This window comes from Schistocerca gregaria, chromosome 8 (genome assembly GCF_023897955.1).
Source record: "Schistocerca gregaria isolate iqSchGreg1 chromosome 8, iqSchGreg1.2, whole genome shotgun sequence".
Taxonomy (NCBI): domain Eukaryota; kingdom Metazoa; phylum Arthropoda; class Insecta; order Orthoptera; family Acrididae; genus Schistocerca; species Schistocerca gregaria.
The window spans coordinates 292,027,824-292,172,002 of NC_064927.1; the positions used below are offsets into that span (position 1 = coordinate 292,027,824).

The following is a 144,179-nucleotide window of genomic DNA, read 5'->3' on the forward strand; positions in this document are numbered from 1 at the left end:
TGTTCCTTCTAATTTAAGTTGTTCGTAATTGTAATACCTAGGTATCTAGTTGAATTTACGGCTTTTAGATTAGACTGATTCATCGTGTGACCGAAGTTTACCAAGTTCCTTTTAGCACTCATGAGGATGACCTCACAATTTTCGTTATTTAGGGTCATCTGCCACTTTTCGTACCATTCAGTTATCTTTTCTATATCGTTTTGCAGTTTGTTTTGTTCTTCTAATGACTTTGTTAGTCGATAAACGACAGCGCAAACAACCTAAGACGGCCGCTCAAATTGTCCCCCAAATCGTTTATATAGATAAGGAACAGCAAAGGGCCTATAATACTACCTTGGGGAACGCAAGAAATCACTTCTGTTTTACTGTAAGACTTCCGTCAATTACTACGAACTGTGACCTCTCTGACAGGAAATCACAAATCCAATCACATAACTGAGACGATATTCCATAAGCACGCAATTTCACTACGAGCCGCTTGTGCGGTACAGTGTCAAAAGTCTTCCGTAAATCCATAAATACGGAATCGATTTGAAATCTCTTGTCAATAGCACTCAACACTTCATGTGAACAAAGAGCTAGTTTAGTTTCACAGGAACTATATTTTCTATGCCCATGTTGACTGTGTGTCAATAGACCGTTTTCTTTGAGGTTATTCATAATGTTCGAACGCAATATATGTTCCAAAATTCTGCTGCATATCGACGTTAACGATATACGACTGTTATTTAGTGAATTACTCCTACTACCTTTCTTGAATATTGGTGTGGCCTGTGCAACTTTCCAGTCTTTCGGCAGGGGTCTTTCGTCGAGCGAACGGTTGTATATGAATGTTAAGTATGGAGCTAATGCATCAGCATACTCCGAAAGGAGCCTAACTGGTATACGGTGTGGACCAGAAGACTTGCTTTTATTAAGTGATTTAAGTTGTTTCACTACTCCGAGGATGTTTATTTCTACGTTACTCATGTTGGCAGCTATTCGCGCTTCGAATTCTGGAATAAGTACTTCGTCATCTTTTGTGATGGCCTTTCGGAAGGCTGTGTTTAGTAACTCTGCTTTGGCAATACTGTCTTCGATAGTATCTCCATTGCTATCGCGCAGAGAAGGCATTGTTGTTTGATTGTTTCTTGCCGCTAACATACTTCACATACGACCAGAATCCCTTTGGATTTCATTTATAAATTAGACATTTTCCCAAGGATTTATTGTGATATTACCACATACACCTAGAAAAGCTATATGGTTTATGACTGAAAATAACACATCTGATTAGTGCCTTCGACATAGTCTGAACATCTGGTGTTCACCTCTCTAGCAATTCCATGAAACAATGGTGAATCTGGTTCACCATGGGTTGTTGATATCATCTTCTCTGTGTATCTGAGCAGAGGTACATTACATGAGGCAACGTGAGCTTCCAGGTTAAACGGCAGGTCGGTCTCACGAGAAAACTTTTGAAAACTAACAAAAGCTGTAGTTTCCACAGCTAAAAAAAATCATAATTTGTAGCACAAAGTAGTGTCATATATAATACACTGTCCAATCCCATTAAAGTGATTACTTGTCAAAAGCCTAAGTAATCACAATTTGCAGCGCGGACCGCAGCAAGACGTGCATGTAGAGAGTCAGTGAGGCTCTGGAAGGTACACATTGTGACGTGGAGCCATGCCTACAGCAGTCCCGTGGCCAACTGCGTTAGGTTTCTCGGATAAGAATCCATGGCGCGAACAGCCCCTTCAAAGTGATGCCACAGTGTCTCGATAGGGTTTTAATGGGAGGAGTGTAGTACATCCATCCAGGTGCTCTTCGAACCACGCACGTACACTGCAGGCTGTTTGACACGCATTATCTTGTTGGTAGACGCCATAGTGCCGAGGAAAAACATACTGCATCTAGGGCTGGAAATGGTCACCACGGACAAACGCATGCTCTTGTTGATCGAGAGTGCCTTCCAGTATGACGAGAACACCCAAGTAATGCCACGAAAACATTCCCTAGACCAAAAAGCTCCCTCCTCCGGCCTGGACTCTCTTATTTCAGGGGTTTCACACCGTACAAGCCAACTGCCATTTGGTCGTTCGAGCATAAAACATTATTCACCAGGGAAGGTCACCTGTCGCCACACAGTAGACGTCCAGTTGCAGTACTGGAATGCAAATTTCAGCATTCCTACCGATGAGCAGCAGTCGCCATAGAAGTGTGAATAACGCACCTGCTAGGAAGACCGTATGCAGCAACGTTCGCTGAACCGTCGTTGAGGAAAACTGTTGGTAACCGGTTGGTTCGTCTGAGAGGACAGTTGTGCAACAATTGCGCATCTATTAGCCTGTACACACCCACCGCACCCTCGCCCCCTCGCCCCCTCACGACAACGATTTACTTTATATACCCCCTACCGCTGGCGGTGCTTCTGTCGTCTGTGAGTCGTCATTTTTTTTATCGCAGCAGTCGTTTTCCACTGTCACCTACTAGCTGTGCTACACAACAGTTGCCTAGGTGCCAGTTTTGGATAACGCCATTTTGGCATGCACGGCACACTTTAACCACAGCGGCACGCAAACCGTTTACAGTCTTAGCCATTCCAGAAATGCTTCCTTCCTTGGTCTGAAAGCCAATGATCATGCCCTTTTGGATATCAGATGAATCGCTACATTACGGTAACTTCTGTACTTTTTTTCCGAGCCCCCCCCCCCCCCCCGCACCCTCGCCCCCTCACGACAACGATTTACTTTATATACCCCCTACCGCTGGTGCTGCTTCTGTTGTCTGTGAGTCGTCATTTTTTTTATCATTTTTTTACACGTTGACGTTGAACGTAAGCGTTCGTCACATCGTGTAGATTTTATGTAAAATTAAAGGAAGGGAGATTATTGTTTAACGTTCCATTGACATCTAGTTCTTATATACATCTTTCAAGATACTGTCCGTTCCAGTCAATTGTTCTTCCAAGTCCTTTGCTGTTTCTGACGCAATTACAATGTCATCAGCAAAACATGAAGGTTGTTAATTCTTCTCCTAATTCCTACTCCAAATGTTGTTTGATTCCTTTACTCCTTTCTCAGTTACAGATTAAATAACAGCCGGGATCGGTTACAATCCTGTCTCACTACCTTCGTAACGACTGCTTCCCGTAAGTACCCCTCGACACTTATAACGGCCATCTGGTTTCTTTGCAAGTTGAAAACAGCCTTTTGCTCCCTGTATTTTATCTGTACCACCTTTAGAATTTGAAATAGAGTGTACCAGTCAACAATGTCAAATGCTTTCTCTAGGTCTACAAACATAGGTTTGCCTTTCCTTAACCTATCTCCTATGAGAAGGCTCACCTGTTCCTACATTTCTGCGCAATCCAAACTGAAATTCCCTGAGGCCTGCTTCTACCAGTTTTTCCAATCGTCTGTAAAGAATTAGTGTTAGTTTTTTGCAGCCGTTACTTATTAAACTGATAATTCAGTAATTTGCACACCTCTCGGCACCTGCGTTCCATAGAATTGGAGTCACTATATTTTTCTTGAGGTCTGAGGGCATTTCATCTGTGTTATAGATCTTGCTCACCAAACGGAAGAGTTTTGTCATGGCTGGCTCTCTCAATGCTATCAGTAACTCTAACGGAGTGTTGTCTACTCCCAAGGCCTTGTTTTGGCTGAAGTTTCTCAGTACTTCGTCAAATTCTTCATGCTGTATCACATCTCCCTTCTTATCTTCCTGTACATCCTCTTTCGTTCCCATAATATTTCCCTCAAGTACATCTCATTTATATAGACCCTGTATATACTCCTTCCTACTTTCTACTTTCCCTTTTTCACTTAGGATTAGTTTTCCATCTGAGGTCTTGATATTCATACAGGTGGTTGTCTTTACTCTTATCTCATCATAAATTTCCTCAATCTCTTCCTCATCTGCGGAACTATTGGCATATTAAATTGTACTGTTGTGGTGGCTGTGGGCTTTCTGTATATGAGTTCACTATGCAGTTCATAGTAGCTTATGCTCATATTATTTTTTTACTCATTTTTAAAACTACTGCTTCATTAGCCCTATTTGGTTTTATATTTATAGCCCAGTTTTCATCTGACCAGAAGTCCTGTTCCTCCTGCCACCGAATTTAACTAATTTCCAGTATATCTAACTTCAACCTATCCATATCCCTTTTTAAATTTTCTAACGTACCTGCCCGATTAAGTAATCCGACACTTCACGTTCTGATCCGTAGAACGTCATTTTTCTTTCTCCTGATGACGACCTGCTCCTGAGCATTCCCTGCCTGGAGATCCGATTGGGTGACTATTTTACCTCTGGAATATTTTATTCAAGAAGACGCCATCATCATTAAATCATTCAGTATAGGTGCATGCCCTGTATAAAATTTACTGCTGTAGTTTCCCCTTGAATTCAGCCGTTCGCAGTGCCAGCGCAGCAAGGCCGTTTTGTGTGATGTCACAAGGCCAGATCAGTCAATCATAGAGTCCGTTGCCCCTGCAACAACTGAAAAGATTGCTGCCCCTCTTCAGGAACCACTCGTTTGCCTGGCCTCTCAACAGATACCGTTCCATTTTGGTTTCATCTACGCTACGGAAATCTGTATCGCTGAGGCACTCAAGCCTCCACCCAACGGGAAGATCCATGGCTCATGGGGCAAGGGGACATTCTTTATATCATAATTATATTCACTCTGACATTTGAAATTTGTTTTCACAGGACAGAGTGGATCAGGTTGTGGAAAGGGGCCAAGGTCAATTACTGTTAGTTATACAAGAACACATACAACTTTATTCCTTAAATCAATGCACAGTTTTCTCTTTAAAACAACAAAGATCATTTTACGACTGAGGGCCCAAGATACTTCTCCAGAATAAGTTTAAATGATTGCTTTTAAAACACCAGGATTTATGTTAACGGCTGAAGGCCTTACTTAAGTAAAATTACAATATCTTCTCAGCTAAAGGCTGAAATAATATTTAAGATAAGCCGAGGAAATTCTTTCAAGGCGAAGCGTTTACAAATTGTGGCTAAAGGTCATATCAAGGAAAATTCAAGTTAATTCATCGGCTGAAAGCCCAATTAAAAATTTTTTCTTTACATAATAGAAGAAAGATTTTAAAGATAAGCCTTTACACAGTACAACAGAAAAACATCTTAAGAAAACTTGAAGTATCTTGTCGGCTGAAGGCCCAAGCAATTACTCCAGAATAATTAAAGACAACCTTAAGATATACATCTGTGGAACACTGCTGAAGGCCGTTTCAAGGATTCACAGTAATTAAAGAAAAACTTTACAGACATGGATTTACATATTAAAGCCGCACATTCTGAAACAAGCAAGACCTACGGATGGCTGACGAACCAACTAACTGCCTAACCAATTCCCTTCGACCCAACCAACAGCTCGACAGTCAAGACGAGGATCGCAGCAGAATTATGCCTTAATAATTGGGGTATAAACACAGTCAAGGCAGAATAAATACTCAAAGAGAAAAAGAGAACAACACCAAGCTGTCGAACTACACATCATGCAGACAGCATCAACATGGCGAGGAAAACACACTGCCGCAAAGCCACGTTAACGGCCAGGGCAGGTAACCGGAACGTTAACTGCCGCAAGACAGAAGATACCGCTGGTGCACTTCACTAATAAATTATAATTATTTCAAAGGTTAAACACCATACAGGAAGATGGCTGCAAAATTTTACCGACTCAAACACACCATCACGTTGCTCCTTGCAGGGACAGCCCATTTTGCAACAACCAGCAATTAACGAAGAGATGTTACAACGGTTGAGCCTTCTTGATAGGTTCACTGATTACTCAATTCCAGTATTCAGGTGCGACGGGTGGCGAATTTAGCAGTTCTCGCAGCTAGTGGCACACAACTCCGGCCTCGTATACACGCCGCCAGCGGCCCCGGCCTGATCACAGATACTTCCTCGCTGCTCCGCCGCAACCGATCAACTGCCAGACACACCATGACACGGAAATATAATTGCCACACCAAAGAAGTTACAGCAGTAATAGTATCGATAAACGCTGACTGAGGCAAGTGAGCAACTCGTTCAGATAGTAACTGAGTGAGGAATAAGATGCCACTCGATGAAGACAAAATGCCCAAAAGGAAAAACGGCATTAACGCGAGTCGACCACGGGTCAACAACACTCTTGTCGGAATATTGTATGAAATCTGAAACTTCGAGGTAGTTACAATAGAAATAGTAAAACCAGTGGTAACTGTTTCAGAGAAGGACGAACAATTTCTATGTCTTTGTGAAGATAAATGGAGATAGTTTGCAGCTGCAGTAAGTTTATACAGGCTATGTACCTGGCAGAAAAGATGGCGGATGAGCAGGCTGGAATACAAGCAATGAAGAGAGGAGAAAAAATTAAGACGCTGAATGAAAAAGCAAAACAGAAATAGCGTAACCGAGAGAAGTAATGATAACTTGACTTCGTTGTTTGAAAGAGATATAGTGCCACACATTTTTGTTTCATAGAGATGACTAATGCGGATGACTAAAGGAAACAGTGGTGCTCAGAAGTGTTCCAAGGGTCGGCCTGGGGAGGAAACTCTAACCACTGTTTAGGTGAGAGAGACAGCCAAGCGTAACACTAAACAACTGGGTTGCAGCACGACCTAAGGACGGTTGACGAACCAGCCAACTACCACAGGTTGTCGACCTGTGCGTAGGGTATAGGGTTGTTTATTCAGAAGTGGTTAACAAAAGTGGACAAAAAGTTTGAGAATGGTTCTGCTTTATTGATGGGCACAGCTGGGATATGAGGTGTTGCGATTATGATGACATGTGACGTGAGAGTTTAATGTACTGTGGAGTGTGCATACTGAGGAGTCGATGAATCCGACATAGTGTAGGTATTAACGTACCTTGTCTTGAAGCAAACATCCTATTGAGTGTATGAGGTACTGACATGGTCAAACAGTTAGATGTTGTAGGCGTAACGCAAACGGGTCTCTATAATTACTTCAGTTAGCCTATAGCTTTCACGTCCTGTGCCGTGTGAGGTTACATGTCTGTTGTGAAGGTTCGCCACTAGTTTTCGTTCAGATCCTCAGTTCCGAAGGCTCTTGAGGTAAGCAAGCACAGCAATGAAATTTACAGCCATGAGACGGCGTGTGAAGGAGCATCAGTTACTCTAAGGAGTATTGTAAAGAATGAAAATCTATCGTCTGAGACAATTTGGTAGCACACCACTAATACCGTACTGGACATAAGTAAATGTATAAACTAAATGTTAAAGAAACAGGTGATAAACTATGTGATTTTTGATCTTACAAGGTCTTCCTCTCAAACAGGAGCCACTGTTCTGTATCTGATAACTTCATCGTCCATGGGTTTATAAAAACCTAATCTTCATTTTTGAAACCGTACAGCAGTTCAGAGGACGGAAATAACATAGTTAAGTATCAATTAGCTGGCTTTCAAGTGCAGTGGTACGTCATCGGAAATAGATGTGTCTATAAAGAACATAATGAAAAACAAGACGGCTTCGAGAATTATTAGTTATTTTTATTTATAATTTTTGTATCGTTGTTCAGTAGATCTGCTGACGTTCCTCATTACAGCAGCAGTTCCTCATTACAGAAAAAATAGCCTGATGTTTTAGCTTGAAAGTTCACGTAGAGTTCCGTACAGTATCGTCCGTCTCCGTTGCACGCTGGCAGCGTAGGGCGTGCCCGGGCTTCGAGCCAGAGCTTCCGGGTTCGCAGCCCGGCGCGCTTTGCACTCTCCCTTTCCTATAACCCCGCTTTCCCAGAGTCTCGTATTTTTTGTCTGTTAACAACTGTGTCATTTATAGCTCATCTTTCAAACACACCTAAGGTGGAAGAACTTTCTTCTGTCCAGTCGATCAATGCTGCCAAAGATAGACAAAGCATTTTAAGTATCAGCCAGGCATTTTAAAAGAAGTACTATGTTTAATGAAGACTAGTTCGATAATGTTTATACCATCTGAGGCCACAGCCGTTTTAAGATTTGATAACACAAACATTGATGATCGTGTGAGCTACGATTCATCTCACTTCACACTTGCATCACAGAAGAACGTTCAAATATCCATGATGGGAAATTTATATTCATAGTGGAAGGAGCCAGTAGGCTTATATTTGACGTGACAGTGACAAGCAATTTGTTAAGGTTCTTTTTGTATCGGTTACATGCGATAAGGGAGGGAAAATTTCAGAAGTGCTTGGTGTATCAACAACTGAGATGTATTTTGGATGATGTTAAACTGTGACAAGCTGCGGAGACTTGAATTCCCGTGCGTCCCTGTCCCGGTCTCGCTACAGCACGGCGCTCGGAGCAGCGCGTGTGGCCGCACCGCTCAGTTGCAGCTGCTTGTTACAGGGCGAATGGGGTGGAATGGTCTTCTGGATTCAGCCTTCGGCATGGAGGTGTCGACTGTTCGGCTCGGTCGACGCCGCAGGACGCCTCTCGTCGTACCCCTACAGAGTCGTCTACTTGGTCTGTATTAGTGACAGCGACGGTTACCATCTAACATTAGTGTTATTTATGTACTACACGTGTTTAAGAAAGCCTGTATGTTGTGGAAACTGGCCACATATTTGCCATCGTGGTACTCTGAAATGCTATGCAAGTTATGCGAGTTATGCAGATCACAGCCAAGTGGATTTGTATTGTATCTGCACAAGGTACACAACGCATTCTCATAATGGCCCTGATATAAATCCCACGTGGGCTGGCTAGCCACTCATGTAATTTGTTCACGGAATTAATTTGTCAAAGTTCCATCCGAAAATGGTGATAGGGTAGGATTCTGATCAGTGTGACTATTTGACAGATAAATACCACCCGAAAAATTTATAAATACATTTACTTTCTCGAAATGGAACACAAAATTGATCATGAATTTGTGCAAGGAACAGTCATGCATGTTACGGTAAACCAGCCTTGTAAATAGTCCTCATCTAATAGCGGTGTTGGCAAGAAACTGGTAGAAACACTCGTTCATGGAATCTAGCGTTCTTCTATACTACGAGAATGGGGATCTAAGAGATCTACGCAGTTCCACGATATCACCTTAGGAGGAAATGTGGTTCTAGGGATGCAACAGCTGAGGAACCTCAATTCAAATTCTGATAAATCAACCTGAGCTACGTATATTACCGACACTACGATGCAAGGTGGCGTGCTGATGACAGCTGCTACCTGTGGTCGCTACATAACGATGGGCTCCTCCTTGGGGACCGATAAAAACGTTAGCTCCAAAAAACTCTAGGTATTTGTTCGGGTGCCCGGATAATTGAAACTGCGAATGAAACCGCCCTGCAGCAAGGGCCGAAAAATACGCGACCGACTCCTGCGGTAGCCAGGAACCAACCACCTCAAATTCCCTTGCGCCCTGCACCCATAAAGCGACTGCTCCGCAGTGCCAGAACTCGGCCAATCGTCGCCGATAAACGAAGTTTTCGCCAATTGTGGCCTTACAGTAAATTGGTCTAGAGTCTCACTACCGTACTCTGTCAACCAAGGCGCCAATACTACTCCTTTCCACCAGTTATCGATGGTGACTACAAACACATGCTGACGTGATGGTCAAGCAGGCTGTCACATCCTCCTCCAGCATGTAACTTTCTAGCGACAGGCGCCAACGGAGTATGATAATTTGGGAGCTACGCATGGCGCCATTCTGTCAGCTGTGCTGTGTTCGGCCAAAACTTCTTCGAAACGTCCCAGACAGTAGGAGAACCATGAGATGGGCTGGCCCATTCCTGGCCCAATCATGATGCTTTCGAGAGAAAAGTTCCCCAGTCGCTGTAAAAGTAGCGTGCGTCCGTCGCTCTCGCCCCTGAGGCCCGTTATCAAAACAGAAAGCCCCCAGCGATGAGCCGGACAAGACTCCCTCCGTAATTTCACACGCTGCGACATCGTCGCGAAAAGACAGTGACCCTTACACGTAATAAGTTTCCTTTAACTTACGTCTATGGTCACAAGCTTTTTGTTAACAGATAGCCGGTTTCGGTCTTTAATGACCATCATCAGATCTGTTTCTTAAAAACAAAGTCCTAATGTACTGCAGCCATAGTGGCATCCTCAGATGTTAGATACGGATGGTGTTGATTCCGTATTTAACATTTGATGATGCCACTTTGGCTGCAGTACGTTAGGACTTTGTTTTTATCAAACAGATCTGATGATGGTCATTAAAGACCGAAACCGGTAATCTGTTAAGAAAAAGCTTGTGACCATAGACGTAAATTAACGGAAACTTATCTCTCCGTAATTTCCAGTGACTTACCGTTCACTGCCATTGTGAGCAATTAGCCTCCTCAGAGACCAAAGTGAGTGAACGGAATTGGATACGAAACTTCCTGGCACATTAAAATTGTGTGCCAGACCGAGACTCGAACTCGGGACCTTTGCCTTTCGCGGGCAAGTGGTCTACCATCTGAGCTACCCAAGCACGACTCACGCCCCGTCCTCACAGCTTCACTTCTGCCAGTAACTCGTCTCCTACCGCTACGGTCGCAGGTTCGAATCCTGCTTCGGGCATAGATGTGTGTGATGTCCTTAGATTAGTTAGGTTTAAGTAGTTCTAAGTTCTAGGGGACTGATGACCACAGATGTTAAGTCCCATAGTGCTCAGAGCCATTTGAACCATTTTTCGTCTCCTACCTTCCAAACTTTATTGAAGCTGTGAGGTCAGGGCGTGAGTGGTGCTTGGGTAACTCAGATGGTAGAGCACTTGCCCGCGAAAGGCAAAGGTCCAGAGGTCGAGTCTCGGTCTGGCACACAGTTTTAATCTTCCATGAAGTTTCATATCAGCGCACACTCCGCTGCAGAGTGGAATTGGATATGTACTCATCCTAATGCCGATAACGTATAAGCCACTACATGACATTCGATTATGCGTGACAGTGTGATATGGTAGCGAAATGACATTATTTTGCTTGTATGCAAACTCAGAGTTTAGAAATGCAAGATAGCCTGGTTTGATGCCCCTAATACGTAAGTGTATTATGGGAGAGATGAGTGAAGTCGGGATAGCTTTTTGGAAGCTGTGAAGTGTCAAAGACTGCAGTAAAACATTATTATGGTTAAGTTATCTATTCACAATGTTTACAAGCCGTCGTTCTGCAGCAGCCTCCGCTGTTGCTAATTCAGCTGCTAGTTGGATTCTAGCTGACGGTCACCGAGTCAACGCAGTGTTTGCGCCTCCCAGGAGGTTGTGTCAGCGACAAAGGCGGCACGGCGGCTGCCGCTGAGCGAGATGGGGGCTGCCCAGCGCGAAGTGCTGATTGTACTGGGACCCACAACGAACTCTATGATGACCCTTGATGATCCACAGGCGATATACCTGGTATGGGTAGTCATTTGGGGGGTTAATTTTCTCCCTACCCCTTGTCGGTTCCCGCACCCAAAGGCGCCTGAATGTATGACAGACCCTGCTCCTGGCTTCCATGTTGAAGTCTGGTATTGCCAGCACTCAGCGACGTGGTGTTGTCGGAAGACAGCCAGTTTCTCCATCAGTAGGCAGTAGACGGCGAGCAGCATGAATTTCAGCCGATGAAGGCCATCATCTTGAGTACAGTTTCGGCTAGTTCATAGTCTGTGCTGAAGCATATGGCACAAAGATTAGGTACAATATCGTAATTATGGAATCGAATGCTATTACTGCGAATGCAAAGTTCGGTTCGTAATGACCGAATGTGTCCTCCTTATTCTCTTATAATCATTTAATAGACTGTGTCGTTCCGTCGCTATGTACTCTTTTGAAATAGATGCCGTCTCTGGCAACATCCCTTAGAAGCTGACACATCTACTTGTCTCACTTCTTCTGATTTCCATCCTCTTTGCCGTTGAATGTTTATTTCTTACTCAGAAGAAGTGTCGCCGACCTGACTCCGTTGCCACATAATGGCTCGCCTCCAGCTTCCGCCTCTGTCTCTGGCGTGACTTGTCTATGCTTCAGGCTATGTGCGAGAGTTTTAATAAAATTTTGTCTAATTTCTCCTCCCTACTATTCGGTGCCATAACAGTACGAAGAGATCAGTGAGCCTGCCGCCTTGCATTAGGTGTCCGAATTTGTTGGGAGCCGCTGAATGGCTTGGCTGATGTTTCCGTTAGGCCTCTATGGCAGGTTAATGTAATTAAATAGAGGTCAGTGGAATCTTAGTGCAAGAAACGTTGACTGGGTTGTATCTGCCCGAAGTTTCTGGGGAGTAACCCATTTGAAAACTACAATGAAGGACCAAAGATGGTTCAAATGGCTCTGAGCACTATGGGACTCAACTGCTGTGGTCATTAGTCCCCTAGAACTTAGAACTACTTAAACCTAACTAACCTAAGGACATCACACACATCCATGACCGAGGCAGGATTCAAACCTGCGACCGTAGCAGTCGCACGGTTCCGGACTGCGCGCCTAGAACCGCGAGACCACCGCGGAAGGACCAAAGAAACTGGTATAGTCCTGCGTATTAAAATACAGAAATATGTAAACATGCTAGGTCGTACGGTGAATATCAAATTTCCGACATCGGTGCGGCCGGGAAGAGATCCTGAAAGAACGGGACCGACGACGACTGAAGATAATTGTTCAATGTGACAGAAATCCATCTCTTCTGACAGTTGCAGCAGATTTCAACGCTGGGCCATCAACAAGTGTCAGCGTGTGAACCATTCAAAGAAATATGGGCTTTCGGACCAGAAGGCCCTTTCATGTACCCTTGATGACTACACGACACAAAGCTTTACTCCTCGCCTGGACCAGTCAAGACCGACATTGGACTGTTGATAACTGGAAAAAGGTCGCCTGGTCGGACGGGTCACGTTTCAGATTGTATGGAGAGGATGGACTTGTACGGATATGGAGACAAACTCATGAATCCATGGACCCTACATGTCAGCAGGGGACTGTTCAAGCTGGTGGGGGCTGTATAATCGTGTGGGGCGTGTGCAGCTGGAGTGATATGGGATCCCTCGTATGAGGGACTCGATGCGGCTCGGACAGGTGACACGTACGTGAGCATCCTTTCTGATCACCAGCATCCATTCATGTCCATCGTGCATTCCGACTGACTTGAGCAATTCCAGAAGGGCAATGAGACACCCCACTCATGCAGAATTGCTACAACGTGGCTCCAGGAACTCTATTTGAGTTTAAACATTTCCGCTGGCCATCAAACTCCCAAGAGATGAACATTATTGAGCATATCTGGGACGCCTTGCAACGTGCTGTTCAGAAGAGATCTCCGGTCCCCTCTTACTCTGCAGGATTCCCTCCAGCACTACTTCAGACATTAGTCGAGTCCAAGCCACGTCGTGCTGCGGCACTTCTCCGTACTCGCGAGGCCCTGCACGATATGAGGCAGGTGTACGAGTTTCTTTGGCTCCTCAGTGTAGAACTGTGTCGAATGGTAATATTCACACAAGTAATGAAATCTGTGCTGCTGGCAGAACTCGTTATTCCAGACATAGATAATACTTCGTTAGTTGAATGTATTGCAATATGCTGAGCAGTTAAAATATTTCATAGTTAAAAATGTGCATCCTCTTAAATCATTGCTGTTGTGTTTCTATCTGGGTCACCAAGTCATAAGGTCTTACTAGAGCCATCAATTACAATTAAGTGTTTTAAATCTTGTTATAAGCGTGTGAGAAATCATTATAACCTACATTCACTGGGATTTCGGGACTTGAATCGGTAGTGGAGACTTTAAAATAAATTCAAAGAAATTTGTTTCCTAGATGTTCAAATATTAATAAAGTCAATGCGTTTTAAAGTAATATCTAACATTCACTTCAACCTAGCCCCTACATTCTCTAGGACTGATACGATATTCTCGAACCTTATGGACCATATAAGAAAAATATGTTTTTTTACAGCGAACCCCATTTGCTAAGATTACTAAGAAATCACTTCACTGACGATGGAATCATCTTAGCTGACGGTAAGAATGCCACGATCACGTGACAAGTTACTCATCTAACTTGGCTCGAATACGGATGTTGGATAGCTTCGTTTTCGTATATATTCGTATACAGAATGCTCGAACGTAACCAGTTCTCTTTTAAGATCACTACACTGCTTAAAAGTTTTCTGATTTCAATTAATTATAGTTTTAACTACAACAAACTGTTAGAGTTAGTGGTGACGAGCAGTTTTGTAACAGGACATCTTTCCCCATTGTAGCATGCCAAATCTTTGATATGTTGTTATGTCAGTCAAACGTATCGTTATTTACATTGTTGTGTTCATGTTGTTGTTGTTGTTGTTGTTGTTGTCTTTAGTCCTGAGACTGGTTTGATGCAGCTCTCCATGCTACTCTATCCTGTGCAAGCTACTTCATCTCCCAACACCTACTGCAACCTACATCCTTCTGAATCTGTTTAGTGTATTCATCTCTTGGTCTCCCTCTACGATTTTTACCCTCCGCCCTGCCCTCAAATATTAAATTGGTGATCCCTGGATGCCTCAGAACATGTCCTACCAACCGATCCCTTCTTTTAGTTAAGTTGTGCCACAAACTTCTCTTCTCCCCAATCCTATTCAATACCTTCTCATTAGTTACACGATCTACCCATCTAATCTTCAGCATTCTTCTGTAGCACCACATTTCGAAAGCTTCTATTCTCTTCTTGTCCAAACAAGTTATAGTCCATGTTTCACTTCCATACATGGCTACACTCCATACAAATACTTTCAGAAGCGACTTCCTGACACTTAAATCAATACTCGATGTTAACAAATTTCTCTTCTTCAGAAACGCTTTCCTTGCCATTTCCAGTCTACATTTGATATCCTCTCTACTTCGACCATCATCAGTTATTTTGCTCCTCAAATAGCAAAACTCTTTTATTACTTTAAGTGTCTCATTTCCTAATCTAATTCCTTCAGCATCACCCGACTTAATTCGACCACACTCCATTATCCTCGTCTTGCTTTTGTTAATGTTCATCTTATACCCTCCTTTCATGACACTGTCCATTCTGTTGAACTGCTCTTCCAAGACCTTTGCTGTCTCTGGCAGAATTACAATGTCATCGGCGAACCTCAAAGATTTCATTTCTTCTAAATGGATTTTAATACCTACTCCGAATTTTTCTTTTGTTTCCTTCACTTCTTGCTCAATATACAGATCGACAACCCTGTCTCACTCCCTACCCAACCACTGCTTCCCTTTCGTGCACCTCGACTCTTATAACTGCCATCTGGTTTCTGTACAAATTGTAAATAGCCTTTAGCTCCCTGTATTTTACCCCTGCCACCTTCAGTGTTCATAACCCTTTGTATTTTAGAGTTGTCGAGTGCAAACGAACTAGAACGTACTCGACCCTTCCGGAAGCGAGACCAGCTGAACAACTTCTGCCTGTTGATCCCACACCACGAAACAGACTGCATAGTGCACACGACAAAAGGAAATACAGGAGTTATGGGGATAGGGACTGAGGCAAACGGGGCTGAGTGAGTGGTGCACATTAGAGGGCCGGGTTGGGTTGAGGAGGAGGTTGTCTCTTAATCTACGGGCTGTGAGATTTCAATGAAGCTCGCAGCACACATTGTAGTTCCTAGTATGACCGTGGTTTTCACTTTTTTGAGCACTTATATAAGATCTCTTTGTAGTGGTTCTGGAATCACTTGATTTAGGCTTTCTACAAGTGCTTGAAGAAACCGAATCTTGCAAGATATACAGCCACGTATAGGAGCGGAGTTACACAGCGGCGAGCCGGCTGACTGCGAGTAATAAGGCATATTTAGGAGCGGAACTACACAGCGACAAGGCCGTGGCCTAATAATACTGTGATTTTTTATTCTGCAATATTGCTAACAGGAATAGTTGTGACCCTGTGACTGTCATGTGAATTTTGAATCAGTGTGCAGGTTGGGACAAATAAAACTGACCACGTAGAGTTCTAGGATACAAAGAAACACAGCAGAGGAAAGGAAATGTAGAACCAACCTGCCTATGGTAGATCTTGGACACTGGTCAGCATGTTACTAAAGGTGGATCGAAGCTGGACAGCTGGAATTTCTGCAGTCTCATCCGCAATGCTCTGCTGTAGTTCTTGAAGACTATGTTACGATACACCTTATACTTGAGGTATCCCCACTATACTCTGGACCGGTCTGGAGCACTGGCGGGCGAACACGTGGTGTAAGCGTCACTCGGTGTAAGCCAACATTCACATCCAATCGTATTCACTTTTATTTCTTCTACCCTATATTTGGGTCACAACATGAGGCAGCATCTGAGTGGCCATACACGGGAGGAGAGACGGGCTGCTCATTCGGGCCTGCAGTCTCGTGCTGAAACGTCTCGTACCTTGAGTAAGGAAACTGGCTTGTTTGCAGCAAAACGGATAGCCGGAGCACCAAGAATACCAGGACACCTACAACCTTTGTGTCTTTCCGTGCTGTTCAGGAGAGAGAGGTTCACCAACGGCGTTGAGCCCAGCCACGTCTTTAGACGAATCTTATATAAACTATTACGAAGGATGTATCCGTGTGTGTAGGCTCACAAGAACGAAAGTTGCCAGACTTTATTCATCATCGTCATACTGGTCCAGCAACTGGCGTGATGAAATGAGGTTCTGGGTACACGACACGATTACCTCTTGTTCGCGCAGCCGGTAACTCGGACAGCTGCCGTTACATTTCCAACGAATTGAGCCTGCATCTGCGTAGTCCTCCCGATGTTATCTTTTAACAAGAGAGGGCAAAACGGTATTTAGCCTTTGCTGTCGGGTCCTAGATTGATACAGACGGCGTTCGATTGCAGCGCTGTCAGCAACTTTTCCATGTACCTCAGCCACTGAAAACAACTGCTTACTCGGTGCCGACATTGGCATGTCCTCACTTGCCAGCCACTAAGACTGAAGAACTTGGGCACAGAGATGGAGAAAAATGAAATGTCATATCCAAGCATGGTTAGCTGCAGCTATGATGTGTACTAAATTTCACGATCTGCATATCCCCCACTTACTTAGAAACGTAGCGATGTATTGTTCCTAAAGAAAGACACATTCATAAGATTTGACGACACGGAAAAATTCCTAGACAATGTAATATGGTGCAAGATATTTGAAATTACGAAAAGAAAGAAGTGCGCTATAGTCGGGTGATACACATCATCCAAGAGGGCGAAGCAAGAGTCAAAGACCGTGAACCAAGTGCTCGTATTAAAAAGGGTGCAAGGCAGGAGTGTAATCTTTCGTTCCTACTGTTCAGAGATGGAAATAAAATAAAGGTTCAAGAGTGTGATTAAAATTTGGGGTGAAAGATTATCAATGATAACATTCGCTGATAACACTACTCCCCTCAGTGAAAGTAAAGAAGATTTACAGAACAAAATGGAATGAACAGTGTAATGAGTACAGAATGTGGATTGATAGTAAATCGAAGAAAGAAGAAGTAATGGGAAGTGCCAGAAATGAGAACAATGAGAAAGTTATCATCATAACTAGGGCTCACAAAAGAGACAAAGTTAAGGAATTCTGTTACCCAGACAGCGAAATATCCCAACCCGGACGGAGCAAGGAGGACATAACAAAGCAGAGTAGCACAGGCAGAAGAGGCACTCCTGGCGAAGAGAAGTCGACTAGAATCAAACATACTCCCTCATCTGAGGAAGAAATTTCTGAGAACTTACGCTTGGAGCACAGCGTTGTACGGCAGTGAGACTTGGACTGTGGGAAAGCGGAAGAAAAGACTCGAAGAATTTGAGATGTCGTGCTACAGAAGAATGTAGAAAATCAGGTGGAGTAATACGGTAAGGAACGAGCAGGTCCTCTGCAGAATCGGCGAAGAAAGTAACATATGGAAAACACTGACAATAAGAAGAGACAGGATAATAGGACATCTGTTCATACATGAGGGAGAAACGTCCATGGTACTAGAAGGAGCTGTAGAAGGTAAAAACTGTAGAAGAAGACAGAGATTGCCTAACATACCCAGTAAATAATTAATAACGTATGTTGGCAGTGCTACTCTGAGATTAGAGAGAGAGAGATCCGTGGCGGTGGCGGACCGCATCAAACCAGACAGAAGACTGAGGACTCAAAAAAGTTCCAGCTGCACACTACGCAATATTTATTTCGATTCTGAATGTTCCAAGATGTGTTTCATTTGACATGTAAGTGTAAACACTGGCAGAAATGCGCACCGTTACTAAATCTTGTAGATTTCAGCAACTGACAACCATCAAAGGAATGCTACATGTGAAGACATGCTGAATTCAACATCGTGCATTTTAGCTGCACACATTTTTACTTGTGACTAATCTGTTTGTAAATAGATTTTTAACAAACCTGTGTCGAATGTGCAATACACTCTCCAATTAAATGTTAAGGTTAAGATTAGGTATACTTACTGTGTACTCAACTAATGAAAGAAAAGATTGTAAGATTTTACCACTTAACTTTACTGATACTTACGCCCGGCAAGAGGGTGAATAGAGCACTTATTTGGCGGAGCGGACACAAGAAACAATCATGAAAATATGTGGGACGCGAACCTATACTGAACTCTGATTATTCAACAGCGCGCGACTCAAAGCCTTGTTAATATAGGATTGCACGAAGCGCTTTTAGAATTAGTTGAAACAGAGGTCTACGTGAAGCTTTCATACTGCCAAAAAACGTAAACCTAATCTCAGGGATTGTATTCCGTGTTATCACATTAAAATATTGCAAAAGGATATTTTTACTGTGGTGAAATTTAATTAAATGAACCTTGTACTGAAAGAAAGTATTTCCCTTTGCGTTAACGTAATACTCTTCGTCTTGCCGAGAAGCGGCCAATATGTGAACTTAAAGGAATGTTCATAGTTTTTATTGTCACACAACATAAAATAGTATATTCGCTTTCTTTTCCTTGATAATTATGGTGCAAGTCTTTTAAAATGTCCGTTGATGACGGAACGCAATGAAATTTATAATTCAATTTTTCCTACTCAAGGTGTCTGCCAAGAATGGTCGATTGTTACAAATAATATTTATTTCTTCAAGAAGGTCGCTCGGCATATGAATGAAAAAATACACAATCAGCATAAATTATCATACATAATTTAAAATTTAAAACTTACAATGCGTAATGGCCGCCATAAAGTGTGTTAACTTCGAGACCAGAACAAATAGTCAGTAATGACGCTGGCCTCTTTCGTCATCGAGTAAAAGAATAATTAGTACAGAGATCCTATACAGTTATCTTATAGGGTCTGTAAATTACCATTACGAGAGATAACAGACGCGCATTTGCAGCGATTTTTACTATTTTCATTTTACTTCGTTTTGTATCTGCTTTTCGGCGCAAGTTTTAATATTTTGTACAGTATATCGGTACATTGGCATGAGTAACGAACGCGTAATGGAACATGACGTCCAACCAAAACAGTTTTTGAAGAAATCAAGATGACAGACAGTCTTACCTGTGGAAACCGGCCAAGAAAAATAGCTTTGAACGCAATCTTGGACATAAAAAAGTCTCCTTATGAGAAATTGCAATCGAATTAAATAAACTGCTGCACCCTGAAAACTGCATTATGGAGTGCGATGGAGGGTGTGTACTATTGTCAGTTCCCTCCTTTCTTTTTACAGTCAGGCGGTCGCGAAAGCTCCGTGAGGAGAATGCTCGTCACCAAGCCTCCTTGAGAGCTCGAATCTCTCCAATTTTATCTTGATGGCCTTTCCGCAAGAGGAGCACACGTTCTCTTAGTTTTGATTGCAAGCACACTGTGATGCAGGACGCCTCTGTTGTATCATCTCCACTGTAGTTGTCTGATAACTTTCGTGACTTTCTCGAGCTTTTCGTTACACTTGTTTATGTTGATGTTCAACTGCCGATCACTGCAATGCGTTGATCCTTTGCGGGTCTTCCCCGCACCTAGCTTCAGTTTTCTAGTTTTGCAGCAGCTCTAGATACAGCTATCACTTTTGTGATTGTTGTCACGATTGCAACAGTTAAATGGACTTTGAGGATTTGCCTCACTGGAAATACCTGATATTCTTTCTGATGGAAGATCATGACAAAAACAAAGCGACAGCAGAGCTAATTGTGGCTCCAGAAACACAACAATGAAATTAGAGTATCGGGTGATAGAAGGCAGAAGGACAGGTTGCCTGGAGGGTAAGGGCCTATGCAGCCCTTTATGGGCAGAAGGTGAGTAGGCGAGCAGGGATTATGGCGAGCTATACATTTTCACAGCTCATTTTCAATAAAAGATTATTAAAGCAATTATGCTGGTCGGCTTTATTTTCTCCAAACTAAGAACGCAATATGTGAACAAACTATAATATGTAACACTGATGATGTCATAAACTTCATTTAATATTAATAAATTCTATGCTACTGAAACCATTCTGAGATTCAACATTAACTTTATAAGATTTAAAATAAAACATAAGGAGTACAATATTACATCACTGCCTTACAAAATGAGAATTAGTCTTCCATGATTGCAACATAACCTCATGCAGACGATTAGCTTCATTCCAGACGTTATAAAATACCACCCGACACTTGGAGATCTGCAGTATCGTATCAGCCTGTGCCCTCGATCACGCTGGCTTGCCGGTTTGCTGTCCAATAGAAATCGAGCGGTAGGCTTTCCACAGAAGCAGCGGTACTTCGGCCAAGGCGGCGATAACACACATCGCCCAGTTGCCTCCTTCCGCAGCGCCACCAGGAATTTCAAATTGAATCGTGACGCGCCCTTCAATGAAGAAATTAAATGGTTCCGTGACCATCAGGGCACAAAGACAAAAAATTTCGGTGAGGAAGGAGAAAGCTACGAAGCCAGCTCTGCAAATTTGTGTTTGCTTTTGCTTTCTGCCCTTGCCCCTTGATAGTCTTAATTATCTTGCTGGAATATTAGGCCCATTAATAGCTTGTGTCCTTGGACATTTTTTTACCGAACATTTGCAGTCCGTGTTTCAACTACGTAAATTTTATTTCCGATGTCAGCTCCACATCTTCTTTGCTAATCCAATATTTTTTTTCTTTTGCGTTGCATCTAATTTCTCATTTTCCTTGTTACTTTGTTCACATATTTTTCCTCTGTCATCACATATGTTGTTTGCAGAAACACTGAAAATACGTCAGATATGTTTTATGGGTACTAGCCTCCGTCGAAGGTATTATTGTACATATAAAATGATCAGAGGTTTAGTTTAAGTGTAAGTTTTGCTACACATGTCTGTAACAGAGAATCCAAGTGTTTTGCAGTCCAATAAGTTGGAGAGTCAGCAGTGCTAACAACAGATTTTAATGGAATATCAGGTTTTTCAATTTTTAGTAAGCCATACTATGTTGGTAACAAAGCTTTTTATTTGATGAGACACTTGTTGTTAATGGGAGAAGTTGAAAGAGGCTTTTATTACCTTGTCCGTCACCCTAATGACGTAATCCGTGGTCTCTTTCTTAACTTCTCTTTCTCTTCCTGCTTTTTACAGGTATCAAATTTTTCTGCTGTAGACTTCTTTCCTCACTACCACTCTATCATTGCCCTTTCCGGCTGGAAGAATTTAAGTTTATCAGAATTTAAATCTCGAAGACCTTTCATCTCACCATTCCTTAAGTTTCTTCTAGGTGATCTGCTTCTAAGCAGTATTCTGGCTGATTCCTTGCGTATTTGATCTGCAGCTGGTTTAGGCAAAGGGGGATTACACCTACGATACTAGCCGCAATGTCGTCTGTTGATATTCTAGAATGCGCAGTTGTAAGGTTTCTCCTATTGACACAGCACACCTATTTCATTCTTAGACTGAACTCACTTCTCGTATCTATTAATAACAATGTGACCCATATCTACAGCAAAGAAAAAAAATTTAAATGTGTGGATAGAAGTTTTGGACGGAAGTCCCCTTTCAGAGAGTTCTTCGTCCACTTGGTATCAGGTATTTGTATTTCACGCCACTTTGGCGACTCGTGAGTCGCTGATGACGAAATGATGATGAGGACAACAGACACACACACACACACACACACACACACACACACACACACACACACACACACACGAGTGGAGAAAATCCCTTACCCGGCTGGGAATCAAACTTGGACCCCGTGATCAAGTCAACAACGCTAACCACATAACAACGAGCTCCTGACGAAGCTAAGAAAGTGATTCTCTTCTTAGGTAAACTGTCGAATTTCTCCCTCTTTTACCAACTGATGCCGTAGAATCTACTTTCATGGTTTGGTACCATAAACAATCGATCTTTTCCCAAGTATCACAAACACATTGATGAGATAAATACCTCGGACTACGGCCTGATACAGTAGCCATAAAAAATTCACCACGGATGCAAATACCAGTCGTGAAAACCTGCATTGTATGATCTTAAACAGGGTTTTATAGTCGTGCAAGCGTATCTTTAAAAGTATATGTTTAGAATTCCATCATCTGTAGACTTTGATACTGTCTATGCTACCTCTACAGACCCTAAGTCCTCTTGTAACTGTGCCACAGAGCTTACAGAACATCTGTATTGAGACTGGTTAAAATATTGGGTTCCTTTCCGTAACGCGAGTTCAGTGTCATGAGGTTTCTTGGTTCAACCGTATCCAAATGAGCATCTATTACATCTCTAGTGACCTCTGTGTTAAAGAAAGGATAAACTTTAAATCACCGTACTTTTCTGGTGAAGCCATCAGTAAGACCTCCAGGCACAACTAAAAGGTATCTTGTCCATTTTTCTCTCTTTTTGCCAACTTGTAAATCTGTACGCTATGCGTGCAAAGATTCATGATGTGTTACCTCCTTGCTATGCTACTTGGCAAATATTTTGTTGGCGTTCGTGTGTACCGACTTCTTTGAAGTGTAAGTGGCACTAGTATTATTTCTGGTGGCACGTTTCCTGCTGCGACCGAATGATCAAGCTACGTGCTTTGCCATTCGTCTTCTGGGCCTGGTTGAATTCCCATTGCCCTACGAACAGAAGTACAAACTGTGAACGAATTTCAAGTATCGCGAACAAAGGTGATTTATTGTTAACAAAGAAAATAAATTTCCTAGATCAGTCTGCGTTAATTGGGCATATTTTGTGAATAATGCAGTCTGTATCTTTGATAGCCTGATTGTGTATAATAAACTCCCATTCTTATCCTTCTTTAGTCGCAACTACATGCGCTATGATGGCAGCAATCGAAACGACGTTATAAATTTAGAAACTGTTATCTGTCTTAGTGTAATTGTTTTCAATCGGTCAGACATACAATAATGTCTATTCACCCAGTTTTTCTGTTTTTTGTTTTTTTTGTTTTTTTAATTTGTTTTATCGAACGAGGAGACGCCACATGTATGATAACTTGAGAATGATCAGGTGCAAAATTATCAACTTGAGAACGATCAGGGGCACTCACAGCAAGAGAGGAAGAATTCCAGACCTCAAGGTCTCTTTTTACTGACGGTGTATGATGCACGACGGGGTTATACCGGCGCTTCACGTAAATTTGTTATTTTTTATTCTCCATGCTGGATTCTTTATGGGTTCTAATTTTAATTAGTATTGTGAAGCCAGGACAGCATTTTGAAAAGGAGAACAGTAATAGGGTTATAAATTTGAAGAAACGACTAGTAAATTGTTTTGTATGCAGTGTCCTTCTGTATGATGCGGAAAATTGAACAATAAAGAAAACTAAGACAAGGCTGGACGTGGCAGAGCACGGGAAAAAGTAAGTTAGATACACAGAATGGAAAATGAGGATGTACTGAGGTGAGTGGGAGAGCTAAGCAATTAGCTATGCAGTTACTGAAAATAAAAAGTGGGATAAGAAAATAGACAGGACATACATTAAGAGAGAAGGAGGAGCTTATAAAAACCATTTTAAAAGAGTGTAGAATAGGAGAGGCGAGGGAGGAAGAGAATACAGATCCTGGACAATGTTATGGAATGTAGGACATACTGCAGCACTGCTGCTTTAAGCAGGAAGCGATGAACTATCAGAAATGGAGACGCTAAAGGCCTTCTAACATAGGAGACAACTGAGGTGTGTATCTCCAATATTCTGTAGTAGATCTGTGCTACGTAACATAATTCAATCTTTTGTTCCGTTACTACCACACCGATCGCAGATTTGGTTTAGTGACAAAAAACGCACATAACGGAAATATGGTTCAGTCTTTAGCAATCACAAATTGAAAATCAGAACCCTGTTTCTATAATTATATATCTGAAAGTAAATATGTACAAAATTGAGCTTCATCCACAAGATAAATAGGGCAACAGTTGTTTTTTCTTGTGCACTGGGTAGTTTGGTTTTCTCTAACCTGATGCGCCTCACATAGTCTCCGACTACCTCCCCCCCCCCCCCCCCCCCCCTTATTTACTACTTATTCTCTCCACCATCTTCCCAGCTGTTCATGTGCTTCAGCTCATCCTCCTATCCTTGAGATGAGAAAAATATTGAGAAGTACACCGTATAAGGCAATATACTTCGCAAACCTGCAATAACTTTGCATGTAGAGTCTGTAGTACACCATCTCACAAAAAAAAGAAGAAGAAGAAGAAGTGGGGTACCCGGAAAAAGAGTCAGTGACAAACTGGATTTTTAGGAGGTGAAAGGGTGTGTGATGTTATTTCAGCAATTACATAATCGACTCAAATTTACAAAGAACTTGGCAGTGAGAGCCCGTTTATCAGGCCTGCAGCTGCTGTAATTGGTCCTCTTTATCCTGAATACTGCCAATGGGGCGGAGTTGACATCTGAGCAGACCCCACAAACACTCTACCGGAAACAGGCCTGGAGGTTTCGTTGGCCGCGGGAGTTCCTCAACGTGAAGCATACACTTCAGAGAGGCACATCCAATATATGAGCGAGTATTATTCTGTTGAAAAATTGCACCATGATACTGTTGCTTTACAGGTTGATGAAGCAGAATTTCCGTGACGTACCATTGTGCCGTCAGAGCTCCCTTGATCACAACCAGTTGTGACCTTAAGTCATAACCGATTCTTCCCCACAGCATTACGCCAGAAATAACACCACTGTGCCTTTGTGAAATGCTGGAAGAATAGGACTTCTGTCCAGGTCGCCTCCACATTCGCCGACGACTGTCATCTGGCGCTAAACCACGATTCGTCGCTGAACACAACGAGACACCATCCAACAGTAGGACATACTTCCCAGTCACTTGCTACTACTCCAAATGCAGATTTTTTTGTATTGGAATGTTAACTGCAACTTACACACGGGACGGAAGTCTGGCTACAGTTAGTCCCTAGTCTCCGAGAATTGCTGAGGGATGAAAATGAACGTTGTAAAGAATCCATTACATATTCTCGGATCGCAGCAGCAGTTGTGAAGGGGTTACGATGTAATTGATGTAGAATACGGTGCAGATGTGGCTGACCGAAACCTTAACCACGATGACGCCCGCAGTACAACATCCGAATGCTCCACAAATTTTGGTATTGCGGGATTCGACCAGCTAGGCAAATGGAGACCCACAATAAGGCTCCTTTCGGATTCCATCAGGTACTGACAACGTTGTCTCAGACTGATGCGCGGAATTTCCGTGTCGTACATAGTGTACTGAACATTTGACGTCGTTCATGCCCTTATATACTATACTAGGCGTCATAACAACACCAAACACGAACAACACTAGTGCATTTTGGTGACGGTTCTGTCTATCGCAGAGGATTGCAACTCAAATCATTTACAAGCCCGACGACTGCGTGTACGAGTACGAAGTTAAACTTACTTGCCACCATGTGATCCGGGAGCGTCACTTTTTTTTTCAGGCACGGTAACTGCAGAGTGAACCGCCAGTCTTACTTGCAAACCGTGGCGAGGGAAGTGTATACTCCAGAAACACCTGCATTCAGTCTAGGCGCGCTGTTACATAAGGGGACGTATCGGCTGGGAGGCAGAGCAGTCACCGGTCGTTAGCGAACATTACGCTGCACTTGCTGGCGGCTCTCCACATAACACCGCCTACAAGTAGGGGCGCAGGCATGCGACCGGCGAGAAAGCGTGGGTGTGGCGGGAGCCGAATGGACGGAGGCTGCGGCCGTTCCGTCTAAGAGACCGGTTGAACTGCGCCACTGGCCCGTGTTCCTGGTACCGTCCTCCATTAGGAGCAAGCCACCACAGTGTTCCCCACTATTCTCAATAATTTTACCTGTTGGGTATAACTTATCGTGGCATAGTTAGGACGTCGTCCTAGCTGGCAGCATTTCCGTTTATGTTTTTCCGAGCCTTGATGTTTTATCAGGTGTACTCTTGTTGTTCTTGTGGTCTTCAGTCCTGAGACTGGTTTGATGCGGCTCTCCATGCTACTCTATCCTGTGCAGGCTTCTTCATCTCCTACTGCAACCTACATTCTTCTCAATCTGTTTAGTGTATTCATCTCTTGGCCCCCCTCTACGATTTTTACCCTCCGCGCTGCCCTCCAATACTAAATTGGTGATCCCTTGATGCCTCAGAACATGTCCTACCAACCGATCCCTTCTTCTGGTCAAGTTGTGCCACAAACTTCTCTTCTCCCCAATCCTATTCAATACTTCCTCGTTAGTTATGTGATCTACCCATCTAATCTTCAGCATTCTTCTGTAGCACCACATATCGAAAGATTCTATTCTCTTCTTAACCAAACTGTTTATCATCCATGTTTCACTTCCATACATGGCTACACTCCATACAAATACTTTCAGAAACGGCTTCCTGACACTTAAATCTATACTTGATGTTAACAAATTTCTCTTCTTCAGAAACGCTTTCCTTGCCATTGCCAGTCTATATTTTATATGCTCTCTACTTTGACCATCATCCTGTTGTACTGCTAGCTGGCAGCATTTTTGTTTATGTTTTTCCGACTCCTGTGATTTATGAGTCCTGATGTTTTATCAGGTGTACTCTTGTTGTTGTTGTAGTCTTCAGTCCTGAGACTGGTTTGATGCGGCTCTCCATGCTACTCTATCCTGCGCAAGCTTCTTCATCTCCTAGTACCTACTGCAACCTACATCCTTTTGAATCTGCTTAGTGTGTTCATCTCTTGGTCTCCCTCTACGATTTTTACCCTCCACGCTGCCCTCCAGTACTAAATTGGTGATCTCTTGATGTCTCATAATATGTTCTACCAACCGATCCCTTCTTCTAGTCAAGTTGTGCCACAAACTTCTCTTCTCCCCAATTCTATTCAATACCTCCTCATTAGTTATGTGGTCTGCCCATCTAATCTTCAGGATCGTTCTGTAGCACCACATTTCGAAAGCTTCTATTCTCTTTTTGTCTAAACTATTTATCGCCCACGTTTCACTTCCATACATGGTGTACTCTTATTCAATAATATTTTAGCCATTTGACCCACTCATAAAATTGCAGAACTACACTACTGGCTGTTATAATTGAAATGCCAGGAAGGCCGCTGGCAGGACCCGTCAGATTGGTATGAAGTGTACTGCTCTCATATGCAAATGATTTGTACCTCAATGCAGCCCCTACAAAGTAGGTAGGAGCAATTCATCTACATTCTACACGTCCTCAAGAGTTCAGTGGCACCAGGTTGTAATATGTGTATACTGAGGTGTTGTCGTGTTAGTGATTCATTCGTGACGTTCTCGGCGGTCTGATGGCGCATCGGTGTCCTCTGTTTTGACTATGATGGTAGTAATTGTGATGAGTTCGTAGGTGAATAGTGTGTACAACCCTGCCCCACCGATGAGTACATACACCTCATGAACCATTTCAAAAAGGTCGCATTATAGGCTCTCGGGAACCCGGATGGTCGTTTCGACGGGTGGCTGCACATGTTGAGCACAACGTATCGGGTGATGTCTTGCTACTTTAAGCAGGGGCCCGTGGAACATTCTCACACCTGCAGACCTGGTTCTAGATGTCCACATAGTACAGACGTTCATCAAGATCGATGCACTGTGAGATCAGCAGTGACCGACCGAACATCATCCAGGGAAGAAATTTAGGCACATGATGCACCTGATGTTCACCAAGAACCATTAGAAACTGTCTGCTTACAGCAGGACAAAGATGACGCCTGCTTCTGTCCATGCTATCACTAGCATCACTTCTGTGATATCGTGGAGGGTGGAATGATAATGTTGTCTTCAATGATATGAGTCGGTTGTGCCTACAAGTGAGTGATGTATGTTCAAAGTGTACGCAGTAGACCTGGTGAGCGGCCATTCCAGAGCGTATTTGCCACACCGTATGAAGGCGCCACAGTGTGCCTCATGGTGCGTAGGCGTTCAGTTACAACATCTGGTGTTTCTACACTGTAAAGTAACCCGTGCCGCTACATTGCATAGAGCGTTAACCCCGTGCTACTGCCACTTCTTCGACAAGAAGCTGATGTGCTTTTTCAGCAGGACAGTGCCAAATGCAGCTGCTGCGACCCAGCGTGAAGATCAGCAGATAAAGACCAGCAGATCTCCCGTCAATCGAACACGTATGGGATATGGTCAAGTGGAACTTACTCATTCTCCAGTGCCTGCAAGAACGACTACCGAACAAAAGGTGCAAGGTGCCTGACCCATTTTATCGCAAGATGCCATTTGGCAGCTTTCATACTAGAATACAGGCCTGCGTTCTCACCAGCGTTGAATGTACTGTACACTGATGCGACTGTTCAGGTACTCCTTACTGTTGCATACGTTTTTCATTTGGTTTGCATCTGTTATTATATATGATGAACTGCATGCCTCAACACTTGTTAGTAAAATGGCCTTGCTCCTGAATGTGCTCCATTTTTTTCGGAATTGGATATATGTGGCTCAGGTTCTAGTGGAGGTCTGGTGCACCTGAGCGCCTAGGTGGCACCTAGATATGGTATCTCGTCAGTTAGCCTATCGTCTCAGTAAGTGACAGTTGAGTGCATGTACTGCAAGCAGAACTATGCTTGCTGTTGTGACTATGATCTGACCACGCATTTCGGAATTTGAGCTTGTCGCAGTCGCTACAACGGACAAATGTCAAGTTCTGTCACAAGTTAGGAAAAACCACCAACGAAACGTTTAAAATGATACAGAAAGTTTACGGTGACGACTCAACGACTCTCATCGTTGAGTTTAGGTGGCAGAGACGTATTTAGCAAGGGAGAGACAGTGTGGAGGGTTATGCGCATAGTGGTCGGCAACAAACGGTTGTAAGTGAACAAAAAAGTGAAGAGGTTGCAGTGTTGGAGCGTACCAGTCGCTACGAAACGGTAAATGATCTCACGGAAACCGCAGCGCTGAGGCAAGATACGTGCTACAAAATTCTGACTGCTGACTTGAACATGTCACCTGTTATCCAGGAAGCTGTGACATGCGTACTGACGTAAGATCAACGTGATGATCGCATGACAGTTTGTGGGGACCTGATCAGTAGTGTGGACGTTGATCCGTCATTTCTCAACCGGATCGTAACTGGAGACGGAACATGATGTTTCCTGTACTATCCGCAAATGAAGCGACAATTCGCCACGAGGAAAACGATAATATCGCCACCACAGGAAAAACGGCGGTAAGGCAGATAAAAGTTAGTGTTTCTTTTTATTCAACTGGTGTTGTTCACATGGAACTCATCCGAGATGTTGCAGCAGTAAACCACACCCGATAAAAGACATCCTTACCCCTTTGCGCATTTCAGTTCTTCGTAAACGTCCTCAGCTTTGGCAAGGGCGAACTTGGCTGCTGGTATCGACAACGCCCCAGAACTTCGCTCTCTCCTTGTCCAGGAGGAAGTTGCAAGGCAACAGGTCACCGTTTTGCCACACCCTCCGAGCTCACCTGCTCTCGCACCATGACATTTCTCTCTCTCTCTTTCCTTGTATGAAAGTACTACTGCTTAGCCGTACATTTTATTCGGCCTAAGAGGTCACGACTGGCGGAACGGAAGCCATACGAGACCTTCGTGCCAGTATCAGTGAAGCTTCTAGCAGCTATACGGATATTGTCAGACATACATAGAGGCCAATCTCGAACAATTTGAGAAGGAATATCGACCTGTTTAAGAGTACGCCGTTGCCTACAGACCAAAAGCCAATTATAAACTTGAAAAAAAAGCCGTATTACATAGCATCTTGTGAAACATTCAGCGTCCCTACTCTTCAGGCAAAACTTAATTACTGCAAACAGTATAAAGAAAGCTAAAGCACTGGGTTTCGCATTCATAAATAATATTTGAATGTTCGTTGCTTATGAGAAGATAGTGTAATATTTCATCTACCACCACGTATCGGAATTCGATAGCGTTAGTGTCGTAGACTATCGAAATTGCGGTTAATGGATCCGCGATATTGGTGCTCACATTGATTGTAGTCCCAAGCCATTCGAATATGGAACCGGTGCTTTCAGCAGAGAATTAGCCCCACGCAGCTACCGCACGATATAGACATATTGTCCGCCCGGCCGTTACATATCTATAATCATGAGATAGGCTAGCTTACACCAAGACAATATCCAAACTCATAGTGTGAATCCCCTGGAGACTACAGACCATCAGCAAAACGACTAAAACAGCGTACAGCATCACGATGGCTATAAACGTGTGTAGAGGCTTCGAGGAGAACGAACAATTCCAGACTACATTCCTCGTTAACTGTCCACAGCTCCTAATGTATTGGTATGGAGTACCGTTGGGTACAAAACGCGAAACAGTTCGCATAGGTGATAATTGTGACACCTTCTACTACATTTCTGTTATGTTAACGCCGGTGCCTGTGCCCTAAAGCCGAGATCACCGTGACATTATCTTCTAAGGACATAGTGTGAGGTAACGTAATGCCCGTGCTTTCCTGATCTATTTCAGTAGAGAGTGTTATAATTTTGCCGCTGCCAGCTAATTCTGCAGCTCTCTCCTACCAAAAACATGTGATCATGGGATGTCGCCACTACTCATCACCCATTACAACCAGCTCCGCTACAGAGTTGAAGCAGCATAAAATGACGTAGCTATAAATGTAATAAAAGGTAAGACGCGAGGACCAGCAGGTTTGCAGCCGATGTTTCTGCAGGAGGTGTCAGCTCTGTGAACTAAACCTCACTCCCTGCGTACGCTCAAATCGCCACTTTGATGAGAATCAGTGTAACATAGGCGGGGTCATTGTAAGAAGATATTTCTAAAAATATGATATCCTTACAGGGTTTGTGAGTGCATCCACGAATATGCTTAGCACCTCACGAAAGACTTCCACACATGAAATGGGACACTATCGAGCTTGGGCTTACATTTACCAGGCACTAACAAACTACGAACAGTGTTTCCTCCAGTGGATTAAAACTAAAAGTAATTTGTCCAAGATAGATTGTACCTCATAAATAATACATATTACACAAACAAGTTTTCTTAGAGAACACGAAGATAGCGCCAATGAAAAATAGCAACCAGAACACATCTTTAAAGTAATATTCTGAGAATGGAGCGTAATTTGCATGTAAATGGACTTGCTAGCTTGCAAGACAGGAAACTGAGCCAGACCAGGATGGAATATACACAACGAGCTAACGGCTGTGGCTGGTGCACTGACTGGATTGTGGTTCTTAGATGGTTACCCATGCCTGTTTATGCAAATACTGGACTGTTCCTCAATTTACGCCTCAGCGTATATGATACAAAAACAGTTAAAAGAAAAGTCTACGAAATATTTAGATTGTACTTTCCAATAGTCTTGATCACGATGAATTTCAAAACGATTCAAATGGCTCTGAGCACTATGGGACTTAACATCTGAGGTCATCACTCCCCTAGACTAAGGACTACTCTAACCTAACTAACCTAAAGACATCACACACATCCATGCCTGAGGCAAGATTCGTACCTGCGACCGTAGAAGCACCGCGGTTCCGGACTGAAGCGCCTAGAACCGCTCGGTCACAACGGCCGGCTCACGGTGAATTTAATCGCAACTTGGTGATGGTAGGTTTTAGTTTACTGGCAGTAGTCCTCATATTTTTAAAAATAAACAAAACATTCGCCTTTCAGTAATCTAACAACATTTTTAAAAAACGTACATTTCTATAAAGGTACAAACAAAAAATAGTAAAAACCTATCATGCGTATACCACAGTTGGTACCTAATTGTAGTGTTGACCACAACAACATTGTTACCTTATCAATGTCAAAAAGTTAGCCACAGAAACACAATGCATGACATCGGCAGCAGCCTAATGACCGGAAGCGCCTGGCTGCGTTCACCAGTTATAACTCACAGGTGGCACACAAGAACGCACAGTTACAGCATTGTAACTTTTAACAAATTAATGGTAATTCCAATGTAATTATGAAATTCACAAAAACTACATAAGAACAGAAATCAATAATCGGACGGTGGCTATTAAAAGTAAGAGTGAAACCAAGAAATATATAGATAAAACATTACATTTTCTGAATGACAACAACATCATCAAATCTACCAGTGATACAACAGCAAGATACCAGAAAAACATTCAACAAACACTGAAAACATCAAAAATACATTCTCAGAAGGTCAAATAAAAAGAATTACAGACGAATCCAAAGAGGCCCACTCTAATTTGCCTACCATTAGTGCACATATGAAATCTTTCACTTAGACCTGTCATTAACTAACTGCTTACACTACGCTTGTCATCCACATTCTAGAGTACTGATGTGCGGTGTGGGATCCGCATCAGGTGGGACTGACGGATGACATTGAAAAAGTACAAAGAAGGGCAACTCGTTTTTATTATCGCGAAATAGGAGAGATAGTGTCACAGACATGATACGTGGACTGGAGTGGCAATCATTAAAACAAAGGCGTTTTTCGTTGCGACGGGATCTTCTCATAAAATTTCAATCATCAGTTTTCTCCTTCGATTGCGAAAACATTCCGCTGGCAGCCACCTACATAGGGAGAAATGATCATCACGATAAAATAAGAGAAATCAGGGCTCGCAGGGAAAAATTTAAGTGCTCGTTTTTCCCGCGTGCCGTTCGAGAGTGGAACGGTAGAGAGACAGCATGTAGATGGTTCATTGAACCCTCTGCCAGGCACTTTATTGTGAATAGCAGAGTAATCACGTAGATGTAGATGTATATGTTGATGACCACATAATTATAAACAGAAGATAATTTACAAAGAGCAAGCCAAAACGCGATCTTTCACAACTTAACTACATCTGCAAAGAAGACAAAGGAAAGAATTCTTCAAAGGAAAGAATCCATTCAAACAGAAAATAATAAAAAAATGAGAGAACCTTAGAACAAGTATCCAACTTCAGTTATCCAGATGCGATATTAGTTTCAACTATGACAAGGACGTTGAGACGAACGTAAATATGTTTCAAGGCATTTGCCGAAGAATTGGAAGAACTTTGGGAATAAAAGCAAGTAAAGAAACAGAAAAGAAATTCTATAAAGTTATGGCTCTACCTACTCTTGTACTTGGTTCTGAATCATGGACAGTAACAAAAAAACCACGAATAGAAGTAACAGAGATGAAGTTCATGAGATGTGTAAGAGGATATTATAAAATGGACGAAATAAGAATGAAACAATAAGATAAGATTTACAAATCTTTTTAGTTAACGATAATATAGAAGAGAATACAATGAAATGGAAGTATCATGTTGATAGAATGATACTAAACAAACAGCCACAAAAGATAATGAATTATCTGCTGAGGGGAAAGAGAGAACTAGGCAGACCTGTAAGAGATGGAAATGGTTATAATGGCTCTGAGCACTATGGGACTTATATAGTCATCAATCCCCTAGAACTTATAACTACTTAAACCTAACTAACCTAAGGACATCACACAACATCCAGTCATCATGTAAGAGATGGACAGGTGGATGATGGAGATCGGTAAAGGCGACGATCAATGATGATCAATGCACAGTTGCATTCCGATAAATGAAACAATCAGCATCATCATACAAGGACTAAACCAACAAGGAAACATACGGGACACACTCATTGAGGAAATGGAAACAATACACATGGTCATAACAGCACAAAGTTACTTTATGTTCAACAAAGAAGTTTATTCCCAATATGTACAGGGTGTTTCAAAAATGACCGGTATATTTGAAACGGCAATACAAACTAAACAAGCAGCGATAGAAAAACACCGTTTGTTGCAATATGCTTGGGACAACAGTACATTTTCAGGCAGACAATCTTTCGAAATTACAGTAGTTACAATTGTCAACAACAGATGGAGCTGCGGTCTGGGAAACTCTATAGTACGATATTTTCCACATATCCAACATGCGTAGCAATAATATGGCTTAGTCTCTGAATGAAATTACCCGAAACCTTTGACAACGTGTCTGGCGGAATGGCTTCACATGCAGATGAGATGTACTGCTTCAGCTGTTCAATTGTTTGTGGATTCTGGCGGTACACCTGCTCTTTCAAGTGTCCCCACAGAAAAAAGTCACAGGGGTTCATGTCTGGCGAATAGGGAGGCCAATCCACGCCGCCTCCTGTATGTTTCGGATAGCCCAAATCAATTACACGATCATCGAAATATTCATTCAGGAAATTAAAGACGTCGGGCGTGCGATGTGGCCGGGCACCATCTTGCATAAACCACGAGGTGTTCGCAGTGTCGTCTAAGGCAGTTTGTACCACCACAAATTCACGAAGAATGTCCAGATAGCGTGATGCAGTAATCGTTTCGGATCTGAAAAATGGGCGAATGATTCCTTTGGAAGAAATGGCGGCCCAGACCAGTACTTTTTGAGGATGCAGGGACGATGGGACTGCAACATGGGGCTTTTCGGTTCCCCATATGGGCCAGTTCTGTTTATTGACGAAGCCGTCCAGGTAAAAATAAGCTTCGTCAGTAAACCAAATGCTGCCCACATACATATCGCCGTCATCAATCCTGTGCACTATATCGTTAGCGAATGTCTCTCGTGCAGCAATGGCAGCGGCGCTGAGGGGTTGCCGCGTTTGAATTTTGTATGAATAGAGATGTAAACTCTGGCGCATGAGACGATACGTGGACGTTGGCGTCATTTGGACCGCAGCTGCAACAAGGCGAACGGAAACCCGAGGCCGCTGTTGGATCACCTGCTACACTAACTGCGCATTGCCCTCTGTGGTTGCTGTACGCAGTCGCCCTACCTTTCCAGCACGTTCACCCGTCACGTTCCCAGTCCGTTGAAATTTTTCGAACAGATCCTTTATTGTATCGCTTTTCGGTCCTTTGGTTACATTAAACCTCCGTTGAAAACTTCGTCTTGTTGCAACAACACGGTGTTCTAGGCGGTGGAATTCCAACACCAGAAAACTCCTCTGTTCTAAGCAATAAACCATGTTGTCCACAGCACACTTGCACTTTGTGAACAGTACACGCTTACAGCAGAAAGACGACGTACAGAATGGCGCACCCACAGACTGCGTTGTCTTCTATATCTTTCACATCACTTGCAGCGCCATCTGTTGTTGAAAATTGTAACTACTGTAATTTCGAAAGTTTCTCCGCCTGAAAATGTACTGTTGTCCCAAGCATATTGCAACAAACGGTGTATTTCTATCGCTGCTCGTTTAGTTTTTATTGCCGTTTCAAATATACCGGTCATTTTTGAAACACCCTGTAGGACTGGCATTAGCATCATTGATTAGTGGCCTCCTAAATAACATATTCATGAACAAAGATAAAGAGACCTTCAGACACATAATAAAAACAAAAATATACAGCGTTGTATTCTAGTACTGCTATGTCGATGACATAAAATGTCAGATCGACGAAATGCATACACAAATAGAACAGCTAAATAGTAAAATAAATAGCTTAATCGCAAAGGTGCAGTTCACATTAAAAACAGAAACAAAAAGTACTCTACATTTTCTGTATCTCACCATAGAAAAAATAAAGAACAACCATGACTTCATAATATTCAGCAAACTGACTACCACCCGCTGGTACACAAGCAAGCAAGCTTCAGATTCATGCTCCACAGATTAAACAAAAAGCTAACAAGCAGAACTAGCGCAGGAGCTAAACACAATAAAACAAATAGCAGTCGAAAATGGTTAAGATAACCCTATGATAGATAAACTAAACTAAAAAAAATGTAAGTGGAGAAGGAACGAATAGGCCACATACACGTAACACTTAACAAAACAGAACACACAAATAATGACTACGTGCAAGGCTCAGCAGAGCAACAATACACACACAACTAAGTAGCATATACTCACTTATAACAACCAAATATTTCACAGATTAAGCAACATATTACATAAACAGGAATTTCGGATAGGATACTGGACAGACAACATAACATAGATAAAGCTCAGAACACAGGAAGTAGCCACAGATAAATTCAACAGATCAGGAATATATAAAATCACATGCAGCAATTGTCAGTCGGTCTGCATAGGAGAAACATGTAGGAACTTTAAAACAAGATATTCAGAACACTTCAGACTCTAAGAAGTAACTGCACCCACAACACATTTACTGACCACCTAATAGCCCACAACCACTACCCAACTATAAGGGTCAATCAAATGTACAAGAGACAGATGGAAACAAAGTAAGTAAACTGTTTACTGTTTCAAAAGCAATCATCGTAATTGTTTACACAGTTATATCACTGTAGTACAAGGTAGTCAATACTTTCATGGGAAAATGTTTGTGGATGTGAACGGACTCATGACTGTACCCAGGCGTACACCTCTTCACCCGAAGGAAATTGACGATCACTAATGTCTCTCTTTAGTACTCCAAAAATATGGAAATCGCACGGGGAAATACTTGGACTCTATGGAGGAAGTGTAAGGAAGGGCTTGCCAGGGAAACTACTGCAGCGTGGCCAAAACAAGAGTCACGCCTGTTCCTGGAATGTCATGATGAGGTTTTCCTTTCCTTGGAGCTGCCACTGACTTCATGGAACAGGGCGCTGCAATTAACGCGCGTCTCTACATGAACACTGTGCTAATATTTAAGTGCACCATCGAGTCCAAACGCACAGGAATGTTAACGGCCGCAGGATAACAACCGCCCACATGTTACCAATGCTGTTTCGACTACGGTGCAGCAGTTTTTCTGGGGAGAAGCCCTTACACATCCTCCATACAATCCCGATCTCTCCCTACGAAATTTCTATGCTGTTGGAGTCCTGAATTAAGATATTAGTGGCCGTCGACATGTTTCAGACGTAGAGGTACGTGCCTGGTATAATCGTGATTTCGGCCGGCCGTTGTGGCCGAGAGGTTCTAGGCGCTTGAGTCTGGAACCCCGCGACCGCTAGGGTCGCAGGTTCGGATCCTGCCTCGGGCAGGGATGTGAGTGATGTCCACAGATTAGTTAGGTTTAAGTAGTTCTAAGTTCAATGGGACTGATGACGTCAGATGTTAAGTCCCATAGTGCTCAGAGCCATATGAACCATTTTTTGAATTGTGATTTCGCAGGCAACCGCAAACATTTTTTTGTGAAGGCATTGACAGTCTTGTCTCACAGTGGGAAAAATGTATTAGCAGTTACGGCTATTAATTTTGAAACAAAAGACAATTTAGTTACTTTTTTCACCTGTCCCTTATACAACAGAAATGTGTTTCAAAATACTGAAATTCAAGCGACAACCTATATCGTAAACTAACAACAGAAGAATACTTTCACATACAGAAAACAATACCCACCTGAGAACAAGTGAACTCCGACTGGATTGGGGCACACAATACAACATTTACCCTTTATTTTGGTGAAGTGATAAACGTTCGTTGTTGTTGTTGTGGTCTTCAGTCCTGAGACTGGTTTGATGCAGCTCTCCATGCTACTCTATCTTGTGCAAGCTTCTTCATCTCCCAGTACTTACTGCAACCTACATCCTTCTGAATCTGCTTAGTGTAGTCATCTCTTGGTCTCCCTAAACATTCGTTACAACCAAAATTCTGCGAAACATGTGCGGTTAGTGTGTTGTTCTCAAAAACTAACTAGAACTCAAAAGAAAGAGAATGTATCACAGCAAAACGTAAGTAATAGCAAATACATATGTGAAATATCTTGACACAACAAAATATTGTTTAAACATAAAGTGATATCCTAACTAGCCAAAAAATTTCACATTCATGTCTTTGGTTGCAGATCACAAAGGGGTAATGCACAAATGGTCCAGAAGAAACGTGAAACGTTAAATTGAGGTGATAACAAAACGAACAAGAATTTTCCATAGGTCTAATTATCGTGGACTAGCTATCAATTAAAATATTTTCACATTACTCAGGTTTGAATAAAGAAAACCTACTGATGATGGCACAGAGGAGCTGGGACAGGATTGAGTGACATGAAGAAACAGTGTTTTACTTAACAGTCGGAACTTATATTCAATAATTTTTAACTGGAAACACGGTAAATACAAGACTGGCAACTCCAAATGATGAAGAGTAATTTCCATAGTTTGAATAAATATTATTGTTTTTATTCATCGCCGACATCTTCATCCGTGACTGAGGCGCCATCCTGTATGCGTGTTCAGCAGAGATGCTCTAGCGCGAACATAGTGAGCTGTGGGGAAGACTATGAGTCTATGTTGGCAGTTTTCCGTGTAGAAAACATAAAAGATTTGTCAATCAGAGTATCAGTTATATTAAAACACTAAATTTGCATTGTTTGAAATAGTTCTTCGAAAATATTAAAATAATATTTCTGACTGAACTCGTGTTGTTCATTGAGTGTTAGTTCCAGAGAATTTTTCTTTGTATTATAAATTTCTGTTTTTTTTTATTTTTTTTTCACTACATCGAACAATCTTCCATTGGGTGTGGTGTGTAACACTTCCACAATATGATTAATATCACTGTAGCTCACCGAAGACAGTCTTATTCTGGAAGTATGTGTGCTCCCTAGCACAGGTTTTAAACGAACGGTCTGTTTGGCCAATTTTGGTTCCAGTCATTACATTTAACTCTATAAACTTCTAAACCAATAAATTTGTTCCGTTTGGGACCAGTTTTATGACGAGGGCGTGATTTTAAACTATTTGTAGTTTCTAAGTCACGTAAATCATAAGGGCAACGAGAAGATTACAACGAATGTGGAAAGATCGAGTTACTACTGAATGTAAAACATTAACTCCAGTTGTTGACAGCAGTGAGACTGTGATGTAGCGTCTACGAAAGTCCTTTTCACCAAAATCATACTCTGTTGTAAGTGCACGACTGATTTTTGTTTTGACGAAACGAATATTCACCACAGCTGTTGAAAAATAGCTATGAACAAAACTGTTCTGATGTGTAACTCGTTTATAGACACGACAGGATGCCCACGCAGCCAAATAGAACTACAGATGGTTGACGGCAATCAAAACTAGCCATAGCGCAAAAATGTGCAACTGAGATGGAAAAATAAAAGACCTTTTTTGTCTTCAGTCTTCTGACTCGTATGATGCGGCCAGACACGGAATCCTCTCCTGTGCCAACCTCTCCATCTGATAGTAGCACTCGCAATCTACGTCCTCAAATATTTGCTGTATGTATTCTAATCTCTGTCTGCCTCTATCGTTCTTGTACTCTACAGCTCCCTCTAGTACCATGGAACTCATTTCCTGATGTCTTAAAAGACATATAAAAAATTTGAGTATCAGCATCGTTGCTGAATTCGCTTGCCCCGAATATTTCGTCTGTAGTAAAACTTTATGAATTGTGCATATACAGTTTAATAAGACGCGAGTCCAAGGGGGCGGGCGGGGGGACATCATGGTGGTTGTGCAGTCATGCCATCCGTATCCCATTCACAAAATAGAAACATATTTCAGTAAAAGCAATCATATTTTTACATAAATTAATTTCCAAATTTCGCAGCTCAATTTTGGAGAATAAATTAGCGTGAAAACTAAGTCCAAAATGACAACGAATTCTCTAAATTACATTTGACAGAGATTGCTTTTCAGTTGTTTGTGTTTGCGCTTTCTCACTTGGATGGTGTTACGACCTGATTGGTAGCATTTTAGCCAGGTAATGGCACACACTCTTAGGCTGATGTATAGTTACTGCACTGATACGACAGGTTGCTTATTACATAGCTCTGAAGACGATGGAATGTGATCTAAAGTGCTTTAATATACCTGCGCGGCTGAGAAGGCAAATAAAAAATTTATAAAAGAATTTATACGTAAAATTTCGTTACTTTCTATCGTTCATCGTGTTGGACTTTTAATGCTCCGCTACATCATTCACGAGCTGCCAAGAAAATTTAATACACGAGGAAGGTAGGGTTCATCGTACCCAATCACTCAATGGCTTTACGTACGTCTTTACATCGGTACCCAACCGCCGGAGGAGAGAGTTAATGACTTTCTGCGTGAACGGTACTCGCAGGCCACGATAGTACAGCACAACGGCCTATTAGCAGTGTTTCACCTCTGAAGACTTACAACATATGTAAAGTTTCAATAAATAGATAAAACTCCCTAGGAAGATGAATTATCTAACGAATTTTATTGACGTTTTGGCATGGATATCATTTATTTGCAATGACCCAAGGCAAAGGAATACATTGTCTAAAGATTGCACAGAAAGGAAACAAAAATTTAAAAAATATTTAGGATAATCCAACTTTATCGACCAGTCTTGTCGCCCTTCAACAGAGATTTTAAAGCGTGTCTCAGAGCCCAGAAATTTCACTTTGCATCTGTTCGTGTAATAGCAAGCAATTGCCACTCCGGGAGGGAACATGCACAACGTTTTAGCGGAATAGAGGGATGTCGTTACTATCTCTTGGCATTCCAGATCTTCTTCTCAATAGCCTGTTTACCATTGCGTTCGCACCTGATACGAGCTCATAGTCTGTAAACAAGGCCACGTTTGTAGTGAATCCAAAACAGTAGTAATGTAGATATCGATAACGAGAAAGTTGCTTAGCCTCTTGCTGTGAATGGCTGAGCCCACGTGACGCGCTTTCAGTGTGTGCGGTGCCGCGCTTCACACTTTAACTATAGCGCCTAAGCATTGGTATCGTCCCCTTGAAATAGCCCCAAAAGTTCCTTGGGGACGCTACGGTACCTTCGCCCACGGTTCTAGCAGCACCGGTTCGCGTCTGACTCGCCACGACGATCACGCCAGGACTGCAGGGATGGCAGAGCTGGCAGCACTCACGTAGCAGCAAACTGCTCCGGTGCCAATGAGGTATAGGAAGGATGGGGCGGACAGAGTGATAACATCTTGGTAGGTTCCCAAACTATGATTCCCTCACCCAACTGTCAGCAAGCGAAGGCGCAGGCTCAGAGGTCTTATCGATGTGCAGCTTTCCTTTTTTTTTTTTCATCAGTCTACTGACTGGTTTTATGCGGCCCGCCACGAATTCCTTTCCTGTGCTAACCTCTTCATCTCAGAATAGCACTTGCAACCTACGTCCTCAATTATTTGCTTAACGTATTCCAATCTCTGTCTTCCTCTACAGTTCTTGCCCTCTACGGCTCCCTCTAGTACCATGGAAGTCATTCCCTCATGTCTTAGCAGATGTCCTATCATCCTGTCCCTTCTCCTTATCAGTGTTTTCCACATATTCCTTTCCTCTCCGATTCTGCGTAGAACCTTATCATTCCTTACCTTATCAGTCCAACAAATTTTCAACATTCGCCTATAGCACCACATCTCAAATGCTTCGATTCTCTTCTGTTCCGGTTTTCCCACAGTCCATGTTTCACTACCATACAATGCTGTACTCCAGACGTACATCCTCAGAAACTTCTTCCTCAAATTAAGGCCGGTATTTGATATTAGTAGAGTTCTCTTGGCCATAAATGCCTTTTTTGCAATAGCGAGTCTACTTTTGATGTCCTCCTTGCTCCGTCCGTATTTGGTTATTTTACTGCCTAGGTAGCAGAATTCCTTAACTTCACTGACTTCGTGACCATCAATCCTGATGTTAAGTTTCTCGCTGTTCTCATTTCTACTACTTCTCATTACCTTCGTCTTTCTCCGATTTACTCTTAAACCATACTGTGTACTCATTAGACTGTTCATTCCGTTCAACAGATCATTTAATTCTTCTTCACTTTCACTCAGGATAGCAATGTCATTAGCGAATCGTATCATTGATATCCTTTCACCTTGTATTTTAATTCCACTCCTGAACCTTTCTTTTATTTCCATCATTGCTTCCTCGATGTACAGATTGCAGAGTAGGGGTGAAAGGCTACAGCCTAGTCTTACACCCTTCTTAATACGAGCACTTCGTTCTTGATCGTCCACTCTTATTATTCCCTGTTGGTTGTTGTACATATTGTATATGACCCGTCTCTCCCTATAGCTTACCCCACCTTTTTTCAGAATTTCGAACAGCTTGCACCATTTTATATTGTCGAACGCTTTTTCCAGGTAAACAAATCCTATGAACGTGTCTTGATTTTTCTTTAGCCTTGCTTCCATTATTAGCCGTAACGTCAGAATTGCCTCTCTCGTGCCTTTACTTTTCCTAAAGCCAAACTGATCGTCACCTAGCGCATTATCAATTTTCTTTTCCATTCTTCTGTATATTATTCTTGTAAGCAGCTGCGATGCATGAGCTGTCAAGCTGATTGTGCGATAATTCTCGCACTTGTCAGCTCTTGCCGTCTTCGGAATTGAGTGGATGATGCTTTTCCGAATGTCAGATGGTATGACGCCAGAATCATATATTCTACACACCAACGTGAATAGTCGTTTTGTTGCCACTTCCCCTAATGATTTTAGAAATTCTGATGGAATGTTATCTATCCCTCCTGCCTTATTTGACCGTAAGTCCTCCAAACCTCTTTTAAATTCCGATTCTAATACTGGATCGAATCCTGTTTCTTCTTCTATCACATAAGACAAATCTTCACCCTCATAGAGGCTTTCAATGTATTCTTTCCACCTATCTGCTCTCTCTTCTGCATTTAACAGTGGAATTCCCGTTGCACTCTTAATGTTACCACCGTTGCTTTTAATGTCACCAAAGGTTATTTTGACTTTCCTGTATGCTGAGTCTGTCCTTCCGACAATTATATCTTTTTCGATGTCTTCACATTTTTCCTGCAGCCATTTCGTCTTAGCTTCCCTGCACTTCCTATTTATTTCATTCCTCAGCGACTTGTATTTCTGTATTCCTGATTTTCCCGGAACATGTTTGTACTTCCTCCTTTCATCAATCAACTGAAGTATTTCTTCTGTTACCCATGGTTTCTTCACAGCTACCTTCTTTGTGCCTATGTTTTCCTTCCCAACTTCTGTGATGGCCCTTTTTCGAGACGTCCATTCCTCTTCAACTGTGTTGCCTTCTGCGCTATTCCTTATTGCTGTATCTATAGCGTTAGAGAACTTCAAACGTATCTCGTCATTCCTTAGAACTTCCGTATCCCACTTCTTAGCGTATTTATTCTTACTGACTAATGTCTTGAACTTCAGCCTACTCTTCATCACTACTAAATTGTGATCTGAGTCTATGTCTGCTCCTGGGTACGCCTTACAATCCAGTATCTGATTTCGGAATCTCTGTCTGACCATGATGTCATCTAATTGAAATATTCCCGTATCTCCCGGCCTTTTCCAAGTATACCTCCTCCTCTTGTGATTCTTGAACAGGGTATTCGCTGTTACTAGCTGAAACTTGTTACAGAACTCAATTAGTCTTTCTCCTCTGTCATTCCTCGTCCCAAGCCCATATTCTTCTGTAACCTTTTCTTCTACTCCTTCCCATACAACTGCATTCCAGTAGCCCATGACTATTAGATTTTCGTCCCCCTTTACATACTGCATTACCCTTTCAATATCCTCATACACTTTCTCTATCTGTTCATCTTCAGCTTGCGACGTCGGCATGTATACCTGAACTATCGTTGTCGGTGTTGGTCTGCTGTCGATTCTGATTAGAACAACCCGGTCACTGAACTGTTCACAGTAACATACCCCCTGCCCTACCTTCCTGTTCATAAAGAATCCTACACTTGTTATACCATTTTCTGCTGCTGTTGATATTACCCGATACTTATCTGACCAGAAATCCTTGTCTTCCTTCCACTTCACTTCACTGACCCCTACTATATCTAGATTGAGCCATTGCATTTCCCTTTTCAGATTTTCTAGTTTCCCTACCACGTTCAAGCTTCTGACATTCAACGCCCCGACTCGTAGAACGTTATCCTTTCGTTGATTATTCAATCTTTTTCTCATGGTAACCTCCCCCTTGGCAGTCCCCTCCCGGAGATCCGAAAGGGGGACTATTCCAGAATCTTTTGCCAATGGAGAGATCATCATGACACTTCTTCAACAACAGGCCACATGTCCTGTGGATACACGTTACGTGTCTTTAATGCAGTGGTTTCCATTGCCTTCTGCATCCTCATGTCGTTGATCATTGCTGATTCTTCCGCCTTTAGGACAAGAGAGTGCCCTGAACCTCTATCCGCTCCTCCGCCCTCTTTGACAAGGCCGTTGGCAGAATGAGGCTGACTTCTTATGCCGGAAGTCTTCGGCCACCAATGCTGATTATTTATCAAAATTTAGGCAGTGGCGGGGATCGAAACTGGGGCCGAAAACATTTTGATCATAAATCAAAGACGCTACCCCTAGACCACGCGTAGGTAGACCATGTGCAGCTAATACGGGAATAAGGAGGAACATAGCTGGTGGAGACCTTGGTGTCTGCTTCCGTATCAGAGGCAGGGAGACTAGGGAAGTGGCGCTGATTGCAGGCCGGAGCTGGTTAAGGAGGGTATGTCCCTCCATGACGTCAAACACCCATTGGCCTGGTGGCGTACGAGAACTCCTGAACAAGCGTGCTCAGACACAGGAGCCCCATACTCAAGTCAGTGTTTTATCAGCTGGTGCCTTCTTATTTAGGGACGAATACAGTAATTATGCGGTACTCCTGCCGATCACAACAGCAGTTTGGACGTACTGTGCCCTAATTTTTGGCCATTGCCCTGCAGTTTCGTCGTGTTGCTTCACGTATTTCGATGAGGTTGCTACATGCTCTTGGTTTAAGCCGCGCTTTCCGCATGCGGTTTATTTACATTTTTTGTAGGACATATTGTTTCTTTAGATATGTTCACGCAGATTAAACTCTCTCGCTCCATGTTTATTTAATTTTAATGGAACACTGCATTCCTTTGTGCTAGGTATGGAAAGAAATACCCACGTGGATAACTATATCAAAATGCGTTACACACACATTCGTGTGTCTTGGCGGCGTTCAAGCTGCTTTTCTCTCAACTATTAGAAATAAAATTGCTTTGGTTATGTCATTCCTTGCTTGTGTTGTAAAATTGGAGATTTTTTGGCTGTTACGCTGCCTGTCCTGTAATTAAAGTGCTTTAGTGTTGGATCAACTTTATAATAAAGTATCAGCATTTGTCTGTTGTGTATGATCATGTAGCCATATAGCGTCTCATTACCCGACCAGTACTGGGCTTGCCCTGTCGCTTGGTCTAAATTAACAGCTTTGATACAACAAGGAATGCAGTTGCTTTGTATCACCTCGCATTATTCTTCTGTCTTGCTTAATATTTTCAGCTACACTGAAAATTAGCTGTTGCTATTGATTGATGCACACAGTTCCAGTGGCAGCAAAACCATTAGATCAGTCTTTTACGTAGTTTCGTTGATAATCATCAGAGTTCTGAAGTACATTTTCTTAGATACTTAGCTTCAGGTATTACAGATGGCAAAGGCACTTGTGTGCAAAACTTAAGCCCGAAAGTGAATTTCGCATGTCACTGTCAAGTCGCATAGCTCGTTTAAATTTGGACCGTGCATAGAAAGAAAAGTTACAGTATAGTGCAGAAGGTAATCGGAAAAAAATACGAACAGAAAACAGGAATGACACTTTTATTCAAAGACATTAATTAAATCGCGATTTATGATTTGCCCAGAGCATTACAAAAGACTGGACATAATTGTTAATTGGCTGTGTGATCACCACTACCAACTCTGCATGCTCTCCAACGTGCTCTTTTTACAGAGCTGTTTCACAGAGGAAGGCCGCACTGCAGTTCCTTCTCTAAATCCTCGCACAAACGAAAAAATGGCTGACATCGAAATAAGTGTCCAAGGAATAGAAAAGCAACTGGAATCACTCAACAGAGGAAAGTCCACTAGACCTGACGGAATACCAATTCGATTCTACACAGAGTACGCGAAAGAACTTGCCCCCCTTCTAACAGCGGTGTACCGCAAGTCTCTAAAAGAACGGAAGGTTCCAAATGATTGGAAAAGAGCACAGATAGTCCCAGTCTTCAAGAAGGGTCGTCGAGCAGATGCGCAAAACTGTAGACCTATATCTCTGACGTCGGTCTGTTGCAGAATTTAAGAACATGTTTTTTGCTCGAGTATCATGTCGTTTTTTGGAACCCAGAATCTACTCTGTAGGAATCAACATGGATTCCGGAAACAGCGATCGTGTGACACCCAACTCGATTTATTAGTTCATGAGACCGAGAAAATATTAGATACAGGCTCCCAGGTAGATGCTATTTTCCTTGACTTCCGGAAGGCGTTCGATACAGTTCCGCACTGTCGCCTGATAAGCAAAGTAAGAGCCTACGGAATATCAGACCAGCTATGTGGCTGGATTGAAGAGTTTTTAGCAAACAGAACACAGCATGTTGTTATCAATGGAGAGACGTCTACAGACGTTAAAATAACCTCTGGCGTGCCACAGGGGAGTGTTATGGGACCAATGCTTTTCACGATATATATAAATGACCTAGTAGATAGTGTCGGAAGTTCCATGCGGCTTTTCGCAGATGATGCTGTAGTATACAGAGAAGTTGCAGCATTAGAAAATTGTAACGAAATGCGGAAGATCTGCAGCGGAAAGGGACTTGGTGCAGGGAGTGGCAACTGACCCTTAACATAGGCTAATGTAATGTATTGCGAATACATAGAAAGAAGGATCCTTTATTGTATGATTGTATGATAGCGGAACAAACACTGGAAGCAGTTACTTCTGTAAAGTATCTGGAAGTATGCGCGCGGAACGATTTGAATGATCATATAAAATTAATTGTTGGTAAGGCGGGTACCAGGTTGAGAATCATTGGGAGAGTCCTTAGAAAATGTAGTCCATCAACAAAGGAGGTGGCTTACAAAACATTCGTTCGGCCTATACTTGAGTATTGCTCACCAGTGTGGGATCCGTACCAGATCGGGTTGACGGAGGATATAGAGAAGATCCAAAGAAGAGCGGCGCGTTTCGTCACAGGGTTATTTGGTAACCGTGATAGCGTTACGGAGATGTTTAGCAAAATCAAGTGGCAGACTCTGCAAAAGAGGCGCTCTGCATCGCGGTGTAGCTTCCTCGCCAGGTTTCTAGAGGGTGCGTTTCTGGACGAGGTATCGAATATATTGCTTCTCCCTACTTATACCTCCCGAGAAGATCACGAATGTAAAATTAGAGAGATTCGAGCCCGCACGGAGGCTTTCAGACAGTCGTTCTTCCCGCGAACCATACGCGAATGGAACAGAAAAGGGAGGTAATAACAGTGGCACGTAAAGTGCCCTCCGCCACACACCGTTGGGTGCCTTGCGAAGTATAAATGTAAATGTAGATGCTCACCGAGCGAGGTGATGCAGTGGTTAGCATACTGGACTCTCATTCGAGAGGAGGAAGGATCAATCACGCGTCCGGCCATCCTGATTTATGGTTTCCGTGATTTCCCAAAATCGCTTCAGGCAAATGCCGGAATAGTTCCTTCGAAAGGGCACGGCCAACTTCCTTTCCGATCCTTCCGTAACCCGATGGGACCGAAGACTTCGCTGTTTGGTCCCCTCCAGCACATCAATTAACCAACCAACAACCCGCTCCCGTGCTGGCCACAAGGTTGGTAATGAGTTCTTATGATTGGGCTTTCCGCTACTGCATCAGCGCCGTAGATGACTGCTGGATGTCCCTTGTACATGTGGACGTGCTTCAGTACCTCTCCCAACACACCCCACAAGTGCTCGATGGGATTTTATCCGGGATAACGGGCAGGACAGTCCATTCGTCGAATTTCGTATCGTTGCAAGAGCTCTACCATCTACGCTGTTCGATGAGGTCGTTCACTGTCATCCATAACATTGAAGTCAGAGCAGAAATCACACCTGAAAAGACACATATGGGAAAGTGAGGAGTACACTGTCACAATACCATTGTGTGATGAGTATACCGTGTTCAAAAATTTGGAGGGCAGTAAACCCACGACATTATGTAATTATATAATTATATCCTCCCCCCCCCCCCCTCGCCATAGCACTTGGACCACCAAAACGATCATGTTTAGCAAGATTAATTAATAAACGATCACAATGTCCACAAAGTACTAGGGACAGAAAGTTGGTTGAAATCAGATGTAAACAGTAGTTAAATTCTAAACTCAGATTGGAACATATACCGCAGAGACAAGCTGGACAGTGAAGGAGGAGGTGTGTTCATAGCGATAAAAAGTGCATTAGTATCGAAGGAAATTGACGGAGATCCGAAATGTGAAATAAATTGGGTGAATATCGCGGTTAAAGTAGACTCAAACATGGTAACTGGATGTCTCTATAGGCCCCCTGGCTCAGCAGCTGTTCTGGCAGAGCACCTGAAGGATAATTTGGAAAATATTTCGATTAGATTTCCCCACCATGTTATAGTTCTGGGTGGAGATTTTAATTTAGCAGATATAGAATGGGTGACTCAAACGTTTATAACGGGTGGCAGGGACAAAGAATCCAGTGACATTTTTAAAGTGCATTATCTGAAAACTACCTATAAAGTTAAACTGAGAACCGACTCGTGGCGATAGCATATTAGACCTTCTGGTGACAAACAGACCTGAACTGTTTGAAATAGTTAACGCAGAACAGGGAATCGGCGATCATAACGCGGTTACTGCATCGATGATTTCAGCCGTAAATAGAAATATTAAAAAAAGTAGGAAGATTTTTCTGTCTAGCAAAAGTGGCAAAAAACAGATTTAAGAGTACTTGATGGCTCAACACAAAAGTTTTGTCTCAGGTACAGATAGTGTTGAGGATCAGTGGACCAAGTTCAAAACCACTGTACAATATGCATTAGATGAGTATGTGCCAAGCAAGTGCGTAAGAGATGGAAAAGAGCCACCGTGGTACAACAACCGAGTTGGAAAACTGCTGCGGAAGCAAAGGGAACTTCACATCAAACATAAACATAGACAAAGCCTTGCAGTCAAACAAAAATTACGCAAAGCGAAATGTAGTGTGAGGAGGGCTATGCGAGAGGCGTTCAATGAATTCGAAAGTGAAGTTCTGTGTACTGACTTGGCAGAAAATCCTAAGAAATTTTGGTCTTTTATCAAAGCGGTAGGTGAATTAAAACAAAATGTCCAGACACTCTGTGACCAAATTGGTACTGGAACACAGGATAACAGACTAAAGGCCGAAATACTAAATGCCTATTTCCAAAGCTGTTTCACAGAAGAAGACTGCACTGTAGTTCCTTCTCTAGATTGTCGCAAAGATGACAAAATGGTAGATATCGAAATAGACGGCAGAGGGATAGAGAAACAATTAAAATCGCTCAAAAGAGGAAAGGCCGCTTGACCTGATGAGATACCAGTTCTAATTTACACAGAGTACGCTAAGGAACTTGCCCCCCTTCTTGCAGCGGCGTACCGTAAGTCTCTAGAAGAGAGTAGCGTTCTAAAGGATTGGAAAAGGGCACAGGTGATCACCGTTTTCAAGGAGGGACGTCGAACAGATGTGCAGAACTATAGACCTATATCTCTAACGTCTATCAGTTGTAGAATTTTGGAACACGTATTATGTTCGAGTATAATGACTTTTCTGGAGACTAGAAATCTACTCTGTAGAAATCAGCATGGGTGAAACCCACCTCGCGCTATTCGTCCATGAGACTCAGAGGGCCATAGACATGGGTTCCCAGGTGTATGCCGTGTTTCTTGACTTCCGCAAGGCGTTCAATACGATTCCCCACAGTCGCTTAATGAACAAAGTAAGAGCATATGGAACATCAGACCAATTGTTTGATTGAGTTGAAGAGTTCCTAGATAACAGAACGCAGCAAGTCATTCTCAGTGGAGAGAAGGCTTCCGTAGTAAGAGTGATTTCAGGTGTGAGGCAGGGGAGTGTCGTAGGACCGTTGCTATTCACAATATACACAAATGACCTTGTGCATGACATCGGAAGTTCACTGAGGCTTTTAGTGGATGATGCTGTGGTATATCGAGAGGTTGTAACAATGCAAAATTGTACTGAAATGCAGGAGGATCTGCAGCGAATTGACACATGGTGCAGAGAATGGCAATTGAATCTCAATGTAGACAAGTGTAATGTGCTGCGAATACATAGAAAGTAAGATCCCTTATCATTTAGCTACAATATAGTAGGTCAGCAACTGGAAGCAGTTAAGTCCATAAATTATCTGGGAGTACGCATTGGGAATGATTTAAAATTGAATGATCATATAAAGCTAATCGTCGGTAATACAGATGCCAGATTGAGATTCATTGGAAGAATCCAAAGGAAATGCAATCCGAAAACAAAGGAAGTAGGTTACAGTACACTTGTTCGCCCACTGCTTGAATATTGCTCACCAATGTGGGACCCGTACCAGATAGGGTTTATAGAAACGATAAAGAAGTTCCAACGGAGAGCAGCTCGCTTCGTTACAGGATCATTTAGTAATCTCTAAAGCGTTACGGAGATGATAGATAAACTACAGTGGAAGACTCTGCAGGAGAGACGCTCAGTAGCTTGGTACGGGCTTTTGTTGCAGTTTCGAGAATATAACTTCACCGAGGACTCAAGCAGTATATTGCTCCCTCCTACGTATATCTCGCGAAGAGACCATGAGGATAAAATCAGAGAGATTAGAGCCCACACAGAGGCATACCGATAATCTTACTTTCCACAAACAATACGAGACTGGAATAGAAGGGAGAACCGATAGAGGTACTCAAAGTACCCTCCGCCACACACCGTCAGGTGTGGGATGGGTTTGTGTGTTGTTCTTAACATAAGTTAGTTTAAATTAGTTTAAGTAGTGTGTAAGACCAGGGGTGATGACCTCAGCAGTTTGGTCCTTTAGAAATTCACACACATTTGAATATTTGAACATTTTAGTGTATTAGCTTTTCTCAACTCGTACCACGTGAGGGCGTGAGAGTACGCCTAGGATCACTATTCAGACTAAATCTGCTTTCATTCGAGAAGAACACGCAACGCCACTCCTCGTTGCTCTAGTACTCTTGGCACCATCGAATATGGTGCCACAGATGATCACGTGTCAAAGGAACATAAAGTTCTGGTCGTCGGGCAAAGAGACAACCCGCAATTGCCGTAACATTGTAATCAGCGCGAGTGCCTGCCTTCCAGTTCTGTTAAATGTAATGATAATTGTAGCCGATTTTTGACGTTGTACCTTCCTTGCTTGCTGCACAATGTAGCGGTCGTCTGCTGCTTTAGTTGACTGTGGTCAACCACATCCTTTCCTTCGGGCAACAGTGACTGTGGTTCGAAACGCTCGCTGTGCAACAATGCTGGGCTATATTCGTCACATTTCGTCCTTCTTCCAGTTTCGCGATGCTTCTTCCTTCTGTGAAGTCATACAAATGTGGCCTCCGAAGCGAATTGTAATGAAGAGATTCAGCATAGTTCACCGTACTTGCTCGCTGTCTTCTTCCCTCGCTTCAACACCACTGCGTTGCGAAGCCAGCCGTATTTATCGCTGTAGTTACGCTCATCTGACGCCCATCTAACCGAGCACGACTGGGAGATGTCTAGCAACATGATCCCACAGTTTCATTCGTTTTCCCCGACTGGTTACTGTGCTACGATACTTTGCCTAGCGCGTCCCTGAAGTTTCGCAGAGCAGTGCAGATTTACATTACAAGAGTCGTAGTCTATCACAGGGAGTCATTAGACAAAGGTCTCATTAGCTTTTTAGAATTCCTTGCTATTATTAACTAACGAGTTTCCTACAGGGACACGTAGTCGAAATTTACATTGCGTTTAGATAAGTTTAACTATTGTCACTGAATATTTCTAATCATATAGCGATATCATAGAATCTCGGCTGGAAACAAGCGAATCAGTTCAAAAGACGAGTCGTTTTCAAAATTTTAGTTAAATATTCAAGTAAGATTAAGAGACACGGTTAGGTTTCAACTTCTTCTTTTCTTCTTTAATTGTAGAAAGGCTTACGTGAACTACCTACAATGTCTGGCGCTCTGGAAAGTATAGGGTATGCCCAAATTGAACGGACAGAGTTCGAAGGGGTGTAGAGAGTGTCTTGAGGAATAAATTGACGATAGGAATACATGTCCTGGAACGATATGAACGACGCTACAGAGCGTCAAAGATACGGAAGAGAACGCCTACTGCTAGGCCACCCTTTTTTGTAGAAAACGCAACCTGTAACTCAGGCTGGTTACAGAGAACTCCTTGGTACAGGACTGACAGTATTCAAAACGTCAGACAACGTGTATGGCGTCCATGCATGCCTCAACACTATAGGGACACTAAACGCAATTATGGCAGAGGCGTCAGCGTCGTGTTTACTGACATAACAGTGGTCAAGAGACAAGAATTTGCCCCATCAGTTGAACGCACTGTAACTTCATTGGATAACCTTTCGAAACATAAATTTGGATCCTCAACTTATTACCCAGAACACCCTCCAAAACACATCGAAATTGGTCTTTCGTTATACCAGGTATGAACTGAAGTTGGCAAATGATGTCTCTTCCAATGGACGGCCTTTTTCAATGACACTGATCAGCCATAACATTATGACAAACTACTTAATAGCCGATATATGCATATTGGACACAACTAGCAGAGGCGACGCATCGTGGCATGGAAACAATGAGACCTTGGTAGGCCGCTGAAGGGAGGTGCATCACATCCACACACACAAAATATAACATTATTTGTTTAAGATTCATTAAAATTTTTGTGTTCTTTTAATTTAAAATTTTCACATATTGGTGCTGCATTTCCTGTACATGTAAAGCAAAGTGTACCATACCGGAGGTTGAAAAAATGGTTCAAAAGGCTCTGAGCACTATGAGACTTAAAATTTGAAGTCATCAGTCCCCTAGAACTTAGAACTACTTAAACCTAACTAACCTAAGGACATCACATACATCCATGCCGGAGACAGGATTCGAACCTGCGACAGTAGCAGTCGCGCGGTGCCGGACTGAAGTGCCTAGAACCGCTCGGCCACCGTGGCCGTCCTGGAGGTTGAAGTTTTTTCAGTTATGTATGTAAAATACTATGTAAATTGTTTATTACGTTAAATAATTTTCTGATGACATTTTGTATTTAAAAATATTTGTGTGTATAAATTGTTCATGTAGATAAAAATCTGAAAATTTAAGAAATGTTCACGCTTAGGAACACTCTAAGAAATGTGTGTTACGAAAAAGTCAGTGTGCTTTTATTTGAAACGGAAATGGCTATGGAGAGTGGAAAAGGTGGCAAGGACGAACTGGCGCGCTACCTAGAGCAAGCGTCGCAAGTAAGCCACATAGTTTGTAGGCGGCAGTGATTGAGGCAACACCTTTGTGGAGCAGGAGAAAATTTGCCTGCAAATTTGCACAAAATTGCCTCGTATGAAGACTTCAAACGGCATACGGCATTACCTGTGAGTTGTTGGGCTACTGTATGTAAAACTGAACGACGCCTAGAAGAGAAATTGAGCCATACAGCAGGATACTTGCAGGCCGTACTGTGGGAAGTGCAGCCGCTACAACAGTTTGCCACACCCAAGCATACAGCCACCAGATAAGATTTATTGTTGCATTTTTAGTACTGTACAGCTGAAACCATTAAATTGAACTGTGTTTTAATAATCGTTCTTCAACTTTAAAGAAACTGGTTCAACCTGTTATTTCAAACTAATCATACATCTATACAGGGTTCCTTCTTGATATTTGATTAATCCGAGTATTCTATTTTACACCAATATGAAGTGCCAAGTTAATATATAGATACACCATTTAAATTGTTTTTATGTTTTATTAACTATTGCAAAGTTTTAGAGTAAAATTCAATTGTAGTGTAGCCAAGTTACTGGAATCTGTTAAATGACCATATAGAGTCAGTTCAAAGAATAACATCTTCTTAAAGTATATTCCAGTAAAATAGAGGTTTCTTGAAGTGAAATATTCAGTAGAAAAAGTGTGTGGTTTATTATCTAACTATTTTAGTATTTAAGTTTGTTGATTATGGAAAGTGCTTTTCTAAAGCATCCCCCCCCCCCCAGCCAAATTTTTTAGCTTCCTTGAAGTTATCTACTGGTCTTTTTCTGTTATAAAAACGTAATGTATAAGGTTGTAGTCCAACATTGTTTAAGTTCAAAAATGGTTCAAATGGCTCTGAGGACTATGGGACTTAACTTCTGAGGTCATCAGTCCCATAGAACTTAGAACTACTTAAACCTAACTAACCTAAGGACATCACACACATCCATGCCCGAGGGAGGATTCCAACCTGCGACCGTAGCAGTCGCGCTGTTCCAGATTCCAGACTGTAGCGCCTCGAACCGCTCGGCCATCCGGGCCGGCGTTCTTTAAGTGGAGTAATATTAATTTGAAGAACCAAATTAAATAGTAGCAAGAAAGTTGGTAAAATTCATAATTCTGCTTTTCAAATACGTCACTGTTTCATTGCCTGGGTAGGCTGGCGACCATTAGTAGATATTTTAGTGCTTTAAATGAAGTTGGAACTGAGTTGTCCTAGCTTCAATATATTATTATTTGTACTGCGTTTCTATGTAACTGCTGTGTAAGATCTTAGGAAAAGAAGTGAATAGTATGATTTACTTATCAATTAGACACAACACACGGTCAAATCCTGTAAAAGGAGTAACTTTACTGAATTGCTTTCCCTATAAATAGGACTATCCTCCAATGGTGCACTTTATTTGGAAACAAAACTAAATTTTAGTAAGAGCAACATAGATACTGGATTTCTGTTATGTAGGTAACAGCATACTACATTACAAAAGTAGTGGCAGGGTTAAAATTGTAAATTCGGAGGACAGGGGGATAAACCATGACGCCACGTTCAATCACATCCCAGATGTGTTCGATCGGGTTGAGATCTGGCAAGTTAGGAGGCCAGCGTGTCAATCGGATGTCACCACTCTGTTCCTCGCTCGAGCCATTCCATCACATTCCTGACCTTATGACACGGCGCGTTAGATGATCGTCACGAAGGTGTGTACGTGGCCTACAAACAGTGTACGATACACCTTGGCCGTCATGGTGCCTTTCACGAACTCCACTGGATCCGTGGATGCCTGTGTGAATGTTCCACGGAGCATTATGCAGCTGTCCGCAGTTTGTCTCCGTCCCGAAGTACATTTCTGAAAGAGCTATTCTCCTGGAGGACGACGGTTTCGCGCCCTCCCGTTAGCATGATGAAGAAAGTATGGGGGTTCATCGGACCATAAGTCGCTCTGCCACTGCACCGACGTCCACTGCCGGTGCTCCAGTGCCCGTTTCAGTCATAGTCGCCGCTGTCGTGGTGTTAATATTGGCACTTGTAAGGGCCGTCGGCGGCGGAACTCCATCACTAGGAGTCTTCGATGCACTGTGTGTTCAGACACACTTGCAGTCTGCCCAGCAGTGAAGTCTGATGTTATTTCCGTCATAGTACGCCACCTGTCGTATTATACCAGTCTGGCTAGCCTATAACGTCCAAAGTCTGTAATGAGAGGTGGCCGGCCAACCCGACGACGTCTGGTCTCGCCACTTGTTGAGGACGCTCATCGTGGCTATCCTCAAACACCCAACACGTCTTGCACGTTCCGAAATGCTCGTGCCGAGCTTCCGGGTCATAGGTCAAACTCAGGTATATCGCTCAACCTCCCAATTCTTCACACGGACACCACACTCTCTGATAGTGCATGCACGGTGCGTATGTCTGACTAGCAGTCATCCCTCGCCAGGTGACGCTACTAAATCCTGCACGTGTTTGTATCGATAGTTGGTCGGTGGTCATAACGCTCTGGCTGATCAGTGAACGTTACACTGTCGCTTGTAGGTGCTGTGACTGACTTCAAGAAACTTTGAAATAACAATTATGATTTACATTCAAATTTATACAGTTCTATTGATTAAGGTTTCTTTGAAATGATAATTAAATCAATACCCTAAGCTGTCGACATAAGTTGATATACATGAATGGGGACAGTTGTGTGCCTCGACCAGAACTCGAACCTGGGATCTCGTGCTTACATGGCAGGCGCTCTATCCATCTGAGCCACCGAGGACACAGAGGATAGTGCGACTGAAGGAATTTATCCCTTTCACGCTCCCCGTGAGACCCACATTCCTAACTTAAACTCTGCACACTACATTCGTTGTGCCTCTGTCCATTACACTCATTACTCGCCGCAGACAATCTTACCGAGCCCCGTAAGAGATCGGGCAATGCATGTGCATCCGCTCGTAAGAAGAAGGTCAGTGGCCGGTTAGCCTTAACTATATGAAGATGGTATTTGTTCTTTCGGACATGTATGAAAGAACAGATACCATCGGTGACCATGCAGCTCTTTAGAATGAAAATCAATACCCTAAGCTGACGACAGGCGTTGATATACATCAACGGGGACAGTTGAAAATGTGTGCCTCAACTGGGTTTGGAACCCGGGATTAAGTTGGGAATGTGGCTCTCACGGGGAGCGTGCAAGGGATAAATCCCTGCAGTCGCACTATTGTCTATGCCTTCCGTGCCTCAGATGGATAGAGCGTCTGCCATGTAAGCAGAAGGTCCCGGGTTCAAGTCCCGCTCGAGGCACAAACTTTCAGAACAGATACCATCTTCATAAAGCTTTCTCGGTTGTACGGCTACTGTAATTAAATTCGGAAGAAATGATTGAAACATTTTTACGGATTTACTAAAATTAGTACATGTCAGAATAAATATTAAATAGTTAATGGGTTGACTATCCAGCTTGACTATCTAGCTTGTCCCCACATTTTGTGGCGTACGAAAATTTTTAATCCCTACGTTGTATGCAGTGCACTCGACTTCTAGAAGTGATCGTCTATCTTAATCTTTTCTATATTTGTGAACCAGTGTCCAGTATTTTTATGTGTGTTTCGGTGGCTGATTTTGTGAACTGATTGTGTATGGAACAGTTTATGTGTTCTGTGCACGTTCTGTGAAAATTTCTGCTTGTCCAAATAAGTGCTATTGTGCCGTGTATATCACGCAGTGTAGAAATCTATATTGTATGTACAAGTGGTTAACCGTTACACAGATATCTTTTCTAAAAGCATGTTATTTCAACACCATGTATGTATAACTAACTGTAGTTGCCTCAGACCTGTTGGAGCAGTTCAGATGTCAGAAATACTTATAGAGAATGAAAATAAAATAATAAATTAATCATTTGATAATAACTTTATTTTACATTTGAAAAATAGACGTATAAAAATGAATAGCCATGCTGTTTATGAAAACATGAATTATAATTAACACCTCCACATGAATATGTCGCCTATGAGCGAAAGCTAATGTACAAACAACACCAACATGCATGCAGTATGAGTGGATGGGGCGAGCGACTGTTGGAGTAGGTAGGGCTGGCGGCGCCGTAGGAGGGCTGATAGGGAATGGTTGAGGAAACGGAGGGCGCAGACTCCAAGCGGACACGGCGGCTCAGACACCTTCGACAGTACTTGTCAGCCGGTTACAACACTGTGTACCGTTTTAAGTTATATCGGCGATTAGATTGCGTTCGTTGCCCAGTATGAGACTAGAAGGTGTTACTGTGCGTATTACGTAATTGAGATTAAAATACAAGAGGAAATCAGATAGTCTTAAGGATTGGCGGAGTGTTAATTGATATGGAAATAGCAGAATGGACTTCACTCCAGAAGTAGAGATGAAAGCAATGCAGAGTGTCTCAGAAACTGTTACGCTTTGATTCAGAGTGTCATCATATAAAAGTACCATGATTCTGTTGGAAACTAAATCTACAGCAAGTAGTATTGCAAGAATACTACTGTCTGAAACGAGCCAAGATTTAGCTATAAGGTAGTAGCGACCGTTACAGTGGCTGTCGGTAATTACTACTATTCGTTTGCCTATCAAACACTGGTTATGGTTATTTCTGCAACAAATCACCTCTTGGTCGACTTCCATCTTTAATTAGAGTACGCTCAGCTACAGGCATCGTATGTGAACGAATAGGGACGCAAAGAGAAGAAAGAAGTAAAATTAAGAGAAAGGTAAAGGCAGTAAAATAAAAGTTGGTCGAACTTGCTGTAGAGACTAATGACAGTGTGAAAGCGGAAACTATCATGGGTCTGCGTGAAGTTCAACTGGCGTCTATGACTAGAACACACGTAGTGTAGCCGATGTGTTCCTCCAAGCGACTCATGTCTCAGTGTATCTTATAGGTATCATAAGAATCGGAGGACTGAACACATCTGTTCCAGGAAAATTAAGAGAACTGAAGTGTTTGAAAATCGTCATTCAAGTAGTTGTTCCCTAGAGGTTGAAGAAAATGTGACAGCAGATTCTTGATTTTCTCACGACAGTCACGACGGTTGAGTTTACTTTCTGTTATGCACCTTGCATATACATGAGTTCTAACTTTTGTTCGCCCTCGGATGCGAGTAGTAGGACTCAGAATACTTAGGGGTGGAAAGATAGAGGTTAGATAAGGATCATCCAGCGATTGGATTATTGTCAACATACTGCAGAAAATGGAGGTCCCGGTTGGTTAGGGAGAGGCCGTGTGACTGCGGAGCCTGCGCACTCCGACTTAAAGTGAGCGACTAGGCAGAGGCGGCGCCGCCTGGCGGACGTGGCTTAATGGTAGGCGATGGGCGCGTGCGCCACGGCGACCGGCGCATGCGCAACGGCGACGGCGGGCGCCACGGCCACGGGGTGCGCGCCGGGCGTGCGGTGCACGACCGCGTTGAAGCCGTTGTGGTCGTCCGCCTGGTACTCGACCGTGCGGGTGGAGCCGTCGGGCTCGACCAGCGAGTAGCTGCCCTTCACCACGTCGCCGTCTCGCGCCTCAGACTGCTGCTTGATGTCGCCGGTGTGGGCGTCGTGCACGCCGTAGTTGAACTCGTACTTCGGGTACGCCTGAAAGCAGAGGAAACCAGGGATGTAGACACGATGGAAAGATTATTCAGCAAGCTCCTGTCTAACATAAAACAAGAAATTTGAATGCCTACTAGTTCGAACGAAAGTTAAAATAAACCTTATTAGCCACTCTGCAAATTACGAGGGCCGGCCGCAGTGGTCTCGTGGTTCTAGGCGCGCAGTTCGGAACCGTGCGACTGCTACGGTCGCAGGTTCGAATCCTGCCTCGGGCATGGATGTGTGTGATGTCCTTAGGTTAGTTAGGTTTAAGTAGTTCTAAGTTCTAGGGGACTAATGACCACAGCAGTTGAGTCCCATAGTGCTCAGAGCCATTTGAACCATTTTTGAAATTACGAGGGCTACTCGGTAAGTGAGGAACGATCGGTCGCGAATTGGAAACTGCTGGGAAAATCCGAAGAGGCTTTTCACAGGCAGTGTCTCTAGCATGCCTGTCGATTGCATCAAGACGATCTTTTCAGTTGTGAGCGCACTGTCAGCGAGTAAAGGTGTCTACAAACAACAATGTCTCCCGCCAAGTAGGAGGGCCCGCTGAGAGGCTTCGCCTTAATGAATGCAACCCACCTAACACAACTGCTAAGCACTTCCTTCTTCATGGCAATTCTCAGAAGCACTTTGCAGGGGCAGTGAAGACGCTTCTGCAACTTTTTCCATGGGAAATGTTAGATCACCCACAACCTCTGGCGTGCCACAGGGGAGTGTTGTGGGACGATTGCTTGTCACAATATATATAAATGACCTAGTAGATAGTGTCGGAAGTTCCATGCGGCTTTTCGCGGATGATGCTGTAGTATACAGAGGAGTTGCAGCATTAAAAAATTGCAGCGAAATGCAGGAATATCTGCAGTGGATAGGCACTTGGTGCAAGGAGTGGCAACTGACCCTTAACACAGGCAAATGTAATGTATTGGGAATACATACAAAAAAGGATCCTTTACTGTGTGATTATGTGATAGCGGAACTGGTAGCAGTTACTTCTGTAAAATATCTGGGAGTGCGCGTACGGAACTATTTGAAGTCGAATGATCATATAAAATTAGTTGTTGGTAAGGCGGGTGCCAGGTTGAGATTCAGTGGCAGAGTCCTTCGAAAATGTAGTCCATCAACAAAGGAGTTGGCTTACAAAACACTCGTTCGACCTATCCTTCAATATTTCTCATCAGTGTGGGATCCGTATCAGGTAGGGTTGACAGAGGAGATAGAGAAGATCCAACGAAGAGCGGACCGTTTCGTCACAGAGATCGTCTACAAAGATGTTTAGCAAACTCAAGTGGCAGACTCTGCAAGAGAGGCGCTCTGCATCGCGGTGTAGCTTGCTGTCCAGGTTTCGAGAGGGTGCGTTTCTGGATGAGGTATCGAATATATTGCTTCCCCCTACTTATACCTCCCGAGGAGATCACGAATGTAAAATAAGAGAGAATCGAGCGCGCACGGAGGCTTTCCGGCAGTTGTTCTTCCCGTGAACCATACGCGACTGGGACAGGAAAGGTAGGTAATGACCGTGGCACGTAAACTGCCCTCCGCCACACACCGTTGGGTGGCTTGCGGAGTATAAATGTAAATGAAAATGTAAACACAGCAATGATTGGCTCGTCGTGAGTATCATCTCTGTTCACATGAAGCACTGGCTAAGAAGACAACACTTGGACACAGGCTATGCTCTATAGACCAGCGCAGAGAATTATCGGAAAGCACGGATTGCTGCCTTCTCTGACGACGGTGTTGGAAATTTGCAATAACAATCTGGCAAATGTCTAAGACGGCACGGCGGCTATGTAGAAAAGTACCTGGAAGGTGTAGCTAAATGTGCAAAGAAAACAGTTTTGATTTACACTGGGGTTTCCATTTCGCGACCGATCGTTCCTTACTTTCTGCACAACCCTCGTATATAAATATCTGTTAGGGTGATGCATAAGTATTAGCGTTTTTGTTTTGCATTTTGGTATTTCAGTTCCTGTGGCTTTATGTTTGAGTGTAATATTGTCATCTTCTCATTTCTAGATAGTGAGTGGAGCTTGGCCGGTAGAAAATTGAGTGCCATATGAAGAAATCGTAACATTTCCGACATACTCTTTTGTTTGAGCTCAGAGGAGGGGTGACAGCGGCAGACGCAACCAGAAACATTTGTACCGTGTGTGGGGATAATGCCACTTGACAGAGCACGAAATTAAAGCGGTTTTCTCGTTTTAAGGATGATCGATTAAACGCATTAACCCACAAATGATTCACGTTAGTGTGCTCGAGCAACCGCAGACGTGATGCACTGTGATCATTCTGCCGCGCGATTCATAAGGTCGCAGGCTCGAATCCTGCCTCGGACATGGTCGTGTGTGATGTCCTTAGGTTAGTTAGGTTTACGTAGTTCTAAGTCTAGGGGACTGATGACCTCAGATGTTAAGTCCCATAGTGCCCAAAGCCAAATGAACCATTTTTTGATCATTCTACCATCATGCGGCATTTGCGTACAATGGAGAAGTTTCAAAGATATTGCTCTGAGTCAAAATGATAAAAGTCAGCAGGTGACCGTCCGTGCATCTCTGCTTCACTCTTAAATAGCTCTGAATAATCCTGTCCTGTATTCTTACTGGTGACGAGAAATTGTCTCTTCATGCTAATGTAAAGGGAAGGAAGGAATGAGTGAGCTCATATAGGGCAGGAACTCTCCATACAAAGGCCTACGCTCATCCACGAAAGATATTGTTATGCATCTGGTGTAACAGCGACGGTGTGGTGTGCTACGAATTGCTTTCCTGAACTGTAACCCAAGAACAACGACCAGGAAAACTGCGTGAAACGATGCTACTCCACGATTAACGCCAGCCTGCATTCTGATAGACTGACCAAGAGCACTATGGAACATCCTTCAAGGAACTTCCTTTCCGAATGAAAATGATCTCCGAACAAAGTTCGACGAGTTCTTCACTTCAAAATAACTTGAGTTCTTCAGTCACGGATTCCAAAATCCCAGCGTTGACAGACTGTTGTAATTAGTGAAGGAGAATATGTTATCAATGACTAAAGCCTCTGTTGTGTGTATCTGTTGTGTTTTTTAAATTTATGGGAAAACGCTACGAACTATGCTCCAACCCAATAGATTCAGGGGCTGAAAAGTTCTCATCACATGACAAATAGTAATGTTTGTTTTAAGACTATGTTGTTGTTGTTGTTGTTGTGATCTTCAGTCCGAAGCTTGGTTTGGCACTACTATACTACTCAATTCTATGAAAGCCTCTTCATCTCCGAATAACTGCTACATCCTTCCGAATTCGCTTACTGTATTCATTTCTTGGCTCCTTCTATGAATTGAAACCCCCACACTTGCCCCTAATATTCAGTTTGTGATCCCTTCATGTCTCAGAATGTGTCCTATCGACTGAACCCTTCTTTTACTCGAGTTGTGCCACGAATTTCTTTTCTCCCTAATTCTCTTCACTATTTCCTCATTAGTTACGCCATCTACCCATGAAACCTTCAACATTCTTCTGTAGCACCGCATTTCAAAATCCTTTTTCTCTTCATGCCTAAACTGTCCATGTTCATGTTTCACTTCCATACATAGCAACAATGAGGACAAATACCGATGGGGAAGATTTCCTAACACATCTGTATCAAATTTCTTCAGAAACGCTTTTCTTGCAAATACCAGTCTACGTTTTATGTTTTCTCCATCATCATTTATTTTGCTACCGAAAAAGCGAAAGTCCTTTACTTGCAGCTTCTCGTTCCTAATATCATTCCCTAAGCATTATCTAATTTAATTCGACTACATCCCATTCTTCCTGTTTTGCTTTTGTTAATGTTCGTCTTATATACTCCTTTCAAGACGCTGTCCATTCCATTCTATTGCTCTTCCAAGTCATTTGCTATTTCTGGCACAATTACAATGTCATCTGTAAACCTCAAAATTTTGTATTGTTTCTCACTGAACTTTAGCTCCAACTCTAAATTTTCCCTTGATTTCCATTACTGCTTGCTTAATGTACAAAATGAATAACATGATAGACCCGGTCTCACTCTCTTCCAAGTGTATGAGATACAGTAATGTACTAGAAATGAGACTAAGTATGTCAAAATATAAATATTTTCTTTGAAAAAATATGTTTGTAATGAAGTAAATATTAAGCAAGTATTAATTGAAACGCAGCAGAGAAAACTGAGGAGGCAGCAGTTTTCATTTTTTAAGTACAGGTTACTTATTAATTTAGTTTATTAACATTATATGGCATAAATGTGAGTAGCACCAAGCAGTATTGGTGGAGACATCAACACACAATCTTTTGTTTGCGATTTTCGTGTAGAAGAATTTATAGATACAGGAATTCTATTATAAACAGCATATAGTTCTGTGGAGATGAATCAAAATATTTGTATCTCTGAAAACTGAGAGAGCTACAAGTTTACAGATTAAAATACCCTTTCGGTTGAATGAAAGGAACAGCTGGAAGAATTCCTAAAGATGTGTAACATGGAATCAATCTAAAATGTAAAAGAAATTATTATTTCAAAACCGCGAAGATCTGTTGATACAAGAATTCTCTATCCATTATAGTTCTGACCACGCCCACACATATATAGATGGAACCTAATTGACATTATGCGAATATTAATTATTTTTGTTAGCAGATTTTTCTGTTGAGTGTTAATGAACTTTCCTGTCGACGACAGTGGCGCAGGGTGGCTTGTATTTTATTGATATGACAGTAAGAAAGTTGTGTTGTTGGCTGTTGTAAATAACTGTATAACTCCTTAAGATAGCAACCTAGAAACTCTTATTACATGGATAAATATTATATCAACAGCTCTTGGTCTTTTAGAAGTACCACTTTTTTCGCATACTTGCTGGCTCTGGGGCACCACTTGCATCTAGACTAGGGGCGTCTCATCAACACCCGACAGTCTTGGCCTTGCCATAAGCAACTTGTTTGCAGTAGGTTACGTTGATTCCCAGTGCAACCTTGTGGGACCCTGCGCTCAGATCGGCTGAAACTTCATTGGCTAGAATTTAATCCCTTGTCGACATGAGGGTCGTCAGAAAGTATAGAGTCCAAATGATTTAAGGAAACAAATACATCCTAAATCTGGATCTTTGGACTTGTCTACTCAGTCTACCCCTCGTAACTACGACGACATTCGCTTAAATAAAAACGTCTGAGCAAACTACGGACACAAAGTTTGCGGAATAATGGGAGAAACACCAGAGCTGAACAGGAAAACAAGGTATTCGACAGAACACAAAAGTCGCGAATTATTATTCACTTGCTTTTTTTCTCTCTGTCTCTTTGTGTGTTTTACACTCCACCAATCGGCATAATTACTAATGTAGAACTGACTATTTACAACTTACATTATTGTTAGTGTGCAACTTTAAACAGACTCAAAATTCTTTAATAATCGGGGCGAGGAGAGCTACACTGTCCGGGGGATTGCAACATCAAGCTCATTTGCCCCTTCATGCCAAGCGGACAGAGTAAACTATATGTAGGAACCATACTTCATTTTCTCCCTTTCATTTCCATGTCTGATGTTAATATAGCACAGGCACTATCCTGCATAAGATACCACTCTTATAGAGACTCACGGAGGAAAGAAAAAGTACCTGGTTCTCATTCAAATTAAACTATATGATACTAGAGACCTTTTTAAATCTCAAACATGATGTATTTATACCAGGTCAGACGTCAAATGACATCAGCCAATTCAACGTAACCATCTCTCACCATTATTAATATGTACCATACCTATCGATCAAATATATTTTAAATATGCTGTAGCATCGTTTCCGGACAGGACTTCCAATTCAAAATATTGTCTACTCACTCCTATGTACAAGTCCTAGAATTTTGTAACGGGAATTTCCAAACATCCTCATTATGCTAACTGAAGCGACGAATGAAAAAGTGTACCAAGGCTAGGATTCGAATCTGGGTCTCCTGCTCATTGGGCAGATGCGCTTCAAGTTTAGGGGGAGTATCAAGTGGGCTGATACGTGAACGGGAATTTGGATTATGGAGGGAGGGAGTCGTGTTGCACTAATCCGTCCAGATGTGCAAAGCCGATGTGGGTTAGTGGTTAGCGCATGTACCTCGTGAACAGGAGACCGTCGTTCGAATACCGGCCATGATACAAGTTTCCATTCTTCGCTTCATTCTGCATACATACGCCCAGTCTCATTATCTCACTGTGTCCATTGGAGAGAATTCTGAGTGAGTGGTCAGCCGTAACAGTGTGCACGGAATAGCCCTGCGTTGTGTAATACTCTTCCTAGTTCTAGCAACCGGTTGTAAGCTTAAAGTGCCACGTGTTCAGCTCGAGCTGTTCAGAGAAGCGAATAGCGTGACACGTGGCTCTTAGCGGCTGCACGGACTGTGTCGTAGCACAGATGTCTCGGGAAGGAGCGGCGGCGCGGCATGCAGCAGACGCTCGTGCGTGCCTCAGCCCGCGGCGACGACTCGGTCGCGGAGTACTTTCACAGCCGTGGATGGCTGGACGTCTCGGCAAATATGGAGGAGGACGGGACGCACGGCAGGCAACCTGCTGCTACACGCGGCTCGGGAGGCGCTCCTGTTGCAGCCAGCACACTTCGCATGAGCCGGCCGCAATGGGGAGGGGACCATTCTCTGTCTCTCTGTCTCTCTCACTCTCTCTCTCTTTCTTCATTTTGTTCCTCCTGCAGCGACATAAACATCTTTAGTTGCATGAATTTCCGCGTCACCACAATTCTAACGGCTAGTTTACACAACGACTTAAGTTGCGAAACTTATTTCGTGAAACCAGTTTAATGAAACTGATTTCGTGTACAACAGTAGACACAGCGACACCAGCATTTCGTCGCCTTGTGAACGCCGAAGTTGTCTTTCGAATAAAGTTTTGCCAGTTGCACGAGTAGTGGCGGAGTTTTGATACTTGTCTGCGTGAATGTGTACGTAAGAAAAGAAATAAGATACCGGAGAAAACTATATCGGTTTTCCAGCCACATCAATTGGTTTAAAATCCACATTTTGTATTGTAAACAACGTGTCACGGCTGGAAGCCCGAAAGATTTTTATCAGTAACTATCGTGGTTTCAGATAAGTTATTTATTTGGATTCATGACAGGATAAAAAATATGTCAGCTCGATTGTCCAAAGACACTGCTGCAAGAAATTATTGTAAATGGTCAAATGAATTATGTCAACCATCTGACAATGACACCACAACAGTTCACGTGTCTTATTTATTGAGTTATTGATGTGACAAGGAAGAAAGATACTATAATGTGGAAGCATTATTGCCAGAGTTGAAACTACACATCACGGTGCGTTTTTTGTCAAGTGGGGATTCATATCCAACTCTACAATAGATGTTGTCAGTTTCACATATAGATATTTCAGTTGTTTCTATTTCTCGTAATTTATTTCAGTATGTGCTTCTAAGGGAATGAATCTTACTCTTCAAGTTACTTATCGGCAGATCGTCCATGTTCAAGTTGAGTAGGGTGGCCTCAAGTGCAGCTAAATGTCGTTGGTTGTTTCTGTAGCCAGCACCGTTGGAATCCAACAAACACCTATGTACAGAATAGATACCCAAGAAACGAACACTACTGCATTCCTCCCTTCGTAGTTACTCTTAACTTTGGTGAATGTTACGGACGCAATACCTAACCTCAAACCACGTGCAGCTACTAGTTTCGTGTCGCCAAAGCTGGAACACCTCGATACTGTGTAGTTTCGTCAGCGATTTACGCAGCCGCTTAATGCACAGTAGTGCAGTTTCGATACTTGGCTTCGCAACCTTTAAATCATTGAACCCACTCTCTATCCGTCCACTCTTGCACACTCTAATCCTTTATCATTAATCTCTACTGATTTCTCCTCTCTCCTCCCTTACTCTGAACACCCACATCAGGCGAACGTGTATGAGACAATGGTTCCTGCAACTGACAGTATACGTAATATCTCTGAACATATAGAGTGATTTCTTTCAGATGACGCGTCCTAACTTCATGTTGTTGTTGTTGTCTTCAGTCCTGAGACTGGTTTGATGCAGCTCTCCATGCTACTCTATCCTGTGCAAGCTGCTTCATCTCCCAGTACCTACTGCAACCTACATCCTTCTGAATCTGCTTAGTGTACTCATCTCTTGGTCTCCCTCTACGATTTTTACCCTCCACGCTGCCCTCCAATGCTAAATTTGTGATCCCTTGATGCCTCAAAACATGTCCTACCAACCGATCCCTTCTTCTAGTCAAGTTGTGCCACAAACTTCTCTTCTCCCCAATCCTATTCAATACCTCCTCATTAGTTACGTGATCTATCCACCTTATCTTCAGTATTCTTCTGTAGCACCACATTTCGAAAGCTTCTATTCTCTTCTTGTCCAAACTAGTTATCGTCCATGTTTCACTTCCATACATGGCTACACTCCAAACAAATACTTTCAGAAACGACTTCCTGATACATAAATCTATATTCGATGTTAACAAATTTCTCTTCTTCAGAAACGCTTTCCTTCCCATTGCCAGTCTACATTTTATATCCTCTCTACTTCGACCATCATCAGTTATTTTACTTCCTAAATAGCAAAACTCCTTTACTACTTCAAGTGTCTCATTTCCTAATCTAATTCCCTCAGCATCCCCCGATTTAATTTGACTACATTCCATTATCCTCGTTTTGCTTTTGTTAATGTTCATCTTATATCCTCCTTTCAAGACACTGTCCATTCCGTTCAACTGCTCTTCCAAGTCCTTTGCCGTCTCTGACAGAATTACAATGTCATCGGCGAACCTCAAAGTTTTTACTTCGTCTCCATGAATTTTAATACCTACTCCAAATTTTTCTTTTGTTTCCTTTACTGCTTGCTCAATATACAGATTGAATAACATCGGGGAGAGGCTACAACCCTGTCTCACTCCTTTCCCAACCACTGCTTCCCTTTCATGCCCCTCGACTCTTATTACTGCCATCTGGTTTCTGTACAAATTATAAATAGCCTTTCGCTCCCTGTATTTTACCCCTGCCACCTTTAGAATTTGAAAAAGAGTATTCCAGTCAACATTGTCAAAAGCTTTCTCTAAGTCTACAAATGCTAGAAACGTAGGTTTGCCTTTTCTTAATCTTTCTTCTAAGATAAGTCGTAAGGTCAGTATTGCCTCACGTGTTCCAACATTTCGACGGAATCCAAACTGATCCTCCCCGAGGTCTGCATCTACCAGTTTTTCCATTCGTCTGTAAAGAATTCGCGTTAGTATTTTGCAGCCGTGGCTTATTAAACTGATAGTTCGGTAATTTTCACATCTGTCAGCACCTGCTTTCTTTGGGATTGGAATTATTATATTCTTCTTGAAGTCTGAGGGTATTTCGCCTGTCTCATACATCTTGCTCACCAGCTGGTAGAGTTTTGTCATGACTGGCTCTCCCAAGGCCGTCAGTAGTTCTAATGGAATGTTGTCTACTCCGGGGGCCTTGTTTCGACTCAGGTCTTTCAGTGCTCTGTCAAACTCTTCACGCAGTATCGTATCTCCCATTTCGTCTTCATCTACATCCTCTTCTATTTCCATAATATTGTCCTCAAGTACATCGCCCTTGTATAAGCCTTCTATATACTCCTTCCACCTTTCTGCCTTCCCTTCTTTGCTTAGAACTGGGCTGCCATCTGAGCTCTTGATATTCATACACGTGGTTCTCTTCTCTCCAAAGGTCTCTTTAATTTTCCTGTAGGCAGTATCTATCTTACCCCTAGTGAGATAAGCTTCTACATCCTTACATTTGTCCTCTAGCCATCCCTGTTTAGCCATTTTGCACTTCCTGTCGATCTCATTTTTGAGACGTTTGTATTCCTTTTTGCCTGCTTCATTTAATGCATTTTTGTATTTTCTCCTTTCATCAATTAAATTCAATATTTCTTCTGTTACCCAAGGATTTCTAGCAGCCCTCGTCTTTGTACCTACTTTATCCTCTGCTGCCTTCACTACTACATCCCTCAGAGCTACCCATTCTTCTTCTACTGTATTTCTTTCCCCTATTCCTGTCAATTGTTCCCTTATGCTCTCTCTGAAACTCTGTACAACCTCTGGTTCTTTCAGTTTATCCAGGTCCCATCTCCTTAATTTAGCACATTTTTGCAGTTTCCTAACTTCATAAAAGATGTAAAAATTTCAGAATTTACTTCAGGTTGAATCGTGATAGATGAACTGTATTTAGGTACCCGAACGAAACAGTGAGGAAGATGTAATATTTCAAATGAACATTCTTTCATGTTTACTTGGAAACATGATGATGATTCACATTTCACCTAACTTAATAACCTCTCATAGCACAACATTCGTTTCCAGTTACGTTGCTTCTTACCGCTTCTTTGCGTCAGCATATAGAAGATATTGTGAATCACTTAATACTCATGTACATACAATTAAGGTGAAAATGACAACTGGTGGATAACTGTGTTGGTGTCATCGAAAGTCAAATTTAAATCACAAGGGAATATCTGGTCTGTATCAGTACTCCACCATGGACCTGACGGTACCAAATGATTTACCCCCTTTCCTATTCCAGTCGCGAATGGCTCGCAGAAGAATCATTGTCAGCAAAACTCCGTATCGGCTCCCTAAGTCGTCAGATTTTCACTTTGTCGTCTTTTCGCGAGAAGTATGTAGGACGCAATTATATGTTTCCACACACTTTTTGGAAAGTATTCTCTCGCAACTTCAACAGAAAACATCGTCGTGGTGCACAACGCCTCTCTTGTGGCATCCGGCGCTGGAGATTGTTGAGAATCTCCATAACGCTCCAGCGTCGGGAAAACGATGCCGTAACGAAACGTGCAGCTTTTCGTTGGATCTTTCCTATCTCGGGTATCAGTCCTATCTGGTAAAGATTCCAGAATGATGAACAACGCTTGCGAATCGCTCAGATGGTTTTTTTGTAAGCCATTTGTTTAGCGGATGAATGATGTTTCCTGAATATTTTTTCAGTAAGAGATTATTTGTTTTATGTAGTCATTCCACCTTAGGTCGCTCCACGTGGTTACTCTAGGGAGGTCAACATTGGGTCATGGCTTTAAGGGAGATGACCACAAACTGACCACGACTGAAGGGAGTTTCCAGGGAGGTCTGTTCGCAATAAATTTCAACTGCACAACCATGTCGCATTATATTAAACAGGCTGACAACAGAGATGTAAATACTCTCCTGGAAATGGAAAAAAAGAACACATTGACAACGGTGTGTCAGACCCACCATACTTGCTCCGGACACTGCGAGAGGGCTGTACAAGCAATGATCACACGCACGGCACAGCGGACACACCAGGAACCGCGGTGTTGGCCGTCGAATGGCGCTAGCTGCGCAGCATTTGTGCACCGCCGCCGTCAGTGTCAGCCAGTTTGCCGTGGCATACGGAGCTCCATCGCAGTCTTTAACACTGGTAGCATGCCGCGACAGCGTGGTCGTGAACCGTATGTGCAGTTGACGGACTTTGAGCGAGGGTGTATAGTGGGCATGCGGGAGGCCGGGTGGACGTACCGCCGAATTGCTCAACACGTGGGGCGTGAGGTCTCCACAGTACATCGATGTTGTCGCCAGTGGTCGGCGGAAGGTGCACGTGCCCGTCGACCTGGGACCGGACCGCAGCGACGCACGGATGCACGCCAAGACCGTAGGATCCTACGCAGTGCCGTAAGGGACCGCACCGCCACTTCCCAGCAAATTATGGACACTGTTGCTCCTGGGGTATCGGCGAGGACCATTCGCAACCGTCTCCATGAAGCTGGGATACGGTCCCGCACACCTTTAGGCCGTCTTCCGCTCACGCCACAATATCGTGCAGCCCGCCTCCAGTGGTGTCGCGACAGGCGTGAATGGAGGGACGAATGGAGACGTGTCGTCTTCAGCGATGAGAGTCGCTTCTGCCTTGGTGCCAATGATGGTCGTATGCGTGTTTGGCGCCGTGCAGGTGAGCGCCACAATCAGGACTGCATACGACTGACGCACACAGGGCCAACACCCGGCATCATGGTGTGGGGAGCGATCTCCTACACTGGCCGTACACCTCTGGTGATCGTCGAGGGGACACTGAATAGTGCACGGTACATCCAAACCGTCATCGAACCCATCGTTCTACCATTCCTAGACCGGCAAGGGACAATGCACGTCCGCATGTATCCTGTGCCACCAAACGTGCTCTAGAAGGTGTAAGTCAACTACCCTGGCCAGCAAGATCTCCGGATCTGTCCCCCATTGAGCATGTTTGGGACTGGATGAAGCGTTGTCTCACGCGGTCTGCACGTCCAGCACGAACGCTGGTCCAACTGAGGCGCCAGGTGGAAATGGCATGGCAAGCCGTTCCACAGGATTACATCCAGCATCTCTACGATCGTCTCCATGGGAGAATAGAAGCCTGCATTGCTGCGAAAGGTGGATATACACTGTACTAGTGCCGACATTGTGCATGCTCTGTTGCCTGTGTCTATCTGCCTGTGGTTCTGTCAGTGTGATCATGTGATGTATCTGACCCCAGGAATGTGTCAATAAAGTTTCCCCTTCCTGGGAAAATGAATTCACGGTGTTCTTATTTCAATTTCCAGGAGTGTATAAACCTATGGCATATACTGCTCTGATTTGCTCTAGTATGTCGTACGATATAATATTTTGGGGCAACTGTGCAAACAGAGTACAAAAGCATGTAATGTGACTAATTTGCGGTGTAAATCCAAAAATGAACATTACGCTATTACGCTCAAGCGTTTTAAACGTGTTTGTTGTATTAAGTTTTTTGTCATTTTCCACAAGTAGAAGAATCCTCTCACTATTGGGTCTATGGAATGAAAAGTAAATATAATGTAATCTAAACAAAACTGATCTGTTCGTCGCATATAATATGCATATGTAATCATAATATATATCATGTATACTCTACAAGAATTCAATTTTTTGTCTTCGTGTACAATTGTTTTAATTCTTCTTGATTATAATAAAAATTGATTTCAGTCATCATCTCTGACCTAAACAATTCTAAGCTGCTGATGTTTCTATGATCAGTCCACTTATTGTTCGTAAGACACAAAAATCTTTCGAAGTGTTGTGGAATGTTACTGTGACATGTGAGTCAGTCGAGAATAACGAAACGAATGTGTTTGAACACGAACATCTCTGATCGAATTTATCGAGTCCTTGTTACGTCCATGTGTCATTTGTACCACAGTAGCTGACTAGTGTGAGGCGAGAGCAGTCGTGGACTGCCACTGCTGACCGAGAAACAGCTGAATATCCTCCTCTCACGACCTCTCTAGACACGTTTTGACTACGTCATTCTTTCCGCGCTCCTCGCATTTCCTTGAACCAAACTGTCTCCTTTCCACAGAAGCACGAACACAAAACAGAGATCTGTCGGTCATGAAATTTGAACTATAGAGAGTACTCCGTGGGATTACTGTTTGCGAAAGAGATCACTGACGGAGTATTCGGTAGAAATAGGCGGTCAATAATGTAACCGGGAGAATTATAGAAATATTGCTGTAAAATGCGATATCCCGGGAAAAACGGGAGAGTTGTCCGCTCTAGGCTAGTCCTACATATTTTCCTGTACCGTAGTAGTTGTCACCAGTAATTTGTCGCCTATGGTGTAATCTAACCAACAGTGGAACTCTTCGTTTAGTAATCCGCAGTACGTTACATTTATATATGTCCTGGTAAAAACCGCAGGTCATTCCCGCAGGGCCATAAGACAGATCCTCAAAATTATAGACCTATATGGTTGACGTCAATCTGTTGTAGAATTACGGAACATGTTTTACGCTCAAGAATTATGACGTTTTTGGAAAATGAGCTGCTCCTCTATAAATATCAACATGGATTCCGCAAACAGAGATCCTGCGAAACTCAGCTGGCTCTGTTCCTCCATGAGATCCACAGCGCACTGGACAACGGTGCTCAGGTTGATGACACGTTCCTTGATTTCAGTAAGGCATTTGACACCGTCTCGCATTCCCGTTTCATGAAAAAAATACGAGTTTACGGGGTGTCGGAACAGACCTGCGATTGGATTCAAGTCTTTCTTGCAGATAGAACTCCACACATCGCTCGTAACAGAACAAAATCGACAGATGTTAATATTCGGGGTACCATAGGGAAGTGTGATAGGACCCCCGCTGTTTACAATGTATATGAATGATCTAGTAGAAAGCGTCGAATGCACTCCAAGGTTATTCGCAGATGAAGCAGTTATATATACCGAAGTAGCAACGCCAGAAGATTGTATGAATTTGCAGAACGACCTTCAGGGAATTGATGAATGGTTGCAGACTCTGGCAGATGACCCTGAACGTAAATAAGTGTAACATATTGCGCAAACATAAGAAAAGAAATCCACTACTGTACAGCTACACGACTGATGACAAACAGCTGGAGACCTTGTCTGCCGAAAAATATCTAGGTGTAATTATCCAGAGCGACCTTAAGTAAGCGTAACTATCCAGAGCGACCTTAAGTAGAATGGCCACATAAAACAGATAGTGGGAAAAGTAGACACCAGACTCGGATTCATCGAAAGAATCTTAAGGAAATGTGACTCATCCACGAAAGAAGTGGCTTATAAGGCGCTTGTTTGCCTGATTCTTGAGTATTGTTCATTTATCTGGGATCCGTGTCTGGTAGGATTGATAGAGGAGATAGAGAAGATCCGACGAAGAGTGACAAGTTTTGTCACTGGGTTGTTTAGCTAGCGTCAGAGCGTTACGGAGATGTTAACTATACTGGCAGCCGTTACAAGAGAGGCATTGTGAATCACGGAGAGATTTGCTATTGAAATCTCGGGACAGCACTTTTCGGGAGGAGTCGGACCACATATTACTTCCCCCCACATACATCTCTCGTATTGACCACGAGGAGAAAATTCGAGAAATTAGAACCAATACAGAGGCTTACCGAAAGTCATTCTGGCCACGCACTATTCGCGAATGGTTCAAATGGCTCTGAGCAATATGGGACTTAACAATTGAGGTCGTCAGTCCCCTAGAACTTAGAACTACTTAAACCTAACCAATCTAAGGACATCACACACATCCATGCCCGAGGCAGGATTCGAACTTGCGGCCGTAGCGGCCGCACAGTTCCAGACTCAAGTGCCTAGAAACGCTCGACCACACTGGCCGGCTATTCGCAAATGGAGTATGGTTGGAGGGATCAGAAAGTGATACCGAAAGTAACCTCCGCCACACACCATTAGGGTGACTTGCGGAGTATGATGTAGACGTAGATGTAGATCAAACGCCAGTCCCTGCACCAGGCGCCGATCTTCTGCAGCTCTTACTGCGCTTAGTGCTATTCTCTCGACGTTGCAACCTCCCTACAGACGACAGCAGCATTTGCGAATGGATTCGTGGAGCCTCTCACCTAATTCACTAGCTAGATCTTTAGCATAAGTTATAAAAGCCTACTTCGTCTGAAAAGAATGAAATTTATCACCTAGGGCTAACGTTTCTGAATGAAGTGACAGAGTTGTAGGTACGTGAGGAGTTCAGTGTGGATGCCGGGAGAGATTCTTGTTGGTTAGCGAGTGCGGGCAAAACACTGTATGTGTGTATGAATCAGTGGCGAGCACCGCGACAGGTCCGGGAAGCGCCCTCGCCCGTCCTGGCGAAAGTGACGGCCGCGCAGCAGCGGCTGCCACTGAGCTACAAACCTTGAGCCGCTGCTCGACTTTCTCACCGCTATCGAGCGCCGACCGTTCGCCTCACTTTAATTACGCCCTGACCGGCGTACAATCGCTTGCAAATCCCAACTGGAGCACAGCTCTTCCCGCTCTGAAGATCAGCATCTAAAGGGAGCCATCTCGGGCAGTACTGATATTCTTTATTTTGGATCCGCTTTATAGAAAACACGGTTCTGTTCCAAGTTCACCTGAACACATTTCGCCACGACTCTGGAATCTTATGTAGGTGGTTTCTGTTTGTCCTACTACATCGCTGTACGAACATATTTCACATTTGTAGTGCAACTCGATCTGCTGACGAAAATTTAATGCACCAATGATCTGACTCGAAAAGTAACGTGCTGCCACACTAGATAACGATCCACGATTATGGAACAATGTATTTTGTGGGTCTACAGCATGTCAATGGCCACCACATGTGCCTTATTATGAAGCCCCGAGCGCTTGCAAATCTTTAGCTATTAATAAGCAACATTAAATACAGCTGCGTGAAGTCGATGTCCTAAGAGAATATCATAATAACGAGCACGGCAGTTCACTATTCTCCGCAACAAGCTAAAATTTCAAATATTTCTATAATTCGTGGAATAATCTACGTTTTCTGGCAATCACAGGACCATGAGTGAATAAATAAAAAATATAAGTGCCACGTGTCGCGGCACTTATGTGATTTCATTGAATCAAAATATTTTCACTGTCGCTCATGGATGGACTTGCAAGTATCTTTGATCCTTATCAATAATTTAGCCATAATACGTCATGTCGTGATAAATGATATACTAGAAATTCGCAGTCGGTGACATGACAGACGAATAAGTGACCAAAGGGAATGTCATCAGTCATGCGGAGCAAAAACTCGAAAGTCTTTATAAGATGTATTGTTCTATTTCGAAAAACTATTTGGCCATTGTAATAACACTCACTGTTGGGTGGATGAGGTGGTCGTCACCGAAACCTCAGGCGACATTTCACGGTTCGCAGCTGGAATTACGGCTGAAAACTGTGTCTACGAGTCACGCATCCCTGTAGTACCACTGCGACATTTATAGCCTTAACTACATGAAGTGATCTAACACGTTCATTACACAGTCGTTGGGTGCCCTCTGGCCTCTAGCAGCTTAACTGATCTCTCTTATAACGCTTTCTGCTGTCAATCACCGACAGAGTTCCATAATAGTAATGGACGTACATCTAACGCAGCTTTTCTGTGAGAGCAGCCCAGCACACATGCCTGTTATTGCTCTGCAGCTTTAATCATTTACACTTCACATCCACTTACCTACTCCCCATTATTTTCGTAATACATGCATTCTTCCTTCAAGGCCTTGCGGTTTAAACAATTCTTTGCAATTGGAGACATTCGTAAATCGCAAACAAAAACTTTTTTCTGACGTGTAGCTGGAATCGTCAATGATACAGAATTCAGAAGTCCTCCAGTATGTGAGCAGACACTGTGAGAATTTTTCAGTGCCAAAAAGTGTGAACTAAATCTGGCAAAAAACAGCGTTTTGCTATCTGTAACTGACTTAGGAATTCTGTGAATCAATCTGGTTATCGCCATTTACAGTTCTAGCCCCTGCGGCCAGTAACTAGCGTAAAATTCAATATCAGTAAAATTTGGTTGTATTTATTTAAAAAAAATGTTAATATGAATTTTAATTCAAATTTTCTTACTTCTTTAACAGTAATCACAGTTAGCATGTGTCAACAGGAAAGATGGAATGAACAAAAGCGTTCAACGACAGATGGAGCGCATGCTCGCAGTGGAGCAAGGATGTCGAGGGAAGTCGGCTGCGTCCTTTGGCAGGAACCATCCCGGCGATTGCCTTAAACTATTTGGGAAATCATGGATAACACCTTCCCAAACTACTTCGCCGCCTCTCTGCGTCTGCCAGCACAACAACCAAACGAGGGAGTATTTTGCCTACTGGGGGCCCGATTTCGACAAGAGCAGGTCTTAAGTTCCTGTCGACCTCATTTATTTTCGTTTTGCGTGACTTTCGTTGATGTCAATCCTGTGGTGGTTCCTATAAAAGAACGCCACCGAGTTCGTTCCCACATGTTCCTTCATCAGAGCTTGTGTCCTGTCATTAACTACTACTTTGTCAAGGGGTGATTAAACGCTAATCATCTTGCCGTCACTCAAAGCTATTCTTTTCCTTGTTAATTAGTCTCATCACAGAAAAAAGTCTAGACTAGCTCTGAGACGCTGTCACTTTTCCACCAGTATCGATTTACAGTGACCTGAGATGACCGCTTTCTCCGCATATTCACTTCTGAGACAGGTATTTCTCCCCCCAACATATTTGAACAGCACTATTGTGCTCTTAACAACTCATTTGTTGAATTACAATAGTTAACACGCTGGAAGTCTATTTGTATCATTTAGAAAAGTCTGCACAAATCTCGAAACAGATTCACTTTGGCAACTGATCCGTTGTTTGCAAGCACAGACTGTACCGGAGACACTTGTGCAGAGGTTGGGACGGCGGTTCGCACCTCTCCGCTGCTCTGCGCACCTCTCACCGTGCCTCAGGGTGAATGTGGGCCGGCGCCGCGCTGAAAGACCAGTTGTACACTTCTTGTCCGCCAACCACACCCGTAGGATCCTTTGAACTCCCGATGCCCGCACGTGGGACGACGAGAATTTCTTCTAATCTAAGCGAGGCTTTCCCCAACACTTGCACACCAACAGACATGTAGCAACAACATCTATCACGTCCATTCTGCAGTGATTTCTTTGTAAAATATTCAACACATTAGATAAAAGGTTCCTCTTCGTCTAACTGATTTGCGAGATGATACTCACAAAAATTACACATACGTCTCCCAGGGCTTCGTAGAGTTTCGTATGTGTATTTCACAGAGTTCATATTCTTTATCATGTTCCTATATTCGTTCATAGACAGGAGTTTATACATCCTCCAACTGCTCTCCATCACAATGAAATTAACATAACGAGCTCAGTTTAAAGGTCGAAGCAGAGTATCCCTGCTGAACCTGATCCCAGGGGAGAAGTCTAAGCGTGGGCTAGAAGAAAAAGAAGACAAAAAACGGCGTGATCTAATCGCCCAGAACATTTTACTTTCGTTAGCTCAAAGTGAAACTGTGGCAACAAGTATGAAGATGCGCAATATAGGTGACCGTGAACTACGCATCATGGTCTCAGTCTTCAAACGCCAAACAGCAAAACACTTTATTCTGCAGAAAATGGTATAAATCTGAAGATAAGACCGGCAGCATCTGGACGTATCGTTGTTGACGGTTAATTTGTGTAGTCCAGTTGTGATCCTACGCGCTTGCTCTTGGGTTCCCGCAAGGCCGCGTTCGCAACAGTTCTTGCATCCTCAGGTTTACTCTGGCACTAACTGGAGCCTCCAGAGGCCTCACGTTGGAGTCAGTGGCCGGCAGGGTTTCACTGGCGGCGTGTTCCGGGCGCGTGTCCAGCTCGCTCGGGCTGGAACACTTTTGCCGCGCAGCGGAGAAACCTGTCCTTGTGCCGGCGCTTCCTCCGCCAAGAAAGCGATCGCCTCGCGTCCTTCCTCTGCCGCTGGCCACGTTCTCGCTTTCCTCGGTCCTACTCCTGCCCGCTACTCTTCCAGGAAAGCGGCTGCTGGTCAGAAGTATCCTTAGGTTCACCTCTGGAGCATCCAACAGGCGATACGCAGTCATATTTATATCTGGGTATACATGATAAGTAGACAGGATCTAAACGAATGAGGAGCTGGACTTAATGTCTAGCAACGATGAGATCGTGACAGCCAATGCACAACCTCAAATAGGAGAACGATTGAGATGGAAACTAGCCGCGGTATTTTCAGTACCACCCTCCTGGAATTCACCTCAGATCATGAGAGGAATTTAGAGAAAATTTACACGTAGATGTCTTCATAAATGGGAGTATAGTCACTGAACGATTGAACCGCCACATGTGATCAAACATGATGCGGCGATAAAAGACGACTGAAGGAACAGACAATTAGGCAACTGGTACTTCGAATGCATAATAACTAACGTTTTAGAGTTCGCGGGCAACGGCCTTGCCGCAGTGGATACACCGGTTCCCGTGAGCTCACCAAAGTTAACCGCTGTCGGGCGTGGTCGGCACTTGGATGGGTGACCATACAGGCCGCCATGCACTGTCAACATTTTTCGGGGTGCACTCAGTCTCGTGATGCCAATTGAGGAGCTACTCGACCGAATAGTAGCGGCTTCGGTTAAGAATACCATCATAACGACCGGGAGAGCAGTGTGCTGACCCCAAGCCTCTGCCCCTCACATCCGCATCCTCCACTCAGGATGACACGGCGGTCAGATGGTCCCGGTAGGCCATTCGTGGCCTGAAGACGGAGTGGTTTTAGAGTTCGCAGTACGTCGCCAGTGCATAGTAATCAAATATGGCACAGTCTGAAATTCGTATAGTCTACGCATCCCTGGTTGTTTCTGTATGCACCATGCACTTCAGTACTTTAGTCTACCATCTCATGACCGAAGAAATTTGTCCTTACAGGAGCTAGAAATTATGTTAGAGTGTCTGAAATAGAAATCAGGACGTTGCGAGATATTTCGAGTACCTTCTGTAGTTGACAGAACAGCCTTTATTTCAAAATTACTCTAACGTTTGAGTTTTCTTTATGAACCTCTTTGTTATCTGAAATGGTACAGCAAGAAAATGGTTGAAATGGCTCTGAGCACTATTGGACTCAACTGCTGTGGTCATTAGTCCCCTAGAACTTAGAACTACTTAAACCTAACCAACCTAAGAACATCACACACATCCGTGCCCGATGCAGGATTCGAACCTGCGACCGTAGCAGTCGCACGGCTCCGGACTGCGCGCCTAGAACCGCGAGACCACCGCGGCCGGCAGGGTACAGCAAGAGTAGACTACTCTAACCACTAGGATGAGGAACTATATGTCGTATGCTGCATATAGATAAGACTAACTATATAGTTGTCAGACTTAACAAGTCTCTAAACTAACATCGGAAAAACAACACAGTATCGAAATGTGTTCAATGCTCGAACACAAGACCTCAACGCTTGATGTATTCAAATGGCCTCCACAGGATTTGCCGCAAGTCACTATAAGCACGGGGTAGTGGTGACTGTTCCTGTTGCCCACTTTTCTGCGTTTTATTAGTTCCCTGCAGCCTCCGCTCAATGTGAGTCAAGGGCGCTGCTCTAATAAATAGGCAGCTAAATAGGCGACAAATTCAAAGTCTTGCACCACCCTATTAACAATATTATATTCTGAGTCATCGTACCGGTTAAATAACTTCTACATTTGATGGCTGGTAGGGGTGGGGGAGGGCGTTAATGTAGTTGAGGGTAGCTTGTTGGTTTTCAGATATCTCTACGAATTTGGCACGCGTTGCGGCGTCCCTGACTCAGTAAAACAGCTGACACAAGATGCGTTCTGCGGGCATTGTACTGGTGTTTTCTAATTACCGCCGAAAGGCTGACAACGCTGCTGCTGGAGGGAGGAGAAAAACATGGCTGTGAAGTTGTTTTCTAGCCGAAGTGTAGCTAAATTACATGGAGATCATATATACAAAGGCAAACTAACGAAAGATGTCGTTTACCAGAAGGAAATAAGTGGGGAAAGAAATAGAGGAAACAGCTGGAGAAATATATACTCACCAAAGCATATCGATCTGACAACAAATGTGTAATGGGCTATAAAAGCCAGAAACTTCATGAACATCATATTGACCCCTGTCTGTACATAGTAAAGTAATAAAACCGTAGATATATATGATACTTACGTTTCGTTTCGAAACGACAAACGAAATACAGAAGTTCTTACGATATGAGTAATGGAACGAGCCTCTAAGGTCAGTTTCTTGGGAGACCTCTAGAAAAGCGTATAAAAGAGACGGCGCACAAGACTCAGTCTTGAGTACTGTTCGAGTGCTTAGAATCCGCATCAGTAAGACGTCGAAGCAATTCTGGGACGGGCTGCTGTATTTGTTACCGATAGGTTCGATTACTACGCGAGTGTTGAAGAAATGTCACATGAACTCGAATTTGTATCTTTAGAAGGAAGTCGAAAACACTATTTTTCACATCACTGTATTTGTGAGTGGAACAGGTAGAGATATGACTAGCAGTGGCACAAAGTTCCCTTCGCCATGCACCCTGTGGTGGATCGAGAAATACGTATGTTGATAAACTGGGTCATCAGTGTAGTAGTGACAGACACACCACTGCCCTCTGGCTTTCATTTTAGAGCGTGAGAAGATATCAAGAGAGCCTGGAGATAAGCGTAAGAGAAACACGTTAGAGTTTTGTGATGTTCAATATTTATGTTGACCAGCGGCAAGGGAATTTCACATCACCTGTACGGCAGCTTCGTAAACAGATAATGAAGGCACTTCGAGTTCACGGACGTCGACGTATAGCTATCTTGAAAATTACCGGTATGCTTTGGTCAAACCTGGCGGCAACGACCGACCGTCGCGATTAGGAAGGTGTGCAGTAACTGTGACCTCTGCTGGTAGAGCGAATGTTACAGTACCGTTTGCGTCGAGTATGTCAGTAACTGATAAATACGGATTGGTAATCGAAAGTAATGCGGATGTACATTATTTATAAAGTTCGGCTGGTCCCGGCGGAGGTTCGAGTCCTCCCTCGGGCATGGGTGTGTGTGTTTGTCCTTAGGATAATTTAGGTAGTGTGTAAGCTTAGGGACTGATGACCTTAGCAGTTAACTCACACAAATTTGAACATTTTTTATAAAGTTCCTTCTCTTTTCATTCTTAGTCATATTACGCTGCAACAAATAGAACAGTGGCGAGCTTGGACAGTTCTGTTGTAGCCACCGCCGCAGACACATCAGACGTGCAGCGGGACTGTTGCCGAGGCAGTTATGAGTCAGTTATCGACCGTACAGCGCGCCAGCACAAACGACTTGGCTGTTACGGAGCTCCGCCGCGAGCAGTAAAGACGCTGAATGGTCGTCCCGCTGCCACACGCTAATACCCCACCGTGCAATCTCCTATCACCATTCCTCTGCTTCTCTCTTTGTGTCTTCATTCCAGTGGTGCCCCGTCAATCACTCTCTCTCCGTCACTCGCACACCTACCTCACTTTCGAACGTTTACAGCAGCCATAACGCTTCAGTCGGTGGCCGAACGAGACGGTGCGATGGCAACACAATCAACACGCTTTCAGCAGGACGGCGTTTCAAACTCCCGGCCGCTCATCCCGATGAAGGTTTCCCGTGATTTCCAGAAATCGCTTCGGCAAATAGTGATGTGATTTAAAAAGAACAAGGCCGATTACTGTCAATATCAATGAAATTCACCAACAGTCGTGTAATTAAGATGTTATTTTATTTTATTTTGAAGACTACGGGGTGCAGATTGTCTAATCATTAGAAAATAGGTGCAGAAGTGAACAGAGGTAACACCTGGAGAAATGTGTACCCATCAAAGCGTATTGATCTGGCAAAGAATAAGCAATGGGGGATAAAAGCGTGAAAACTCGAGTACCTAGTGCTAAGCATGTCTGTGAACATTAAAGTAATAAAATAACATACATATGTAATACTTGTGTTTCTTTTCAAAATGAAAAATGAAATATAAATACAACTGAAATATTGCACATTATTAGGTACGAAAATGAATAAATATCTAGAAGCAAAAGAGCTTAATATGAGCTAGCAAGGATGAAATGCAACAATATAGATGTGAATGGGAAAATCATTTGGAGACAATGGACAATTACTGATGAAATAAAAATGCGATGTAGTACGAAATAAAGCACCATTAAGTAGGTAAGGGGGATGGCGCGGGATCACGATGGCGTTGTATCCGAGTGAGCAGCAGAAACAGTCATCTGGCTGGTTTCCGACGTGTAGAAAGAAGAGGAGGAAAAGAAGACAAATTATGATGACTCTGCTGGTAGAAGCCTTGCTTTTCAGAGTATCATGGCAATAATATGACGCATGAAGAGACCAAGACCCATCGGATCGTAACTAATATAGCCACAAAATTATTCTATAAATTTTCAAGTGGAATTCTAGCTACTCGAGCTATAGGTAGCTCCCGCAATCACTGCGAATTGTGCTTCACTGTGAACGATACTCTACTTAAGTATCACGGAAAGTAACAATGACGTGCTTCATTGCTTCATTCCCTAGAAATGAAGAAATGAAACAGTGCGGACACAGATGTTGAGAAGAGCCTTATGACCTACGAATACTTAGACAAGATAAGCACGACAGTCTTAGGAGACACCGCCTGCACTTTTGATAACGGCTTCATTTCTACAGAGAAGAGCACCCACAAGTTTCTACAGGCATGCTGAATCCGTGTCAGTTCACTCACTGACGATTCTGCGGAGCTTCCCAAAGGCGAAGATGCTGACTGCACCCGATCTTCCAAATACTCCGGAACATCTTCTTTCGCATAAAGATCGGATGACTCAGCAGCCCAGCTGAGGGCGGATGGCGCGCCTGAGTGTTCGTCATACCGGGGACGTACACATGCAGCTCTATAAACACAACCGTTCTCATCTTGCAACACTGAAGCATCCGGATAATCGTCAGGAAGTTATAGAAAAAAAAGACAACAGCAGGTCACTGCGATTGTTGAAACATACAACCTAATACATGTTCACGTTAGCCTAAATGACTAAACCCACATCTCTGCAAGACAGGAACACCAGAAACATCACAGAATCACCTCTGACATCAACTTCATCCTCCACACACTGGGCCACTGATGCTTCCGTCCATTGCATCATTTGAAAAGCGGCGAAGTCACGACTCGCCAGGCCAGACCACACGCTTCCAGCCAGATACTGTCCAGTTTCCGTGTTTTGGCATAATGAAGACGTTCAACTTAATCTGCTACTGAGAGCAGCTGCATTTTGCAGAATACCCGTCTGTAAACGTACACCGCATGCAGTCCCCTTAGCAATGTTAGCTGGGAAGCTAATTGGAATGGATCTGCATTAGCTGACAGCTATTGGCAACACGCGACGCCTTCTGTCACTCTCGGTTACGAACATTTTATGACTACGAGTGGATCACCATTTCTTTGTAACGATCGAATCATAATGGATTGCCAAAAAAAATGTAGCTAATTATGAATATTAGTTGTAAGCCTTGTAACTTAGGCAGAGGTACACGTACAGTACAAACCTCTTTCGTCAGTCCGTCCCATCTGTAAGCAATCAGCCCTCAAACACCAAACATGGCTGAGTTCAAAAGTCCAGTGATCAGAACACTTCCAGCCTTGGATGGTCGACAATCTACAGCAGATCCCTTGTGAATGAGCATTATCTTTAGGTAGGCTTTTACACAGACGGTTATCTGTCTCTACCGTACATTTTCATGCATGCACCTGCATCTGCATGTCACTCTCACTGTGACAAGTACTTGAACTTAAGGGTTCGATTAGAGCAACAGAATCTGCCGCTTTCACGGTTCGTAGTATGTATTACCATACGTTACTGTGTATACCCGAATATTAAAAAAGTTATAGGCTGGAATGGTCTTCTTTTCTGGTTCAAAAATGGTTCAAATGTCTGACAGCACTATGGGACGTAACATATGAGGTCATCAGTCCCCTAGAACTTAGGACTACTTAAACCTAACTAACCTAAGGACATCACACACACACCCATGCCTGAGGCAGGATTCGAAACTGCGACCGTAGAGGTCGCGCGCTACCTCACTGAAGCGCCTAGAACCACTCGGCCAAAACTGCCGGCTCTTTTCTGGTAATTTATTGAAAATCTAGTAGGTTTCATTTATGTTTTACACTTACTGCAATTATGTGCTCTTCTGTATATTCATTGCAAACACTTGAAGAAGCAATAAAAAGCAGACTAAGCCAATCCAGAGTCTCATTTCCTTATCATCCCAATATTTTCATCGGTAGCTTAACATCCAAGGCTTTCTGTATTGTCTCCACCCACAGTCACCAAAAAAATCTCAGCTTGACCCCATCGATGTTTCACTCCTGTAGGGACCGGCCATCCTGATTTAGGTTTTCCGTGATTTCCCTAAATCACTCCAGGCAAATGCCGGGATGGTTCCTCTGAAAGGGCACGGCCGACTTCCTTCCCCATCCTTTCCTAATCCGATGAGACCGATGACCACGCAGTCTGGTATCCTTCCCCAAACAACCAACCAACTCCTGTAGGGAGCCGAAAAATCTGAATATGATGCCATTGCTGTGTCGCTCCCGTGTGCAGCCATTCGTGTGCGAAAAACGGATGATCTTGAATACCGCATGATCTGTGATCTGAGGATAAGTTTCTAAATAAGTAGGTCCCGACCCTCGCCGGTTTACGACACCTGGTAGAGTCGTATGCATTCAATTTTGATACTCCAAGAAATCGAGCAACACCATTCACCACGTGATCACAGGCACATCGAGTTACGAAGTCCCTAAGTACTCCACTGTCTCGTCTCCACTTCGACCAATCTTGCTGCCCTGATTCCATAAAACTGACTGGCAGCTACATACCCTCACCGTAATGAGTCAAATGAGAGGTGGAGGTCACGTGATCGTTTGACACTTGTCCTGTGCCACCTAAAGCGCTCGAAAGGGACAGTGTGCTCTTTTAAGGTGGTGACTTATTTCTTCCTGTGAGTTGTATTCGGGAAGCCCTCAACTACATCACAGATGATGCATCGGATATGAATGATGTGACTGGCTCGGTGTCTTACCACAGGCTCCGCCACGACTGCCTTAGCGACGGGGGCGGCGTAGGCGACTGCGGGGGCGGCGACTACGGCCTTGGCGACGGGTGCCGCGTACGCGATGGCGGGGGCGGCGTAGGCAGCGGGGGCGGCGTAGCCACCGGGCGCGTGCAGCACGTTGCCGTACTCGTCCTCCAGCGGCAGCGCCCCGGCCAGCATCGCCGTCGCCAAGAGCACCACAACCTGCCACACGAAGCACCGCATCACGTCGTACTCGCCTCCGAAAGGCAAAGCTGGTAAAAGGTCTCGAAATAAAGAGGAAATTTTGCACAGTGGCCTGGCTGCAGGTAAGGGTTTTCTCATTTCAGTGGAACAGTACTCATATCATGCATGAACAAAATATTTTACCCGAGGTGCGATGTGCGGTCAACATACGAAGTTGAAGGAAGTTCGTGGGGATCTTCCACTACTTCTGAAGAGAGTCTGTTACTTAAGTAATGAGATTAAATGTGCCTTTTCGGACTTTCGTTGGCTTGTTCTGGCTGGCCTATTAAGAGATTTGCTATAGGAAGGTTCTGGAATTTTGTTTTTGTGTACGAAAACTTGCTACATTAGACGGGGTTGCATACAATTAAACTCACAAAGAAACTAACCAGACATTTACAGTACGACAAAAAATTTGACATCTGTCTAACCAAAAAATGCGCAAAAACAGCACAAACTCCACAATCCTCTTTGAAATCAATTTAGTTCCAGATAGAAAAAGAGAGCCACTGAATACGACACACGTCTGTGTTTGGCAGAAGGAAGAGTCTTAAAAAGCAACATTTCCTTCAGAAGAAGTGATAAATGCTATCGTGTGTAAATCATATTGGCACTAAGATGTGTGTGACCAATGAAATGGTAGGCATCTCGGGAGTAAATAATATTTAAATTCATGAATGTGAAACACTTCTATGCGTGATGGGTTCTTCTTTTATTAATTCCAAAACCTCCTGTGGTCTGATGTTTCAAAAAAGATTTTTCAATCGTTGAAACATAAATTATAGGACTTGCCGTACTGTTATCCCACCTTAAACGTTAGGTGAATCCTCGTCTACAGTCCATAAAAACACTTCCCTGGAAACATTGGGTGATGTAAGTGAAAGAGAGAGAGCGAGAGAAAGAGAGAATGAGAGTGTCTGAGAAAGAGAGAGAGAGAGCTACAGTTAAACAGTTTCTTGAAGACAGAATGCTAAAAAATCCACATCATTACAAGTGCATCGCATTACCTATTACAACTTGCGGTAAATGACTGTGGCATTTACAATAAAGAATGTAGTATGCAAAGAACGTCAACAGCTATATCATAAGAAAATACAAATTACAGCTTCAGGTAGGGTTGTAATTTCTTTCTAGTGTACCACGCAATGACAAAATAATAATGCAAAATCTAGGATATAATAATTTCTTATAAAATGCGATTTGTTTAATTCTATTTCTCGTGAGCATATAAAACTTTAAGGCCCTCATTTTTCTTTTCGTAAGTTTTTATTTTATGTAATAGAAATTTTATTCAGTAGCTTAAGTGTAAAGGACTTTTACATAATCGACACGAAAATTTCACAAACAATGAAAACGTTAAATGCAGGTTAGCTACTGATTTCATTTAGGAGAATAATTAATACCAAAGCCAACTTTTAATGTCTTTGAGTAATACCCATAACCGCAACAACGTAAGTACGCAACATCTAATATGTGTAAAATGTTTCGACAGATAGCACTCCACTGAACGATAATTCCATTCTATCGCTGACGCCTTTGTCCCGCAATTTACGCAGGGTCGGCGTGGTTGCAATCGGATTTGGCAATGTTAGTTTGAAGGAGCGGCCGGATCTCCTAGGACGTTATAAGTGTACCCCAGGTGTCTGCGTCTAGTGTAGATCATGAAATAGTGCGACCGGGTTTCAAATGTCTGCGAATCGTGTGTCTGATGCGGAACCTGGGGACCAGCCTGGTATTCAACTAACGGTATGTGGAAAACTGCCTAGAAACCAAATCCAGGCTGACCAGCACACCGGCCCTCGTCGGTAAACCGCCGGGAGGATTCGATCCGGGCCAGCGCGCCTATCCGAGTCCAGGAAACAGCGCATTAGTGCGCTCGCTAACCTGGCGGGTCTCCACTGAACGATAATATGGAAACCTTTTAATGTGCCACGTCTGCGAACTATATGTCACAAATATATTCTTTAGTGAAAGAAAAATAAAGCTTACAATAATCAAAATATCGCATTTCTCACTATCATTCTGTACTGTATATAGGTTGCAGAGACTTTCCTAATTTAAATAAATTCTTTGTTGTATTTTCTAGTCGTTCTTTGACGATGCTACTAACATTGAACAGGTTTGTCTCAGACATTGTGGAATATTGGAGATCTGGATCAACCTGGAAGCGTACACGTATAGCCCGATGGTTAAGGCGACCGCTCAACAAAAGCGGGAAATCCGGGTTCGAGTCCCACTCCGGCAGAAATTTCCATTTGTGTAAGGTTACATATATAGTCACTTCTTGAGTATCGATATCTGTACACGTAGTGCGCTAGCGCAGCAGAACTGTCGCCAAAAGAATCCCCAGTGATCGAATAGCTCGGTTTGGCGCCAATCGCTACGGGTGGGTCGGAAGGCATGTGGTAGTGGGGAGTCGTGGCTGGATGTTGTACATGCCTGGACGATACATGGACGATACGTGGTCGCGTAGTGTGAGAAATGGACGGGGTAGAGAATTCATCAATATTATAAGCGAGTCGTTATCAAAGACCGGTAGAAGTAATGGTTGCCTCAGGAAAGTAATAACAAGCCGAAATACGAGCGAACGTCAGTACGTGTGCGCAGAAACTTTAGGAACTTGTTCTCTGCCTTGTGCTAGAGACAATAAATCTTCCAGTTTGATGAAACCAGTGTCTCCTTTCGAATCCTTTTCATGCGTATTAGATTGAGTGTGAAGATTTTTATGGCAAGTGTGGTGACTTTGATGGTGTATGTACCGGCAGACCCACTATTCCATTCTTAGTCTTCAGGTGTATGTTCCTCTCGAGTAAAAGGAGATTATAGTTTAACGTCCCGTCGACAACAAGTTCATTTGAGACGGAGCATAAGCTCGAACTAAGGGAATGTGGAGAAGGAAATCGGCCGTGCTCTTTCAAAGGAACCACCCCGGAATTTGCCTGAAGCGATTTAGGGAAATCACGAAAACCTAAATCAGGATGGCCAGACACGGGTTTGAACGGTCATCCTCCAGAATGCGAGTCCAGTGTGCTAAGCACTGCGCAACCTCGCTCAGTGGGCAGTTAGACGCCCACTCTAAGCTGTGCATCATAAGCATTGACCCGATTGCCTTGATCATATCAACGTAGTTGGATTTAGAGGGAAACATTGCCGTGATTTATATGAATAAAAAAGGAGACATCTTACACGTGTCACCAACAGGTATTCCTTCAATACCTAATGCAGCTGGTGTCAAAATTATTCGCAATTGCGACTAATATTTGGGAATGTATTCTGTGTTCCCAGCATATGTCCGCGCACAGGTTTCGGCGTTGACACAGAAAGCTGAGCGCGCACCTGTCAGTTGGCCCGTCATGTCACCGAGGCACGTCCCGGTGGCCGCAGAAGCGTGCACTGAATGCGTCAAGCGAGCACGCTACCCGAAACGCTAGCAGCTCTCTAGTCACGTGCCGCTGCACCTGCGTGCGCCGAAACTTTCACAGTTATTTAGAAAATTAACTCTCCGTCGCAATCCGTGCACGCGTTTCCTTTCGAGTTCCCACGTGTAATTGTGCACGGAATGAAACCCGTTTCTCCTTCCAGTTTACCAATTTTTCTCGTGTTCGAATGTTGTCTAACTTGGTAGACTTCTCATCTGCTGCCATTTATTGTCTGAAAAATGATAACAGCGAGGAACAAATGAAATTTAGCAGCACATCGACATCATTACCATTTGAGAATTTGGTATGAGCTTTTATCGGGAAGCAGTTCGCCAGTGCGATTGTTAACGAACAGTTCCTATATTCTCAAGCACATTTGCAAGATCATAGATCATGTAAATCATAGATAACCTCAACCTGGGTGGAGATTTGAACCTTGGTTCTCCCAGTTTGTTAGCCATTGTGACCCCTCTGAGGCTGCCCCATCGGACAAGGGTTTAGCGCACCTGCACGACCAAATTTTCGACGACTCTTCAGTTACTCTTTCCTGAGTGACTTTAATTTTACGCTACTAACAACTGTGACACATTTTGTGTCCGCTCTCTTCCTCCCACGTCCGTTCTCTTCAACTAGTCACTGCCGCACATTGCTCTGAGTCATTAAGCTCTTGTCTTTAGTAGCACCACGAATTGCTCTGATATTCTTGCTTGTTGAACTCTTGAAGGTAGCAATGTTCTTTCAATGAAGACATGTCATTTTTTTCAGTGCATGCATTTTTCTTTGTTCACTTTTTAATGACTTCGTTCATATGTATTCGTTCACAACCACATATATATCTTTTACTGTTCACTGTATAAATTGTTTGTCAAAGACAATTTATTTAAATTTTTTATTGATTAATTCTCATGCAGATTTATGCCCCACAAATTCCTGTGTCCCATCCATTATATTCTCAGTACATTTGTCACTTTCCCGGTTGCTGCAGCACCCACCACTAATCAAATGATATTGAAAAATGTATTCTGTATTTCCATGTTTATTGAAATCTGTAATTCTGCATAAAATGTAATATTATTAAGAAATTATGTTGAGGCCAGTTGTTTAATTCCAGAGCAGAGCGTCGTGAATTCTCCGCGGATAACTTCATTTGCCTTTCAAATCCATCGGCGCTGATGGTAATGACTCATCTGTTAGTTAGCCTGCAACATATTGACGGCACGCGTAATCATCGTGCTTTTATGGCTCGGCTATTTTCTAATTAGCCCTCGCTCTGACGCCGTAAAGAAAAGATAAGAGACTCTATAGTGGAAGGCTGCATCGGAGGAAACCAACCGGGAACTATCGCCACACTCGTCCCAGTTAATAATTATTTTCTCTACGTAACTGTTCAGAAAAATGGTGAAGCGCATGTGTCAGAACGAAGTTTAATTCAAATCGAAGCCTTTATCGGCCCAGTTTTAAACATTTTGTTGACTCTCCCTTGCCGTTGGGTCTGTCTGAGAAATCTTAACTGGTATCGCAATTAGAAATTTTCCTCAGATGTTTTCCTCTTTCATCGTTTTCGCCTTACGTTTTCACCCCAAGTATACTTAAAAAATGATCTTGATCATTTAACGAACAAGTCCTACACACCACTGTTGATAGCTCTGAATCTCCAAATAACGTCATATTCCCAGTTGGTATATTTTCCTCTATCTGCAGAGTAGCTGAATCTGTCGTCAAGATGTCGCTTTCAGTACAGTATCAAATGCCGCTGAACATGAAAAGGATGTATCTCACTTCGTATCACGTCTCTGCTGAAAGTTTACAACTATCTTGTTCCGGACTGTCGATCTCAGAATCTCCCGTTCGTAAAACGATGAAAGCAGCCAATTTTGGGCTACTGAAGATCGCTCAGACGTATATATCCTAAATTATTGACTTTCGTAACTGGTTCATATTACCTGCTGAAATGCAAGAACCGTAACAAAGACGAAGCCGTCGAGTGAGGTAGCGGATTCGCATTCAAGAGAAGGGCGTTTCGACTCCCAGTCCAGCCATCAAGACGCACGTTTTCCATTCTTCCCCCAAATCGCTTTAGGTACATGGCAGAATGGTTCCTTTGAAACGGCCACGGCCGGTATTCTATTCCTATCGGAATTTTCACTCCATCTCTACTGACCCGAAACGTTAGACGTCATTATTCGGCTAACTTTTAGCGGGTTTATCAGTACGGAGCAAAGCCCCTTTCCAATGGACCAGTTCTGATTTCACCCGAGGTAACCCGATCTTATGCTCCATCTAAAATGACCGCACTTTCGACTGGACGTTAAACTCTAGTCTCCCTTCCTACATTTTCGATTCACAGAAGTTACTGAATTTTTAGTTCCGTACGTTTTATAATTTTCCGTGACTCCTTGTCAGTTGCGAATATCAGCTGTGCATCTAAGAGGTAATAGTATGTACCAGTGGATGTGATCTGAACAGTCTCCACGCCACTTCAGTCAAAGTCTTTGTGACTTCTGTCCTTTACGTACCAGACGCCCGGAGGATATTTCCGCCGGACGGACTGCTGTAAGCTTGTGATACTGTCGTATTACTGCACAGCACTACCATCATCTCCTCAGTACCAACTTAACGGGCGCAGGACAGCTGTGATGGCTCACGAGCAAGTACGCTATACAAACTCAATTGCTGCCGTCTAGTGTGAGACGTAAGCTCTCGCTGATGCGTTACACAGAACGTAAACGTTCTCGTAGTTTAGAAATGAAGAGTTCACGTGTTTCCTGTCAGTATTGTTACTATTTCAGTATTTTCCTGTACCTTACTCGCTTATTCCGTAATTAATGGCTTTAAAAAAATACTTTTTCGCATTTGTACCTAATAAGATCGACTATGAAACAAACTCGGATAAATAAGATGCTCAGGAGATCAGCAAAAGAGGCCAACGTTTAGGCAGAATCCCAGATCTCGTATTTCTTTCCGGAGCCTCACATATTTTAAAAATCATCATGCTACAAGCGGGGCATCGCCAAGGTTAATGTTCGTTTGAAGATGCGTACTCCTCCGTAACCGAAGACGTAACTGTCATTCTTAAATGGATGTAGGGTGTAATCAGTGGACAAAGTTTACTTTTTAAGCTACTGCATTAGTAACGTTAGTGGCTTGTTTTTATGCCAGATCGTCCGACGCCGGGCGACTCATTTTCTTAAGCGGAGGTTCGTGCCCGGACAAGATGCACTTCTGCAGCTTTCCCAACAATTATGTTGATGCAGGCGATAGTGCAGCCAACAAGCGCAGATTATCCCGCAGGTATGGCCTGGGGAGAAAGCAAACCGCCATTTGCATTAACACCTGCTCCAACCAGGAAGTAGAGATTCATCGCGATCCGTTGGAAATCCGAATGTTCTTTCGTTCTGCACTTAGATTTCTCTATAAACAGCAGTTCCCAAGAGACTTTGGAAGGAAAAATGTCTCTAAAAGTTTTCTTCGTGTACTCGTACTAGAGATTGCATTTTTGCACATTTCAACGTGAGCTGATTCATTTCTTGTACAGTGTACAGTCTTTCGTCATTCACGTCGGTGCTCCATTCTTGTAGCAATGAGATTATGACTCACAGCACTCAAGGAGTTGTCTACAACAGACCTCGAGATGTGTGAAAGACTCAATAGACAGAAATTCTTATCATTACATCAGGATACTAATGACATTACAGTGCCATTGACATTGGCATTCGAAAATTCCATTTTTTTCCCCTTTCTTCTTCAAGTATTTGGTATGTTGTACCGAGGGAAAAGCACTGACTACACAGCAGGAAATATATAACTATGGCAGTCTTTGCTATGATTTGATAAGTACAGGACCCGTTTCGTTCTTGTAGTACCATTAATGCACGTAAGATGATTGCAAGAATGGCTACTGTCGATTGCTCTCCAACCTTCCTTCCCCAATAGCTCGCCCTACTTCTCAGGAGTCCGGGTACAAAAGTTGGCATTTGACAGCTGGGGAGCGATACCACTCCCTCCTGCGGTACACTAATGAAGAATCTAGAACTATCAGCTACAACTGTTGTTGTCACTTCAGCTGCGCAAAGCATCGCACGTGCCAGTTCCTAGTAAATAATTTTTTCTGGGTGCAAAAATTTTAAGGATTTCAAGAAAAAAACTTAACAATAACACTAATTACAACTAAGAACAGACTTTTACATGCTTAGAGACGCTTTACAGTTCTACGTAATATGTGAGTTTCAGAATTTTTGCGTATCTTTGCTGTAGGAGTGGCTTTAAAGCGATATATTATCGCGACTTATAGCGGAAGTAGGAGCGTAGTGGTGGGTATTTGCTGACAGTACTTGCTGCTATAACGTCCCATCTCTGAACTTCAAACGTACGATGCTGATGTAAATTAAATCAGACTGTAATGGTCTCTACACCGACAACAACACACTAACCTCCCTTACAGCTTATAGCTGTTTTCACACATTTGGAAAAAAAAAGGGTGGAATTACGAAATATTTGACTCAAAAAAGTGAAACAATTTGGCGAAAGTAGAACTGAGAGACCAGATTTTCATCTGTTTCAAAGGTCTAGTGTGCTTAATTGTTTTACGGCAGTGTAGTGGGCAGAGAGAAAGAAAAGTCTGAAGGCGGTCCTCAACCGATAGAGAAACATCGCGAAGCGGTGTGCTAGAGTGGTGGGAAACTAGATCAAAGGTGGAGAGGCGAAGGCAGAGAGCGAGTTACTGACCTGCGCGTTGAGAGCCATGTCGCTTCTTGGAGGCTGTCGAGGAGAGCGGTGCCTGGATGAGGCGGCCGGCGTCTTTTATAGGCGGAGGGGCGGCGGCGGCCCCGGGGGTGGGGGTGGGGAGGGGGCGGCGCCGGACACTTTTACCGGCCCCACCCTTCACCAACCACCGGGCAGCGCCGGGCCGCGCCGCGTCGCGCCACACGCGTCTTTACGTAACTTCCGACGGCCGTCGCAGTTTGGCCGTTTGGGCCTAACTGCATATCGAACACACTCTTCTAGCCTTATCTCTAATTTCTACACATATTCTGCACCCGGTAATCGTAGGAATTGGTCCCAGAATGGCTATTGTAGCTAGGATCGTACACAAAATGTGACAGAAATGTACATTATGTATTGCGGAATCAGTTGACCACCGTTTCGATTGGGGGAGCCAGCAGTTTAATAGGGAGCGAAGAGTGTTCTCCCCAAAGATGCAGGCACGTAACAATGGCTTGGTCAGGACAGTTCAGTGACTTCTAACTTGGATTAGTCTCTAAATTTAATAAACGAAGACCAGGAAGACCTCATGTATGGACGGGCAGCGACTGTCGAGCATTGCGGAGGATGGTAGGAAAAAATCGTGTCGAATCATTGATAAGAATTGCGAATTCTAAGAAACTACCAGTACTCCAACTACACTACTGGCCATTAAAATTGCTACACCAAGAAGAAATGTAGATGATAAACGGGTATTCAATGGACAAATGTAATATACTAGAACTGACATGTGATTACATTTACACGCAATTCGGGTGTATAAATTCTGAGAAATCAGTACCCAGAACAACCACCTCTGGCAGTAGTAACGGCCTTGATACGCCTGAGCATTGAGTCAAACAGAGCTTGGATGGCGTGTAGAGGTACAGCTGCCCATGCAGCTTCAACACGATACCACAGTTCATTAAGAGTAATGACTGGCGTATTGTGACGAGCCAATTGCTCGGCCACCATTGACCAGACGTTTTCAATTGGTGAGAGATCTGGAGAATCTGCTGGCCAGGGCAGCAGTCGAACATTTCCTGTATCCAGAAAGGCCCGTACAGGAACTGCAATATGCGGTCCTGCATTGTCCTGCTGAAATGTAGGGTTTCGCAGGGATCGAATGACGGGTAGAGCCACGGGTCGTAACACATCTGATATGTAACGTACACTGTTCAAAGTGCCGTCAATGCGAACAAGAGGTGACCGAGGCGTGTTATCCGTGGCACCCCATACCATCACGCCGGGTGATACGCCAGTATGACGACGACGAATACGCGCTTCCAATGTGCGTTCACCGCGATATCGCCAAACACGGATGAGACCATCATGATGCTGTAAACAGAACCTGGATTCATATGAAAAAATGACGTTTTGCCATTCGTGCACCCAGCTTCATCGTTGAGTACACCATACTAGGTGCTACTGTCTGTCACGCAGCGTCAAGGGTAACCGCAGCCATGGTCTCCGAGCTGATAGTCCATGCTGCTGCAAACGTCGTTCGAACTGTTCGTGCAGATGGTTGTTGTCTTGCAAACGTCCCCATCTGTTGACTCAGGGATCGAGACGTGGCTGCACTATCCGGTACAACCATGCGTATAAGATGCCTGTCATCTCGACTGCTAGTGATACGAGGCCGTTGGGATCCAGCACGGCGTTCCGCATTACCCTCCTGAATCTACCGATTCCATATTGTGCTAATAGTCATTAGGTCTCGACCAACGCGAGCAGCAATGTTGCGATACCATAAACCGCAATCGTGATAGGCGATAATCCGAGCTTTATCAAAGTCGGAAACGTGATAGTACGCAGTTCTCCTCCTTACACAAGGCATCACAACAACGTTTCACCAGGCAACGCCGGTCAACTGCTGTTTGTGTATGAGTAATCGGTTGGAAACTTTCCTCATCTCAGCACGTTGTAGGTGTCGCCACCGGTGCCAACCTCGTGTGAATGCTCTGAAAAGCTAATCATTTGTATATCACAGCAACTTGTTCCTGTCGGTTAAATTTCGCGTCTGTAGCAAGTCATCATCGTGGTGTGTTAGGTTTTGGCGAATGGCGGGGGAATGTTACCTGCCCGTCATAGTAGTGCCAACAGTCAAGTACAGAGGAGGTGGTGTCACCGTATCTCGGTGTGTTACGTGGTTAGGCTGTGGTCCCCATTAATTGCGCTTAATAAAATGCTAAATTCTGAAGGATATGTTTACACAGTTGTGTACAGAGTACAGTAGAGAGGAACAGTGCTCAGACGATGATTATTTCAGCATGATAATGCAAGTTCTTATAAACCAACATCTGTGGTGCAGTGGTTTGTGGTCAATAACTTTCCTGGAATCGACTAGCCTTCCCAGTGTCCCGATTTGAAGGTAATGGAACTTCTTTGGGGCGAGTTAGAGAGTCAATTTCTTCCAATATCATTATTTTTTGTGGTTTAGGCTGTTGAGGATGAATGGGCTGCTGTTTCTCCGCGGACTTTCAATCAACTTATTGGAAGTGTCCACTACTGAGTTCAGCCCGTCATAAACGCGAAGACAGACACATCTTGTTTATGTACACTAACAGGTGTACGGATACTTTTGATCAGATGATGTATTACATTATTGCCTGCAAGATGTCGATAGGTGACTGACTAGGGCAGCATACACCCAAAGAGTCACGGATTTTGCACTTCTTTGATGTGGTTGCAATACATACTATAATGTAGCTAATGCTGTAGTAGATGAGTTTTGCTGTCTGACAAGCAAAATAACTAATGATTATAGAATTAGAGTGGTAATTTAAAGGCAAACTGGTAACAGCAATATAAGAATTTCTGAAAAAGATAAATTATTTAACATAGACTATAAATCTACGAATCAGGAGGTCTTTTTTAAGGTGGTTTTCTGGAGTGTAGGACTGAACGAAAGTGAAAAATGAACGAAAGTGACACATAGACGATAAACCAGTGAAGAATGTTCAAATGTGTGTGAATTCCTTAGAGACCAATCTGCTTAGGTAATCGGTCCCTAGACTTAAACTAACTTATGCTAAGAACAACACACACACACACACACACACACACACACACACACACACACACATATGCCCGAGGGAGCACTCGAACCTCCGATGGGAGGGGCCGCCCAGTCAGTGACACGTTTCAAACCGCGCTGCCACTCCGCGCGACATGCTCCGCCGTCTGTCACAGCCGCGAAGCTGCTGTTCAGTGGCTGCTGCTCTCAAATGGCGATCAAGAGACCCAGGCCCTTTCAAAATCGATTTTCAGAAAAATTTTGACAAGCACCAAGTAACAAAAAAAAAAACATTTGGCACAGTTAAGTAAGTACTACAGTCGTGTGATGACGACCAAAGTTCTTGAGCCGATGGGCGTATCATTCCTTGTTTGGTTCGAATAACGCTAATGAATTTCTCCCATCACTCACACTATCACCTTTCCTTTTCGTCCTATGAAAATGACAACTGATCTATTATGGTTCACCGACGCCACTGTGCAAGGTGTGCCATTGGAAGAAGTTAATATCCAGTCCAGACGTCACTTCAAAGTTGTTAATTGCAGATGAGAGACGAGACTGGTGGAAAGACTACACTGAGAAGAGGAACTGTCTGATGAGAAATGAGGGTCGATATGGGAAACATAAGGGAACCAATATTAGAGTCATAATTTAACAGAGCTTTAGAACACTTACGATTAAGTAAGGCGAAGGAAATATATAACATTCCCTCGGAGTTTCTAAAATCGTAGGAGAAAGTGATACATACATAACTATGCACGTTGGTTAGCAGAATTATGAATAAGAAGGATCATCATAAGACTTTCGGAAAAATATCATCCACACGATTCCAAAAATAGCAAGGGCAGATAAATCCGGACCTATCGTACAATCCCCGTAGGTGTTAGCTTCAGGGAAACACGCATAATGTACAAATGTACAAGAATCAAGAGGGTAAAATGAGGAGGAATACCACGAAGATAGTACTCGGATTAAAAATTGAATGAGACAGGAATGCGATCTTTCTCCCCTAGTGTTCAGTCTATATATGCGAGAAGCATTGACGAAATAGAGGGTATGGTTAGGATTGGAATTAAAATTCCTTGCGAAAGGATGTCAATGATACGCTGGTGACATTACTATCCTCAGTGAATGTCAGGAAGAACTGCAGAAAGTGACGAATGGAATCAACAGTCTAAAGCGTACAGAATATGGACCGAAGATAGGCGAAATTAGTGAGGAGTAGCAGGAATGTGAATCAAACACAAAGGAACTTACGACTTCAGCTGCCAGTCGGCATCGATTTAAGTCAACGGCGAACAATGAACATTTGCTTGGGATCGGTATTCTAACCCGGATCTCTGCATACTACGCTGAAGCGCTGCCCACTACCCACCCGGGCACTGTGGTTATCGCAACTGCACAAACGACGCCAATAGACCGCCCATCAGAGCCAAACTCTCAACTTACCCACACACAAATGACGTAGTGCCACTTGCACATTATCAACATTACACGTGGCATTTCGCCGATCCCCTTAAGAGTCTGAGCGTGGTGTGCAAAAGCACTGAAGTGATCAATTGGCCGTCTTCACCTTAATTAGTCCGCAGCTCGTGGTCGTGGGGTAGCGTTCTCGCTTCCCACGCCCGGGTTCCCGGGTTCGATTCCCGGCTGGGTCAGGGATTTTCTCTGCCTCGTGATGACTGGATGTTGTGTGATGTCCTTAGGTTAGTTAGGTTTAAGTAGTTCTAAGTTCTAGGGGACTGATGACCATAGATGTTAAGTCCCATAGAGCTCAGAGCCATTTGAACCACCTTAATTATATGGGCATTACATCAGTAGTATGTGGATAAGTTGTGAATCTGCGTGTAACGTGATTTGCTAGGATAGTCCGTGTAGTCGGCTCAGTAGCGATGGGGACTGTGTCTGGATGACACATTGGTCAGCACATCTGACCCAGTCCAGCACAAATGTTCAACATTCCATATAGATTTAAATCAATGGCCGCTGACAGCTAATGTCGTTAATTCGTAGTGACTGTGGCACCAAAATTGTGTTCTTTCAGACATATCCGAAAGAAGATAATTCACATGTACACACATCAAAAAAAGATTTGCATCACCCCGGTTACCAGAACTCCTGAAGGTAGACGATGAGTGTGGATGTTCTGTCACAGACACAGTCCCTTTGACTGTTCAGAGATGTCACTAATCCCGCCCAAAAATGTAAACAACATAAATGTAAACAATACAGTGGTTCGATCGCGTCCGCATTGTTACTTTGTGCCAGGAAGGACTCTCAGTAGGAGAAGTGTTCAGGTGTCTCGGAGTGAACCAAAGTAATGTTGTTCGGACATGGAGGAGATACAGAGAGACAGGAACTGTCGACGACTTGCTTCGCTCAGGCCGTCCAAGGGCTACTACTCCAATGGAAGACCGTTACCTACGAATTGTGGTTCAAATGGTTCAAATGGCACTGAGCACTAAGGGACTTAACATCTATGGTCATCAGTCCCCTAGAACTTAGAACTACTTAAAACTAACTAACCTAAGGACATCACACATCACCCAGTTATCACGTACGAATTATGGCTCGGAGGAAACCTTACAGCAACGCCACCTTGTGAATAATGCTTTTCGTGCAGCCACAGGACACAAATTGTGCGCAATAGGCTGCATGATGCGCAACTTCATTCTCGACGTCCATGACGAAGTCCATCTTTGCAACCAAGACACCATGCTGAGCGGTACAGGTGGACCCAACAACATGCCGAGTGGATCGCTCAGTACTGGAATCGCTTTCTCTTCACCGATGAGTGTCGCATATGCCTTCAACCAGACAGTCGTGTTTGGAGGTAACCCGCTCAGGCTGAATGCCTTAGACACACTGTCCAGCTAGTGCAGCAAGGTGGAGGTTCCCTGCTGGTTTGGGGTGGCCTTATGGGGAGCCGACATGTGCCCCTAGTGGTCATGGAAGGCGCCATAGCTGCTGTACGGTACGTGAATGCCTTCCTTCAGCCGATAGTGCAACCATATCGACTATATCGGCAACATATTGGCGAGGCATTCGTCTTCATGAACGACAATTCGCGCCCCTATCGTGCACACTTTTCGAATGACTTCCTTCAGGATAACCACAGCGCTCGACTACAGTAGCCAGCACGTTCTCCAGACATGAACTCTGTGGAATATGTCTGGGATAGGTTGTAAAGGGCTTTTTATGGACGCTGTGGCCCACCAACCATTCTGAGGGCTCTACGCCGAGGAGTGGGACAATCTGGGCCAACAGTGCCTTGATGAACTTGTGGATAGAATGCCACGACGAATACAGGCATGTATCAACGCAAAAGGACGTGCTCTTGCTTATTACAGGTACCAGTGTGTGCAGCAATCTGGGTCACCATCTATGAAGGTCTCGCTGTATGGTGGTACAACATGCAATGTGTGATTTTCATGAGAAATTAAAAGGGCGGAAATATTGTTTACGTTGATCTCTATTCCAATTTTCTGTACAGGTTCCTGAACTCTTGGAACCTGAGGTGATGAAAAACTTTTTTTTTATGTGTATATAATTTAGGTGAGCCCGACCAAATGATCACTTCAGTGCAGAAACACGCAATCGGCGAATTGCCGCAAGTAATGAGCTTAATGGACAACGGACACTACCTCTGTAGGGTGTGTATAAGTTGAGAATTTAGGTCTGGCGGGACGCGTGAGAGGGCAGTATCGTCATTTTGACGATAGATCGTAACAATGTGGAAGGAGACATTTTACACTCACATCGGAAATTAATTTGTACACTTGGTTACATTCTCAACATTTCGAAGTGCTTCTTTTTCAAGAAGAAAAACAGTATACAGTGCCTAACAATTTTAATTGTATCTTACAGCACTGAGGATGGTCACTAAGTGACCGAAAATCGATTTTGCGGATAATACAACAAAAAAATACGACCAAGGCTGTTTCTCATTTCAGTTATATCCATTATCTGGTCGTGGTGCACAGAACACTCCATGGAGTCGCCAATCAATCAACGACATCGCTGTCGACGATGCATTAAATACTACCCTTTCTTACCGTACGCTGCTGACAAGAGCGACATGAATGCGGCAGCCGGTAAAGTCCTTATTTTAATGGCGTCTAGAGCACATAGCATGTGCTGTTCTGAAAATATTTTCATGGCTGCAGTTACGCTGATATTATTAGTACACGGCCTAAAAAAACAGTGAAGGGTCCAGGAAGGGAAGAGGAAATGAAACTTGACAGGTTGAAAGGTATGTTATGTCATTTCAGTTGTTGAAGGATCGAGTCAAATTTATAAACAAATTGGCAGTATGAGCCCAGCTACGCAAGCACGCGTTCATTTGGGAATGATGTCATACAGCTGTTGTATCCTCGCCGGAGTCATGTTGGCGTTGAACTGTGGTCGTTGTTGCCCTGAATACTGACATTAATACGGAGTTGACGACCAATAGATACCACAATTGTTGTATCGGGGCAGATCTGAGGAGCTTGCGGATCTTGCCAGCTACAGGAGCACATGGTACTGGCGGAAGTAAAGCTGCGAGGACAGGCGTAAGTCGTGCTTGGGTAGCTCAGGCGGTAGAGCACTTGCCCGCGAAAGGCAAAGGTCGCGAGTTCGAACCTCGGTCTGGCACATAGTTTTAATCTGCCAGGAAGTTTCATATCAGCGCACACACCGCTGCACAGTGAAAATTTCATTCTGGATACAGGAGCACATCATGTACAGAGTTCAGAGACACATGCCATGTGTATATGAGTATGGCCGTGCTGAAATATGGTAACATGTTACTGCCGCTTGAGTAGTGACACGTGAGGACTCAGATGTCTGTGACTTACCGCTGTGCCGTCATATTTCCCCCAATTACTACCAGTTGTGGCCTCAGATCATACCCGATGGTTCCCCACACCATGACACCATGAGTAACCCCCTTTGCATCTCCAAAACACTGGAAGAAGAGGACCTCTCCCCTGGTCGCGCTATACTTACCGACGACAGTCATCCTGGGTAGTCCAGAACTGCGATTCATCTGTGAACACCGTGCCTCACGATTCATCAGCAGTGCCTACTCCCTGGTCACACCTCCACTCCACTCAGGTGTTTGTGATGTGGTGTTATCTGCATACTACGCGACGGATAGTAATTACCTAGTCTGCCTGCTGCTAGTCCGCTGGTGTGCGATGACACAGAAATGGTTCAAATGGCTCTGAGCACTATGGGACTCAACTGCTGTGGTTATCAGTCCCCTAGAACTTAGAACTACTTAAACCTAACTAACCTAAGGACATCACACACATCCATGCCCGAGGCAGGATTCGAACCTGCGACCGCAGCAGTCGCACGGTCCCGGACTGCGCGCCTAGAACCGCGAGACCACCGCGGCCGGCGATGACACAGAATGTTCTAAGGAGACCATTGCTCATTTTTAGATGACAGGCGCAAATAGAAAGGGGTTACCAAGTGTTTGATGCACAAGACGGCGAACGTCACGGCTGTCAGCTCTGGTCTGAAGGAACCTTGACGACGAGCCTGCTTGCCGTCACGTTCACACCAGGCCACTGTCACATCTGAGTGCCCCATAAATCTGGACACTGCACGACTCGACCAGCTGGGCAAATGAAGACCCTCAACGAGGCTACTTTCAAACTCCGTGAGGCTGTGATAACGCTTCATGAGGGTATTTTTGATCCGTCGTAGCAATTACAAAAATGCGTGATTTTTTCACCAGACTCGTTTCGCTTTATTGAGGTAAAGCATCATCAGTGATCTGTAATTAAGTTTATTTACATTTTGATTTGCTTTTTAGATCGAAAAACAGTTCGTTAAAAATAGGTTGGTTTGTACTTACGGTGATTTTTCGGCTGCTTTCTCATTTACATCGGGAAATGTCGTCTGCTAGCAATCATTGTTTTTCTGTGTTACACACTGATAATTTTCGTCTACTTTCTAGATGTTCTGCAGCGCTATGCATTTCTCACATCACACTTTTATGCACACAACTGTATTCTGTTTGTTTTCGTACTTCAGGTATGTGTTGATGTTTTTGCGTTTTGTAGTGTTGCCAACATAACCTTCCCTCTACTTTGTCTTTGACCTACAATTATTCTTTTTTAAATTAGATTATTGTATGGGTGTAATTGTATTTAAGTATGTTTCTGTGTATTTATACGCTGTGTAAGAGTAGAGAAGGGCTCCGTCGCAACACGAGGTGCTTGCAGGGACTACTGAGTACGGAGAAGTGACGTTGATGGAGGAGGTAGAGCGACGAAGGTCACAGCCAGCCGATGCTGTGTTCCGTCAGTAATCCCGGGTGTAAACAGTGCCCGAGGCAGCAAAATCAGTTGGACAAGTTGCTACCATTCTGGGCTGCAGAAAGATGAAGTAGTCTAACAAAGAGCACTTGAGTTTTGCAGACTATTTCCCAGGCGACATAGGGCGGCCATCTAACCACATCCAACAACACAGAGTGACGTCCAAAGAGTATATGAACATCATAGCCTAGTAATTAAGCAAATTAATCGATTAGGACACTGTCCTTATTTACACCACGTTCCGCAGCAGGAACATGTGAATGTCCAGTGCATAGTCCACGTCGTATTACGGCTTGCTTTCATCGATAGTTTCCACGTTGTTGGATTGCGCGAAGGGGAATTGTATCTTTGATAGCCCATTCAACAGACTCGAATTCCTTACAATTTTTGTCTCTGGGCAAATCTAACAGGCACTAGTGTCTTAGTTTTAGTTTACATCTCCATCTTCAGCAGCAGCAATTGTATATCAATTGTAACGTATTTTTTCCAGATGAAGCTAACTGCACGAAATTAATCGATAAATTCAGTTAGCATAAATCGGAAAATATGAGAATAACTGCACTAAACGACACAGTTTGAACGGAGATAGCAGCGTCACCAGATGATATGCAACGATTTGTTATTACTGCATGCGTTGAATAATATTACTACGCCATAGAAAATCTAACAACTAGAATTGTTTATAATCTATATGCACATTGCCCAAGAATGTAAACTAAATAGTAAAAATATGTACATATTCCAGGCGACTGAAGATACCCTGTAGAGAATAAAGGCGAAAAGCTTATAGCACGAAAATTGTTGTAATTAGAAGGTCAGCAAGTAACAATTAACAATACATCGTAATATTCACTCTATTCTTCATTACTCAATTGTGATCTGAGTCTATATCTGCTCCCGGATACGCCTTAAAATCCGATACCTGCCTTAGAAATCTCTGTCTCACTATAATGTAATCCATATCGAATCTTCCAGTTTATCTGGTCACTTCTCGATCATATCTTCAGTCCTTGCGACTTTTGCAAAAGCGTATTTACTGTCACTAATTGAAATTTATTATAGAACTCAGGCCTCCCTCTCATTTCTACAAGCCCATATTCTTTCGTTACCTGTCTTCTGTTTCTTCCCCTAAACCAAGTTACATCCCTCATGACTCTTAGATTTTCATCTTCCTTTACCTGTTCAGTATCCTCGTATAGTTTCTCTATCGCTTCATTTTCAGCTTGCGACGTAGGCAAGTACACATGAACTATTGCTGTTGACGTTGCTTTAATGTCAAATGTGATAACAACCTTATCACTGTTGTAGTCGACGGTGGTAATGAATGTAAAATTTTTGTGAAAAATACAGACTCCAAGCTAAACAGAGTGGATATTTTAGGGTGTTGTAGAGTGACAGACGGCATGTAAGTACGTGAGCAGCAATTACGGGAAATCAATTTACACAAAACAATCGTAAGCTTATGAAAATAAAATAAAAATAAGTTAAGTCTGCTAGATATGTACGTGACGTAGAGAGAACTATTGTCGGTCCGAGGATACCATAGTCCAAGTTTATAGAAACCAAGTACGATTTACAACTGAGAATATAGTATGAATTATTCACCATTCGAAAATTAACAACATTCCACGATACACATGCAAATTTTGATGTAATCAGCGACAGATGATTAGTACATGACACATTTAGCTTCTACGTAAAATGTTACTAGAATCTACATTTTTCGAAGCGAGTACAGAAGACTCTGGTGATCAGACTAGGAAGGAAAACCCCGACGTCGTCTTATACGTGATCATTTATGGAATGCCTATTGTTTCTGTCATGTAAGGAGGAACAGGTATCACATACACAATTGCGGCGATGACAGCCTACGATCCGTTCAGTGCAAACGCACACCAAGTCCGAACTTTCATGGGAACTGCGGAGATGCAGAAAGTAATTAGGCTAATAAGCACGGACACTACATCACTACATCACTAGTGTGCAGAATAAGTTGAGGATTTGGATCTGATGGGAGGAGTACTAGGGTAGTCGGTGCGGTCGCTGTCATCACTGTGTATGGATGGCGTAGTGGTCAGCGCCTCTGCCTAGTAAACATGAGAACTCACGTTCGATCCCAGTCTGGCACAAATTTTGCACCTGCCCTAATGATATAAATCAATACCCACAGACATCTAATGTCTTTAATGCCTTTGTGATCAGGCAGCTGTACACATATTGCGCAAAATATATCCAAAACGAGTAAATGTATCGAATAGTGGTTTTATCTAGATCACTGTTTATAGCTGCCGAAATATGACACCGACTTCTTTTTTAAGGAATTGTGAACTTTTTGTGTTTTATTGGAAAGAGTCTTGATGTAGCATCTGTGAAAGTTTATCAAATGCACTAGAAAAGCGTGGCGAACCTCTGATCCACCCTCAGGAGAAGATGTTGTACAAGTGCCTGCCCAGCTGTACCAAATGTAAGCGTACAGCGATCTCAGGTATGTTTTGTGTGTTTATTATCACGACTGTAATATCAAGCACTCAAGATCATCACTTTGAGCATTGATACATACCGTAAAACAATTTTTGACGAACACTACTGCTGGTTTAATTTCGTCTGGATTTTTCACAGCACAGGTCTGTGTCTTCGAGAGTCGCCGGCGTTTCCTTGTAGATCTATTTATCTATTACTTATCCTCTCGCAGAGAAGATCATGTGTGCTGTCTAGTGAGGGGTCAGGAAACGATCTCCACCGATCTGCTAAGAATGCCTCCAAGTATCTCTGCCGAATGACAGGCAATCCGTCACGTTTGTACCACAAGGATAGCCTTATGGCTAGGGGGTTGTTTTCCAATACCTGTGTCGGCGTATCAGGAAGTGAAGATACTGGTGGCTATTTGGAGTCACAAAGATGAGATTCTTTAAAATCGTACACCTCACATTAACAGGCAGAGGTGGTTGTTTATGAATTCCCTCAGCCAGGTTGGATTTTCAGTTGACGGAAGTGAATATACTGAAGACTGATAATCTTATTGTTTGTAAGGGAAACCTCTTTCTCCTGAGTATGAGATAGTGGTTTGCTGCGCTGTTTGGTTGTTACTGTTTGATCAAGTACAACGTCACTGAAGTCGTCTTGCATGGCACTTTACAATCCCACAGACCAACAGACAACCTCAGTTAGCTAGTAGGTAAATTCCTATTTGCTTTCATCGCCAGAGGAGAGTTTGGGTAAGCTGGCGGCAGTGCGCTGATTTAGGCAGTACGGAGTTCTCCAGTGTACTATAAGCCAGGAATATGTGGAGATGGCTCATGACAGTGAATAGTGCCGATTTTGGAAGACGGCAGGCTTCCGTGTTTGGAGGTTGCTACGTAGTAGGGAGCCACATATGGGGACGTCGTTTCTCCATTGCTGATGTAGAACATTTAGTGTGGTGAAATTAGGTCTTCACTCCACCACGTATGTACTCTATCGAGGTTTACCTACTGCGAGGATATGCGGTAGTCATTAGCTTGGCATAACGGAAGTTAATGGTGAGCCCCTGTCTTCTGTATTGCACCGGCCGCGGTGGTCTCGCGGTTCTAGGCGCGTAGTCCGGAACAGTGCGACTGCTACGGTCGCAGGTTCGAATCCTGCCTCGGGCATGGATGTGTGTGATGTTCTTAGGTTAGTTAGGTTTAAGTTTTTCTAAGTACTAGGGGACTGATGACCACAGCAGTTGAGTCCCATAGTGATCAGAGCCATTTCTGTGTTGCGTAATAGCTGAGTTGAGCCATTTGCGAGTGAACTAAATTTAGCTCCCACGTGAGCTCTGGTGCTCCATTCACATCTCTTTTCTCTTCAAACTTCTAAGGGCGTGCCAGCGTGCTGGCTTGTGTGTGTTATGAGGGACTCGAATTTCGTCGAAACTACTGAACTACTGCAACACCTAACTTTTGGCGCTTGCTTAAATGTGATCTGGTCGGACAACAGGGCAGTGCAGAAACTGATCATTCGTGGTTGAGTTTAACTGGGCTGGTCAGGGATGTTAAACATGACAAACTGTTTCCTTATTTCAAATGACATGTGATTGTTTTTACGGTACTACTATACGTGTGATAACATTGTCTCTTTCCTGTTTTAGAGCTCTGAAAGTGAACTGTTCTTATCAAGTGTTCAAATGTGTGTGAAATACTATGGGACTTAACTGCTAAAATCATCAGTTCCTAAGCTTACACACTACTTAACCTAAATTATCCTGAGGACAAACACACACACCCATGCCCGAGGGAGGACTCGAACCTCCGCCGGGCCCAGCCGCACAGTCCATGACTGCAGCGCCCAGACGCTCGGTGTTCTTATCCTGTCAGTGTAAAACTAGTGGGACGACTGGCTACTATCGGAGGAGAATGTGACAACTGTTCAAAATTTCTGAGCGAGGCCTTGTTACTCTTCGTCGTCATGAAACCAAGGTTCCATTTTAACCTATGCCACTGGAAATCTCTTTATACTAAGCTTAAATCGTAGAACAGTCCAGTGTTTGTTATGATTACCAGCTTCTGTAAAACAGATTTTGATATTGGACTGGTTTATTTGATCTTTGAGACCTTTTGTTGCTAAAATTTCTTAATATTGCATATGCATGACAGTTTTCACTTATGGTGTGATCTAGATTAATATGAAAATAGTGGCAAAAATCTTCAAATAGCCATGATCGCCATGTTTCGACATTTACTTAGATTACCCGTTTCAGCAAACTAAGTTACCAGCTTCGGATCTGTGAAGCAAAGACAGGAACTGTAATTCAAGAGATTCATATATAACGGGTTGCGATACACTTTTACGTAACAAAAATAAATACAAGGTAGCTCATTCAATAGATCTCAATCAATGTCGATAATGTCCGTCTTAAAAAATAAAGTTCAACAGCGATCAAGAGGCTCTCTTACACTGATATGTGAAACCCAGCTCGTGCTTTTCTCACATGATGCCCTGAAACCTACAGATCAATGTGATCACGTACATGCAATGTTTCTGGACGTCCTAAAAGCATTTGGCGAATAACAGAGTGCACCAATTTGTAGGAATAGGTAGTATCAGTCGGAGATAAAGCAGGTTGGAAGACGTCGGCTTATTGGGAGGTTACAGGAATAATGCAATGTCTCCAAAGGAAATTCCTGACAAAACACTCATGTGATCCATCCAAGAATATCACTCATGTGTGGTAGCGATACCACATAGGAATGGCGGGGGATATTAACAGTGTAGAACAAATGACAGCACGAATTTTCAACGGTTCGTTTGACCATTAGGACATCTCACGGAGCATCTGGCAAACACTAGGTAACCTGCGAAAGCCTACTTACAATTTCCGGAACATTCTGTACACGTGGAATCTAGGAGTCTACTACAGCCGCTATGTGTCACTGCCGTAGTGACCGTGAACTCTAGATTAGACTAATTACAGCCGTCACAGTGCCATTTAAGCGATTATTCTTTCCGCGCTCCATACGTCAAAGGAAGTGTTAAAAAGATGTACCCTCTCCTACGCATTTCACATGGTTTGAAGGACATAGCTGTAGATGCAAAGGTCAACACGTCAAATTGATGAGAAATCGACAAAACTACAAAAGTCTGACACCCAAGAGCAAGATTCGCTGCCTGGACAGCCAGAAATTGCATTGCAGTTGAGGATGCGCTACACATTTGGACGTATGGGCTTTTCTCACTGTGGAGTCACGCCTCATGAAGGTCTCCTGCATAAATGGCTCGCTTGGCCTATCGGCAGTACAGTTGATCATTCGACAGGGGCTTCTTTTCCGTCCTTCACGCCATGGAGGGAAATGGAAATTTGTGGTAGGTTCCTATGGGACCAAACTGCTGAGGTCATGGCTCCCTAGGCTTACACACTACTTAATCTAACTTAAACTAACTTACGCCAAGGACAAGACACACACCCCAGCCCCAGGGAGGACTCGAACCTCCGACGGGGGGCAGCACCGCGGACCGTGGCAGCCCGCCGTTGTGACCGAGCGGTTCTAGGCAATTCAGTCTGGAACCGCACTGCTGCTACGGTCGCAGGTTCGAATCCTGCCTCGGGCATGGATGTGTGTGATGACATTAGCATAGTTAGGTTTAAGTAGTAAGTCCAGGGGACTGATGACCTCAGGTGTTAAGTACCATAGTGCTTAGAGTCATTTGAACCATTTGAACCGTGGCAGGGCGCCCTAGACCGTACTGCCACCCCACGTGGCTTCGCCGTGGACGGCGCGTGCATCTGTAGCGATAATCGCAGCATGCCATGAACTATCGTTCTCAGTGCAGGAGTATGTGTAGTTATGTTCTACACCAGCTCCCCATTGTGTTGGAGCATCACTGCCTCCTTTCGAATCAGATACATCCGACAGGACTGCAAGCACGATCGACGGAAAATTAGTCTCCACCGAGAGACATCACTCAAACACCGTGTTAGACCACCTCTAGCTCGTATAATAATGGCCTTCATTTGGCGAAGAAGGGAGTCTGCGAGTTTCTTCAGGTATGTCATGTCCAGCTGAAGCAGCGACTTTTATTAGCAACTACTGGCTGAAGCCACTAATTGTTGATTAGATCCTGTAGAGCTACCAAACTGCAGTGCAGTGATTGCGTGATTGCTACGTTTCGGCCACTGTCCCAAATAGTCCCAGACATCTTACACGCGATTCAGTTTGGGTGCTCTAATTGGGCAGTCGAGGTGCGATTCGCACCTCGGTGTTCATCAAATCAGAAACGTTTGCCTGCAACTTTGACAATGTTGTTGTTGCCGTCTTATAGCACAGGAGTGTCCACAGGATAATTGTAAAATGTAGTGTTTCACTTGGTCACTGATAATGGTGAAATAACCGTCTTTGCTCATGTGGTTAGTAACCTGAATGTGTGAGTCGAGTCATTAGTATATAAACATACTCACAACCACCTCTGACCGGAACTACACTGAGATGGCAAAAGTCATCGAGCAGCGATATGCACCTACACAAATGGCGGTAGTATCCTAAACATTATAAAGAAAACGGCAGTCCATGGATGGAGCTGTCATTTGTACACAGGTGTTTCATGCGAAACGGTTTCCAGCGTGATTATGCCCGCGCGATGGGTATTAACAGACTTTGAACGCGAAATGGTAGATACAGCTAGATGCATAGGGCATTCCATTTCTGAAATCATTAGTGAATTCAATATTCGTAGATTCACAGTGTCAAGAGCATGCCGAGAATATTAGATTTCAGGCATTAGCTCCCCCACAGACAACACAGTGGCCGACGACCTTCACGACCGAGAGCAATGGTGTTTGAGTAGAATTAGCAATGTTAACAGATAAGTAACACTGCGTCACTGCATGAAATAACTGCAGAAATAAATGTGGGACATACGAAGAACGTATCCGTTATGAAAGTGCGGCGAAATATGGTTTTAATAGGATGTGGCAACAGACGACCGACACAAGTGCCTCTGTTAAATGCACGACATCGCCTGCAGCATCTCTCCAGGGCTCGTGTCGATATTGGTTGGATCCTAGACGACAAACCATATGTAGAACAGTATCATGATCATGATCATAAACCAGGCGAAGTACAAAAGGACGGGGGGGGGAGGGGGGAGGGGGGGAGGAGGCGGTGGTTCGCTATACGGACTGGGACTATTTAGAGTAAGTATGTAAAAAGGAACAGCTAATAAAACACATTGCAAGTATTGAACCACCATAGTTGTACTCAATGGTTGTAGACAATATTCTACTTCGAGGAACCACAGGAATCCTCTATGATGATGACAGTAAGAGGTAAAAATCAAAATACGCAAAATAAAAGTTACAATTGCGTCCACATAAGAGATAGGTCTTAGATACGACACCGTAAACTAGATATTGCGTACATTAACTTTTCAAAACCTTGCTTTTAAGGAATATGCTCTGTGTTTTAATGTAACTTATTGCTCTGGTATAACATTCACTGTATAATTCTCATTACGTAAAGTAACATGCAACATTTGATTCTTTTTGTCAATATGCTCTGTATTTCAGTAAGTAATTATTGCTGTGTTATATCCTCCACAGTTTTGTCCTGAAATGGACGCAGTGGAACGTCGAAACTGGTTGCCTAGAAATAAGCCTATATAAGGGCAATTGGTACTGTTTTTATGGAACATGGACCGAAGTTGTCAACAAGGCACTGTGTAAGCTGCTGGTGGTGGCTCCATAATGGTGTGGGCTGTGTTTACATGGAATGGATTGGGTCATCTGGTCCAACTGAACCGATCATTGACTGGAAATGAATATTCAGGCGTTGGGTGATGACGCAAGTACTGTAATCCAAGACGCCGCCATCTTGAATTATGTCACAGATGAGAGCGCACTCTGGTAGTGGTGATGCGTACTAAGTCAGTAGAGATAACCAAGGTGTGATGCATTACCGTGTTGGAATTTGAACTTCCTGCCATATTTTCTGGGGAAGGGGGTGTGGCACTTTACTGCCAAAATTCAAAGTTCCTGCCAAAAGCCGCCATCTTGAATGACGTCATAGCAGCCTTCTGGGATGACTTCATGCACTGTGACCAAGTCTTCACGACGCCATCTTGGATGACGTCATCGCCGCCATATTGGATGCATCTGGCAACAATTCAGAGTGGTGTAGAACTGGATTTTTTACAATACTCCTGTGGATGGTTTTTAAAGTGGTTTTCCATCTGCCTCGGCGAATGCGGCTGGTTCCCCTTATTCTGTCTTAGTTACACTATGTCGGCTACTCCTGAGCAAACACTATTCCCACATATGCGTACACCATTATTACTCTACCATGCAAACTTTTGGTGTACACTCGTCTGGTATGAGACGTTCCAGGGAGGGGGAAGGTGGGGAAGGCTCCACCGAGGGGCCGAGACGCACAATAACCCTGAGTTCGGCGTGGGGTGGCGATGGGGTGAGCGGACTGCAGTAATCTGTTGTGCTGTTGTGGGGTTGTGTACCACTGACGACTATGGCGGGGATGAAGCCTCTCCATCTTTTCTAGGTCCCCAGTTCAATACATACATAGGGCCCATATACAAAAGGACGCTACTTACTGCTTATGTCACATGCGGCGGTTAGCTGCATGGAAGTGTAAACAGGAAGCTCTGTTTAACTGATGTTGGTCATTTCTAATGTCAGGTGGTACCATGTGCTATTATATATACGATGAGTCATCACGACTTGAATTTCTTGATCGTCAATTGTGAGTGGTTTAATGCGACTCATGGTTCGTGGTTCGCCATGATTTCGTCTCTGAGCAGCATCTGCAACCTATGTCCTCAATTATTTGTTGGATGTATTCCAATCTCTGTTTTCCTCTACTTTTGTACCCTCTGCAGCTTCCTGTAGTACTTTGGAAGTTGCCCCACTATTCTGTTCCATGTATTCTCTTCCTCGCAGATTCAGAGGAGAACCTCCTTATCATTCCACCGGATTTTCAAAATTCTTCCATAGCATCACATCTCAAATGCTGCGATTCGCTTCTGCTCGGCTTTTCGCACAGTCCATGTCTCGATATCATCTATCAGACAATGATGTATTCCAAACGTACATTCCCATAAGTTTCTTCCTCAAGTAAGGCCTTTTTTTCCAGGAATGCCCTTACTGCTGGTGCTAATCTGATTTTTATATCCTCCTTGCTCCACCCATCGTGGGCTATTTTGCTTAGTAGGCAGCAAAGTTCTTTAACTTCATCTATACTTCGTGATCACCAATCCTGAAATTAAGTTTCTCGCTATTATCATTTCTGCTACTTTTTATTAATTTCGTCTTTCTTCTATTTACTCTCAATCTAATCTCTGTACTCATTTCATAGTTCATTCCATTGAGAAGAACTTGTAATTCTTCTTTACTTTCACTCACAATAGCAATACATCAGGGAATCTTACCATTTGTATCCTTTTACCTTGAATTTAATTACACTCCTGAACCTTTCTTTTATTTCCCTCATTGCATCTTAGAAGTCTAAATTGATCAGTAGGGGCGAAGGACTACATCCATGTTTTACTTTACTTCCTTCTTGGTCTTCCACTCTTATTGTTCTTCCTTGGCTCTTGTACATATTGTGTATTACCCGTCTTTCCCTATGGCCTGCCCCTATTTTTCCAGAATTTCATACATCGTTGATCATTTGACATTGCCGGCTGCTTTTTCGCACGTCGACAAATCCTTTGAACGTGTTTTGTTTTTTGTTTAATGTTGCTTCTGCCAGAACTGCACTTCTGGTGCCTTTACCCTTCCTAAAGACAAACTCATCGCCATCCAACACATTCTGTTTTTTTATTACTATTCTGTATATTAAGCTTGTCAGTATCTTGGATCGATAAATTATTAAGCTGATTGTGAGATAAATCTTGCACCTGTCAGCTCTTACAGTCTTCGGAATTGTCTGGATGATGTTCTTCCGGAAGCCGCTTAGTATATTGGCAGACTTCAGTAAGGTTGTGATAACAAACAACAAAAACTGTATATGCGGTACAATTTCCTACTTTACTGTTCTAACAAATTTACGGAAGATGTTCAAACAATCAGCCTTCTGTTTCCTCCATACGTTTGCAGCATGATTCTCCAACTCTCTCGAACATGGTAGAACTCACTTCCATTTTGTGACATTCATCAGTCATTGAGGTTATTAACTCAGCTGTGTAGGCAACTGGAATAAGATACGTTCACACTTTTTATATCGTGTCATTACACAAACTAGGCAGGTCACTGCCGAGAACCGTCTTGTGTGTGGAAAAAAGTCGATGGTCTAAAAGCTAATTATTTTGAGCTTTGATCAGTACAAGTGAACAAAGCCAGAATCGTCTTGAACTTTAAACGTTTCTTTCGTCCATCCACTGGAGCTTCCGTGTCATCGCGCCACAGTTCACGCACTGTTGACGTTCGATACAAATTACGCGACGTATTGTGCCTGGCTTTTAATTGAAATAGTTATTGGGGACTCTAAATTAATTTCGTGTTCTGCTGCACTATCTAACCGATGACCGTCGATCTCGCTTTGATTCGCGACACAGGCTAAGCTTCCCACTATTCTGTCAATAATAAATGTGTTGTAGCAATGCAGCTACTTTCAGATAGTTTCTAAGATCTCACCACTCCATTCGAATATCCATATCTACACCTACATATACATACATATTCCGCAAGCCGTCGTACGGTGTGTGGTGGAGAGAGCACTGTAACGCGACTAGTCATTTCCTTTCTGTTTCACTCGAAAACAGAGGGAGGGAAAAATTCTTTCAACACACCACCGTATGAGCCATAACTTGTTGTATCTTATCTTTGTGGTATTTACGTGAAAAGTATGTTGGCTGACAGCAGTTGAATCATTCTGCAGTCAGCTTCAAATACAGATTCTCTACATTTTATCGATAGTGTTCTTCGAAAAGTACGTCACCCTCTCTCCAGGGACTCCCATTTGAGTAATACTTAAGTGTTGTTCGAATCTAACCGGTAATAAATCTAACAGCTCTCTCTGAATTGTTTTTATGTATTCCTTTAATTCCACTCGGTGTGGATCCCAAATGCTCGAGCAGTACTCGAGAATGAGTATGTCAAGCGTCCTATATGCTGTCTCCTTTAGAAATGTACCATACGTTCCTAATATTTTATCCACAAACCGACGTCGACGATTCGACCTCCCTACTGCAATCCATTCATGGTCATTCCCTTTTACATCGCTTCGTCAAGTTACTCCTAGATATTTAATCGACATGACAGAGTGAAGCATCAAACAGCTAAAACAGTATTCGAGCATTGCGGAGTTTTTTTCCTACTCATCTCCATTAACTTACATTTTTGTACATTTAGAGACAGCTGTCATTCATCAGATCAACTATAAATTTTATTTAAACAATCTTGTATCCTCCTACAGTCACTCGACGACACGCCTTCCCGTGTACCATAGTACCACCAGCAAACAACCCCAGACCGCTACGCATCCTGCCCGCCAGATCATTTATGTATATAAAAAGTAGTAGTGGCCCTATCACACTACCCTGGGGCACTGCGGACGATATACATGTTTCTGATAAACACCTGCCACCGGGGACACATTATTTGTTTGTGTTACTTAATAACAGTGTTTATAAATCCGCAACTTAACCACATAGTCTCTGAAGACCATAAGCACAGGATGGGGTAAGACAGGGAAAGCATGAAAGAGCGATACCAGAAGAGCAGCGTCATCTGTTGTTTGAGTGGTTACATTTAGTTAACCCCCACATTACAGCATGAATAAATAAATACGATACTCACAAATAATTATGAACGACAGCGTAACACTAATTAGTTGCTTACATAAATAACACAAAACGCAGTGCCTGACCGAGCGAGGTGTCGCAGTGGTTAGCACACTGGACTTCCATTCGGGAGGACGAAGGTTCAATCCCGCGTCCGGCCAGCCTGATTTAGGTTTTCCGTGATTTCCCTAAATCTCTCTAGGCAAATGCCGGGATGGTTCCTTAAAAGGGCACCACCAAGTTCCTTAAGCGTCCTTCCCTAATCCAATGAGACCGATGACCTCGTCGTCTCCCAGAAACAACCCAACCCAGTGCCTGAATAAATATAACTTTTTTTAAAAAAAATCTTTCCTTATAAAAAAAGAAGCTACACAAAGGTCAACAGTAAAGATATCTTTGTGACAGTTTAAAAAAAAAAAGTTACTTAAATCTTCAAAGGGTATTGGGAAAAGAAACTAATTTCTTTTAAACAAACAATAGATTAAGGTTGTCCACACGTGAGGCAAGTACAGTCCCAATTTAGGCTCAAACCATTAATTATGGTAAGTGATTTGGAAATAGTCGTGTAACATAGTAATCAAGACAGTACCTTCTGCTTAGTCAACTTTAAACAAACTTAGCTACCCAAAAATTCATAATATGAGCAATAAAAAGCATATTCCAAAGGAGACAAACAACTTTAAGCGAAACTTTAAATAAGGTTCCATTGATGAGAACACCGATTAATAGAGCCACCACTTAACGGGTTGCGACGCTCAGAAGACTAAGTAGGGCTGTTAACCAACACCACTTAGATGAAACATAGGCCAAACAAACAACTTAAACAATTATTGATGGCCACCTTCTCGAGAAATACGATATTGCAGTGCCACTGCCGTGACTACAGCCGTAATCAAATACATTAAATAAATTGCCAATTGCGAATAAGGACAACCATGAGCTGTAGAATGGAAAGACGACAAAGAAAAGTTGTGTTGGACCGGGATTTGAACCTAGATTTCCCGCTTATCGCGAGCGGTCACCATACATTTTTTTTTCTGTTGATCTCATTTTACTGCACGACTCCCAGCCAGACCGAAACTTCCATACGTCGTCAACCAAGCGTCTACGACCTGTATATTACCATACGGGTCAGATGTTGTACTTGAAAGTCGCTTGCCCGGTATCGGCAGATAAATACGATATTGCAGTGCCTGTGTTATTCTGGTTACGAGATAAAGTTCCTTTGGTCCGGCACAAATTTTCATTGCCGTCATTCCGTTATACAGCTGATGGATGTCCTTATTCGCAAGCTCGACTTCATTTAGTGCATTTCGTTACGGCTGTAGTAGCCGCAGAGGCTTTTCCTTCGGGCATGGATGCACGTCCAGAAGAACTTTGCATCGTAATCAGGATAACACAAGCACTGCAGTTTCGTATTCATCTGCCGATACCGGCAAAGCTACTTTCAAGTTCAATGTATGACCTGTACGTGAATATACATAGTGGATGTACGAGTACAGGTCGTAGACGCGTGGATGACTACATATGGAAGTTTGGGTCTGCCTGGGAGTCGTTTACGAATAACCAAATGGTAAAGCAAGCGCTCGCGTTAAGTGGGAAATCCGGGTTCCAGTCCCGGTACGGCACAAATTTTAACTGTAGTAATTCCATTCTACAGCTGATGGTTTTATTTAATGGATTTTTTGAGAAATGATCAGCATAAGGCCTCTTAATGTGCTACCAAATCTCAAAAATTTCTCTTTAATCAAGTTTACAAAATATGAAGCGTGCGTAGTAGTGGCGAAGGTAATGTCCCTGAAACCAATTAGTAGAATAAAATTTAGTACAGGGAAACTTAATAAATACCCAGAAAATAAGATATTACAGTAATTCAGCATAATCACACAGCAAGCAACATTGCGTGAACCAAACAGTTATACTACTGGCCATTAAAATTGCTACACCAAGAAGAAATTCAGATGATAAACGGGTATCCTTTGGACAAATATATTATACTAGAACTGACATGTGATTACATTTTCATGCAATTTGGGTGAATAGATCCTGAGAAATCAATACCCAGAACAACCACCTCTGGCCGTGATAACGGCCTTGATACGCCTGGGCATTGAGTCAAACAGAGCTTGGATGCCGTGTACAGGTACAGCTGCCCATGCAACTTCGACACGATACCACAGTTCATCAACAGCAATGACTGGCGTAGTGTGGCGATTGCTCGGCCACCATTGACCAGACGTTTTCAACTGGTGAGAGATCTGGACAATGTGCTGGCCAGAGCAGGACCTGCAAGATGCATGCGGTCGTGCATTATTCTGCTGAAATGTAAGGTTTCGCAGGGATCGAATGAAGGGTAGAGCCACGGGTCGTAACATCTGAAATGTAACGTCAACTGTTCAAAGTGCCGTCAGTGCGAACAAGAGGTGACCGAGGCTTGTAACCAATGGCACCCCATACCATCATGCCGGTTCATACGCCAGTAAGGCGATGACGAAACACGCTTCCAACGTGCGTTCACCGCGATGTCACCAAACAAGAATGCGGCCGTCATCATGCTGTAAACAGAACCTAGATTCATCCGAGAAAATGACGTTTTGCCATTCGTGCACCCATGTCCGACGTTAAGTACACCATCTCAGGCGCTCCTGTCTGTGATGCAGCGTCAAGAGTAACCGTAGCCATGATCTCCCGGCTCATAGTCCATGCTGCTGCAAACGTCGTCGAACTGTTCGTGCAGATGGTTGTTGTCTTGCAAACGTCCCCATCTGTTGACTCAGGGATCGAGTCGTGGCTGCACGATCCGTTACAGCCATGCGGATAAGATGTCTGTCATCTCGACTGCTATTGATACGAGATCGTTGGGATCCAGCACGGCGTTCCGTATTACCCTCCTGAACCCACCGATTCCATATTCTGCCAACAGTCAGTGGATCTCGATCAACGCGAGCAGTAATGTCGCGATACGATAAACCGCAATCGCGATAGGCTACAATCCGACCATTATGAAAGTGGGAAACGTGATGGTACACATTTCTCCTCCTTAATCAAGGCATCACAACAAAGTTTCACCAGGCAACGCCGGTGAACTGCTGTTCGTATACGAGAAATCGGTTGGAAAATTTCCTCATCTCAGCACGTTGTAGATGTCGCCACCGGCGTCAACCTTGTGTGAATGCTCTAAAGAGCTAATCATTTGCATATCACAGCACCTTCTTCCTGTCGGCTAAATTTCGCGTCTGTAGCAAGTCATTTTCGTGGTGTAGCAATTTTAATGGCCAGTAGTGTATGTAAGGAAAACGATAAGCTTTCCTCTACGGTGCGGACCTTAGCAACTATATCTTACAAGCAATGCTCCTTTCTGTGGTATTTAGATGTGGAAAGCTACACATGAAAGATATAGGAGTTTTCTGTTAAAGCTAACAAAATATAAAATACAAGATGACATGCAAAATACTTAAAAATAAATATGACCAAAATATAACCTGCAAAATTTTTGCCAGTAAACCACCAAGCTCAGGCAATAGAAATGGGCCTAACATAGTGTTAGAAATACTGACCATAAACGCACGATGTGGCAGGTAACTAATAATCCTGTAAATGTCCAGTGTGGCACCCAGTACCCAGTCTCCGGGTGGACAGCATGGAATAGCAAAGCCGGACAAATCAGTGAGCATGGTCAGAAAGACGCCATACTCAGTTCAATGTCGTAATCCATCTACGCCAGTTACACTAAATCTCGACGTAAACAGAGATAACGGCCCAATGACCCACTATGTCTTGATCTTGGCCTTTGATGCCCTCTAGTCCACTGTCACTCCCTGCTTTGCAAGCTCTGCCAAAAGGCGCTGGTAGAGGCCTACTCTAGACCTCGCTCTGCCACAGATATTCAGCGACAAGGTACAATCGATTCGCACTGCCAATAGTAGCGACAGTGAATAATGTCCTAAATCAAGGCACACAGAAAGGGCACGCTAAATCTACAGCGAGCCCCCAACAGCTCAATCTCCAAGTAACAAAACAGAAATACATTTCAGTCTCTCACAAAAAAAAAAAAAACATAAGTGAAATTCACATGGAGACGAATGGGATCCATTTACTTGAATTAAACTTCGCTATTCCGTCTCGTTCGCTGAAATTCCATAGTCCAGCTGGCTACTAGCTCCGCGATTTGATGTAAGGGCTCTGCTTGCTGGGCACATCCGCGGACACTTACAGGCAACACTGACCTAGAAAATCGGGCAGTATTCAACCAGACCTCCACGATAGCTCGCTGGAGTGCACTTTCGATTTCTGGGTTGATCACTCAGTTTCACCGATTACTGACTTCATGAACACACCGCAGAATACTAACCCACTACAGAGGGCATTTGAAGTGGAATGATCATATAAAATCAATTTTTGGTAAGGCGGGTGCCAGGTTCAGATTCATTGGGAGAGTTCTTAGAAAATGTAGTCCATCAACAAAGGAAGTGGCTTACAAACCACTCGTTCGGCCTATACTTGAGTATTGCTCATCAGAGTGGGATCCGTACCAGGTCGGGTGACAGAGGAGACAGAGAAGATCCAAAGAAGAGCGGCGCGTTTCGTCACAGGGTTATTTGGTTAGTGTGATAGCGTTACGGAGATGTTTATCAAACTCAAGTGGCAGACTCTTCAAGAGAGGCGCTCTGCATCGCGGTGTAGCTTGCTGTCCAGGTTTGGTGAGGATGCGTTTCTGGATGAGGTATCGAATATATTACTTCCCCTTACTTATTCCTCCCGAGAAGATCACGAATGTAAAATTAGAGAGATTCGATCGCGCACAGAGGCTTTCCGGCAGTCGTTCTTCCCGCGAACCATACGCGACTGGAACAGGAAAGGGAGGTAATGACAGTGGCACGTAAAGTGCCCTCCGCCACACACCGTTGGGTGGCTTGCGGAGTATAAATGTAGATGTAGATGTAGATGTAGACACCTCTTACACCGTCGAGGGCGATCGGCCGATTCCTCGACTTTGCAACCTCCTGACCGCTGTATCAAATTACACTCCCTAGTCACGTTCCTGTGACCACCTATCAGAAGCGTGAATAACCATCTTTTGCAGCGTGGACCACTACGCGACGTTCAGTAACAAAGTCAATGAAGTTCTGGAAATACCGACCGGAACCTGGAGCTATGCTGACTCCAGCACCATGGCGAGCTGCGCTAGGTTTTCAGGTTGACGATCCATGGTGCGATCAGCCCGAACAAGGCGGTCACGCAGATTCTTGACTAGGTTTCAATGTGGGAAGTTTGATGGCCAGCACAGTACGGTTTACCCATTCTAGCGCTATTCGGATCAAGCACGTATACGCCGAGCTGTGTGGAAAGATGCAATCGTGCCGAGGAAAAACAAACTGCTATAGACATGGTCCTCAAGGCCTTCCAGAACGACGATATCATACAAAGCATACCACGAAAACATTCCCGACACCATAACACTCCCTCATCCAGCCGACGACTCTTGCAGGGTGTTTGCTTTCAGTCGGCGCTCACGCCAGAGGCCGTCTGTCCGATGGAGCGTATAACATGATTCTTCTGAGAAGGCTGCCTGTCGCCAACCGTTGGACGTCCAGTTAAAGTTGCGGTATTGCTGTGCAAATTCCAACATTCATAGCCGGCCGCGGTGGTCTCGCGTTTCCAGGCGCGCAGTCCGGAACCGTGCGACTGCTAAGGTCGCAGGTTCGAATCCTGCCTCGGGCATGGATGTGTGTGATGTCCTTAGGTTAGTTAGGTTTAAGTAGTTCTACGTTCTAGGAGACTGATGACCACAGCAGTTGAGTCCCATAGTGCTCAGAGCCATTTGAACTATTTAAACCAAAATTCATATTCGATGAATAGCAGTCAGCTTGGTTGCATGAACCAGGGTCCGACTGCAGAGGTCCATACGCAGCAACTTTTGCTGGATGCTCGATGGGGAACGCTGTTAGTTGCCCCTTGGGTGACCTGGGAGGCCAGTTGTTCAACAGCCGCACATCAGTTCACCGGAACTCATCTCCGCAGCCGTGGTTCACATCTGTCGTTCATGGACTGTAGCGCACAGTTGCTCAGTGCCGATTTCTGATAGCACCATTTGGCCATGCACGGTATAGGTTAACCACATCGACAAACGAACAGTCTTAAACTTCGGCGTTCCAGAAATGCTTTCATCCTTGTCCCGAAAGACAAGCTTCTGGATATCAATGAAATCGCTCCGTTCCCGCCTTATAACGACTGTATTGTTTTCCGTATTCACGCCCCCCCCCCCACCTTCCCACAGCTAGTACTGCCACCTACCGTCTGTGAGTGGTTATTCCTCGTTGACGTCATACACAGGCGGTGGTCACCGGCCCGTGTACCTTACATTCAGGCCTTACATCCCCCCCCCCCCCCCTACTAGTCCAGTGGTCTGTAGTTACTGAGTTCAATACATTCTGCCTGTACCCAACTAATATTATTCCTTGTTACAGTCATCCGAAGACTTCCGTCTCTCGCCATTTTTCAGGTGATATTTTTATCAGGTCACTAAATATTTGATCGTACTTCACTAGTAACAAATCGACATCTCTGCTATACATATGCTCGTCCAAGTCGGAAATGATACACAGTTTAGTCGGTACAGGCAATTCAGGAGGCTCCATAATTCCGTAAGCATTTTAGTGCTCATTTTTCAAATCTTATTTCAAAGTTCATTCAGATAATCGTATTTATTTGAACGTAAGGCATAGACGACACCTAATCACTGTAAAACATAAATTAACGAAAGTAAACGTACGGTCACAGGTTCGAATCCTGCCTCGGGCATGGATGTGTGTGATGTCCTTAGGTTAGTAGTTTTAAGTTCTCAGATGTTAAGTCCCATAGTGCTCAGAGCCATTTAAACCAGTTAGATATGTAGCACTTGCTATATCTCTTACCTACATACTTTTAATGACTAAACCACGCTTCGTTTTACTGTTCCTGCGGTCATTCCAGTTGTTGGTATCAGAAGACTATACGGCTCTTGCGTAGCTTTACTCTTCATTACTGCTGCAGTTAACTAAAACCAAGTATTATTGTAATTCCTCTCTAACTCACGGCAACCCATTTCAGTTTGGTTAGCTGCTTAGCACATTGGTCAGACAACAAGAACAGTTATCCCACAAATACACTAATAACTCAAGTAACATAAAACTTACATGTTGGCAGTCACGTTGTTATGTACTATTAGCAACTGAGTCTCTGTTGCTTGCGTTCGTTAAGACTACCCACTTCGTTTGCGAACATCAGATTTCATGCCTAGCAATACCTAATTAAAAACTGTTTTTCCCTGTGTTAACATGCTGCTATTTAAAAGAACGAGTGGTGCCATAAGTACTGCCGTAATTAAATGCATTTTACCCATTCCATGATCCTGAAAAGATGCTCTAAACCCACTCTGTACCTGCATGTTTTCCAAACAAGCGTTCATTCATCATGTCTCTCGTTGTGAAACTGCAGTTTTATTTATTCTGTTTTGTAGGACCTCTTGCTTGTTATCAAAGATTTTTAAGCAACTGCTTTGAATTGAGTCTCAAACGTGGTATACTTTTGCTAAAATAGGGGAAGTATTTGCTTCGAAAAATCACTGTAGAAAGTCAAATCAGAGACTTCTGTTTAGTACTTAGCAAGCACCATTAGAGTAGTGCAACAAAGCAGATAAATATCTTAATTATCGCAAGGATATTCAGATGACACAGCGCAGTCGGTATTATATGACATGACTGTATCTTATAATGACTCTGAACAGTACCTGCAGTAGTTACTATAAGATCAGTCTTGATCACAGATTTATTTATTCTGGTAACCGGTTTCGACCACGCCTTTGGTCATCTTCAGACCAAAATTCTGTATGAGGAGGAGCCTCTTTCTGGTGGTAAATCACTGCTCAGTGCTGCAAGATTCCTATTTCGTATCTCTGATAGGAATCGGCAAGCGTAAAGCTACTTTCATTAAAATTTGGCCTAATCTCCGAGTGCAGTCTACGACTCTGACACTTACCCTAGGCTATGTAACTAAAGAAGGAAGTAATTATGTAACTTCCGCCTCACTCTTAACTAACATGGATGCATTGGGATAGGTTTCAAACTTCGTCAAGGCCCTAATTTTAAAATGGGCAACAGCTCGATCCCGGTAGTACTATTCGACCCCACGGTGAAGAAACGCACTTCTCAAAGACATCCTTTACTAATAAAATAAAATCGGGTATTTACTTCAAATCTACAGCTTTTGGCACAACAATTAGAAGATGTGCGAGTACATAACGAGAGGAAACGCTTGAAAAGGAAACTCTGATTATGTCTGTGGATTTATTACAATGACTGCTAAGCGACACAGAATACATAACCTAACGCTAGATTAACTACAAGATTAATATAGTCCCTCACTTTTAGAAGTAAGGCATAAATAAAGTTACAAGAGAGCACCAGCCAGCATGGATAATCTCAAAGATAATGATATGAAAGTTGGGAATGCATGCAAAAGGGAGAATAATCAAACATTGATATTAAAACAGACGCATATAACATAGTAAGTGAGAGGAATAAAATTTCCTACACCACTTTCGAATGACAACGTTGCAACAGGTCCAGCTACAGGGGAACTTACGGCGAATTCCAAGCTTTCCCACTAAGTTTAATAAATTCCATAATTTCAGTGACATTTCTATCCATTTTGCATGGAATTGATAAGCACTATTCACGCGGTATCTTCGCTTTGTGCACACGCGGCGGTCGATCCATGCAAGGATCCGCGGTCGAAATACACAACTCATTTCAATATTATTTGCTTATCTCTGAAGGCTATAACTCCTACGGAGCAGACGCAAACTTTAACTTGGTTCTATGTGACGCTCGTTACTCGAAATCATTGCATATAACATATCAAGGAATCAAATTAATTCAGAATCGTTATGCTCACGAATTTCGAAAATCACAGTATTAGTACACATTTGTAATGACTCTGAAGAGCTGATGGCACTCAGTCAACAGTGGCGTGACCAAAGAGAAGAATCTGATTCACACATCGTCCACGAAAACTGATGAAAACGAACTCAATGACTCAAAACGAAAAACACTCTCGAACGCTTAATGAAATGAGTGAAGGAAGTTCCTAGCCAAAACGAATGTCTACTCTCTACAAACCGAAACACAAAGGTCTACAAAACATTTTTCAGGGAACATCATAGGTAACACATCAGCTGGTATTTACACAAAACAAATATTGGCGCAGCATACGTATTCTCTACCCAACGGACTAAACACACAGATAAATCGTCCGGGCGGTTCATAAAGGGGTCTGACAGACAAATATCGACGAAATATCAAAGTGGGCTCAATAGCCACATTTCACTACAAGGGTTGAAACATGAATAAAATGCGTTAAAATATGGAAGCTACAGCAGGGTAGTTTAGGTTAACAGGATTCAGTGTTAGTTCAAACCGTCTAGAGGTTTAATTACTCTTCTCGTGTTAGATTGCATAGAAACAGTGCAGGTCTGCCAGAACGACTGGCTCTACGACATTGCATTTTTCGAAAGAGTTTACTGCCCAGATGAGAGTTTCAGCCAAAGATGCAGCAAAGATCTTTGTCGTTTTCAGACACGATGTTGGAGAGTGGGTAGCTGTTCTGAGAATCCAGGACTATTCTAATTACTCGTGACTTCCCCCCCCCCCCCCCCCCACCACTACCACACCAATGAACCACGGACCTTGTCGTTGGTGGGGAGGCTTGCGTGCCTCAACGATACAGATAGCCGTACCGTAGGTGCAACCACAACGGAGGAATATCTGTTGAGAGGCCAGACAAACGTGTGGTTCCTGAAGAGGGGCAGCAGCGTTTTCAGTAGATGCAGGGGCAACAGTCTGGATGATTGACTGATCTGTCCCTGTAACACTAACCAAAACGGCCTTGCTGTGCTAGTACTGCGAACCGTTGAAAGCAAGGGGAAACTACAGCCGTAATTTTTCCCGGGGGCATGCAGCTTTACTGTATGATTAAATGATGATGGCGTCCTCTCGGGTAAAATATTCCGGAGGTAAAATAATCCCCCATTCGGATCTCTGGGCGGGGACTACTCAGGAGGACGTCGTTATCAGGAGAAAGAAAACTGGCATTCTACGGATCGGAGCGTGGATTGTCAGATCCCTTAATCGGGCAGGTAGGTCAGAAAATTTAAAAAGGGAAATGGATAGGTTAAAGTTAGATACAGTGGGAATCAGTGAAGTTCGGTGGCAGGAGGAACAAGACTTCTGGTCACGTGACTACAAGCTTATAAATACAAAATCAAATAGGGGTAATGCAGGAGTAGGTTTAATAATGAATAAAAAAAAATAGGAGTGCGGGTAAGCTACTACAAACAGCATATTGAACGTATTATTGTGGCCAAGATAGACACGAAGCCCATGCCTACTACAGTAGTACAAGTTTATATGCCAACTAGCTCTGCAGATGACGAAGAAATTGAAGAAATGTATGAGAGGCAATACTGACCTTACGACTTATCTTAGAAGGAAGATTAAGGAAAGGCAAACCTACGTTTCTAGCATTTGTGGACTTAGAGAAAGCTTTTGACAATGTTGACTGGAATACTCTCTTTCAAATTTTAGAAGTGGCAGGAGTAAAATACAGGGAGCGAAAGGCTATTTACAATTTGTACAGAAAAAGCAGACGGCAGTTATAAGAGTCGAGGGACATGAAAGGGAAGCAGTGGTTGGGAAGGGAGTGAGACAGGGTTGTAGCCTCTCCCCGATGTTATTCAATCTGTATATTGAGCAAGCAGTAAAGGAAACAAAAGAAAAATTTGGAGTAGGTATTAAAATCCAAGGAGAAGAAATAAAAACTGTAAGATTTGTCGATGACATTGTAATTCTGTCAGAGACGGCAAAGGACTTGGAAGAGCAGTTGAACCGAATGGACAGCGTCTTGAAAGGAGGGTATAAGATGAACATTAACAAAAGCAAAACGAGGATAATGGAATGTAGTCGAATTAAGTCAGTTGATGCCGAGGGAATCAGATTAGGGAATGAGACACCTAAAGTAGTAAAGCAGTTTTGCTATTTGGGGACCAAAATAACTGATGATGGTCGAAGTAGAGAGAATATAAAATGTAGACTGGCAATGGCAAGGAAAGCGTTTCTGAAGAAGAGAAATTTGTTAACATCAGGTATAGATTTAAGTGTCAGGAAGTCGTTTCTGAAAGTATTTGTATGGAGTGTACCCATGTACGGAAGTGAAACATGGACAATAAATAGTTTGGACAAGAAGAGAAACTTTCGAAATGTGGTGCTACAGATGAATGTTGAAGATTAGATGGGTAGATCACATAACTAATGGGGAAGTATTGAATCGGATTGGGGAGAAGAGAAGTTTGTGGCACAACTTGACTAGAAGAAGGGATCGGTTGGTAGGAGATGTCATGAGGCATCAAGGGATCACAAATTTAGCATTGGAGGGCAGTGTGAAGGGTAAAAGTCGTAGAGGGAGACCAAGAGATGACTACACTAAGCAGATTCAGAAGGATGTAGGTTGCAGTAGGTACTGGGAGATGAAGGAGCTTGCACAGGATAGATTAGCATGGAGAGCTGCATCAAACCAGTCTCAGGACTGAAGACCACAACAACAACAACAACTCGTGACTTGTTTGCATTTAATTTAAGGCCAAAGTTTTGCGCTCATGTGAATACTGATGACATTTTCCCATTCCACTAGGTGATGAGCAACTTCAGGTTTGGCACGCAGATAAAGCTGATAATCCTTGCTATACAGAAGGACAAGAGGTAATACGGATGAGGTGTCAACCACATACAAGGAAAACAATAAGGGATCCGAGATTAACATTTGTGGTACCCATGAGAGACCTTGTTTCTAAGACAATTTTTCGCTTCCAGAAACAACATACTGTTGCTCCTATTTTTTTTTCCAGTCCACTTCATTGCAAAATCACAAAACTTGATCTGCTGGGTTTCTGTGACTCTAATACAGAAACTGACCTTGTCAAATACTTTGATGAATCTATTAATGTCAATATCGTGCTTCTTCTTTGCAGGTGGCATATTTACAGTTACCATTTACCCTAATTAGAACAGCGTTCGTACTATAAAACGTTAGGAAAGCCAGACAAATTTGTCATTACAGACGAATTTACATAAATATTCCATCATTTGATCATCAAGAATCTTTTTCAGGGGTTTGAAACCAGCGAGTGATATGCTTATCGGTAGGTAATCACAACATGGCAGTAGGTTTTCTTTATGAGGGATAAGTTACACAGTGAATTTGTCATACTGCGTGGAATGTGATCTATTTGAATTATGATAACCTTCCCAACTTGTCCACCTAAAGAACTGTATGACGTTTACGTAAGGTCACTTTACAGCAGGTGACTATCGCTGCACTTAAAGACTCTACCTTGCAACAATCGACCATAGCTGCATACATGCGATAAATATGCTTATCTTTCCCTATAGTTCTGTTGCTATCACTGGTAAACTTGCTGCATCCTTAATCGGAACAAAGGGACAAAGGGAGACTGGTGAAGGTAAACAGTTTGGCAAAATTTCTTTCATGACGTCTGCGGACTTCCGTCCCAGTTGTAGGCGTGAATTTCAATTGGAACTCGTCGCAGGTACCTACCTGCACATGATCGCAAGGTGAATAATCATGGTCACTCAGATGGAAATGGAAACGCATTGTGGCGTGGGCCTCCCGTCGCGTAGACCGTTCGCCTGGTGCAAGTCTTTCGAGTTGACGCCACCGCGGCGACTTGCGTGTCGATGGGGATGAAATGATGATTAGGACAACACAATACCCAGTACCTGAGCAGAGAAAATTTTCGACCCAACCGGGAATCGAAACCTGGCCGTGAGGTATGGCATTCCGTCGCGCTGATCACTCAGCTACCATGGGCGGACAGGGCGACACAGGTTAAGTAACATAATTTTCTGAACAGAGTTTAACGCCATGTTGGAATTACACAAAAGAGTCCTTCATTTTGCACCTGAGTTGAAGTGATTCCATTTGCTGCAGTTACATTCCATTTTTTTTGGTTTCTCTACTCAACTATTTATTGTGATACTACTGAGCAGTTATGTTTGACTTAAAGTGATCAGCATTATTCATGTATGAGGATTGCATCTGTTCCAAATTCTTGTGTTTTTGTCATCGTAGCTGCTGGTGAATTTTCTCTGTTGTATGGTCGTGGTCTGCAAAAGTTTTTCGTTTCTCACATTTCGTCCAGACCTTGCTGGATGTCTTTAGAGATGCTTCTGGTTCCGCTTGATCCTGCCGTCTCATGAGCAGCTCTGGATGAAACCTCAGAAACGGAAGAGATCGATGGATTACGATCATACAACCCAGCACATTCACCAACAGATAACACATCCGGCCACGAAAGCTTGAATTGCATTATCTTGTAATCATGTTGTTCAGAAACGTCTAAGCATGATAAGACACTTTGTTTGACCCACGACTGCATTGCGTGAAAGCCCATGTTAGACAAACAAAAAAATGATTCAAATGGTTCTGAGCACTATGGGATTTAAATTCTGAGGTCATCAGTCACCTAGAACTTAGAACTACTTAAACCTAACTAACCTAAGGACATCACACACATCCATGCCCGAGGCATTATTCGAACCTGCTACCGCAGCGGTCGCGCGGCTCCAGACTACAGCGCCCAGAACTGCTCGGCCACCCCGGCCGGCTGTTAGACAAACAGTTATGCCCACAACGAAAGCCATTTCATTCGTATTTCTACGTGTACAACATATGTATTAGTCTCCGTGACATGATGATGTTTGGTTTGTGGGTCGCTCAACTGCGCGGTCATCAGCGCCCGTAAAAAGTCCTAACTTTTTACACAGAGCGATTTTTTTTTTTCAAAGTCCAATCTAACCACTTGTCACGAATGATGATCAAGAAACGATTAGGACAATACAAATGACCCAATCCCCGGGTAGAGAAAATTCCCAAACCGGCTGGGACTCGAACCCTGACCCCGTGGTCCAGAGGCAGCAACGCTAACCACTAGACAACGAGCTGCGGACTAGTCTCCGTGAGCTTAGGCGTGTTTACATAAGCTTCAAACTAGGTGCATGAACACGTGTTTGCCCAGTTAATGTAAGCCGTCTGTTACTGAGCACACAGTATCCATTCATTTCCAGTTACTGTTTTTAATATAATAACACTTTTCTCTGAATACACACCCACTGGAAGAAGCGCTAGTTTTTTAATTTTTCTTTGGGCCCAAGTCATATTCTTTCTAGATTTCCACCATCCTTGTTTTCGTTACCTATCATATTTCATATAAAGCTATATTGTGATATATGAAGGGACTTGCGGAAGAAAATGCTAACTCTTTGTTTGGATTAACTTGACCGCATTATCCGTTGTCTTTTCGCATAAACCACATATTGGTGACAAACAGTTTCATATGTAGCGGTAGAAAACACTATCAGTTATGTAAATTCTTTTGTCCTATTGTATTTATGTTCTTCTCTTTGAATTTGATCTAACGTATAACATGCACTATCTGGGTTAGCACTTTCTTCCGCCAGATCCCTTCATGTCGCAGTTGTCTCAGCTAAGAGATAAGCACATTACAGCGTAGCGACACAGCTGTTCCTGTCCAACATGGATCCGTTGCGCAACAATTTGGTTTAAACCAATCGAGAAAAATCTCGTACACATAGATGTTTTTATTTTGACAATAAACTGAAATCGCTTCCGGACCTTGAGAGCGAGAATATTCTAGATCCAAACAGTCTGTTTTATTACAAAACGTACAAGTGTGATTACACGGTTTTGGTACAAGTTTCACCCTTATGTCATTCAGCTGTAACTATTTTAATCGAACTGAGTTGCTCAGTTGGCCTGGGAGAAGCAGTATTCAAGATTATGTGCACACTCTACCGTTGGGAATGATAATGAGCTCAAGTCTGAGTGCATAAACTTGTACAAGACCATTCAGTACTACAGCAAACAATGGAACAGAGAAGGTTTCATATCAACGAGGGACAAGTCTAGATGACAGTCAGGAGTGATACTAATCTCTCCGTGACATTCTTCACGGTTGTCGTATGACAACATGGATGAGTCAAGTGGCATCACTGCGAAAGGTGGCGTAGTGGTTGGAACACTGGTCTCGCATTCGGAAGGACTACTGTTCAGATCCCCGTCTGAGCACTCATATTTACGTTTTCTATGATTTCCCTCAATCGCTCCAGGCAAATTCCTGAATGATTCCTTTGAAAAGGGCACTGCCGATTTCCTTTCGCATCCTTTCGTAATCCGTGCTTGTGTTTCGTCTCTAATGACCACGCTATCAACCGAATGTTAAACTCTGGTCCTACTGATATTCCTACTTCAAGTCAAATCAGTTAGCTCATGGAAAATAATTGGGTGTCCTAACATGTAGTGACAGGAAGTGGATGACCACGCCGGATTCGTCAGAGCTAAAGCATATGGCAGACATCATTTGATTGTCAACATGCTCGGAAACTGCAGTCAGTCTGCTAAGGAGTCTGGTTGGAAATTACTTGCGCGTCCCCTGTCTGAATGTGTTTCACATGTGCGCTACTAACAGGAGATACTGGACGTACACAAAGAGAGCATGAAGGGCCACTGGACAATTTGACCCATGACAGAATGCCATGAAAATGTTCAAAAGCTGGAATTAGCTGACTCTAGCAGACAGATAATTACCACACGAAAGCATACTAACAATGGTTAAAAACCCTCGAAGCCAAAATCGCAAAAAAAACTTCATTCTGATTACTAGTTTCAGCTACAAACGAATCATCTCCAGATTTTGTCATCTGTTATGCTTAGTGGGTCTGATTTTGCAAGAGAATCATTACAGGTTTTAAATGCGTAGTTCTTTCTTCTGATTTCAGATTTAGTTTTGGACAAATACGAAATCGTAAGGAGCTGAGACTTTTGTCTTGGCATCTGATAATTATTGTGTTTATGAAAATGACCCACTGATCATAACAGATGACGAATTTGATGATGCCTCTTGTGTAGCTGAAACTAATAATCACAATAAAGTTCGTATGCGATCTGGACTTTGAGGATTTTTAATCCTTAATATTTAAAGAAAATTGTGAAAGATGGCTCGTCTCCAGTGTTGACAATGTCAACAGACATTATAACTTTTCTTCAGTGAAGCAGCTAAAGATATTACCCAGACGCCTATGTGTCCATACAGAGCATGAAGACAGGAGTAATCTAGTTACAGAATTCACAGAAACCTTTAAGCATTCATTCTTCCCGTGCTCTATGCACGGTTGGAACGGGAAGAAGCCCTAACTTGTGGTGTCCCTCTGCCTTTCACTTCATAGTGACTGACGAGTTTGCACGCAGATGAATATTTACATATGATCATTGCCTATCACTCCGGACGTCATTCTCGGTATTGAACATTTCCACACTGACAGTGAACAGCTTCGTAGAATAATTAGTCCTAGGAGAGACATGTGGTTCCGTGCCACACAGGGCCTGGGCGATGGGGCTCAGAGACCGGGCTGCTGTCCCCAGGGTCCAAGCCGAAGCCGTTCCGCCCACGAAGCGAAAGGCAGGAGTCCGGAGCGCTAGATTTATGGTCCCGTGTGGTTCCCCTTCGCTAGCCCCGATGGGCGGCTGGTGTGTCTGTGGGGCACGGCGGCTGTGAAAGGCTGTCATTTCGGCGGCGGCGGGCGGCATCGCTCCGGGCTGGCTCCCCAGTCGTGCTGAATCAGTTCGAGCTTCGGTTAAAGAATTTCGTCATAAAAGTGAAAAGTAAGCAACTCCTACGAAAAATTAAAACTTCCACCAGCACTGCTACATTTTTTTTTGTTGTCGTTGTGGTCTTCAGACCGACTTGATACAGCTCTCCATCGTAGCCTAGCCTATGCAGGCGTTTTAATCCCTCAATACTCGATGCAACATACATTCATTTGCACATGCTCCGTGTACGTGCGTGGTTTGATAAGTCTGGTAAAAAAAAAAAGTTTTTTCCGTGAACAACTCACTTTACTTTCCGACATAGTCTCATTTGAGGACACTTGGCACAACGACTCTTCAGGTTTATCACCCCATTGCAAACAAAACTCTGAAAAATACTCACTAACTCCAACTATCACTTCCCCATTTGATGAAAATGTCTTCCCGAAAGCCAAACTTTCCAACATGGGGACAGGAAAAAGTCACTTGGGGCTAAGTCTGGTAAATAAGGTGGATGACGAATCAGTTCAAACCCCAATTCTTAGACTTTCGCCATTGTTATCGCTGACGTGTGTGACCGTGCATTGTCATGGTAGAAAAACACGTTTTTGCGTGCTAACATTGCTCTCTTTTCAGGCAATGATCCGACGATCTAATAATGAAACATAATGGGGTCCATTTATGGTTCTGCCTTTTTACAAGTTATCTATGAATATTAGTCCTCGAGAATCCCTAAAAATTCGTGACCATCAACTTAACAGCTGACAAAATGGTTTTTCTCTTCTTCGGTGCACTTTCACCAGCCTTTGTCCGTTGTTTTGACTGTCATTTTGACTCTGGTGTGTAATGATGAATCCAGATTTTATCATCAGTCACAAATCTAAGCTAAACATCTTGCGGATTGCGATTGAACATCGCCAGACACTGTACTGAAACGTTATGTCGGATGGGCATTTGGTCCATTATGAGCAATCGCAACATCCACCTCGCATATAGCTTCTTCATAGTCAATTCTCCGTGTCGGATATTACGCACTCGCTCACTAGAGATGCCTACATTATCACCTGTTTTTATTTTTATTCGGTAGTCTTCTTTACCATACCGTGGATTTTGTAAATGGTTTCTATTGTGGTGGCCTCAATTGAACAGCCAGAGCGCCCTTCATTTCCAGTGATTGTTCGACCACTTTTAAATACATTAGGCCTAAAGTAAATGATTCTCAATTATCGTACGGAGACCGCGTGGAATTCATCAAATTCTCTTTTGATCTGTGCTGCAGTCGAGCCCTGCAAATGAAGATGTTTGGTAACACAACGAAGCACGGTTCTCTCCACTTTCAATCGCAGTCGACGCATTGATCATTTCAGAAGGCTGTCAGTAATAACCTGTACGTTGTAGATAGTTGAAATTCCTTCTATGGTCTTTGAAATTAGCAAGTTTACCAAGCATGTAGGCACAACAAAAATGTTGTATTCTTTCGCGAAAATTTACAAGACTTAACAAGTCACCTTCGTATTCACGGCATGTTCTCCTTCTGTCATTACTACCCCCAACACTTCCCTACAGTGCCAAATTAACCATTCCTTGATGTCTCATGAAGTACGCTATCAATCGATCTTTCCTTTCAGTCAACAGTTAAATCAGTACTGGACGTTAAGAAATTATTTTTCAGAAATGCGTTTCTTGCTACATCCAGTCTACTTCTCCCATCACATATTTTGCCCTCTAAATAGCAAAGCACAGCTCCTACTTTTAGTGTCTCACTTCATAATCAAATGCCCTCCAGACTACATTCGGTCATCTTTGTTTTTGTTTTGTTGATGTTAATAACCTCTTTTCAGTACTCTATCCTTTGTTGCAGCTGTTCTTCCAAGTAATCTTGATCATGTTGAGCACCAAAGATGACAAATTTTAATGATTAATGAATACCACCTCAGCAGTAAAATTACACATCTATTGTGCTACGACCTGTTTTTTTCTTAGAACATTTTTAAATCGCTGAGTTATGGTAAAGTCGTGATATAAATGGCCTAGTTTTCGTATTCTCACACCTCACAATCTCTACACCTTGGATGCCACAGCAGCACAGCCCCTATGAATTCTGAGTTGTACTTCAATGTTCTAGGGGCTAACTATCCAGAAAAGTGAGGAATATAGCTTGGTTCTGACACCAGGGACACTAGCGAAGTGTAGTGCTCTGTAGTACAGTGTTGTAAAGTGCCAGCCTAGAGTCATAAATTAAAAAAATTGTGATCAAGCAGTGCAGTATACTGTAGTAGACCAGTAGCATGTGCCTTGTGGTCTCGGATGAAGATATATCTGTGCGCCAAATGCTCAAATTCAGTATTTAGACTTTTTTGTAGGTATTTTATGTAGTTCTGACGTACAGTTCATAAGCTGATACTTTAGCTGTCAGGGCGTTCACCTTATTCCACAGTTGCGCATTCCTTATTGTTTCATAGACTGTCATATTACTACAGACGTTTCTGTTCTGGTCTGTAACATCTTATCTAATGTCACATTCTCAGACGATGTTGTTCTGGGCTGCTGATTACTCCACATTCACAAATGTCTGTGGTGTATTGTCGTATTTTTAGTAAGTAGACGGGATATGGGCTGTGTCCAGAGAGGAAACGTATAGCTCCCTTGATCAGAAGGAAGTACGACATTCTTAATCTTTCTTTTATGTTAGGAAGGAAGTGGTAAGTTCTGTTCCCTTTTTCTCTCCTGTTCCAGGTTTCTTGCCATTCTCTATTACCGAATTCCATTAGTTCCTTGTTCGATGAGGCTCTTGCCCAATATCTCCTTTACCTTGTAATATCGCCCTTTTTGGGCCAATATTGCGCACATCTCTATTGGCTAGAGGTGGCGAGCATAGTACTATTCTCTGCTTGCTCAGTGGAAGGACTGAAAAATATCTGACCGCCTGACTTGCCATGCGCCTTAAAGCACCCATTTCTGGGATGCGAGGGCGCGCCGACCCTGGTGCGAATCAGCCCGGCGGATTACACATCCGACGAAGTGAATGTCCAGCTTTTACCTACGTCCCGCCACAGATACACACTACACAGACATTTAGAAAACTTTCTCACACTTGTACGCAGAACTTACTCCAGACGCCTACAGATGATAGTACACCAATTCCGACCAGGAATAAGAGGTGGATGACTTTAGTCTCCTTAAACCCACAGTCAGCAGCATCAGAAGAAGTGACATCGGAGATGGAGTGCAAGCATGTCTCACTCCCTTCTCGCCCTCGGCCTCCTTTTTGTTAACTGCTCGCCGTCTGGTTACTGTTATTCTTTCGCTCTCTGTATTTTGTCCCTTACTACCTTCAGAAGTTTAAAGACTGCATTATAATCAACATTCCCAGAAACTTTCGCTAAATCTACAAATGTTATAAACTTAAGCTCGTCATTCCTTCTCCTACCTTCTAAAATAAGTCACACAGTCGGTATGATCTCGCGCTTTCTTGCTTTTGTCCGGGACCCAAAGATCTCCCCTCAATACTGGTTAGATTCCCCACTGGGAAATGTTTGATTTACATGACGCTCAGCATACAATATGAGCCTCAGACAATGATTTTGTTCAAGTGTGGGTTCTCAGTCACTATCAAACACTTCACATGTCTTCAAAATAGATGTCAGTTGTCCGATAATGACTACGGTAATTGTTCAGGAAGCAAACATAGTTTCTTAATATGTCTGCCTAGAACCTCAATATTTGTAGTCACTTCAGACTATATATTTTGTAAGGTTTTTACCGTTCACATGTTAGTACATTAAAAAATATCGCTCTAGACGTTCGCGCAGGTCGCAGCATGGGATGTCAGATGCCTTAATAGAGTAGGTGGACTAGAGAATTTAAAAAATATTAATGGATGGGTTGAAATTATATACGGTGGGAATTAGTGAAGTGCTGTCGCAGAATAGACAGAACTTCCCCTCGGAAGAGTACAGAGTGCTCGACACAAATAGAAATAGGGGCAATACAGAGTAATTCTGTAACTGAATAAGAAAATGAACACCGCAGTGAATGCATTGTCGCTGCCACGACAGATACAAAATAAATACTCATTACAAGAGGAGAAGTATCGCAGATGATGGAGAGATTCAAAAAACGTATCATGAGATAAGTTATGCAGATAGGTAAGTGAGTCGAAAATTTAATTACATGTGGTACCGGAATCAGCTAGTGAGGAAAGGAATAGAATGAAAAATAGTAGGTTCAAATGGCTCTGAGCACTATGGGACATAACTACTGTGGTCATCAGTCCTCTAGAACTTAGAACTACTTAAACATAACTAACCTAAGGACATCACACAACACCTAGCCATCACGAGGCAGAGAAAATCCCTGACCCCGCCAGAAATCGAACCCGGGAACCCGGGCGTGGGAAGCGAGAACGCTACCGCACGACCACGAGATGCGGGCGAAAAACAGTAGGAAAACATGGTTTAGGCGAAAAGAATGAAAATGGAAACAGCCTGGTTGAATTCTGCACAAAGCATGATTTAATCATTCCTAACGGCTGGGTTAGAGAAGGTTGTGTACATGGAAGAAATGTGAAGACACCGGCAGCTTATAGATAGAACATGCGTTTCCTGAAAGTAGCTGGGATACATTCAAGGGAGCAAAAGCTAATGTACAGAAACCGGACTGCGGTTATAAGAGTCGAAAGACATGAAGGTGGTCATTGAAAATGGAGTGAAACAGGGTTTTAGCCTGTCGCCGATGTTACTTAATCTGTAAGTTGAGCAAGCTGTGAAACAGACCAAAGAGGAAATTTGAAATAAAACGAAAATTCAAGAGAAGAAATTATAACTTTGAGGTTGGCCAATGACATTGAAATTATGTCGGGGAGGACAAATTACCCGGGAAAATAGTTGAATTAAATGAATAGATCTTTAAAACCAGTATGTGAATTTTGTTATTTCGGAAGAAAAATAAATGAGAGTGGCAGAAAAGGAAAGGATATAAAATGAATATCGGCAACAGCGAGCAAAACACTTGTTAAAAAGAGAAATTTGCTGAATTTTAAAATAAGTTTAAATGTTAGGAAGTTCTTTCTGAAGGTTTTTGTATGACATGCAACCAAAAAGCGATAATTGAACGATCAACAAGTGGGATAAGAAGAGAATGAAAACTTTCGAAACGCGATTCCACAAGAGGATGAAGAAGATTAAACAAGCAGATTGAAGAGCTAGTGAGGAGGTAGTGAATGAAATTAGGGCGAAAAGAAATTAATTTCAGAAATGGTTAAGAGAAGGGTCGATTGATGTTACGGGTCCTAAGACTCGTCAATTTGGTAACTGAGAATAGTGTAACTGTAGAGGAAAACCATGGTTTTGCTACATTAATTTGATTGAAATGGATGCAGCCTGCAATAGTTACACAGACTTGAAGAGTCTTGCACAGGATAGACGATGACCACAGTGCCATTGGCTGTCGCTTTGTCTGTGGATGGTAATGGTAGAACCAGTTCTCATCCACTGTAATGTTAAGGACATCTAACAATGCGTCACCAAGGTGCTTCGAACGATTCCTCACCCGAAAGATTTTCTGACATTGTTAGATGTGCATTGTAGCTAACGTGATTACTCTTAAGACTAGTAAAGATATTCCGTTTGTAGCTTTAGCTTCCTCCTTTTTCACTCCTTACACACATTTATCGTGTTAGGTGCTGCAGAAATAATCTTCCCGAAAATTCTGTGAAAGATTAGATTAGCCAGGGAACACCGAAATGAGTAAGTGTGAACTGTAATTCGAAAAGTGCTGTTCCTAAATACGACTTTATTATCTTAATCTGATATGGTAGCGTGAGAATGGCATTAGGTGACGAAAAGGTTTGTGTTTCACTAAGGAACAGAAAACAGTTATTAATTGGGCGGTCTGAGGAATGGGCAGATTCACAGCGAAGATAATAAAATTTCCGTCCATTGTCTTTCCGACGGGTGGAACGGAGACATTACAATTAACGTTGCAGTAAGAAAAACAGGGACAGCAATCAGAGTGAAGAACACGTTGTCGCTCTAGAAACGTGTCGAACAGAGCTTTCTCTGCAAAAACAGAATTCCCGGAATAAGTACGACTGTATCTGATAAGGAGAAGGTATTTGCAATAATTTAAACTGGCGCTAGAACGCTACGCGTTTGTTCCAGTTACCCAGTAAGGGAGCGAGCTCGAAACAGGCCGGTGAAGTAACTAGCAGAGTGCCACGGGGAAAGCGCCTGAGCGGGCAACTGGGGACGTCCCTTCAACCTGAAGGCAAGTGACGGACTCATGCCAGCACTGTGTGCGTTTTAGGTCCCCTTTAACTGGTCGTTTACCGGTAAAAATCGTATCACTGAGTGGGCATAACAGTTTCCAGAAATTTTCTTCGAATATCCTGCACACTGCACGTTTATGCTTAGAAATGCTTAAAAATATGTGTACTCGTACTAAAAAAACTACTTTTAGATATATGTGCCAATGAGAAATATCAGAAACGAAGTAGAATGTCCGTTTGGTATTTCGTTTGTTTGTAATTCATACAAAACTTCAATTTTAGTCCGATCCCGACGAAATTTTTCATACTAAACCTTCAAACTGAGAGGAAGACTATTGTCTGCATAAGATTTCGTAATCTGATTTTAAACACTTTTTTTTCTTTATTGTAATTTCATTCCCCTGCCCAAATGGGCAGAGGAGGGCTACCAGGAGCACAGTCCACCGTTCTTCAGGCAAACACGTTTACAAAAAACATGAAAGGGGAAAGCGTACAAAAAACGGGGGATAAAAGGGGGAAATAAAAACACAGCAAATGGAGATGATGGGAGTTAAAATATACACTAAACATGCACAGGGGAACAGTTGAAAAGTCATCATAAAGTTAAAAGAACACGACTGGCAATTCGTTGCACACTTAAAATGATTGGAGTCAAACACAAGTTAAATAGGCGGCCACAGTATAACATATCACATGAACAAACATGGGCTATATACAGGTGGAGCACACAATTAAAACCACATCACTTGATGACACTGTATAATGGCACCAAACACAAGACTAACACAGAACACTTGATGATGAATAAAAACTTGGGAGGATCTGCCAGGGCTGGGGAACAAGGGAGAAGGAAAAAGGAGGTGAGAAGGAAGGGACAGAAAGGAAGATAAGGTGGACGGTGGGCCGAAGGGGGGCCAGGGAGGGAAGGGACGAGAGAGGAAAACAGCTGAGGAGGGGCTACAGGGACTCAGAGAGGAGGAGGAAAACCCACTCTGGTAGAATTAGGGGAGAGGAGAAGACAAGCCCTGGGGAGAGGAGGGGGAACAAGACCAGGCTACAGTTGGTACGAAGTGTAGATGTCACGGCGAAGTTCAAATACAGGAGAGGTAGGAGCTGTAAATTGCCCCCATGAAGGACATGGAGGGTGTGGAGATGAAGAGAGGGAGGCATACAGCGATAGAGGCTTGGCAACAGGCAGGGGTCGAGGGGAAGGAGGAAACCAGGGTTGGGGGATCAAGCCTGCAGACAGTGTAAAGGATGTGGAGATGTTGGAGAGAAGGAGGAGGTGATGGTAGGGGATGAGGTCATACAGGAGTTGTGTGTAGGAAGGAAGGCAGATACAGAAGGCAGAGCAGAGCGCATGGTGTTCTCTGATTTGGAGGGCCTTATAAAAGTAGGAGGATTGGGGGGGGGGGGGGGGAGATTCAGGCAACACTGTCATAACAGAGGATAGGAAATATGAGGGATTTGTAAGTGTGAAGGATGGTGGAAGGATGCAATCCCCATGTCCAGCCAGACAGGAGTTTCACGAGGTGGAGGTGGGAATGGGCTTTCTGTTGGATGGTCAGGAGGTGAGGTGTCCAGGTGAGGTGATGGTCAAGGAAGAGGCGAAGGTATCTCAGGGTGGCGGTAAGCTGGATGTGATAACCATAAATGGTGAGGTAGGAATTATAGAGATGGAAGGAGCAGGTGGTGTAGCATATATGATTGCCTGGGTTTTGGAGGGGTTGATATGAAGGAACCACTGGTTACACCAAGTGGTGAACTGGTCAAGGTGGGTTTGGAGTGTGTGTGTTGGAACTGTTGAAGGGAAGTATAGAAAGTCAGGAAGGCGGTATCATCAGCATATTGAAGGAGGCGGACAGGTGGGGGTGGCTTGGGCATATCAGTGGTGTACAGGAGATAGAGGGGAGAGTACAGAGCCCTGGGGGATGCCAGCATTGGCATAAAAGAGATGGGAGTTGGTGTCATGGAGGGTGATATAGGAAGGATGGCGTGAGAGGAAAGAAGTGACCATATAGACAATACTGATAGGCAGGGCGTAGGTTTGGAGTTTAAAGAGGAGACACTGATGCCATACGCAGTAGCAGGCATTTTGGAAGTCGAGGGAAACAAAAATGGCAGAGCGACAGCAATTAAGTTGGTGGAAGAGAAAGTGGATGAGATTAAGGAGTTGGTCTACGGTGGAGAGGGAGGGTCAGAAGGGTAAGAGGGAGGAGGTGGTGTTGAGAAAGTTGGTGATGGATATGACAGGAGAGGATGGATTCGATGAGCTTACTGAAGATGGAGGTGAGGCAGATGGGATGATAGGAAGTTGTGATAGAAGGGGATCTGATAGGTTTGAGGAATTAGAGGATGTGGGAAGTCTTCCACAGGTTGGGGTAGAAGCCAGTAGAGATGATGACGTTGTACAGATTGGCAAGGACAGTCAGGAAAGAGAAGGGGGCATTCTCTGAGGTAGCAGTAGGTGACACAACCATGACCAGGGGCTGCGCTGCGTTTTCACCAGAGGATAAGTTTAATGTATTGTGTAATTGGAGTGTTGATGTCGGAGGGGGGCAACTGTCCCAAGTACTGGAGACTGGGAGCAAGTGGAACGACCGAGATATCGGCGCGGAGAAAAGAGAACAATCAAAGTGCAGATCATCAGGGATGGAGAAGACCTCAGAAAGGTGGGGAGCGAAGTGGTTGGCCTTACTAAGGTTGTTTGGAAGGTTGTCAGTCGTTAAGAAGGGGGTAATGGAGAAGGAGGTAATGGGGTGTAAAATGGGAACCAGTAAGGCGATGGAAGGCTGACCAGTACGCCGGGCACTGCAGCTAGTCAGCGAAAAACTTAACACAAAAATTATGGACCACAGAGTGGGAGTAGTGCAAAAATTCTGATACCTTGGAAAAAAATAACAAATGGCGGAAAAAAGTTTCACGAAGAAATTTCTGACAATATACATTTGGAAGTGAGGAAGTGAATAATGGACTGCTGTAAATTCGGAAACAAATAAATTGAAGTGTATGCGGTTTAGTGAAAAGTGCTCAAAATTAGGTGTACTGATAAGGTAAGAAATGAGGAAGGTCTCCACAGGATCGGCGAGGAGAAGAAAACTTGGAAAACATTGACAAGAAGAAGGGACAGGATGATAGGGTATGTGTTAAGAGAATGACTCCTATGGTACTTCAGGGGTCCGTTGAGGACAGAAACTGCAGCGGATCAGAGGCTTTGAAGCGAAGGAAGGAAGGAAGACTAGAGTTTTGCGGCGCACACTATCATCATCAATAAAGTTGGAGCACAAGCTCGATTTTTTTCAAGGATGTGTAAGAAAATCGGCGTGCCCTTTCAAAGGATCATTCCGGAATTTGCATAGAGCGATTTAGTATAATCACAGAAAAGCTGCTTCTGAATGGTCTGACTCAAATCTGAAGCGTCGTCATCCGGAACACGAGTTCAGTGTGCTGGCTCACTGAGCCACGACGCTGGAATACATTCAGGACACACGTGAAGACGTTGTGTGTAGATCCTACTCTCGGATGAACAGAGCTCTACAGGAGAGGAATTCGTGGCGGGCTGCGTCAGTCCGATCATAAGACTGACGACCCAAATAAAAGAAAACAAAAAACGTCTGTGCAACACATTCAGATGAACGTAGTTTCATCTTCAGTGATCTATGTCTTACAGAAAAACTAAACGAGACACACAGGTTTAACATCTCATTGTTGCCAGCAAAGTAACCGACTGAAATTAGAGAGTCACCTTGATGCCGAATTTACAACTAGGAACGTTCGTACTCATATATTTGCAGCGTTAATGCCCAGCATCAGTTTCTCGTTCAACATCGCTTTGGTGTCTTCGCAGATAGTACAGTGACAGCATTTACACAGCTTTCAGTTCTATCACAGTTCAAACTACTTTAACAGGAATCCACCGTCACCCCTCAGAACTCGACATCAGTAATAGGACTGCCTCACTAGATTCCTGAACAGGGCAGTGGCACCTCCAGTCGTAACTTGTACCGATCCCTGTTGGTGTTTATTGTACAGTTTTAATTTGTTTTTACTTTAAACGAGTTACTATTAAAACTTTCTGCTATGTTAGGACCAAGCAACTCTTTTGTTTAATTTAGAGATTTTATTTTATTTAAATGTTCAAAGGTGTGTGAAATCTTATGGGACTTAGCTCCTAAGGTCATCAGTCCATAAGCTTACACACTAAACCTAAATTATCCTAAGGGCTAACGCACACACCCATGCCCGAGAGAGGAGTCAAGCCTCCGCCGAGACCAGCCGCACATTCCATGACTTATTTTATTTATACGTTCGCTTAGTAATGCTTTTAGAATGAGTTCAAATCAGCTAGAAAATGTCGTTTTTGCAATCTGTTCTCGCTTTATCACAGTCTGCGGCTCGTGATCTAGTGGCTAGCGTTGCTGCCTCTGGATCACGGGGTCCTGAGTTCGATTCCCGGCAGGGTTGAGGATTTTCTCTGCCCGGGGGCTGGGTGTTTGTGATGTCTTCATTATCATCATTCGTGACAATGGTTAGACTGGACTGTGTAAAAAAACTGGACTGCGTTAAAATTGGAACTTTGTATGTGCGCTGATGACCGCACAGTTGACCGCCTCACAGTCCAAACATCAACATCATCAACATCGCTTTTATCACAGTATCAGTATAGATATTCAAAACCATAATGACACAGCAAACAAAAGCCGTTAACATTTTATATCGTTTCCAGCTTAGCACCCCTTAACATCATTACATAAAGAAACTAGTAGTTATCATTAAACCACCCATCTGAAAGCTTCTTTTTTTAAAAAATAAATAAAAGATGCTAAAGGAACTCTTCATAAAAAATAATGCTGTTTTGAACCTGAATGTCTTTCCGGAATGAAATTTGAGAAAACAGAAACACTTCATTATGCTACCAGCATATACAGAAAATCCTTAATCATAGATTTTGATATTGATTTCTGGTACTTCTTTGAGTTTAAGTAAGGTTTTGGAACAATTTATGACTGAAAGTCTTAATGCTGTGCTCAGTTAGTAAGAACAACAAAATTTAGCACTTATAACAATGATCTCTGTGAAGCAGCAATGGTAATTCTGAACTTCCCTGTTTTGTTACTGTAACAAAAGCGTAACGAATTTTGCACTCGCACTGTACGATATAAACATAATTTGCGTAACAAGATAATTCGCAGCCAATTAAACACGCTCGATCCGTTGTGTGATATATTATCAAGCGTTAGAAAAACACTAATTATCACCCTGTTATATAAATAATTATAAATAAATTATAGCTTTTGTGTTTTGTGGTCGCTGATGGTGAACTTTAGGTTCATTTGGTAGGTGTTCAGTCATGCCCCATCATATATATATACATATCATTACCATAATCTTCTTTCTTTCATGCCTCTTTACGTGCAGCAATTATTCCAGCAGTTACAATATTACAGGACAGCCCTCCAGGCTAATGATCATTATCTTGGTCTGACTGCAGCATATTTTGTCTAAGATTTCTTCTTGCCTCGCCAGCTTTGCAGAACAGCTGTGTTTTTACACCACTACTAATTGTTAACTGCTGGGCATTTTGCGCACACGCCTCCATGGGGCTAACCAACTTGCGTCCAGATACACCTAGAGGTTTACAAATTATCTTCGTTACTGCCGATTCTTTCTGAGATTTACAATTCCTACATGTTCCTGCTGATACAATTTACATAGAAAAACAATAAAGCAATGAAGTCACAACAAACGTATAGAATGGATAATTACGAAAAACGATATTGAACTAATAAAAACACCTTTGGCAAAACCAATATAAAACTGTGTTTCGTGTGTGTAAGATGACAGTGTAGTTGCGTTACAAACTGCGTTATCATTCAAAAATTAAGAAGCATTCCAGATCCTT

The 144,179-nt window shown here is 43.2% G+C and overlaps 1 protein-coding gene across 1 annotated transcript; it reads right to left on the minus strand.

Annotated features, from left to right (window-relative positions):
* Positions 1-57,216: 57,216 nt before the first annotated feature.
* Positions 57,217-93,749, minus strand: LOC126285394 (cuticle protein 8). Its single transcript, XM_049984739.1, has 3 exons — positions 93,706-93,749; positions 85,325-85,540; positions 57,217-58,933 (listed from the first exon to the last, which is right to left on the minus strand). Exons 1-3 carry the CDS (start codon positions 93,721-93,723, stop codon positions 58,652-58,654), a joined length of 516 nt encoding a protein of 171 aa, XP_049840696.1. The 5' UTR covers positions 93,724-93,749; the 3' UTR covers positions 57,217-58,651.
* Positions 93,750-144,179: the final 50,430 nt, after the last annotated feature.

Coding starts and splice junctions, on each gene's coding strand:
- LOC126285394 (XM_049984739.1), bottom strand. Junction 58,934..85,324: donor CAGTCGTGGCGGAGCCTGTG/GTAAGACACCGA, acceptor CTCTGCTTTCAG/GCGTACCCGAAGTACGAGTT.